The 144,179-nt window shown below is 43.1% G+C and overlaps 1 protein-coding gene across 2 annotated transcripts; it reads left to right on the top strand.

Moving 5' to 3' along the window:
- The first annotated feature begins 86,722 nt into the window (after window positions 1–86,722).
- SPON2 (spondin 2) lies at window positions 86,723–135,029 on the top strand. Of its 2 annotated transcripts, none has more exons than XM_030191073.1 (7): window positions 86,723–86,801; window positions 87,002–87,064; window positions 87,798–88,006; window positions 88,346–88,569; window positions 111,233–111,424; window positions 112,774–112,936; window positions 132,019–135,029. In XM_030191073.1, the coding sequence occupies exons 3-7, from the start codon at window positions 87,802–87,804 to the stop codon at window positions 132,195–132,197; spliced, it is 963 nt and encodes a 320-aa protein (XP_030046933.1). In that variant the 5' UTR covers window positions 86,723–86,801; window positions 87,002–87,064; window positions 87,798–87,801; the 3' UTR covers window positions 132,198–135,029. The 2 variants fall into 2 exon arrangements, with proteins under 2 accessions (XP_030046933.1, XP_030046932.1); XM_030191072.1 differs by lacking the exon at window positions 86,723–86,801 and adding an exon at window positions 86,878–86,914.
- Window positions 135,030–144,179: the final 9,150 nt, after the last annotated feature.

Here is a 144,179-nt window from a genome sequence, read left to right as displayed (position 1 = left end):
AAGCAGCACAAACAGCTTGTCTCTGGCCTGGATTTCAGGTTCTGTCATTCAAAGTTCAGCACAATCCAGCCAGGCTTGGCCCTGAGTTCCAAAGTTACAGTTTCAGCAGGGTTCCAACATGAACTTGGCCTACCCGAGTAGAGCTTCTGCAGCTTATACTTCTCTGAGGGGCTGTTTTACTAAGTAGCAGTAAGCCCACCATGGGCTTACCACGCACCAATCCAGACAACTACCGGGCTACTGCAGGAGCCTGGTGGTAGTTCCCACCCCTAGTGAGTGCCATTTCCGGTGCTACAAAAATATGTCCTATTTTTGTAGCGCTGCAACTTAACCGGTGGTAATCAGGCAGCACCGTGCGCTGCACGATTACCGCTGGGTTAGCATGGGAGCCCTTACCACCATCTCAATAGGTGGCGGTAAGGGCTCCCCACCGAAATGGCCATGTGGTAAGTGGTTCACTTACCACATGGCTATTTCTTTTTTCCAAAAATGGACAGCCTTTTACCTGCTTAGTAAAAGGCTAGCAAGCAAAAGAGGAGTAGGGTAGGCTGACTCTTTCCCCACAACAAGGGAGACGTGTGCACAATTAAGGTCTTTATTGAAAAGCACCAAACAACTCGACACAGCTGCTGTGTTTCGGCACCTAAGTGCCTGCCTCAGGCGTCTTATGGTGAAATAGAATGATATTTCCAAGGTCAAATACAAAGAGAAAGCCCAGCACTGGCTTTGCTTCCCAGTAACCAGTGGTGCCACCCAATCTCTGCTAAGCTTCTTTGGATCCATTCCTTCTAAACAAGATTCCTTAGTGTTTATCCCACACATTTTTGAATTCCATTACCATTTTCATATCCACCACCTCCCGAAGGAGGGCATTCCAGGTATCTACCATCCTCTCAATGAAAAAGTACTTCCTAACATTATTTCTGAGTCAGATCCCCTTCAACCTCAATTCATGTCCTACCACCTTGCTGTATCTGGAAAAGGTTTGTTTGTTCAATATTACCCCTGTTCCTCCTTTCTTCCAGGATATACATGTTCACGTCATCAAGCCTCTCCTCATACGTCTTGCTATGCAAACCTCATACTATTTTTGTTGCTTTTCTTTGAACCGCTTCAAGTCTTTTTACATCCTTAGCAAGATGCAGCCTCCAAAACTGAATACAGTACTCCAAGTGGGGCCTCACCAACGACTTGTACAGGGGCATCAACACCTCCTTTCTTCTGCTATTATATCCCTCTCTACACAGCCTAGCCTCCTTCTGGCCACGGCCATCGCCTGGTCACATTGTTTCCTCACCTTGAGATCCACAGTCACCATCATCCCAAGGTTCCTCTCCTGAGCCGAGCTTACCAATCTTTCCCCTCCTATCTGGTACATCTCTTTTGAATTTTTGCACCCCACGTGCATCGCTCTGTACTTCTTGGCATTAAATTTTAACTACACTAAATCAGCACAGTATATTAATAGCAATAATAAATATGTGAAAATAAAGAAAATGTGCTCATTACAAACCATTCAAACTATTACAAACATAACTGGCCATTGGTTTGAACTGAGGAACCATCATTGTACATTTGATGTTTCTTTAAACAAATGTATGTACATACAACCAACGCTTCCCATAGCGAATCATTTGACTATAGAAGATCATAATGTAGACAATAAAGGACATACATACATGAATAATATAAATGTGCAAGCTATAAAAAAAAATGAAGCTCAGTAATCTCATAGAATAACTTATAATATCAGTCCATTAACTCCAGTTCACCTCTGAACAGAAAATCCCAAATGCTGAAAACTAAAACAAGGCGCACTAGGCACAAACTTGAAACTCCTCTCAGCGTTCCCTTAACTCTGGCTGAGTTTCACTACAAAGCTTCTTCAAAAGGTAACCTCCATGTTCTGGACTCTCTACATGACCTTTGCTCTGAGCCTGTTTATGGTGGTGTCACTACAAACCATTCTAATTGTTTCTACTCCCTCCAGGGTACCCACTCTATTGGCCATTTTCGTGTCATCCGCAAAAAGGCAAACATTTCCTTTTAACCCTTCAGCAATGTCTCTCACAAATATATTAAACAGAATCGTCCCCTGCACTGACCCCTGAGGCACTCCTCTGAGCAGATTCCATTTACCACTACCCTCTGCCGCCTATCAGACAACCAGTTTCTAATCTAGTTCACCACTTTAGGTTCCAAGTTCAGCCCTCTTAGCTTATTCATGAGCCTTCTGTGAGAAACCATATCCAAGTCTACTGAAATCCAAGTAGACTGCATCTAGCGCATATCCTTTATCCAGTTCTTTGGTCACACAGTTAAAGAAATCAATCAGATTTGTTTGGCAAGGTTTTCCTTTGGAAAGCCATGCCTCAAATCCTGTAACCCATTGGATTCTACTACTACTACTTATCATTTCTATAGCGCTACTAGACATACGCAGCGCTGTACACTTGAACATGAAGAGACAGTCCCTGCTTGACAGAGCTTACAATCTAATTAGGACAGACAAACAGGACAAATAAGAGATAAGGGAATATTAAGGTGAGGATGATAAAATAAGGATACTGAACAAGTGAATAAGGGTTAGTAGTTAAAAACAGCATCAAAAAGGATTCTAGACAGTTAACTATATTTTTCTTCAGCAGCGACTCCATTATTTTTCCTACCACCGACATGAGGCTTACCAGCCTGTAATTTCCCACTTCTTCCCTGTCTCCGCTTTTGTGAAGAGGGACCTCTGCAATCTCAGTGTTAGTTTAAGTTTATTTTTATCCACATGATAAATATCACACCCGCAGAACCATCTCTAAAGATCTATTAAATAAATCCTTAAGAGGTCCCGCCAGGACTTCTCTGAGCTCCCTCAGTATCCCAGGATGTATCCCATCTGATCCCATAGCTTTGTCCACATTCAGATTTTCAAGCTGTTTATAAATGCTTTCTTCTGTGAGCGGTGCAATATCCACTCCATTCCCAGATATTCCCTTAGCAGCCGACCATGGTCCTTCTCCAGGATTTTCTTCTGTGAACACCAAAGAGAAGTATTTGTTTAGCACATTTGATTTATCCTCATCACTCTCTACATAGCCATTCTCAGGATCTTTTAGTTTACAATTCCATTTCTGTCTGTTCACCTTTCCCCAATATATCTGAAAAAGATCTTGTCACCTCTCTTTACATCTTTAGTCATTTTTTCCTCCGCCTGCGCCTTCACTAGCCATACTTCCCTCTTCACTTCTTTGAGTTTAATCCAGTAATCTTTTCCATAATCCTCTTGTTGCGTTCTTCTGTATTTCTGGAATGAAGCTTCTTTTGCCCTTATTTTTTCAGTCACTTGTTTGGAGAACCATGTAGGCTTCCTGTTTCTCTTGTTTTTCTTACTTTCCTTTTGTAAAGATCAGTTGCCATATTTAAAGTAGCTTTCAGCTTGGACCACTGCGCTTCCACTTCACCTATGCCTGGCCATGCCCTCAACTCCTTCTTCACGTATTCCCCCACTTTACCAGAATCAGTATGTCTGAAACCCAGTAGTTTGAGTTTTGTGTGTCTGCACGTCGTTTTTCCTCTTATATCAAACCATATTGTGTGATGATCGTTATTGCATAGATGGGCACCCACACAAACATTGGAAACACTTCCTCCATTTGTGAGCACTAGATCCAGAGTTGACCCTTCCCTTGTGGGTTCCATCATCATTTGTCTGAGCAAGGCACTTTGATAGGCATCCATGATCTCTCTACTTCTCGCCAATTCTGCCAATGGGACATTCCAATCCACATCAGACAAATTGAAATCTACCAACAATAGCACCTCCCCTTTCATACCAAGCTTATGGATATCTTCTATCAGATCCTTGTCCAGCTTCTCCATTTGTGCCGGAGGTCTGTAGATAACACCTGTGTAGATACAGGTTCCATCTTCTCTTTCCAAGACAATCCATATAGCTTCTTCCATTTCCCCAGGTTCCCTGCATTTCAGCTTCTCTGATATTATTTTTCACATACAGTGCCACTCTTCCATCTCTTCGGCCCTCCCTACCCTTCCTAAAAAGATTATAGCCCAGTATGGTCACATCCCATTCATGGGAATCATTGAACCATATCTCAGTAATAGCAACAATATCCAAATTTTCCTCAAACATCATGGCTTGCAAATCTTGAACCTTTTTACTTAGACTTCGAGCATTTGTGCTCATTACTTTCCATGTGGTAACTGAGTTTGGATGGTTTTCTTTATTTACATGACCTTTCCCTCTGCTATCATGTTTTTTCTGGGGATCACATTCTGAATTCCCTTGTTTCCTTTTGTCACCCCCACCCTCTAGTTTAAATATCTAGAAACATACAGTTTGAATTTGCCCCCAGGGATACTTTTTCCTATCACAGAAAGCTGTAGCCCATCATTATAGTACATCCTGCTATTTTTCCATGTACTACCCCATCCTCCTATGTATCTAAAACCTTCTTTTTCACTTACCCAGCCACTCTGGGGCTTTGAATTTTCAAAGGGAAGTGATCCTTGAGTTTATCACCTCCCTGTTATGACTTAAATCACCCCATTCACATTGCAGTCCCTTTTCTAGAAGAGGTAAAATATCCCACCCCCTCCCCCCACAAAGGAAAAAACACTGCCTGTCCCTGGCAGAGTTAAAGCACCCTCACATAAGAGCCCTCTTCAGCAGAGTTGAAGCATCCCTCCTCCACATCACAGATTCCTCTGGACTATTGTTCCCTCTACGCTAGTGGGAGTCCTCCACCTAGAGTCCTGCTAGTTGGGGGCGGTTTCACTATTACATTTTCATTAGTAAAGGACAGGCAAGCTCTGTAGGACTTCTGCGATCTTGCCTGTCCCTAGTGATTGAAAATATAATTTTGAAGAACCACTTCCTATTGACAGCAAAGCAACTGGAGGACTGCTTCTCAGCTCAGAGGGAACAGTGCTCTGGCCCTTCTCCCCAGCACAATTCCCCCTTGCTAACCCTGCCCATTTCCAAACTCTGCCTCCCATGTGACCATAAAAAATGGTACCTTTGTTTTTACATCTCCTATCTGCCCCATTGTCACGTTTTCAAAGCTGGAACTGGGTTTGTGAGCCCTTGGGCCACTGCCGAGGAGCGGCAGTGGCAGGCAAAAACCACCCCACACCGGAGACTAGGCAGAACAGGACTGGAACCCCGGTCTGGAGTTGCAGCAGAGGCAAATAGGCAGGACTTAAGCAGAGCAGGTACCCTTAAACTTCACCTGCACTTGGCCACTTTTCACCAGGAGTTGAGCTCCTGGCTGCAGGTGGCCGGCAGTACTTACTGGGCAAGGCAGGACTGGATACCCACTAGGCAGCACAGGGACTGAGGGTCAGAGGGAAAAGGAATAAACATGGGCTGCAAGGCAGGAAACTGGGCCAGGACTCACAGAATAGACAACACAACAAAAGGCAGGGAATGGACAATCTAGGGGACAGAAACTGGGAGCTGCAAGCAGCCACAAAAGCAGGAAACAAACACTGACAAACAAGTGAAAGAAATAAAAGCTGCAAGCAGCCACTGAAGACAGACAACACAGAAACCTAAGCACTACACAAAGAACTACAAACAAGGAGCAAGACTAAGAAACAAGCAACTAAACATAGACTAACTAGAAACAGGCAAGAACTTTAGGCAAGCAACTAGAGCAAGGAAACAAACTCAGGCTGAAGTGCAACAAGCACCAACATACCAGGGCCTTAGACGATGCAAAGGCAAAGGCAGAGAGTTTCCAAATGGCTAATAAGCCCAGCAGCAACTGAGGCTCAGCTGCAGCAATCACCAGGCAACTACGGGAGCTGAGCAGGTTCAAACAAGACAGAGAAATCCGGCAGCCTGGAAGATCCAGACTGGACTGGGCTAAAGTCTGGAACGGGTGATAGTCCATAGCAGCCACCAGTTCTGGCCACCAGAGGGTGAGGTGAGCACAGACGTAACACCCATTACTGAGACCTGGGGATTGCTTCTCCTCTATTATGGACCTAGAGGCTCCTTGGCATAATAAAATTTCTAAGCCAGTAGAAAGAAGCAGGTAGATGCTATTTTTGATGGTCTGGAGGGCTTGTGAATGGCACATAGCCAATGATGGAGATTACTACTCTGAGTGGACTGTGATGTGGAGAATGTTTTACCTTGGCTGAGGTGGAAGGACAAACCCAAGGCTATCTGTTCAGTGCAGCTGGACATTACTGTTACTGATAATGCCTGTTTATTTCTGAGACCAAAAATACATATGGACCTATTAATCAAACTATAGTACTTTTAGCTTACTGGCATTCAGTAAATACCATGGTAATTAAAGTGCATGAAAACCACACATTAAAGTATAACACACCTTAGTAAACAGGTCCCATGCATCAATCAAATAATTAGTTGATTCTGATATCTGAAGCATGATTCATATCCACTGAAAGATCAGTCACCAGTAAGTACTCTATACCTATAATGCTTTGATTTTTAAACAAAGTCTACAGAACATCTTGGAAATGTTTTAAATGTTTATTAAGCTCATATGTTTTTTCTTTCTAAGTTTATAATTATAAGATGGTATCTGGATGGTGCAATTAAATGTGTGTTGTCGATATACTGCATTGTACAGTAGATTTGCTTTATTAAAAATGATTGTGCTGTCCCCTTTACTCAGGAGTCATAGCTCTAATGAACTGTTCATCATTTCATTCCTCAAGTACATCTAAGAAAGTGAATATTTTAGAAAGGTGTATCCTGAGAAGGTCCAAGTTTTAAATACATTTTAAAATCAATAACTTTAATAATACTAAAATAGTTTAGTGATTACTTTAAAGATTCTTTGACCTAGAAAATGATTAATCCAAAATTTGATTTGGGGGAGTTTCAGTCCACTGTCAGCAGTTGTTAAGCCACTGACAGTCGAATTAAGTCTAGCATTGAATATTTGGAATACTTGGAATGAATATTTTGAATCAGCTGCCGACCTGAAAGTTATGTGGGTGCCAGCCAATATAGTGGCACTGGATTTGTAATTTCTCTTCTTGACTTACAGAATCCTTCCTTATGTGTTTCCTTAAAGTTTGTTTTAGTTTTACTTTCTGAGAGCAGTTTGCATGAGTAGAAACCATACTTAATGATGATTGCTCTGCCTTTTGTAGTTTAGAAATCACTCTATTGGCATCTGGTGCATTCAGAATACAATATGTATATCTAAAATTTGTTCTTTTAATGTCACAAGTCCCTTGTTTATTTTTGTTTTTAATGTGGAGATTACAATAAATAATATGTAAATACAAGGATAACAGATTTTTTTTATTAGACTCTTTGATATGCTAATACTTCTCTTTAGTATGTATAACACTTAAGGGTACCCACAAAGAACCAAGTTGTACCTAATTTTGATTAAAGTTGTGACAGCACCATTACTGACTTTGTGTGGTTTCATTATCATCTTTGCTGTGTTTGATCATCAGCCAATATTCAGTGTCAGTGGCATATTTAGGGTAGGTGCGTTGTGGTGTACACAACCCCTGTCAGTCCCGGCCCCACCTCACCCACCTTAAAACCCTCTTGGTTTTTCACCCAGTCAAGGGCAGTAGCACTCATAGGCAACAAATGGCAAGATAATGCATTTTCTCTCTCGATAAAGCTTTGGGTGAAACAGAACCTCATTGGGAATTAAAAAGATAAATGTGCCATTGCTTGCCTATGAAACTTTGAGAAAGTACCTTGAAAGCACGGGTTCACTGATTATCAATTGGTGAGCGCTGGACAGTTACCGTGCAGGTAACACGTGAGCCCTTACTGCTAATTCAATGTGTGGCATTAAAGGCTCAGGCCATAAATAGATGTGTGCTAGATTTAATTTTGCCACATGTCCATTTCCTGGCCCAAAAAATTCCCCTTTTTTCCAGATGCAGTATAGAAATGGTCCAACGCACATCCAAAGCATTCACCCACATTACCGCAGGCCACTTTTGGTACATCTTTGTAAAAGGGCTCCTCGATTTGGTAGATCATAATATTCTGCTAAACCTGATGAGCTTATATGGTATATAACAGGAACAGTTTTGCACTGGTTTGGTGGTTTGCTTACTCAAAGATCCTAGCAAGTGAAAGAGTCAGGTGAACTATCTATGGAATGGATATCTAGATGTGGAGTCCCCCAGGACTCCCCTATGTCCCCAATTCTGTTTAATATTCTGATGGCCCCATTAGGTTTAAAATCGGAGGCATTGGTGTTGTGGCCATTTATTTATGCAGACAATATAATTATCCATATTCCATTCAAAAGTGAGATCCAGGATGTTGTGTCCAAAATTATGCAGGGGCTACAATGTTTAGAATCATAGGCCAAGTTACTTTGATTAAAGTTCAATACTGATAAAACAAACTTTTTGTTTATCACCCATCCACACCAGAAGGGTTTCACTACTGATTTCATAAGGTCTATCACTAACCACACCCTCTCCAAAAGAATTTACATGATGTGATACCCACAAGCGAGTCTTCTCCGGAGTAGCCCCCACACTCTGGAATGCACTGCCTGAAAGGCTCCGCTTAACACAAGACTATCTCTACTTCAGGAAGCAGGTAAAAGTGTGACTCTTCAACCAGGCCTTTAATGGAAAAAGTAACTAACTTGTTAGTCTCCTTCACACACACAAGGAGTGATTTGGGCTGCATATACTGCAGCAGGACACGTTTATCCACTCCTACCCTATCTGAGATAATATTTAACCATCTCTCTGACCTCATGTGCAACTTTTTAAAAATTTGTCACCTTACTTTCTAACTCTTCTTACTCTCTTACCTATCTATATGTTCCATTTTTGCTTTACCCTTCACTTTCAATTAAAATGTTCTATGTGTTTACATTGTAAGTAGTATACTATGCCATACTTTGTATTGTTATTTGAATATTTTTACTCCTGTAATTGTTGCTCATGTTTGATCTATTCTTACTGTACACTGCCTTGAGTGAATTCCTTCAAAAAGGTGGTAAATAGACCCTAATAAATAAATAAATAACTGAGGGAGTCAACTATACATTGGAATCACATTTGAAACTTTTGGGTGTAACATTGGATAGTTACTTAACTTTTCACTTACATATGGAACTATTAACAACAGAACTCTTATTCCAACTGTTGTGGAAATTAAGGTGCATTAGGATTTGTTTTGAATCTAGAACATTTCAGTTGATTGTACAGTCATTATTAATGACTCATTTAGATTATTGTAACATCTTATATGTTGGTACCATCCTGTTATTTGTCGTCGATTACAGACATTGCTAAATACAGCAGCGTGACTGATATGTAAAACCTCTAGATTTGATAGTGCTATGTCGTTGATTTGCAAACTTCATTGGCTTCAGGAAGAAGGTCATGCAATTTTTAAATTGTGCTGTTTTGTGTTTTTAGTTCTATACAACTAAGCTTTGCAATATATGGTAGCATTAATTTCTGTACTTAGTAAGAACTACGTTAGTAGTTCTAGACATTACTTGATGCTTCAGCCCCATTTATTTCAATGGGTAATCTATAACTCAGATTACTCTTTGACTTTTCCATATCAGGCAGCAAAGTGGTGGAATTTGCTCCCAAGGAATATATGTCATGAGTCTAATTATAAGATCCTTTGAAAGCGGTTAAAAACTTGGTTATTCCAGAAGTTGTATGTTCTAGGGTTGTGCCCTACTTTTTGATTGTAAGCTGCACTGAAATAATTTTGGGTATGTGTGACCTATAAGTGTCAATTGTAATATAATATAATGTAACTCAAGTCTTAACGCTACAAAGATGCCGAGCTTCTCTTTCATGTTCAACCAGCACTTCCAGACAATCAATAGCAGATAGTGCCACAGAACATCCTTACAGACTGCCTCGGCAGTTCATGGGCAGAGCAAGGGTGGAGCTGGTATTTATCCAGAAAGAGGTGATACTTCCACCCATTCTCTACATAACTATCTGGATAAATTTCAGTCAGGAAAAAAGCTGTCCTAACTTAAACTGGATACCTATCCGGACAGCGGTCCATTATCACTGCTATCCAGATAGTAGAATCGTTTGCTGCTTTATCTAGATATTTAGAACTGGCCACAATCTGGATAATAATGGTGCTTCTGTCCTTTTATTGTGTTCCTCCAGTGCAATATTAGACATAGAGCCAAACCAACTCAATATTTATAGAAGAGACTCAAAGTTTCCAACAATTTAATACAGAAGTAAAAGAATGACATTTCTGCAGGGAGATCATTGAAACCAGAATGCAGCAAAGCCTGTCCAGTTCATCAATTATTGGCAGAACATTCTGCTGAATGGTAGAGTGGCCTCGGAGGGAATGAATAGAAGTGAATTCTGCAGTTGATGGATAGTGAATCCGTAAAAAAGAAATGATGGATTTGCCAGGTGGGGAGAGAAGAGAGGAGGCTCATAGCCTTGCTTTGTTGTGCCAAAGCCAAGATAGAGAGTCTCTCTGAAGGAGAAGGGAGGAGGAGACCATCCAAAGTGCAAGGGCTCTGAAATTGGCCTTTAGGGTCAGCAGTACACCTGACTGAAGGTTGAGCAAGGCAGGTCTCAAAGGGGACCAGAGAGGAAAGGTCACATGCAACATTTACCTATAGGTGTAAGGGTTACAGGACCAAGCAGGAAGTATATCAAATGGCTGTCAGTACCAAACAAATTGAATGCAAACATGTATACAAGGCAGTGAGGGCAGAACAGTGCTAAATATTTTTCTTTTAATGTCAACTGCAGCTGCTAAATATTGAGCCATGTGTGTTTAAAGTTAGATAGTGGCTGTGCAACTGAATACGGACATTGTAAAATTCAGCATCATAATGGGAGGTCTCTCCAATGAAGAGATGGCTGAAGAGTTATCCAACACCTCAGGGGTGAGGGAAACACCTACCCCAAGCTTGCCAAGTTCAGTCCTCAGGGATTGCAAGCAGACCAGGTTTTCAGAATATCTCTCTTGAATATACATGAGAGAGGTCTGCATACAATGGGTATACTGGACATGCAAATCTTCTCATGCATATTTACTACCAATATCTCTTGACTAATACAATGTGTTTTTTGACACATTTACCACAAAATAAACATTCCAAACTCATTCATACATGCATTTAAAATCACAATCTTTATTACAAAAAATTCTATGCTAACAATAAAACACTTTTTATTAGATGATCTCACAATATCCTACTCCCTCCACACAGCACAATCCACAAATGTTCTTCTCCAGTGATAATTGTTGAAATCTGAACAGCTGTAATACATTCATTAGACGTTCCAAGTTTATAGTTCGTTTCACAATTCTGTTCTGACTTATAGCATTCCCCTAACCAGGAGCTCTGAACTTTCTAACAATGAATCCCATGTAAGTTCCGATAAATTCTGAAGAGGAGCCGCTGATCTTTGGGGGAAATATTGGATATTTGGCATCAATTCCATCAACTTGTACTTAAAAATCTTTTGGTCCCATATATCTTTTTGGTCCCAACACTGGCCTTGTTTCATTATAACTTCATCAGGAGACCTTATTCAATGAATAATGCACAATATTACAATCATCCCTACACACTCACATTAAAACCTATTGAACATTAGAATACAATTCACATACCTTATCTGACCTCTAAACTCTATCAGGCATACCGTATGGAGCCCTACAGCATCCGGTGTCTCTACCTCATTTCCTGCAATGCATGAGTGAGCATCTGGCTACCCCCTTCCTTTTATATAGTCATCAAAAAGGACCAATCAATTTCTTTATTTAATCCACAGGGCTCTACTGTGTTCCAGTTGTAAATCAGCTTCTGTTCTTTCAACTGGAACACAGTAGAGCCCTGTGGATTCTACCTTCCTCTTGTGTTTAAGCACCAAAAATTCTGAAGAAAATAGGCAAAAAGAGCCAAGACAGAGCACAGATTTTGCACACTTGCTAGTAATTTGCCCTCTTACATCCCTCAGAATGCTTTATTAAATATACACCTTTTCCCCTATTTACTCCCAGTCAGCTTTCCACACAGCCCTTTCTCTGACTTTGAATAGCAAACATTTTTTTCAGTGACTACTTATTTGCCCCTGATTACTTTCCAGCAGCAATGGTGAACTGACTGGTATAGTTCTCAAAACAGCCTTTTACCCTCTCCCTTTGCTCTTCTATCTTCTTCATGCCATTTCCTTTTTCTGCCCAGAGCTCCTTTGAAATGATGGTGGAGACAGGGCAGAGCATGTATGGGAAGGCTGAGATGCCAAAATACCATCAGCAAGTCAAAGATACAAATGAGCCATGCTACTGATTTATACTCCATATCCTGTGATTCACCCCATTTGAACCATTTCTGGATGCAAATACATATTCACGATTCCATTCAGCCTCACATAGGTCAGTGTAACAAAAGGAATTATACCCATTCAAATTTCTTTACTATTATACATGTAAATCTTTTTTTTTTTACTTTAGATTTTATTGAGAATTTTGAAACAGTCAAACCATTCAATATACAACAGCTTATGGTTCCATCTCATTGCAATGTCTCAACAAACAGATTTCCCAACTAATTTGTATTACAAAACATCATCACAACCTGTTATTTCCAAACTTTTCCCTTTAAACAATTCCCTCCAACCATGTTCCCCCCTGTGTTATGCCCAGCTTAGCTATTTGCTTACCTAACACAGGTTTTGGAATCAACATTGCCCCCAATAGCCCCCCCTTCCCCACCCCATCCCCCCGCTCCATATATACCCTTAGTCCTCTAATACTACCTTCCCCCTTCCTCCTCCCTACCCATCCCCCCCCCCCTGGAATATGTCCCCATCCCCTCTAAAGTCTCTCAATCATTTGTTGTAGTCTTGTCCACCCCCTTTTACGTTGAAGCTCTCCCTCCCTCCTATATACTGTTAAACACGCCATATGCCACAAAAGTCTCACTTTAACCTTCCAATCCCCTATATTTGGGGGATCCACTGATTTTCAGCAGCGCGCAATAAGACACTTAGCAGCTGCTAATCCCCACCGCATCAGTTTACTCTCCTCCCACACCTTTTGCTCATTATACATATACATGCAAATCTTATAATGGTGTCTCATTATGGATTCCTAATGCCTAATACCTACCTTATTTTAGATCCATTTCCGCTCTTCTAAAACCTTATGAATCTTTGTGGAATCAATGACAAGTTTTGCATTCTTTCTACTGCTCTCTGTCTTCTTTCCTATCTCCTATGCTTGTTACCCTTCCAGATGAAGGATGCGGATCAGGAGATACATTGTAGGAAGGTTACCTAGTGGCCCTGATCCTGAAAGAATCGTTTTTTTATTTATTTGGATTTTGCTCACACCTTCTTCAGGAGCACCTCAAGCTGAGTTACATTCAGGTGTGGTATCAGTCCTGTTTTTCTAACAACCTCATGCTGATCCATTCTGGCACCAGCAACATGGATTGCAAAAGGTAAAAGCGGACTCTAGAAATATCACAATGCATTGAAATGTAACTTCAAAACAGCAGGACTGGACTAAAGTCTCCTGCAAAGGGCTGGGTTACTAGGCAGCTCTGCTTTAGGCATGTTCTATTGAATTCACTCCTATGGATCTGTGTGATATGAAGGTTCCATTTTTGTAAAACTTGCTGGTAATTTTTGGGGTGGTTCTCAATACGTCCTCAGTGGAACACAGTCTACAGATATTTTTTACCCAATGGCTTTGCTCCTGGTTTCAAAGTGAAAGCACATTCAAAGTCATTTCAGCTAAAAAGTCCCCATGGACATATGCACCTGCCTCTTGTGTGGGTGTTTTTTGAATGGAAAATAGCATATTTAGGCTTGAAAATACAGTCTGTGCTTTTATTTTCTCCCGTGTCTAAAACATGGCCCTGTAATCACCTTTCAGCTGCATTGAGAGTGGGGACTGATAATTTACCTGCATAAATGGCTTTGAAAACTGCCCTCCTAGTTGTAACTTTTACCATTCATATGGCTTACCTGTTTATAAGACAATTTTAAGCAGACATCTAACATGCGACGCAGGTATGTGTACAAGTTACATAAACTTTCAAAAGGAAAATATGCACATATTTTCCCTTACATGGAAGGGGGTCTACCTCTAAGAGCCAGGATGGGGCCAATTGGTTTCCAGGAGATGGATGGAGAAGAAGTGGAGGAGGACCATTCCTGTCCCAACCCACTACAGCAGTGTTTCCCAAGTCAGTCCTGGAGTACCCCCTTGCCAGTCAGGTTTTTAGGATATCCACAATGAATATGCATGAAAGAAATTTACATATTATGGAGGCAGTGTATGCAAATCAATGTCATGCATATTCTTTGTGGATATCCTGATAACCAGACTGGCAAGGGGGTAGTCCAGGACCAACTTGGGAAACACTGCACTACACCACCACAGATCACCTCCAGATAAATCCTAAAGTGTGTGTTTGGGGGGGGGGGGGGGGGAGATGTGTATTGACATGACAGCAGAGCGTGGGTTTGGGGTGGTGTTTGTGCTACTATTGCGATCCAGGGCCATCAGGGGGTTTAGGGAGGATAATTGAGGATGTTGGGGGCTGAAGGAAGATTGCTGGGTATGTCAGGAAGCTGAGGGATGATGATTGGGATGGCAGGGGATGAAGGAGAATGATTGGGGTTGTCAGAGGGGGCTTGGATGTCAAGGGATAACACAAATCCCCACAATTAGGCCTGTGGCTGCACTACTGGACTGTCGGTAGCACAGCTGCACTTACCTGACTCCTCTTGAGGTGGTGGTCCATAAGTTGTGACAGATAGCTGTCAGAGCTGGCCACTTCTCTTGGGTGAATCTCTTCATAAAGGTGGTTAATAAATCCCAATAAATAAATACTCTGCTTCTCCCCTATCAGGCCTATTCCCCACCTCTTCCTGCATTAAACAGCTAGCGCTGGAATTTTACTGCCAAAATAGAGGCAGCTAAAATGCAATTGGGAAAAAGGTGGCAGTACTGTGTGCCAGCATGTACCAACTCAACAAAAGCCCTGCCTAAACATAACACCCCAGATATTACTGTCACTGAAAAGAACCATGTTTAATTTCTTGATAAAGCATTCTGAGAGACACTAAGGTGGAAGATTAGGAATTTGAAAAGGTCACAAAATACAGAGATTTGGAAATCGAAATGGTGAAAATTTTGAAAAAGAAATCAACAGTTGTACTATTTGTCAGTGGTGCACTAGGTGTAATACCACAAGGATTCAGAAGAAATTTGGAGTGTCTAAAATTGGAACAAATTACACACACCCAGCTAAAGACAGCAACACTATTGGATACCTCATACATTATTAGACACTATCTTCATGATTCCCAAGCAACAAGAATAATATATTGAGCCCCATTCATCCACACAAAACTAACCCCCCTGTTTACTAAAGCTTAGCTCGAGTTATCTGCAGCAGGGCCCATTTTATTCCTATGAGCCCTGCTGCAGATAGCTTGAGCTAAGCTTTAGTAAACAACCCCTTAAGAGTAATAAAAACATTTCTATCTATCATACCCCAAACCCATTTTACTATTGGCACTCACAATAATTTTAAAAACCCTGCTCAGCCAGTCCCAAATCTGTTCCCTCCCATACAGTACTCACATTAATTAAAAAAAAAAATCCCTGTCTAGCATGTCTCAAATCTTCTCCCTGCCAATGACACAAAAAATAAAAAAAATCACCAGCCCCAAATTGTTTCCTTCCCAATAGCACCAACTGACTCAAGTTGATAAAAAAGGACCAGCCCAGAGATTCTCTCTTCTCTGTAAAAAAAAAAAAAATGCACTGGCCAGTAATGGGACCAGATTCTGGGAAATTATGCTCTAGTATGCAGAACAAAAAAGGTCCAGGAAAGCCTAGACTATGATCAAGTGGCTTCCCCATTTACGTGTTCTGTCACATCAAATACAGAAATGACACCAGTATGGCATGTGACCCTAACCTTGAGAGGGAGAACAGTGTCATTTAAAATGAAGCAGATGTTTCCGTCATCACTGAGTCTACATGCTTGCTGCTCCTTAAGAAGCACAGCTGAAGCCAGAGACCTGAGCCATTTATAGCCCTAGAGAAATGAACCGGAGGTCAGATCCTCTTGAAATTTCATGGACAGTGTTGCTAAGTTTTCTTGTGGTACTGGGAGCTGAAGAAAATCTGCCTAGTCGAGGTGCAGCAACTAGACTGGGCCTCACATAAGTGAAGCCAATGAAAATTACATTAGTAGGTTATGCCTGATCATATAGTATTTCAGCACCCTCCAGAATTTAAGTCTCTTTATATTCAGAAATGAAAGAGATGCTGGAAAGAATGAACAAGTTCAGGATCACTAGTTTCCTAAGAGACTGCTATGCAGTTTTTGCAAAATGTATTAGCAAAAATGATTTGCTGGGGAAAGGTGAGAGAGAGCAAACCTTTTTTAATGTCCTTGTAATGATGCCATGTTGACTTGAGAATCTCTTTTAAACTCTGTTTTCAGGTTCTTCAAGGGATTGATCCCAAATACATCCATCCTTAAGTTGTTTGTAGGGCCGGACTTAGCAATTGTGGGGCCCTGTGTAGACCAGTTTGGTGGCCCCCCCAGCACCTTACCTAGTCACGCCCATGGCTAGCTGCACCCCCTTGACAAGACTTCCTTTTTTAGAATTTATGTGTATGGGGGGGGGGGGGGGGCGAGCACCACAGGAATCTGCCCTCTCTCCTTCCTGAGCCTCAGGGTACCATGCCATGCCATGCCCTTCCCACCCCACCCCACTGAGCCTCAGGGTGCCCTTCCCAAACCTACCTTAATGCGCCCTGGTGATCTAGTGACTTCTTCAGGACAGGAAAAAAACCCACTCTTTCCTGCCCACTGCCACTGTTGCTTTCTTTCAAAATGGCCACCGAGAATTCAAGCAGCGGCCTTGTGAGACTTCTGTGGAAGTCTCGTGAGGCCGCTACTTGAAGTCTCGGCAGCCATTTTGAAGAATGCAGCAGCAGCAGTGACAGTGGGCAAGAAAGAAAGGGGTTCTTTCCTTACCTGAAGAGGCCACTAGACCACCAGTGTGCTTTGCATTAAGGTAGGTTGGGGAGGGCTGCGGGCCCTTGGGAACGCAAGGCCCTGTGCGGCTGCCCCTGTCGCCCCTGCCTAAGACTGGCCCTAGTTGTTAGGTGCACACCTACATAAGCATTACGGTAGCAAATGGATTTAAAGTTGGCCATTCCCTCTATCAGGGATTTTAGATACACTTCGACTCAAAATTTTACAAGATCAGGAAGAGCACCACAGCTTCGTAATAGTATGTCCTTGGATCTTAAACTTGAAAAATGTTATCTGTTATTTAAAATAAACTTAAAACATGGTTGTTCAAACAATTCACTGTTGTTAGTGATAGTAGCATTTTGTGAAATTCATTAACTGTATTTTTGGACTTACATTTTAAGGAGTCTTTTTACTAAGTGCAGTAAGCACTAACATGTGCTTTCCACAGCTTAAAATGCCATACCATGGGGTGCACTCAGGCATCCCGCTGTAATTTTGGCATTGGCGCATGCTTCCCATGTGCTACAAAATAGATTTTATTTTTTAGTGCTGGAGCGGGTTGGGAGCAGAGAGTAGACGTGTTCTGTGCTAATCGGTTAGCACAGCTACATCACCGCATGCTGACCAATTAATGCAATTAGTGCATGAGCCCATACTGCCTACAAAATAGGTGGCGGTAGGGGCTTATTTGCTAATGGGAAAATTAATGCATGGCCATTAATTCAAAAAATAGAAAAATCATCCATTTTACCCATGTAAGGACATGCTAAGGCCACTTTTTACCTCAGTAGCATTTATAACATGCGTTAAATGCTAGAGATGCCCACAGGAATATATGCTCTTGAATATAATCTCACCCTAATCATACACTGTGGGGACCAAAACTCACACAGAATAGTCTATGTCCCAAACATTTTATATCATGTGCAGGATACCAGTTAATACCTGGGAAAAATCAGATTAGCTGCTTCTCACAACCATATGAATAGTCTTATTCTTTCGCACAGGCGAAATGGTGTGGAGCAAATCCTCATATATTTCCCCTTATTGCTTTTAGAAATACTCTTATAAAATATTGTTCTCAAAGGCTGTGCAAATATATGTAAAGCATCGTTTTTACTTTTTTTATAAGCATTCACTTATCTGTAAGGCAGCAATCTAACAGTAACAGGGAACCCCCGCCGACATGGCCAAGTTTCGCATAGTGCTTTATCAAGGAAGAGGCTCTCTGAAACAGAAACCATATATATAATATTATTAGCACATAGCCCAAATCGCTATACCATTAATACAATACAAAATCCTTAAATTCACATCCATACCTTAACATCCTGCTTATAACCCTGTCTACCAGAAAATGGCCGCGGCGTTTTAGCGCGAACCCAGCTCATAAATGAACTACAGCTGATCGCAAAGCGAGCTGTGTGATTGGATCCTCATTCACAACTAAACAACCAATAGGATACCAACCCATGCAGTTACATCATTGACCACCAATCAATTTCCGAGTTGAGCCCGTCAGGAACTAAAGTTCTTAACCTGAATATCCATTTCTGCTCTTTGAAGTTTAAAAGTTGAGCAATATTACCACCCTCCCATCCCATACTAATCTGATCAATAATCCTCCATCTGACATCAGAGAGAGAATGTCCTTTCTCCAGCCAGTGTTGTACCAGGGGCGCTGACAGGACTGAATTTTTTATACGAGATTTATGTTCATTCAGCCGTGTTTTAATAGGTCTACTAGACCTACCTACATACAGTTTGTTACAGGGACATATTATCATATATACCACATTCTGCGAAAGGCAGTTGGTATTAGAGTGAGCATAAAGAGGTCTGGACCTTTCTGAACTTCTCCAAACCACCCCCTCAATGGTGGTTTCACACCATTGGCAAGATCCACATTTTGTATGACCAGTAAGAACAACATTATTATTTTTACCCTCAATATTTCTATATGATAATAATTCCCCCAAAGTTTTACCTCGAGTGTATGCTCCAATAGGATGTTGTGTAAAACATTCAAAAATTTGAAGCACATGCCAATGTTGGTGAATACTTGCCATTACTTTCAAACTTAAAGATGAATAAGGAAGAACAGCGATAAGTCTATCCTCTTGCTCCTGAGATTGATATTGTAATAATAACTCCCTATTTGCAAACTTCGCTCTCAGGTATGCCTTTCTAACCACTGATCTAGGGTATCCTCTTTCCATAAATTTAATTGTCATCTTTTTAGCCTGCTCCTCAAACATACCTATATCAGAGCAAATTCTCCTAATCCTTAAAAACTGGCTAATGGGCAAACTTTTCTTAAGATGGTAAGGGTGAAAACTAGAAAAGTGTAACAAAGTATTTCTAGAGGTGGGTTTCTGATATAAGGTCGTATATATACCATTAAGAGTTCTAAATACCCATACATCTAAAAATTCAAGACCATGACAATGATAATGAAAAGTGAATTTCAAGTTCTCTTGCAAGGAATTTAATCTACACATAAATTGTAAAAGAGAATCCTCCGACCCCTCCCATATCAAAAATATGTCATCCAAATATCTCTTCCAATAGGAGACATTCCTAAATTCCTCCAGGTTATATACCAAACGGTCTTCAAAACTGGCTAAATATAACGGGGCAACCGAGGGGGCTAAAGTAGCCCCCATCGCTATACCTATTTTTTGTTGATAGAATTGTTCTTGAAACAAAAAATAGTTGTTTTCAATAACTAAATGAGCCAATTTCATAAGAAAATCAGTAGATATCCGAGAGGAACCAGAACGCTGATCCAGAGTATCTTTAATGATCCTTAAAGCCTCATCCTGCGGAATGACCGTATATAAAGATGAAACATCCACAGTCACAAACATGGAGCTTTCCCTAAGTGTAACATTTTGGAGACTGCATAAAAAATCCGTCGTATCTTTTAAATAAGATTTGACCTGTTGAGCAGCTGGCTTTAAAAAGATATCCAGCAAAATTGATAGAGGTTCCAGTATAGTATTACATAGTGTCACTATACTATACTATACTATAGGTCGTCCTATAGTGACCCTTACCATCTTAAGAAAAGTTTGCCCATTAGCCAGTTTTTAAGGATTAGGAGAATTTGCTCTGATATAGGTATGTTTGAGGAGCAGGCTAAAAAGATGACAATTAAATTTATGGAAAGAGGATACCCTAGATCAGTGGTTAGAAAGGCATACCTGAGAGCGAAGTTTGCAAATAGGGAGTTATTATTACAATATCAATCTCAGGAGCAAGAGGATAGACTTATCGCTGTTCTTCCTTATTCATCTTTAAGTTTGAAAGTAATGGCAAGTATTCACCAACATTGGCATGTGCTTCAAATTTTTGAATGTTTTACACAACATCCTATTGGAGCATACACTCGAGGTAAAACTTTGGGGGAATTATTATCATATAGAAATATTGAGGGTAAAAATAATAATGTTGTTCTTACTGGTCATACAAAATGTGGATCTTGCCAATGGTGTGAAACCACCATTGAGGGGGTGGTTTGGAGAAGTTCAGAAAGGTCCAGACCTCTTTATGCTCACTCTAATACCAACTGCCTTTCGCAGAATGTGGTATATATGATAATATGTCCCTGTAACAAACTGTATGTAGGTAGGTCTAGTAGACCTATTAAAACACAGCTGAATGAACATAAATCTCGTATAAAAAATTCAGTCCTGTCAGCGCCCCTGGTACAACACTGGCTGGAGAAAGGACATTCTCTCTCTGATGTCAGATGGAGGATTATTGATCAGATTAGTATGGGATGGGAGGGTGGTAATATTGCTCAACTTTTAAACTTCAAAGAGCAGAAATGGATATTCAGGTTAAGAACTTTAGTTCCTGACGGGCTCAACTCGGAAATTGATTGGTGGTCAATGATGTAACTGCATGGGTTGGTATCCTATTGGTTGTTTAGTTGTGAATGAGGATCCAATCACACAGCTCGCTTTGCGATCAGCTGTAGTTCATTTATGAGCTGGGTCCGCGCTAAAACGCCGCGGCCATTTTCTGGTAGACAGGGTTATAAGCAGGATGTTAAGGTATGGATGTGAATTTAAGGATTTTGTATTGTATTAATGGTATAGCGATTTGGGCTATGTGCTAATAATATTATATATATGGTTTCTGTTTCAGAGAGCCTCTTCCTTGATAAAGCACTATGCGAAACTTGGCCATGTCGGCGGGGGTTCCCTGTTACTGTTAGATTGCTGCCTTACAGATAAGTGAATGCTTATAAAAAAAGTAAAAACGATGCTTTACATATATTTGCACAGCCTTTGAGAACAATATTTTATAAGAGTATTTCTAAAAGCAATAAGGGGAAATATATGAGGATTTGCTCCACACCATTTCGCCTGTGTGAAAGAATAAGACTATTCATATGGTTGTGAGAAGCAGCTAATCTGATTTTGCACAGGAATATATGGGCATCTCTAGCATTTAGTGCACACTTATTTTTAGCATGCACTAAAAACGCTAGCTAAAAGGACCCCATAGTAAAATATACATAGTAGATCACGGCAGATAAAGACGTGTATGGTCCATCTAGTCTGCCCAACAAGATAACTCATTGCATAAAGTAAATAGATATACTTGATCATGATTTGTACTTGTCATTTTCAGGGCACAGACCGTAGAAGTCTGCCCAGCACTGGCTTTGCTTCCCAATTACTGATGTTGCCATCTAATCACTGCTAAACTTGTTTGGGTCCATGCCTTCTATGCAGGATTCCTTTGTGTTTATCCCATGCATTTTTGAATTCAGTTACTAATTTCATCTCCACTACCTCCCATGGGAGGGTGGCATTCCGGGTATCTATCACCCTCGCCATGAAAAGTACTTCCTGACATTATTCCTGAGTCGGCCCCCCTGCAACCTCATTTCATATTCTCTAATTCTACCACCTTCCCGTCTCTGGAAAAGGTTAATTTCTAGATTTATACCATTCAAATATTTGAATGTCTGTATCATATCACCCCTGTCTCTCCTTTCCTCCATGGTATATATATTCAGTTCTTTAAGTCTCTCCTCATATGTCTTGTGGCGCAAGCCCCCTATCATTTTCATCGCTTTTCTCTGAATCCCTTCAAGTCTTTTTACATCTTTAGCAAGATACGGCCTCCAAAACTGAACACAATACTTCAAGTGGGGCCTCACCAATGACTTGTACAGGGACATCAACACCTTCTTTCTTCTGCTGGTTATACCCCATTCTATGCAGCCTAGTAGCCTTCTGACTGCAGCCACCGTCTTGTCACATTGTTTCAACACCCTGAAATCCTCAGACACTATCACCCCAAAGTCCCTCTCTGGAGCTGTGCTTATCAGTCTCTCTCCTCCTATCTGGTATATCTCCTTTGGATTTCTGCACCCCAAGGCAAACTTTTCCTTCTAGCCCTTCAGCAATAATTCTTACAATATATTAAACAGAATCAGCCTCAATACTGACTTCCTGTGGCACTCCACTACTCACCTTCCTTTCCTCTGAGCGGATTCCATTTATCACCCCTGTCTGCTGCCTGTCAGTCAACCACTTTCCAATCCAGTTCACCACTTTGGGTCCTAAGTTTAGCCCTCTCAGCTTATTCATGAGTCTTCTGTGAAGAACAATATCAAAGGCATTGCTGAAATCCAAGTAGATTACATCTAGCACATGTCCATTCATTTCTTTGGTCATCCAGGCAAAGAAATCAATCAGATTCATTTGGCAGGATTTTCCTTTGGTAAAGTCATGTTGCCTCAGATCCTGCAACCTGTTGGATTCCAGAAAGTTAACTATCTTTTCCTTCAGCAGCGACTCCATTGGTTCTAAGATTTAAGTTTTTAAAAGTGTTATATTAGAAATGTGTTTAATTTTGTGTGGTTTTATTGTTTGTATGTTTTTAAAAAACTTTTATTAGATGCCTAATAGCGGGTATGGGGCAAAATGTAAATGTCAAATTAAATTACATTAATTTAAGATGACATATGCAATCGCCACTCTCCTCATAACCTCTTTGATCAGAGTTTATTTTATCTGATAATATTATGCAACCAACTCTTTAGTCCTTTTTACCCATCTCATAAGGAGGTGAAAGGCATATATATTTTTAAATAAATCTGATTACTTGTGAGCTGGATCCATTTCTCTTAACTTCTGAAAGAAGCTAAAGAATCTCTGTTAGGATTGGTGTGCTGGATCATGAATGCATCATTATTTGAAGATTTGTTACTAAGGAGTTAGCACTTACCGCAGCTTAGTCAAAGGGCCCTAATATGTTTTAAGTTAACCAGCTAAAATTGTGCTTGCTAAGTTAAGCCATCAGGTCATTGATTCATTTTTTAGGAGTGATTTTGGATACTACTCTGTCTTTTAAATCACATATTGAATCGGTAATTCGAGCTGTGCATTTTAACTTGCGGTTGGTTGCCAAGATACGGAATTTTCTTTCCGAGCAGAATTTTCGTATTGTTCTGCAGAGCTATGTGCTCCTGCTTTTGATTACTGTAATGCTCTTTTGTTACGCTAAGGGCATTGCAGGTGGCGCAGAACTCTGCTGTTCAGTTGCTCATGAGGACGAGTAAATTTGATCATATTACCCCTTAGCTACAAGAATTGCATTGGTTACGTATTGTGTGGTGCACGGAGTTTAAAATATTAGTGTTGGTATTCAAGGTTCTTCATAACCAGGCTCCATTAGCTTTGGTTCAGAAATTGCAGTCGTATAATCCTGCATGGCCCCTTCGGTCTCAGACCCAGGGGCTGTTGGATGCTCCCTTGTTCCATCATGTTCGATTGCAGCCAGTTCATTTGTGGGTCTTCTCTGTTGTTGGCCCAAGATTGTAGAACGCCCTTCCTTCTACCTTGTGTCAAATTTCTTCACGTTTATTATTTAGAAAGCAGTTGAAGGCTTTCTTGTTTTCCAGAGCATTTGCTGGTTCTTAGGTGTGAGGGTGGGGTTTTTGGATTTCTATGGATGTTTATAATACTGCTGTTTGTAAGTTATTGATTATTTGATGTGTTTATTTTATTGTAATCTGCTCAGATGGTTGGATGGACGGGCTATAAGTTTTGCTAAATAAATACATTTTGACAACTGACCTATAGTTAAATGTTGGTCTATTTTAACGTTGTCATTAAGATTCCCTACTTTCCAGAAATTTTATAATACCATGTCATGTGTCATATTTGGTCCATTTCCCAAATCCTATATGTATTCAGATTACAGTGAATTTTGTATTTATGACATGAACTGAAAACAAGAAATGATAGAAGCATGTCTAAATTTTGGCCATTACGCATAATTTGTACATTATAAAGTACAGTAATTTTGATCATAGTGAATCAACTGCTTTTGTTATGTAAAATAACGTATAATTTGGTATGATAGAACTTAAAGCATTCATTAGCAATTAGCATACCACAGAAGAACATATTCCAAACTATGATATAGCTCATATCTTAATAAGTGAGAAATATTTGGTCCAGAAATAACAGCCATTGAAAAGATTCCTCCTGCAAATGAAATATAAACCTGTACATATAGCATTCACATCTAATGAAAATCATTTATTCCTCATCAGTGGTTAAGTTTTTTTCCTGCAGGGTACCATGTGATAATCTCCATAATCAATACATTTAGGGGGTCTTTTACTAAGCTGCCATAGTGTTTTTAGCTCACAATAGAAACCAGCTGGTGGTAAACGCTGAGATACTCATTATATTCCTATGGGTGTCTCAGCATTTACCACCAGCTGATTTCTACCATGAGCTTAGTAAAAGGACCCCTACATTTCCAGAGTAGGGTCATTTCTCTGTAATCTGGATTTATTCTAACTCCATGGGGCTCTTTTACCAAACAGCAGTAAAAAGCGGCTTTAGCGTGCCTTTATGTGGGTTATTTCCACATACTAAGGCCATTTTTACTGCTGGGATAAAAATGGCTGAAATTCTTCTTTCTGCTACTAATGGCCATGCACTAATTTTGCCATTAGCACATGGCCATTAAAACAGATTTATATATATATGTATGGTACATTTCATAGCAGGTGAATGGAGGATTAACATCACCTGATCAGCATATCAAAATATATAAAAAGAATTACCTGATGAATGAAGTGCTGAACCACCAGGCAGTGATATAATCACTTGCAGCAATGAGTGGAAATTCTGAGGGTATTCATATAAAAATTTTTGAAATATATACTAATATTGTGTGGGTAGCCTTTGCAGTGCATTTGAGTTTGAACAACTTTGAGTTTTGGCAACTTGTGTCCTGGTTTGGGTATTTAGCATTAAAACAGATTAGCACGTGAGCCCTTACTGCCACCCTTTAAGTAGGCAGTAAGGGCTCACGCACTAAGCATGCGCTAATCAGTTAGTGCGTGGCCATGTAGCTGTACTAATTGATTAGCACAGAACATACCCACTCTTTGCCCCAGACATCCAGACATGCCTCCTGCGCCAAAAAAAATATTTTTTTTTTTAGCACCGGGTAGCATGCACTAATGATAAAATTGCCACAGGACACCTAAGCACGCCACACGTAAGCCATTTTTTGATTTGTTAAGCACACATTAGTTCTTACTACAGCTTTGTGAAAGGGCCCCTATGTTTCTTAGAGTTAAAACTGAAAAGGAATATATCTTCCTGAAGAATGTGGTTAAACATCTATACACACAAATGACAAATTGCTTTACTTGGATTTGCCTTGCAAAAGTAATTATCCTAACATCTCAACTTTTGGAGTTTCTTTCTGCTTTCATAAATAAGTGGAATAATTCAGTTAATATTCAACAATTACCAGAAACATTCACAAAAGCCAGGGCCATTTGGAAAAAGGGACACATGTAAGCAGAATACATTAGTCTAGTTAAGAATGATTACATTTAGAATATTTGGACATCTGTAGCTGATTATATAACAAATAATGATTTGTTTTATAGTATTTCTTGTTTCTATTTCGGGTGGCTTAGAATTTCAAGTGCCTTTGAGCTTCCAGCTCAGTCAGAATTGACCTCTCTTGACACCATGGCAAAATTTCAGGGCCCTGGGCCACAGACCGCACCTCTGATGTGCATGACTCAGTCTTGACAACAAGTGTCAGTGCTGAGCAACAGCTGAGGCTTCCTCCACTTAGGGAGTCATGGAAGCTACCTCTGTTGGATCTCCACTCCAGCTCCAGCATGAGCTCCAGCCAGCTCAAGGAGCAGGACCAGAATTTGGGCCTAAAACCAAAATCTTCTGTATGGGTCAGTTCATGTTTCTATATTTATTTTGTATTACCATTTTAGTGCCCTACAACTATAAAATGCACAATAGGGGGAATTCTATATATGACACCAAAAAAAGTGGTGCCGAAAAAAATGCACTTAGTGTTATTCTATAAACCTTGCCTAGATTTAGGTGCAGTTTATAGAATACGCGTATGCCCATCCCCATAGAAGCCAACTTTTCAAAATGATTGGGGGGGGGGGGGGTGCTGAAATTTTTTTTTTTTTACAGGTGGTGCATTCCCCCTCCCTCTCATCCCCCTCCCTCTCCCCTGTCCCCCTCCCTCATCCCCCTCCTCCTCCCTCCGAGTTCCAGGGTCCCCCCTCCGAGTTCCATGGTCGTCCCCCCTGCCCCCTCTGAGTTCCAAGGTCGTCCCCCCTTCCTCCGAGTTCTAGGGTCCCCTCCCTCCGAGTTCGCGGGTCCCTCTGAGTTCCAAGGCCCCCCCTCCTTCCTCCCGACTTCCAAGGCCCCCTTCCTCCCTCCCTTTGAGTTCCAGGCCCCCTCCCTCTGAATTTTAAAAGTCATCATCTTACCACGTTGAGTTTACGGCGGCAGCAGCAGTGAAAAGCGTGCAGGCTCGGCGCTCAGTTCAGTCTTCCCTTCTCTCTCTCTCCGCTCTGGTCCCACCCCTCAAGGGTGAACTGAGCACCGAGCCTGCACGCTTTTCACTGCTGCTGCTGCCGTAACCCCAACGTGGTAAGATGATGACTTTTAAAATTCGGAGGGAGGGGACCTGGAACTCGAAGGGAGGGACAAAGGGAACTTCCGGTGGGTGAAATATTGGGGGTGCTCGAGCACCCACGGAGTCGGCGCCTATGCCCATCCCATAACTAAAACTTAGGTGCAGCCATGTATACCAACTAAAACCTGGTATAAATGCTCATGCCTATCTTAGGTACAGATCTGGCATAGTCTATAACACTGCATGTCATTTTTAGAAATGCCCATGTCCCCTTTTGAGATCCCTTTTTAGAATTTACGTGCACCACTTTACAGAATAAAGTTAGAAAGTTGCATGTGTAAATTCTAATCAGTACCAATAATTGCTTGTAATTGTCCAATTATCATGCCGATTAGCTTGTTAATCAATTAAGTTGTGCACACAATTTGGCTGTACTGCCAAATTCATGTGTGCAACTTTATGTTAATTATTAATCAGATAAAGATTAGGAATGAATTTGTATATAGGCTAGATAGGAAATTGCCATTAAATGGATAGTCCAAGAGTATCCATATTTCATTAAGACAAGCTTTTTATATACATGTATGATGAAAACAATAGCAAATATATGTAACCTGGGTCTCACCTGGTTCTAGCTATGGGCCCAGGCCACAAAAGAAGTTCAGTATCTTTCTCACTTCAAACCTCACAGTTTTCGCTTTCATGAGGGCCACTCTTACCCCACACCTCCTTTCAGTCCACTTACAGTCGAGTTGGAGTGGGTCAATGGTCCAGAATAGCGATCCGAGGGTTTGGGAGACAGATTACCATTCAGGGTTCCACTCAACTCTTCAGCTCAGGAACCACTCCGGAGCTTAACAACAGTTCAACTTTTATTGAACTTCTGCAACAAACAGCTGGTAAATTATTATACTGGCAACACAATTGATTGAAGTACTCTTGAATAACATAAAGTCAGCTTTTGTTCTTCCGTGGGGAACTTCTATACCACTTACTTCACAGGTATGTTTACAGGGATATGTCAGGACTATTTGGATAGAGACAAGTGCACCTGTCCATACCTATCCTGGAAGGCTGTTTTCTTCTCTCTCTATCTGATCCTTCTCTAGCGGTGATCTCTCTCTCTCTCTCTCAATCCACCCTGGACCCGGGACTGAGCTCTTCTGGGCTCCAATCCCACTGCTCCCAGGCTGGGACCCTTTTCTGCCCACCTGTAGCACTTCTAATTCACTGGTTGCCACTTTGTGGAGTAGCCCCCTCCTTGTCAGTCAAAAGTTACACTCCTTCCAACAGGACTTCCCTCTCCCCTCCTGATCTATTTACAGGGGATTTTCGGACAGTCAAAAGACAACCCCCCCCCCCCCCAAAAAAAAAACCATGTGCTGTCACATGCAACTACTTTTATTAACCCCTAACTCCTCCCAGAGCTGTCACTTACCCCAACATGAGCACTATCTTTCTGCATTTTATGCCATAAACACTCCCATGGGCTGGGCTTCCTCCCACCCAGGGACTTCCCAGTTACTCCCCCCAGTGACTCTCTACTAGGGCTCACACTTACAGTAATCCCAGTTTAACCAGGGATTACATATATGAAGGACAATTCTATAACTGGGCATGTGTAGTTATGTGTACAAGGCACGCATAATTGCACAAAATAAGTGCACTACAGGCTTTTCTCTAAAGCATGTAAGTGCTTTAGTGCACAACTGCAGGGGAGTGTACATGTGGGCGGAGATTGGAGGGGCACGGGTGTGTCTCCAATTTATATATGTAATTTATAGAATAGTATATTATGCGCATAGCATGGAACATTTAGGTGCACCCATTTACACCTGCCATTAACTTGGCATAAATGATCATGCCTAACTTTAGGCCTGCCAATGCTGACTTATGCTAGTATTTTAGAATGGCATCTCGGCACAAAGATGTCATTATAGAATTGGTGCTCAGTGTACACATCAGCGTGCCTAACTGGAGGAGCCCAGATGTAGAAATGTCCCCAAAGGGAACACAAGATGGGGATGTGCATTGTAACTAAGGTGATAAAAAAACAGATTAGTTAACAGCAAGAGCTGCATTCTTTTGTTATCAGTAGGATCGATTCTTGTATGTACCTGCTCATAGGGTGGCCACAATATCAGATTAAATGACTACAGTTAATCCAACATGTGGCTGTGAGGCTCCTCGATGGTGCTAGAACACAGGTGAGCAATCTCATTCCTCAAGGGCTGAAACCCAAAGTCAGGTTTTTAGGATTTCCCCAATGAATATGCATTAGACCTATCTGCAAACAATGGAGGCAGTGCATGCAAATAAAGCTCATGCATATTCTTTGGGGAAATCCTAAAAACCCGACTTGGCTGTGGCCCTTGAGAACCGAGGTTGCCCACCCCTACACTAGAATGTATGATCATGTTAGTACTTAATTGCAAGAACAGCATTGGTTGCCGGTTATATACTGAATTAAAGGGTCCTTTTACTAAGGTGCGCTAATGGATTTAGCTCACACTAACAAATTAGTGTGCGTTAAGTGTGCACCCAACTCGGAAAACCATTTATAGAATAGAAAATAGGTATATGACATCAGATAAGGACCAAGTGACCCATCCAGTCTGCCCATCCTCAGTAACCACTAACTCTTCCTTTCCTAAGGGAACCACATGCCTGTTCCACGCTTTCTTAAATTCTGATACAGTTTTTGTCTCCATGAACCCCACCGGGAGGCCACTCCATGCATCCACCACCCTTTCCATGAAAGAGTATTTTCTTAGATTCCTCCTATGCCTATTTCCTCTTAACTTCATCATATGCCCCCTCATTCCTGACTTTTCCATCATTTGAAAGAGGCTCATCTCCTGTACATTAACGCCACTGAGGTATTTAAATGCCTTTATCATATCCCCTCTCTCTCACCTCTCTTCCAGCATATACAGTACATGTTGAGGTTCCTAAGCCTGTCCCTATATGTTTTATGACCGAGACAGCTTACCAATTTGTAGCCGCCCTCTGGACAGACTCCATCCTGTTCAACATCCTCTTTTTGGCTCATCGTCATGCCTCCTATACTGGAATCCCTATAAATTTACATGCATTTCTCCTTCTTTATCAGCTTTCATGGAACCTGTGTTCATCTCACACTAATTCTTTGATAAATCCTTCTCATAAAAGACTGCGGCTGGATGTTTCATGTAACACTGCCTTTGTATGCATTGCTCTCTGGAACTCTCTCCCTGCGGACCTCCATCAAGAAGTTTCCTACTTGAAATTTAAAATGGCCCTTAAAACTTGGATGTTTAAACAAGCTTGTAGCCCAAATTGAATTATACCTGAAAACTGATCTGATACCTTTCGGCTGTTGTCAATCCAGGATTGTCTCTACACTTATGAGTTCTGATTTTAATTTATTAGTTTACCAGTTATGCTTTGTTGTGCAATTTAACTCCCACCCTCCCATGTCTGCTGTGTGCAGAAGTGTGTTTAATTCGTAATTATTTGTCCGTATTTTAATTCTATCTTGTACACCACTTTGATATTTATGTCTAAAAGGCACTATAACAAATGAGTCTAACTAAATAAACAAATAGTAAATGGCATTGCTCTGGCAACTGTCAACACAGTTACATATGGTAAAAGGCAAACTAATGAGATATAAGAAGCTGTTTAGGCATTTGCATCCTGTGTGATAAATGATGTGGTATTTGCCACTGGTTATTTAAGTCAGGAATAAAAATCATTACCTGAGGGGTAGTGTTACATGCTGATTGCTGGAAGAGAAAAAGGTCGCACCAAATGAGAACCTTTTTGGATTTGAATGTTGGAAAAAATTATGTAAAGGAGATCTCTGCCTGTCTGTAGGAACACTAACTCCAAAATTTTGACATGCATGGTGAAAATGTGAATACCTAGAATGAGTTTGTAAAGTAGAAACATTATTTTATAAGAACTGAACCTCCAAAATAATCTCCATTGATTTCTGCATGAGAGAGGCTGCAGAAGGTTGGTGGATGATCCATTCAAAAAGCCAGCTGAGGTCCACTAAAGTGATGTTTCACAAGCTAGTTCCCCTTATCCTTTCAGCTGTTTGCTCCAGAACAACACAGGCAGATAGACAAGGAACAATGGAGCAGATTCAGTAAATGGCGCCCAAATTTGGGTGCTGAAAAATGCGAGCTGAGCGCTATTCTATAAATGGTGTTCCGAGTTGGGCGCTGTTTATAGAATAGTGCGTAGCACTGGGATCAGGATTTACACTAACTGAAACCTGGTATAAATACTTGAGCGTATGTTAGGCGTGGATCCTCAGAATTCTATAATACTGCACATCTTTAGTGAACACCCCTGACTATTACTACTACTACTACTTGACATTTCTAGAGCGCTACTAGGGTTACGCAGCACTGTACAGTTTAACAAAAAAGGACAGTCCCTGCTCAAAGGAGCTTACAAACTAAAGGACGAAATGACAAGTTGGGGCAGTCTAGATTTCTTGAATAGAAGTAAAGTGGTTAGGTGTCAAAGGCAACATTGAAGAGGTGGGCTTTGAGCAAGGATTTGAAGATGGGCAGGGAGGGGGCCTGGCATATGGGCTCAGGGAGTTTATTCCAAGCACGGGGTGAGGCGAGACAGAAAGGGCGGAGCCTGGAGTTGGCGGTGGTGGAGAAGGGTACTGAAAGGAGGGATTTGTCTTGAGAGTGGAGGTTACTGGTAGGAACGTAAGGGGAGATGAGGGTAGAGAGGTAGGGAGGGGCTGCAGATCGAGTGCATTTGTAGGTTAGGAGAAGCTTGAACTGTATGCCCTTCCCTTGGTCACACTCCCTTTTTAATTGCTTGCTAAACGATTTGCACGTGAATTTTTATAGAATAGAACTTTGTAATATGCACGTGCAAATCCTGATTGGAGCCAATTAACTGTAATAATTGGTTGTTAGCATCCAATTGTTGCTAGTTTTCAGTTCGTTACTCAAATTGCATGCATCCAAATTTGTGCGTGCAATTTTGGGTACTATATATAGAATCTGGAAAAGGATGGCACTAAGAGACATTGATCTTCACACCATCCTCCAATAATAAAATTGTAGTAAATAATAAGCTTGATAAAAAAAAATTACTTTTAAAAATCAGCTAAAATCATGCATATTAATAAATGCATAAAATCAAATAACATAACAACTACAAGTAAAAGGCACATAAATCACATACAGCAAAAAAAAACAATTGCACAGTGGGCCCCAAGAACTGGTGAGATGAACAAATTTACTGGGAGACCTGACACAGGCTGTTTCACTGTAGTGCCTGTGTCAGGGGTCTATGATGAAAACATATAAAATATATACATTCAAATCTGCATAAATCAAAATATGTAAAGCTAAGAGCCTGCTGAATGTTGGATACCTGGCCAACTCACTCTCTTCAGAGCCAAGCCCTATTGGTGGTCCTTCTGGAGAGGCAACAGCTCTTCCCACAAACCCAGCCTGTGCCAGTACAGACTGCCCTGCAGTGAGTGTGGTCCAATGCATACTATGAGACAGGCAGAAAAGGAGCAGACCAGAATAGAAAATAGTCAAAGAACTTTTATTGTCACAACACTTGAGGGTTAAAACATGTGCCTGATGGGGGGGGGGGGGGGGGGAGGGGGGGGGGGGGGAGAAGCCTGTCAAGATAGCGACATGTACATGGTAGCAGTCTGTTCCTGTTGATGATTGGTGTCTTGTTGCATTTTTTCTTTCCTGTTATGCCGCAGCATACCAAGTGAAAAGGGATTGTCAAAGCCATTTCCTCAATGGTGAAGACATCCTCTTCGATTTTGCAATCTATTGAATGGTTTGCTGCCAGAACCCTTGCATTTGAGGCTGGTGGGGGTCCTGCTGTTTTGATGGGTGGAGGAGAGCCCGCTGACTTAGGGCTTGATGTCACTCTGTCTCCGCCAGCTCCCAGCACAGCACTCCACCTGTATGGATCAATGATGCAGCAGGGGCTTACTCAGGAAGCGGAAGCTTTGGAAGGAGCAAAGTTTCGAAGTGCGTTGGTGCTCCTGCTGAGCTTTGTGTTTCACAGTTGAAGCCCTAGCTGGTGACGATGGAGAGCATTTGGAATTCTCTCCATTGACCAGATTCTACAATGGCCAAGTGAACTCAGGAACTACTACTCTTGTGAGTACTGTGGATAACCTTTCCAAGCAAATAGAAAACTACAAGCTTAGACTCAAATTATGCTTTTTGAATTTCCCTAAGTCTCTGGAAGTAGCTCCGTCAGATGCCTTTAGGAGGTATTTGTTTGAGATGTTAACATTTTCATCTGAAGCTATTCCTCCAGTGATCGTTTATACTATATTTCTTCTAAAGTATCTTCAGAGAAATCTCCAGGGACTGGTGTTTGAGATTCAAATAATAGAGATCTTTTTATGTGTCTGAATTATTAGAGACCTCTTTTTCAGATGCTACTGAGAGAGCTACTTTAGTAGTTTCATTCGTTTTCAAGCAGGATTTGAATGCCATGATGTGGCTCTACTCTCATAATTCACAGACTCTTTTTTTGTGGGTGTAGAGTATGGATCTATCCAGATGTTACAAAGCAGACCCAAGAAAGAAGGAAGTTATTTCTAACTATGAGATCTGAAACGTTAGCTTTAGATGTTACTTACTTGCTAGCATATCCCTGTAAATGTATAGTTAAATATGTAGGAACTAGATATATGCTTTCTCCCCCCCCCCCCCCCCCCCCCCCCCCAGAACAGCTGAGGAATTTTCTTGATATGAAAAAGCTGGCTGCTGGAACTGTTTAGTCATATTTGTTTGTTGGGATTGAATTGTAGAGAGGGGTGGGCAATTTCATGTTAAGCCTTATATTTAAGAAGTTTTCTTCGTTTTCTTATTTTAGGATCTTGTTATCCTTTCTACACGTCCCCTTGCCATATAGTGGTCTACTAGGATTGATATATATTCTTATGCATATTTTTCTTTGCTTCTTCGTTATATAATTCATCTGATTTGCCTATTCAAGTGTTTCACTTGTAAAATTATTGTTTGAATTCATAAATGTGCCTGACTTTAGAAAGAGGAATGGCCAGTAAGAAAAAGGAGGCGATGATGCCCATGTATAAGGCTCTGGTGAGATCTCATTTAGAATATTGTATAGAGTTCTGGAGACCACATCTTCAAAAATATATAAACAGGATGGAGTCAGTCCAGAGAGTGGCTACTAAAATTGTCAGTGGTCTTTGTCACAAAGCAGATGGAGACAGACTGACAGATCTCAATATGTATACTTTGAAAGAAAGGTGGGAAAGAGGAGATATGATAGAAAAGTTTAAATATCTATGTGGTATAAATGCAGAGGAAACAAGTCTCTTTCAATTGAAAGGAAGCTCTGGAATGAGGTGGCATAGGATGAAGGTGAATAGACTCAGAAGTAACCTGAGGAAATACTTCTTCATGGAAAGGATGGTGAATTTGTGGAACAGTCTCCCAGTGGAAGTGGTGGAGATGAAAACAGTATCTGAATTTAAGAAAGCATGGGACAAGTACATAGGATCTCTAAGGGAGTGAATGGTAGAGTAGATGGCATAGATGGGCAAACTGAATAGGCCATATGGAAGGGCATTTTCAAAATGGATGTCCAAGTTTTGATTTGGACATCCTTGCAAAACGTCCCAAGCCAGGGGTGGGGAAACCCGTATTTTCGAAACAAAATGGACGTCCATCTTTTGTTTCGAAAATACCTTCAGGGATGTCCAAATCCTTAAATTTTGCCATGCCTAGATTTGGACATCCCTAGACATGGACATTTCTGATTTTCGGCGATTTTCGAAACCAAAGATGTCCATGTCAGAAACAACCAAATGTAAACCATTTGGTTGTGGGAGGAGCCAGCATTTGTAGTGCACTGGTCCCCCTGACATGCCAGGACACCAACCGGGCACCCTAGGGGGCAATGCAGTGGATTTCATAAATTGCTCCCTTACCATGTGTGCTGAGCCCCCCAAAACCCACTACCCCCAACTGCACACCACTACCATAGCCCTTACAGGTGAAGGGGGCACCTAGATGTGGGTACAGTGGGTTTGTGGTGGGTTTTGGAGGGCTCGCTGTTTCCTCCACAAATGTAACAGGTAGGGGGGATGGGGCTGGGTCCGCCTGTCTGAAGTGCACTGTACCTGCTAAAACTGCTCCAGGGACCTGCATACTGCTGTCATAGACCTGAGTATGACATCTGAGACTGGCTTCAAATATTTTGAAACATGTTTTTTGAGGGTGGGAAGGGGTTAGTGACCACTAGGGGAGTAAAGGGAGGTCATCCTCGATTCCCTCCGGTGTCATCTGGTCATTTTGGGCACCTTTTTGTGCCTTATTCGTAAGAAAAACACATTCGGGTGAAAACGTCCAAGTGTTCATCAGGGACGTTCTTGCTTTTTTCGATTATGGGTAAAGGACATCCAAGTGTTAGGCATGCCCAAGTCCCGCCTTTGCTACGCCTCTGACACGCCTCCTTGAAATTTGGCTGTCCCTGTGATGGACTGCAGTTGGGTACGTCCAAAATCGGATTTTGATTATACCGATTTGGATGTTTCTGAGAGAAGGACGTCCATCTTTCGAAAATGAGCCCAATGGTCTTCATCTGCCTTCATTTTTCTCTGTTTTCTTTGTTTCACCCTACCCAGGAGCAATGATTCTATGAGAACAGAATACATATTAGTAGAAATAATAAACAAGGTTTTAAAATTTGAAAATCCTACCTAGAGAAACATGCAAATAGGACATCTTGAAGCCAGCTCATTTTCGAAAGTGATCGCCGGCCGTTTTCCGACATAAATTGGGAGATGGCCGGCGATCTCAGAAAAGTGGCCAAATCGGTATAATCGAAAGCCGCTTTTTTGGCAACATTGCCGCTTTCTCATCGCGTCGCCGGCCAAAGTTCAAAGGGGCGTGTCGGCAGTGAAGCGAAGGTGGGACATGGGCGGGCATGGGCGTGGCTACCAGATGACCGGCTTTCGGCGATAATGGAAAAAAAAACGGCGATAAGCAGTATATCGCCGGGTTTACTTGGTCCTTTTATTTTCATGACCAAGCCTCAAAAAGGTGCCCAAATGACCAGATGACCACTGGAGGGAATGGGGGATGACCTCCCCATACTCCCCCAGTGGTCACCAACCCCCTCCCATACTAAAAAAATAAAACTAAAAACTTTTTTTGCCAGCCTGTATGCCAGCCTCAAATGCCGTACCCACCTCCATGACAGCAGAATGTGTTGTATCCTCCGACAGCCTTTCCCTGGTTGCAATGTGGCTCTCGGGTGAGTGTGACACCTTTTCTGTTAGGTGCCCTGCAGAGTCACATCAGCAATGCATTGTGGTGGGTGTAGGGTACTGGGCTGTACTCCCATGGTGCTTTAACCCCCTGCTAACTGGGTCAGAGTGTGCCCTGTTTTGTTTCCGGTAGTCCACGAGGTAGTGGCCATTTTTGTAAGCCAGTTTTAGATCCCTTTCCTGTGTCACCCACGTTAGAGAACGTTATTACCTTGAATGTTGCTGAAAGAGGGCATTGTACACCATTCTGCCAGCTCTGACCTACTGCTAATCTCAGTACCAGGGAGACTCTTTGCCAGTGGGGCACAACCTCTGATCTGCAGTTAACTGTGAGTAAACGTGCTTATTCAAATAAAGGACTTTTTCAAAGAGATTAGTCTTCAGGTGTCAACTGGTGTGCCAAGGTTATACAGCAGCAACAAGTCCTAGAGGCCTGCATGTATACAGGTCCCTGGAGCACTTTTAGTGAGTACCGCAGTGCACTTAAGGCAGACGGACCCAGGCCCATCCCCCCTACCTGTAACACTTGTGCTGGTAATGGAAGCCCTCCAAAACCCACTGTACCCACATGTAGTTGCCCCCTTCACCCCTAAGGCTTTGGTAGTGTTGTACATTTGTGGGTAGTGGGTTTTGGGGGGGTGGGGGGCTCAGCACCCAAAGTAAGGGAGCTATGCATGTGGGAGGTTTTTTTGAAGTCCACCGCACTGACCCCTAGGGTGCCCAGCTGGTGTCCTGGCATGTGAGGGGGACCAGTGCGCTACAAATGCTGGCTCCTCCCACGACCAAATGCCTTGGATTTCGCCGGGTTGGAGATGGCCGGCATTTTCTTCCATTATCGCTGAAAAACAAACCCAGCCATCTCAAACCCGGCGAAATCCAAGGCATTTGGCCGGGCTAAACCGTATTATCGAAAAAAAAGATGGCTGGCCATCTTTTTCGATAATACGATTCCGGACAGCTGTAGCGCCACCGCCAACATAGATTGCTGGCGATCTATTTGGCCGGCGACGTTCGATTATGCCCCTCCTTGTTAACAAAGCAACTAAAAATCCAAACTTAAAATAAATAAATGAATTGTTCTCACATATAGTCTAAATCCCTGGTTACTTATTGCACATGTATTAATTTGCTTCTTGAACTTATTGTAATTTGTGTTATATTCTGTACATTATTATGTTTTATTCACTTTATTGTTTGTTTGTAAGCCACATTGAACTTGAGTCTGGGGCTAATGTAGGGTGTAAATGTAGGGTGTAAATGTCATTCATAAATAAATAAATATACAATAAAATTACTTAACACATATTAAAATGAACAGAAATGATAATAATACAGAAGACAGCTGTCTTGTGCTACACAAGGGTACTATGGGAGATTGATCAGGGGCACAATAGAAAGTAAATGAATACATACATACCCAGACTGGTGTAAAATCAAGGCTCCAGCAATCTGATTAGAGCTACAATAATAAATGAACAAAACCCATTTAGTAAAATGAATCCTAATATCCAGATTAAAACTAAACACACCACCTCTCCTAGGTCTCAAAATGTGCCACGAACTGAAAACTACCATGGAGTACAGAAGTACTATCTGCACTTCAAAAGCCACACTCTTTTTTATCTCATCCACTGCTGCCTTTCCATTTAAAAAAGAGCTTGCTGTGTACATTGAAAAATGAAAATAAGAGGGTTAAGTCTAGAGGTTGCATGGAAGGTACTATGCACAATTGTTTAGTAAAGGCAGAAATCAGATTTTGGGTGCAGTATTTTCAAATGAGTTAATCTTGTGCATACCATGACAGTAATCAAACTAACTCCTAAGCCAGGATATGTGGAGTATGTTATCAGTCTCTCAAGTTTACTGCTAACGTTCATTGTATTGGATTGTGCCATGGAGTTTCATTCTGGAGTTTATGGGCTGTAACTTTATAGGCAACCTATCCAAGTGTGTTTGAAAATTCCTTTAAATCAAGTTTGTAGCACCCAGCACAATGGAATATATTTTTGTATCTTTCTGCTATATTTTCTGGTAAATGACTGCATTGCTTGGTACTTAAAGATATTCACTTACTCCACTCAGTTCACAGAATAATCACTTTGGATTGACACCTCTATTAACAGTCCTGTGTTGTGTTTTTCTCATTTGCCACAATGTCTGGTTTTCTTGAATTAAGCTTTTTATCAGTTTATTTATTTATTTTTTTTTTGCATTTGTACCCCACATTTTCCCACCTATTTGCAGGCTCAATGTGGCTTACAGAGTGTTGTTATAACATAGTCATGAGAGGATCTTAGATACATTCGGTGGTAAGCCGAAGATTTTAGAAGATAGAGTAAGGGGTGTTAGATAGGGTGGTGTAGGAGGTGTATTTATATGATTGGGTGGGTTGTGTGGTGATTTGTGTCTTTAAGGGTTCTATTTGTATGCTCTATTGAAGAGATGTGTCTTCAAAGATTTGCGAAAGTTGCTTAGATTGTCCATAGATTTTAGGGCTGGGGCTAGTGCATTCCATAGTTGTGTACTTCTGTAAGAGAAGGTAGTGACATAAGCCTGCTTATGTTTAAGTCCTTTACAACTGGGGAAGTTCAGATTGAGGAATTTGCGGGCTGATCTCTTGGCGTTTCTGGGTGGTAGGTCCACTAGGTTTAACATATAAAGTGGGGCATCTGCGTGAATGATCTTGTATACGGTCGTGCATATCTTGAATTCGATGCGTTCCTTGAGTGGTAGCCAGTGAAGTTTTTCTCTTAAGGGTTTTGTACTTTCGTATTTGGTCTTTTCAAATATGAGTCTGGCTGCGGTATTTTGGGCTGTTTGGAGTTTCTTAATAGTCTGTTCTTTGCAGCCAGCGTACAGAGTGTTAGAGTAGTCCAGTTGACTTATTACCATAGATTGTACCAAGGTACGGAAAATGTTTCTCGGGAAGAAAGGCTTAACTCTTAACTCGAATTTCCACATCGAGAAGAACATCTTTTTTGTCATGTTCTTCACATGGGTATCGAGAGTGAGGTTTCGGTCGATGGTTGTTGAAAACCATCTTATTTTCCATAATTCTTTTAGGGTTATGATCCAAATGATTTTCTGCTATAGTGATGATGTTTTCCTCATTGTGCCTATCAGTATATAAACCTTCTCCCATCAGAACTTTGTATCCAGCTGCAAGATGTGTAACCGCTTCCAGTTCTTTCTTTCCAAATGTATGTCAGTTTCCCAGGTTTATTTGCTATGCTTACTTGAACCATCTCAACCATAATCCACTGTTCTGGGATGCAACTATCAGTCTTACATATAAACATAAGAACATAAGAATAGCCATACTGGGTCAGACCAATGGTCCATCTAGCCCAGTATCCTGTTTCAAAACAGTGGTCAAGCGAAGTCACAAGTACCTGGCAGAAACCCAATTAGTAGCAACATTTCATGCTACCAATCCTGGGGCAAGCAGTTGCTCCCCCATGTCTGTCTCAATAGCAAACTATGGACTTTTCCTCCAGGAACTTGTCCAAACCTTTTTTAAACCCAGATATGCTAACCGCTGTTACCACATCCTCCGGCAAAGAATTCCAGAGCTTAACTATTCATTGAGTGAAAAAATATTTCCTCCTATTTGTTTTAAAAGTATTTCCATGTAACTTCCTTGAGTGTCCCCTAATCTTTGTACTTTTGGAACGAGTAAAAATCAATTTAATTCTACTCATTCTACACCACTTAGGATTTGTAGACCTCAATCATATCTCCCCTCATCCATCTCTTTTCCAAACTGAAGAGCCCTAACCTCTTTAGCCTTTACTCATAAGAGAGGAGTTCCATCCCCTTTATCATTTTGGTCACTCTTCTTTGAACCTTTTCTAATTCCACTATATCTTTTTTGAGATATGACAACCAGAACTTAACGCAATACTCAAGGTGCGGTCGTACCATATAGCAATACAGAGACATTATAGTATTTTCGGTCTTATCCACCATCCCTTTCCTAATAATTCCTAGCATCCTACTTGCTTTTTTGGCTGCTGCCACTCACACTGAGCAGAAGATTTCAGCATATTATCTACAATGACACCTAGATCTTTTTCTTGAGTGCTGACTCCCAAGGTGGAACCTAGCATCAGGTAACTATGATTCGGATTAATCTTTCCAATGTGCATCATCTTGCATTTGTCCACATTAAATTTCATCTGCCATTTAGATGCCCAGTGTTCCTGCAATATTTCACAGTCCGCACATGTTTTTTAACAACCTTGAATAGTTTTGTGTCATCTGAAAATGTAATCACTTCATTTGTCGTTCCGCTTTCCATATCATTTATAAATATGTTAAATAGCATCAGTGCCAGTACTGATCCCTGCAGCACTCCATTGTTCACCCTCTTCCATTGAGAGAAATGACCATTTAACCCTACCCTCTGTTTTCTGTCCAATAACCAATTCCTAATCCACACCAGAAACTTACCTCCTATCCCATGACTCTTTAAATTTCTCAGGAGTCTATCAAAAGCTTTCTGAAAATCTAGATATACTACATCAACTGGCTCACCTTTATCCACATGTTTATTCATGCCTTCAAAGAAATGAAGCAAGACTTTCCTTTGCTGAGCCCATGCCGACTCTGTCCCATTGAACCATGTTTGTCTATGTGTTCCGTAATTTTATTCTTTATAATAGCTTCCATTATTTTGCTCAGCACCAACGTCAGGCTTACTGGTCTGTAATTTCCCGGATCACCCCTAGAATCCTTTTTAAAAATCGGCGTCACATTGGTCACTCTCCAATCTTCAGGTAGTACCCTACAATCTTCAGGTAACCTGTCGATTTTAAAGACAGGTTACATATTGCTAACAGCAGATCAGCAATTTCATGCTTGAGTTCTTTGAGTACCCTTGGATGTATGCCATCCAGTCCAGGTGATTTACTACTCTCTAATTTGTCAATTTGGCTCAGTACATCTTCCAATTTCACCAAGATTTCTTTCAGTTCCTCCACACATCATCACCCTTGAAAACCATTTCCAGTATAGGCAGATCTCTTACATTTTCTTTCACAAGAATTCATTCAGTTTCTCCGTTATGGCCTTGTCCTCCCTGAGTGCCCTTTACAATCTAACGGTTAGTAATGTATAATTTATCTTTAAAATCAAGCATGATACTGGAAGATTGGAGGGTAGCCAATGTAACACCGATTTTTAAAAAGGGTTCCAGAGGTGATCTGGGAAATTATAGACCGATGAGCCTGACATCATTACCAGTTTCTTAATTTGATTGAAATTGTGCTCAATAAAAATAGTTTTCATAAATGTGTATGGTGTTGCATATATTGTTCCAGTGAATTGAATACCCCTGTTAATGTAAAGCCCGAGAAATTCCTTACTGATTGGGTATTGTTATTTCTGAAAATGTTGTTCATTTACCTATCTTGATACTTGATGTTATGTCTGATTACCATCATCTAATATATTGGAAGGAGAGAATAAAATGTGATTTAATTTTTCATTTTGGTCTGGTTTTTGGAAAAATTTCTATAGTTCATTTATACTTCAACCTACCTTTTTATTTTTCTATTGTAGACCCTCCTCCCCTAACTTAAAAAGAGTTTTTGATAGGGTGGGATTACTCATTATTTATGCTTCTCTGTTAATCCAATGTAGTTTAATCATTTCTGCCACATAGATCCTGTAGAGGAGTGGGATTGTGAGGATGAGTGATAAGGGTCTTTCTCCTCAATTTATGTGTACCCAGGCAACATGAGAAAACTTAGCCTAGTTGAGATCCTTGGGACTGGGAAGCAAGAATTATGTCTTGCAAGAGGCCAGCTTGCTCTTCTAAGACTTGTACACGAGTAACTGTGTCATTAACTAGCTCCTCCTGTGACCTAGAGAGGGACTTTAAAACAAAAAAGAGTTCTCTAAAAAAGAAAACCATGTAACCTGTAATTCTATGCCTGATCCACATAATAGCTCTTCAGATTTATTTCATCGTTACAGCAATGATCTTTTCCATGCTCACATAGGTCATCAGTAACAACTGCAATCTCAAAGTAATAGAAGTTTCTTTAAGCACCTCCATACTAACTCCTGTGCTGGCTGTCTTACTCAAACTAGCTGCCTCATATGTTCAATTGGAGTTGCCTTTGACCTCCTAACACTCACAAGTGCATCAGATCTTATTGTAGAGAAGATTCCCTTGACTAGTAGGTCACCTGCAACTAGGGTTGACAGAAACATCTCTTGAGATACCAGAGGCCTTGCTGCAGTGTAGGTTCCTCCAATTAACTGAGGATTCTTACATCTGTAAAAGGAGAATACTCCATAGCTCTTCAGCTGCAGAGGTTTTCAAATACATGACAGAATTAAAAGATTCACTGGATTATTCAACCACAAATGGTCCAAATTTTTCTTAGATGGCAGAGATGGCACAGAGGGAATAGTCCTCAATCTAATCTTTGATTACCTTTTGGATATCAAACTCTAGTTCAGGGCTTCTCAACCCCACAACCAGTCAGATTTTCAGGATATATGAATATACTGAGGGCCCTTTTGCAAAGGCATGTAAGGGTCTATGTTCATCCAATGTGCACCAAATCGGCATTACCGCCCGGCTACTGCATGCCCCGGGTGATAAATCTGAATTTGGCGTGCGCCGAAAACACGCAGTAGAAAATATTTTCTATTTTCTACCATATAGGGTTTACCCGGCGGTAAACAGAAGTGAGTGCACGCTGCATGCCTACCTCCTAGGTAGCGCGTGAGACCTTACTGCTAAGTCAATGGGTGGCGATAAGGTCTCAGGCCGAAAATGGATGATTTTTATTTTGCTGCATGTCTATTTTCTGGCCCCTTAAAAAAAAGCCCTTTTCCAGGACATGGCAAAAACTGGCCCAGCGCACGCACCCAAAAGACGCGCTCACACTGCCACAGTCCACTTTTTACCACGGCTTAGTAAAAGGGCCCCTGAGTCTCCAATATAAGCTAATTGATCTCATGCATATTCAATATGGATATACTGAAAATAAGGCTGAATATGGGGTCCCCAGCACAGGAGTGGGAAGCCCTACCATAAGTCCCCTCAGTGGATAAAAAAAGATAACAATCTAAGGAGAATGATAGAGCTGTCAAACTGCAGCTGTTCAGGTCAGTTTTCTTGGGACTTGGTCTTGACATTTTAACAGTTCATTTAAGAAAGAAAGAGGCAGTCTTTCCATACTTTGTTTTTTTATTTTTTTATGGTATTTACCATGTTTCTTAAGTTGGCACCTGGTATTTTAGTTTTGGCATGCTTTTCATTACTGACTGCTGTTTTGCTTGGCAGAAAGCTAGTGATGCTAAACTTTACAAAACTGAAATCAGCAAGTTCTTCCTCTGTGACTCAGTTTTGGTTAATGCTCTCTCCACAGCCTGTGCCAAAGGAACCCACAGTAGTTGCTGTGTCTGTTATTTCACTTTACTATTATGTTTTATTTTTCATAAACTTCATTCAACTAAAGTAGTTTATAAAAATATCAAATATAGATAAAATATCAAATATAGATAAAAATTCAATGAACAGTGAGCTAAAAGGGGTTCTTAAAGATTTTTTTGATATAGCATTGATGATAATTACCTTGTACAAGTTAAACATAGATTCATGAACATGTATATTCAATGGAAATAATTTTCTCAGACTGCTATGCATACATTGATTCTGTCATTAGTTACCAGTAACATTAATTGCCGTAACTCTTTACTCATGGGCCTTCAACAAACAGATCTTTGCAGACTCGAATTATACAGAAAACAGCTGTGAAATTACTAAGAGAAGCAATGTCCAATAAAAAAGGTATCATCTTATTTTCTTTTCCATGTTTTATTTCTATTTATTATCTTTAAGAGAAGCAAGAAAGTGGGATCATATAACTCCGTTATTAAAAACTGAGCACTGGTTACCTATTCAGCATAGAATTTTCTTATTCTGACTCTTTTAGTGATATCCTCATTTAGACATATTTGTCTGGACACAATTTGACTTTCTATCTTTAGTGTAACTGATCCCACTACATGGAACCATTTACCTAGCTCCTTATAATTAGAACCTTCATAGCAAGCATTTAAGAAAACCCTGAAGACCCATCTATTTGGAGATGCTTTGGGAACTTTCAAGATTTTCATACAATGGAGGCAGTGCATGCAAATAGGTCTCGTGCATATTCATTGGGGAAATCCTGAAAACCCGACTGGACTGTGGCCCTTGAGGACCGAGGTTGGACACCCCTTTGGTAACTATTAAGCTGTTTGGCTCTTGATTATCATTGGTTAGGCTGAGAACTTTGAGACGCTGACCATTTCCAGACTGAAACATTTCAATTTTTACTATTGTCTTTTATTTTATGAATTTGTATTTCTTTTTACTTTTTTACAATTTTACAGTTACTTTAACAGCGGTATATCAAATTTAAATAACCTAAATTAAGCTAATAAATGATTAATTCAAGTGCCATAAGTAAAAAAGGTAGAATAGGTAAGGAAGAACCTTATCCTAAAATATTTAAAACTAAGTAGAAAGAGACTAATGAGAGATACTGTATCAGGATGTGGCTCTTCCGGAAGTGTGCGGTAGATTAGAGTGAAATATTGGCTACAGTTCAGACTTTAAATTCAAAAACGAATGGAACCTGGCATATTACAAGCACAGCCAGAGTCTCCTGGATCTTCAAGGAGACTCCAGGCTGTCTTTGAATCATCCCGGCAGGTCTTCCAGATGTTCATACTGTGGAGTGTAGCTGGCCTTGCTGAATCAGGTGTTTTCAGTGTTTTAGGATGGCTTCAGGCCTAATACAAAAAAATACAGAAGTATGAAATGAATATTTGATTTTGCAATCGGATACATTGCCAATAATGTCATATGTGTTCTACTGTGCAGAGGAAAAGATGGATTAAAAGAAGGCAAAAGATGCATTGATGTCCATTTTATAGAAAGATATAATATGAGATATTGGACAGCAAAGTTTAATAAGAGATGCCAGGACCAAGAGGAAATAGTCAAAGCTTTATTTTTGCAACCTACAACCTAATTGAATACAATAGTTGATATTCATCGGTGGGATATCCAGTTAAAGATAATCTGATCATTTATCAGATTTTCTTTAACTAGATAGTACTAAATATTGATGCTATGTTTGGAGGATAAACTGTTTAATGAAACGTGATCGTGAAGTACTTTTTTATAATATATTTTAATGCTTCTTCACAATCTGGGGGAAGCTAGCATATAAAATCTCTCAGAAGAATGACCAGGTAGAAAAATTGGGAGTCCATTTTCTGTAATGTTTCTGCACGCCCAAAAATAATTTCACCATTTTTTTGTGAAGAGGAAGATATTTAGTAATGCCTTTACCTTGCCCGCTAGTGGTTTCATTTCTCCCTTCCCTAATTGGTAGCCTAGGTGTTTTGTTTCTGCTTTACTAAGGTGCCCTTTTACTAAGGCGCATAGGCGCCTACGAGCACCCAACGTGCGTCAAATTGGAAGTACCGCCCAGCTACCGTGTGCCTCGGGTAGTAATTCCATTTTTGATGCGCGTCCAAAACACGTGGTAGAAAATATTTTCTATTTTCTACCGCGTGGCGCAGGCAGTTTACATGCACTGACAATTACTGTCTGGTTAGCGCGTGAGACCTTACTGCTAACTCAATGGGTGGTGGCAGTGCCGTAGCAAGGGCGGCTGCCACCCAGGGCGGCTCGCCGCTGCGCACCCCCCTCGGCATATTGACACCCCCTGTCGGCGCACATTCTTACATAGTGGCGTAGGAGGGGGGGCCGGTCCGCCCCAAGTGCACGCCGCTGGGAGCTGCATCGGCTCTGCTGGTTCCTTGCTCTCTCTGCCCCAGAACAGGAAGTAACCTGTTCTGGGGCAGAGGGAGCAGGGAACTAGCGGACCCGACACTCCCCCAGCGGCATGCACCCGGGGCGGACCGCCCCTCCCGCCCCCTTCCTAGGCCACTGGGTGGTGGTAATGTCTCAGGCCGAAAATGGACACGCGCTGCTTTTATTTTTGTCACATGTCCATTTTCGACCACAAAAAAGGCCTTTTTTTCCGGGCATGCTGAAAAATGGACCTGCGCGTGTCCAAAACACATGCCTACACCAGCGCAGGCCATTTTTTGGCATGCCTTAGTAAAAAGGCCCCTAAGTGCACATTTTGCTTGCCTTTTTATTACATATGCCTCCCTCAGTTGTTTTCCTCAGAAGACGGGTTGGTCAATTTTCATTGTAAATCACTACTACTACTACTACTACTACTTAACATTTCTAGACCGCTACTAGGGTTACGCAGCGCTGTACAATTTAACAAAGAGAGACAGTCCCTGCTCAAAGAGCTTACAATCTAATAGACAAGTGAACGGTCGGTCCGATAGGGGCAGTCAAATTGGGGCAGTCTGGATTCACTGAACGGTAAGGGTTAGGTGCCAAATGCAGCATTGAAGAGGTGGGCTTTAAGCAAAGATTTGAAGACGGGCAGGGAAGGGGCTTGGCGTAAGGGCTCAGGAAGGTTGTTCCAAGCATAGGGTGAGGCGAGGCAGAATGAGCGGAGCCTGGAGTTGGCGGTGGTGGAGAAGGGTACTGAGAGGAGGGATGTATCCTGTGAACGGAGGTTATGGGCGGGAACGTAAGGGGAGATGAGGGTAGAAAGATAGTGAGGGGCAGCAGACTGAGTGCATTTGTAGGTAAGAAGGAGAAGCTTGAATTGAATGCGGTATCTGATCGGAAACCAGTGAAGTGACCTGAGGAGAGGGGTGATATGAGTATATCGGTTCTGGCGGAATATGAGACGTGCAGCAGAGTTCTGAGCAGATTGAAGGGGGGATAGATAGCTAAGTGGGAGGCCGGTGAGGAGTAAGTTGCAGTAGTCCAGGCGAGAGGTAATGAGAGCGTGGACGAGAGTTCGGGTGGTGTGTTCAGAGAGGAAAGGGCGAATTTTGCTGATGTTAAAGAGGAAGAAGCGACAGGTCTTGGCTATCTGCTGGATATGCGCAGAGAAGGAGAGAGAGGAGTCAAAGATGACTCCGAGGTTGCGGGCAGATGAGACGGGGAGGATGAGGGTGTTATCAACTGAGATAGAAAGTGGAGGAAGAGGAGAAGTGGGTTTTGGTGGAAAGACGATAAGCTCGGTCTTGGACATGTTCAGTTTCAGGTGGCGGTTGGACATCCAGGCAGCAATGTCACTACTTTATCTAGGTAGGCTATTGCAAAGTCCATGTGACATTTTGATAGGCAATCCATTAATCTATGAAATGTAGATGGTTTCCTATGTTATCTAAATGGGAGGGAGTGATATAGGCCGTTTTCTCCCTGAACTCTACAGTGAACATAATCTGCCACTGTCCCTTGCAATTCATCTACCATGGACATTGGGTAGCCCTGAATTTACAAACTGTATACAATTTCCTGAAATGAAACACATGGAGAGCCACATCACACAGAGATATCAAGGGAGCATGGTTTCAGTGTGGCTTGAGTAAGACAAAAATGCACATGTGTTTCCCATTTTACAAAGGAAACACACCAGCTCAAAAGAATGTATAAGTTATTAAAAAGAGCTTGTTTTGGCCAGGGCTTTTCACAACAATTTATTCTTCTTAATCCCATGTAGTTTATTTTCTCCTCCAAAATGAAACCAAATTAAAATCGTAGCCCCACTACTTAATTAGCACTTACACATATATGACTGTAAAATGGGGCAGCTACATGTGGTAGTGGCATCACTTATATGTGAAAGCTGTGAAATTGCTGTTTCCACATGTGAGTTCTAACAACACCACATGGAAGCAGTGGGGTCCGTGCCATTCATTTTTTTCAATGTGTATATTTGAAAAACAGATGCTCCCACTGCATATGCTGTCAGATACATTTCTCTACTAGAGGCATTTTAGATAATGGCAGAAAGTTCTAGAGTTACATCTTTGATTCATAAATATTGGACTGTTTTACAGGTTCACCCCTCATTGCAGGAGAGACCGCTAATTGCTTATCGTAGGGGTAAAACTATTCGTGAAATGCTGTCTTACAAACGAGTAGAATATTTACACAATCAGGATGATCTTATTGGCCATGGTCAATGTGGTAAGTGTCAGTGATGTACATTGACTATTCAAGGAATTGTTTGGCAGGTACCTAGTAATACGCAAAGTTTCACTGCACGACATAACACCTATTGTAATAGTAGTAATATGATTTATATGATATGTTGCCCCTATCAATTAATATATGTGGGCAAATCAATGAGACCGGTAAAATACAGATTAAATGAACATAAATCAAGAATTCACACGGCCACCTTAACAGCTCCCATTGTAAATCATTGGCTGACCAAGCAACATGACTGGTTAGATATAAAGTGGCGTGTTATTGATCAGATCCATTTGGGGAGAGAGGGAGGTGATGTTGACAGTCTGCTCAGCTACAAAGAGCAATGGTGGATTTATAAGCTAGGAACCATGACCCCTAGGGGCCTAAATCTAGAAATTGATTGGGCAGCTGCAATGTAAATAGAAGTGATGACATCAGGGGGTGGGGTTGTGAGTTATTGACGCTCTGAGCCTTGAAGCGTTATAAAAACGTAACACTGTGCATGGGTGGAAAAGCACAAAGATGGCAGACACCGATGCAATGTGGAGAAACTATTTTGCACTTTAGGTAAGTGAAGTGTTATGAAATGTTTTCTGACCAGTAATAGTATATTAGCAGCCTTATTTTCGAAAGTGATGGGCGCCCAGATTTCGACCCAAATCGGGAGATAGGCGCCCATCTCGCAAAGGCGCCCAAATCGGTATAATCGAAAGCCGATTTTGGGCGTCTTCAACTGCAATCTGTCGCAGAAACAGGCAAAGTTGACGGGGGCGTGTTGGAGGCATGGTGAAGGCGGGACTGGGGTGTGTTTATCGGCCGAGGAGAGATGGGTGCCTTCGGCCGATAATGGAAAAAAGAAAAGCATTTTTAGCGCGAATTTGGGTCAATTTTATTTGACCCTTTTTTTTCACCAACAAGTCCCAACAAAGTGCCCTAAATGACCACATGACCACCGAAGGGAATCAGGGATGATCACCTCTGACTCCCCCTGTGGTCACTAACCCCCTCCCAGCATTAAAAAAAACAACTTTAACAACTTTTTTTTCCAGACTGTATGCCAGCCTCAAATGCCATACCCAGCTCCATCACAGCAGTATGCAGGTCCCTGGAGCAGTTGTTAGTGGGTGCAGTGGACTTCACCCAGGTGGACCCAGGCCCATCCCCCCCCTACCTGTTACACTTGGGGAGGTAAATGGGAGACCTCCAAACCGCCCCCAAAACCCACTGTACCCACATGTAGGTGCCCCCCTTCAGCCATAAGTGCTATGGTAATGGTGTAGAGTTGTGGGCAGTGGGTTTTGGGGGGGATTTGAGGGGCTCAGCACCAAAGGGATGGGAGCTATGGACTTGGGAGGTATTTAAAAAAAATTTTTCTAATTGTTACAAGTGCCCCCTAGGGTGCCCGGTTGGTGTCCTGGCATGTGAGGGGGACCAGTGCACTACGAATCCTGGCCCCTCCACGACCCAATGCCTTGGATTTGTTCGTTTTTGAGCTGGGCGCCTTCGTTTTCCATTATCGCTGAAAAACGAAACTGCCCAGCTCAAATCCACACAAATCCGATGCATTTGCCCCGAACAAACCGTATTATCGAAAAAAAAGATGGGTGCCCATTGTTTTTGAAAATACAGTCTGCTCCGCCCCTTCACGTACCCGTTCGCGGACATAGACGCCCATGGAGATGGCCGTTCGCGTTCGATTATGCCCCTCAAAGTAGGCTGACTGTATGTTTTATTCCTTAGTTGAATTTCAGACCACACCCTGAGGCAGCGAATTGCGAACCATGCCGCATGTAGGTGGAGGCGTCCATGTACTGCATTCTATGTAATCTTGTGTGAAAGATATGCAAGTGATACAAATTGAAGCTGTAAAGCATTTTAAAGTATTATGATACAAGCCGAAAAATATTTTCTAAGAATAAAGTTTCAAGATGGTTGGAATACAAAAAGAAGTTTGGATCTAAGTGATGTTACAAATAGATTTAAAGATTGAACAGGTGGGTTGAAGATTATTTATTTACCTATGAAAAGATAGCACTATAAATACCACAGCAGGCCATAGAGCATCTACAGCAGGTAAATTAGAACAAGCTAGTCTGTTACATATTCTGACACATGCAAAACACACTAGCAAAACCCTTCACCTCTCTCACGCATGCAGATCGCCCGGATAGACCTTCCCTATTACAGAATAGAGGACCAAAAATAAGAAATGAAACAGAAATCTGCTCTCTAGGGTGACCCATTGATCTCCTGGGATGTCTGAGAGACCAGTCTACTAAAAACGATGTCTCCTCCAATATCCCAATGGCATGAATCTCTATGTTTTGCATTTATTATTTTTTTATTTTTTTTTTCCAAAAATGGACCAAAAAAACCAAAATGTCTAAAACACAAAACCTTGTTCAAAACAGTATTTTTGAAAAAAAAAGATAGACTTTTTTTTTTCAAAAATGACCTTCTTTCCTATTCAGATTTTGGACGTTTCCCCCTGGATTCTATATACTGCACCTAGAGATCAGTGCCAAAATCAGCACAGATTCTATAACAATGCACGTAATTTAACAAGCGATATGAGCACTAATTGGCACTGATTAGAATTTAAGTGCACAAGTCGCTAAGCGTATTCTATAACGATGTGTACTGAACTTCAAACATGCACAGGCAAAAGGGGGCGTGGTTATGGACGGGAAATGGGCGTTCTAAAATTTATGTACCTAGTTATAGAATATAGCCCAGTGTGCCTAAATCTGTGCTGGGATTTATGGCACATTTTTGTTGATGTAAATGGATGCACATAGATTTAGGTGCTGAAATATTAACTAAGCGTATTCTGCACCGATTATAGAACACGCTTAGTCAGCACTGATTTCAGCGCCAATTTTTCAGGTGCCATATATAGAATCTCTCCCATTGTGCAAAACTTCCAAAATCGGACTTAGACATCATATCGAAAATGCCCCTCTTTATTAAACATGCCCCTAAGTTCATTCTCCCAAGCAAACCACTTTTTCTGGAACAGCCACAATTTTAGTGGCTAAATATAGCTCCTAGTGAAATGCCCACTGTTCTATGCACAGGATCCCGGAAGTAGGTTCAGTGCAAGGATGTGATGATGACACATGAACAAGGGTTCTAGGTTCATTAGGAAATGGGGAACATTTTGGAGAATGAGGAGGCTATTCTGATGGGATGGATTTCACCTTAACCAGAATGAAACTTGCCTGTCAATTCCAGAATCTGTTGAGGAGAAAGAACTACTATTGAGGAGAAAGAGCAGTGTTTAAACTAATTAATGGGGCAAAGTAAAGCTTATATTCATGCAAGAGTGCATAGTTCAGAGAGGTATCGTATCCTCCAAGTGTACTGTTAAAACAAGGAAGTTAGAAGATACTACTACTACTTATCATTTCTATAGCGCTACTAGACGTATGCAGTGCTATACACTTGAACATGAAGAGACAGTCCCTGCTCGACAGAGCTTACAATCTAATTAGGACAGACAAACAGGACAAACAAGAGATAAGGGGATATTAAAGTGAGGATGATAAAATAAGGGTTCTGAACAAGTGAACAAGGATTAGGAGTTAAAAGCAGCATCAAAAAGGTGGGCTTTTAGCTTAGATTTGAAGACGGCCAGAGATGGAGCTTGACATACCGGCTCAGGAAGTCTATTCCAGGCATAAGGTTCAGCAAGATTAAAGGAACGGATAGATCCAGATAGAAAGGATGCAGAAAAATCTGCAATAGCATAGATGGACTTAAATGTATTTCCTTTTTAATTACCATTTTGCATAACCAGTAAATAATGAAGTTCTGCATATTCAAGATCCTGGACATCTTACAGACACTGTAAAGCAGAGCTATTATAGATAAATTGAAATGCTTTCTTAGATTAATAGCCTTTTTCTCTGTTTAGCTTTGCTAGTTCCTTGTTTAATAAAGTCTTAGCCTTTTCATAATCAAAGAACAATAGCTCTAATTAACTCAGAGGTTAATAGGGTATAGAATATATTTCAGCTTTCTCCTTTTAAGAATCATTTTTCAAAGCAATCTTGTCCTGAGGGGTGTAATTTTATAAAGCATGTTCCACATGCAAAGCATGGTTATTATGAAATTGTGCCAGTGTATATATGCCAGGGGAGTAGTCATCAGCAAATTTTGTATAGGCATAGAGAAAAAGTATTCTCCACATCTCCTCCTCCCCCTCCCCGCCCCACCCCCTGTCCACTCCTCCCTTCTATTCAACTTTTAAAAATACCTGAGCTGGTGGGGATCCTGCCAGCTGAAGACCTCCATCCAATTGTGCCAAAAATGCTGCTCTCCACCTCAGCGGTCTGCATCGCTCCCTGAGCTGCCAACTCCAGCAGATGCGCTTGCTCAGTTTTCAGCACATATGCAAAAACTAAGCATGTGTCAGTGTCAGTGGTTCGGGAGTTCACGCAGACTGCCGAGGTGGAGAGCAGAGTTTTCAGTCCCATTGGGGAGAGGTCTTCAGCTGGCTGGGCTTGGAGCTATCGCTAAGGGTGTGCCGCTGATAGGTGGGCCTGAGCCGTAAGTGGATGTGCCCTGACCTAGCCGTGGCTACGCCACTGATATATACACATATAAGTCCAAGTGTCAACAAGAGCATAAGTACTTTTACGTGATCTATACATAGGTGCTTCCAGGGCAGTATTTGGGCAGAACTGTGGTGGAGCAGAAAAGTACATAGATACTTTTATACTATCAGTCCCATTTTAGACAGAACATAGAAATCAGAATTAAGACATCTATGTCAGAAAGTGTGTAGCTCATAGAAAAGGATCTGCTGACATAAAGCCTTTTCTAAAATACATGCAGGAATGCACTTGTATATAGCAGCTATGTGCGAAGGGAGAAAATATTTAACATATTTATTTATTTATTGTACTTGATATACCACCCTTGATAATTAGATGTCAAGGTGATGATATACAACTGAATCTTGGAAAACAGAAGGAGAACTCTATCAAATTAATAGGAAAGCACAGAATAAATGTGTAAAAATATACTGGTCAATATTCAGCAGGTAGCAGTGGGCATTTTTTTTCAAACATTGACCACCGAGAGGTCACGTGATGCTTTGAGCGGAGCAGTCGCACTGCTGTTGGGCTCCGGTGGCCCCCCTCTCCATAATGTCTATAATTTAGGTTTTTTTATATTCCCATCAAGCTTAGTGTTGCAGTAGCGATAACAGGATTGCATGGACAAAGATCTGTCATCTTTCGGTGGTGCTATGCCTGTGAAAATTCATAAGGAGACTGGTAAAAACCATGGTGGGGATGAGAACATGGCCATGCCTATCAGCCCTGTGGCACCACTACGGATCAACTGGAGCAATTAACTATCACAGTGTCTCGGGCACTAGAACCTCAGCTGGCTAAACTCTCTGGTCAGTACCTTAACATAGAGACATTGCTTACTGAAACGAATAGGCGTCCTGGAGAGCTGGAACAGTACATGTCCAATATGGAGGATGACTCCGCATCTATGGAGGCCCAGATAAAGCGCTTACAGGAACACTTGCAAGATCAAGTCCACAAAATTGATGATTTAGAAAACCAATCATGATGCAATAATGTGCGTTTCATGGGGCTCTCAGAAACTATTCCTGAGGTTACACTGCCCTGTGCATTGGAAAGCTGGCTGAATTCAAAATATCCCCAACTATCTGAACTGGGACAATTCCAACTTGAATGAGCACGTCGAATAGGATGCAGGAGAGAGGGCTCCACATAGCCTCTGGCTGTGGTTGTCCCAATCTTAGATTTTTTTCACAAGGTGGAACTCCTACGTCACTACAAGCTCAACAAAGCACGTTTGGATTATGAAGGAGGTTCCGTCCTGCGTTTTCTGGATTACTCTCCCAGTTTATTGGAGCGTCGCCGTCAATCCTTTCCTTTGTGCAATTGTCTTACCGATCGTAAAATGAGATTTCATTTTTTATATCCTGCAGTGCTAAAGATCTTTCTCCGAGGACAAGCAAGTTGCTTGTTCTCACTTGTGGGTCGACGTCCACATCGGCCCAGGAATCGGCACTTTGCGAGCAAAATATTAAAAAGTTTTGCCAGAGTCTTCTGGTGCGCGTGCAGCGCACACCACGCATGCGCATACTGATTTCCCGCCCGTTGTGTGAGCACTTCTCTTCAGTTTTTCTTTCTCTGCGTTGAGGTGCGGCAGCGTTCGTTTCTGCTCCTCTTCAGGCCCAGGAAGAGTCTTCACTGTTCACGAGTTCGTTCGCGTCTCTTTATTTAATTTTTTTCTTTACAGATTTAAAAAAAAAAAAATTAAGGTTCCCGTAGTTTCCTTTTAGTTTTTTCACCTGTTTCAAGTTTTATTTCTTTTTCGTTGCGGCCGGCCTTTAGGCCGTGTGCATTCGGGTTCTCCCCATTTCTCTTTTGTGCCTTTTTCTGTTTTTTAGGCACAATCGCGTCTCTTGATTTCACCGAAGCCGTTTTTCCTTCCATGTCATCGAAGACTCCCAGCGGCTTCAAGCGTTGTACTCGTTGCAACTGGACTATCTCAGGTACCGTACCCATGCCTGGTGTATTCAGTGCATTGGGCCTGACATAGCCCAGCAGCTTGTAGTCTGTGTCTTCGTATGAAGAAATGGACCCAAACGTCTCAAGAGGCCCAACAAGAAAAACTTTTTGGGGCTCAGTCCGGTCCTTCGACGTCAACATCGGTACCGAGGTCGGCGGCGTCAACATCGAAGGGAGCATCAACGTCGGGGAGAGAGGTAATGGCTGCTATGAGACCAACTCATGCTGGGAGCAGTGAGGCGTCGAGTGGGTCTCCACCTGCCTTGAGGCCTCCTGTTATGCAGGCCCACTGGGACCGGCCTTTGTCGGACCCCGCCCCAAGGAGGTGTGAGGATTCCACATCTTCCTCATCGGTACCGAGGAGTCTCAATGACGGGCGTCGAGCGAAGGCTAAGAAGCACCGTCATCGTTCTCCGACGCACAGTACCGGGAGCTCTGGGACGTTGAGACAGTCGGCACCTGAGAAGCGTCAGTGCCAAGAGGATCACTCCCCCTTGATACAGGAGGTGCCAATGCGTCAGTCTCCTAGCAGCCCGATGCCTGCTCCCGAGCCTCCATGGATTCTGACACTGCCTGTCCCACCGACCCCGCAGCCTTCTCCGATTGCGGCTCTCGACGAGCCCATCCGGGCCTTGTTTCCAGAACTTCTGGAGGGACTGCTACGTCAGTCAGCTTCGGTGTCGGGGGTGCTTGCGCCTTCTGTACCATCTGCTGCAGCAGTGTCTGGCCCTTTACCTGTGGTGAGGTCCCCGACCAGGCGGCATCGACGTCAGCTTACACCCAGGTCGACTCCCCTTCGACATTGGTGGAGGGCATCAACCTCTCGACCTTACCATAGAGGACATCGTTCCTCAGCGTCGAGGCAGGTCCAGTGTCGAAGCACCTTAACTCAGGTTTTATCAGACACTGAGCAGGAGCGTTCGTGGGAGTCAGATGAGGATCCCAGGTACTTCTCTTCTGATGAGTCCTTTGGGATTCCCTCTGATCCTTCCCCTCCGCTAGAAAGGAGACTGTCTCCACCGGAGAGTCTGTCCTTTTCCTCTTTTGTCCGGGAAATGGCTACGGCTATTCCCTTCCCTGTGGAGGTTGAGGATGAGCCCAGGACTGAGATGCTTGAGGTACTGGATTATTCTTCTCCACCTAAAGATGCTGTAATAGTTCCTCCTCATAAGGTACTGAAGGAAGTCCTTATGAGAAACTGGTCAGCCTCTCTGTCTGGCCCTGTGGTCCCAAAGAAAGCTGAATCCCAGTATCAGATCCAGGGTGAACCTGGGTTGATGAGATCTCAGTTACCTCAGAATTCCATGGTGGTGGACTCCGCCCTCAAGATTGCCAGGAGTACTAGAGACTATGCTTCGGCGCCCCCAGGCAGAGAAGCTAGGACTCTTGATTCTTTTGGGAGAAAGATGTATCAGGCCGCTATGCTCGCTACCAAGATCCAGTCATACCAGCTCTTCACGAGCGTACACTTGTGGAACTCGATACGTCAACTGTCCAGCTTGGTTGATGCACTCCCTACGGAGCTGGCCGAGCCTTTTCGCCAGGTGGTCAGGCAGCAGAAGGCGTGTCACAAGTTCCTGGCAAGGGGTACTTTTGACACTTTTGACGTGGCATCCAGAATCGCTGCTCAAGGTATAGTGATGCGTAGACTCTTATGGCTGCGTCTCTCTGACCTGGATAATTCTGTCCAGCAGCAGATGTTCCTTGCTGGGGGGGGACAATCTTTTTGGAGAAAAAGTAGAGGATCTAGTTGATCAAATCAAGAAACATAATGATGCTATGGATTCTCTCTCCCACTGGGCGCCTTCTGCTACTGCCTCCTCATCTAGGAGGTTTTTTGGAGGGAGGAGGAGTGCTCCCTATACCTACTCTAGGCGTAGGTACACTCCTGCTTCTCGGCAGCCTGCCCAGGCTCAACCCCAGCGCATTCATTCTCGTCAACAGCGTGCGACTAAGGCCCATTCTGCTCCCTAACAAAAGCAAGGGACGGGCTTTTGACTGGCTCCAGTTCAGCATAGCCTCAGTAAAAGTGTCCATTCCAGATGACTTACCGGTAGGGGGAGGTTAATGTTTTTTCACCAGAGGTGGCCTCTCATAACCTCCGACCAGTGGGTTCTTCAAATAGTCCGGTTAGGATACACTCTCAATCTGGAATCCGAACCTCCAAATTGCCCACCGGGAGCTCAATCTTACAATTCCCAGCACAAGCAGGTACTTGCAGAGGAACTCTTCACCCTTCTACAGGCCAGTGCGGTCAAACCCGTTCCACCAGGGGAAGAAGGGCTGGGATTCTATTCCAGGTAATTCCTTGTGCAAAAGAAAATGGGGGGGGGGGGTGTCCCATCCTACATCTAAGGGGCCTGAACAAATTTCTAGTTGAAGAAAAGTTCAGGATGATTCAAGAGAACGATTGGCTATGCTCTCTGGACTTAAAGGATGCTTACACACACTTCTCGATACCTCCAGCTCACAGGAAGTATCTTCGATTTCGGCTGGGAGCTCAGCACTTTCAGTACTGTGTGCTGCCTTTTGGTCTGGCATCTGCGCCCAGTGTATTCACAAAGTGCCTTGCGGTAGTCGCAGCGTCACTACGCAGACTGGGAGTGCATGTGTTCCCTTATCTCGACGATTGGCTGGTGAACAGCACCTCGAAGGCAGGCGCTCAGCAGTCCATGCGAATGAATATTCAGGTGCTAGAACTACTGGGGTTCGTAATCAATTACCCCAAGTCCCATCTCACTCCAGTCCAAAAGTTGGAATTCATTGGAGCCCTGTTGAACACAAAGACAGTTCGAGCTTATCTTCCCGAGGCAAGGGCAGATAACCTCCTGTCCCTGGTGTCCATAGCTCGAGCGTCTCAACAGGTCATGGCTCGGCAGATGTTGAGACTTCTGGGCCACATGGCCTCCACAGTTCATGTGACTCTCATGGCACGCCTACACATGAGATCGGCTCAATGGACCCTAGCTTCCCAGTGGTACCAAGCTGCGGGGAGTTTAGAGGATGTGATCCAACTGTCCACCGACTTTCAGAATTCTCTTCAGTGGTGGACGATTCGATCCAATTTGACCTTGGGATGTCCATTCCAAATTTCTCAGCCACAAAAAGTGCTGATGATGGATGCATCCCTCCTGGGGTGGGGAGCTCAGGTAGATGGGCTTCACACTCAAGGAGTCTGGTCCTTTCTGGAAAAGGTCTTCAGATCAATCTCCTGGAATTGCGAGCGATCTGGATTGCACTAAAGGCTTTCAGAGATCAGCTGTCCAACCAAATTATATTGATTCAGACAGACAATCAGGTTGCCATGTACTACACCAACAAACAGGGGGGGCACTGGATCTCACCCTCTGAGTCAGGAAGCCGTTCAGATGTGGCTTTGGGCTCACCATCAGGGCATGTTTCTCCAAGCCACTTATCTGTCAGGCGTAAACAACAGTCTGGCCGACAGGTTGAGCAGGATAATGCAACCTCATGAGTGGTCACTGAACATGGGCATAGTCCGCAAGATCTTCCGAGCGTGTGGCACCCTCTCAGTGGATCTTTTTGCCACTCAGACCAATCACAAGGTTCCTCAGTTCTGTTCCAGGCTTCAGGCCCACGACAGACTAGCATCAGATACCTTTCTCCTGCATTGGGGGACAGGCCTTCTGTATGCATATCCTCCCATACCTCTGGTGGGGAGGACTTTGCTGAAGCTCAAGCAAGACTGCGGAACCATGATCCTGATTGTACCCTTCTAGCCGCGTCAGATTTGATTCCCTCTTCTTCTGGAGTTGTCCTTCAAAGAACCGTGGAGATTGGAGTGTTTTCCAACCCTCATCACCCAGAATGAGGGGTCACTTCTGCATCCCATCCCCCAGTCTCTGGCTCTCACAGCCTGGATGTTGATAGCTTAGAATTCGCCTCCTTGGGTCTTTCGGAGGACGTCTCCCGAGTCTTGCTTGCTTCCAGGAAAGATTCCACGAAGAGGTCTTACTCTTTCAAATGGAGGAGGTTTGCCGTCTGGTGTGACAGCAAGGCCCTAGATCCTTTTTCTTGTCCTACACAGACCCTGCTTGAATACCTTCTGCACTTATCAGAGTCTGGTCTCAAGACCAACTCTGTAAGAGTTCACCTTAGTGCGATTAGTGCTTAGCATCGCCGTGTAGAAGGTAAGCCTATCTCTGGACAGCCTTTAGTTGTTTGCTTCATGAGAGGTTTGCTTTTGTCAAAGCCCCCGGTCAAACCTCCATCGTCGTTCTCACCCAGCTGATGAAAGCTCCTTTTGAGCCACTGAATTCCTGCCATCTGAAGTACTTGACCTGGAAGGTCGTTTTCTTGGTGGCTGTTACTTCAGCTCGTAGGGTTAGTGAGCTTCAAGCCTTGGTAGTGCATGCACCTTATATCAAGTTTCATCATAACAGAGTAGTCCTCCGCCAGCACCCTAAGTTCCTGCCTAAGGTGGTGTTGGAATTCCATCTGAACCAGTCAATTGTCTTGCCAACATTTTTACCCCGTCCTCATACCCGCCCTGGCGAAAGCAGTTTGCATAACTTGGACTGCAAGAGAGCATTGGCCTTTTACGTGAAATGGACAAAGCCCTTCAGGCAGTCCGCCCAGTTGTTTGTTTCTTTCGACCCTAACAGGAGGGGAGTTGCCATTGGAAAATGCACAGTCTCAAATTGGCTAGCAGATTGCATTTCCTTCACTTATGCCCAAGCTGGGCTGACTCTAGAGGGCCATGTCATGGCTCATAATGTTAGAGCCATGGCTGCGTCAGTGGCTCACTTAAAGTCAGCCTCCATTGAGGAGATTTGCAAGGCTGCAACGTAGTCATCTGTTCACACATTCACATCTCACTACTGCCTTCAGCAGGCCACCCGACGCAACAGTCAGTTTGGGCAGTCGGTGCTGCAGAATCTGTTCGGGGTTTAAGATCCAACTCCACCCCCCTAGACCCATCTTTGTTCTGTTCCAGGCTGCACTCTGTTAGTTGTTTATGGTTTAAGGTCACTCTATGTTATGTCCTCGCCGTTGCAAGGCCCAATTGACCAATGTTCATTGTTTTGAGTGAGCCTGGGTGCTAGGGATACCCCACATGTGAGAACAAGCAGCCTGCTTGTCCTCGTAGAAAGCGAAGATACTTATCTGTAGCAGGTATTCTCCGAGGACAGCAGGCTGATTGTTCTCACAAACCTGCCCACCTCCCCTTTGGAGTTGTTATTTATTTCTCTATATGCTTTTGGATTTAACTGAAGAGAAGTGTTTGTGCAACGGGCAGGAAATCAGTCTGTGCATGCGCGGTGTGCGCTGCACGCGCGCCAGAAGACTCTGGCAAAATTTTTAAATATTTTGCATGCAAAATGCCAATTACTGGGCTGACGCGGACGTCGCCCCACATGTGAGAACAATCAGCCTGATGTCCTCGGAGAATACCTGCTACAGGTAAGTATCTTCGCTATCATGAAGGACAATGGCAGGTATTTGAATCATTATCAGAAGCACAGGATTTCAATCAACTTCCAAGTGTGTCCACCTGACTTTACATGTTTGTGGTTTCTACTTTGCAGTATAATAGGAATTTTTGTTTGCATATTCCATTGGTACAACTATGAAAGTATGTTCTAATGTTCACCATTTGTTCTTACTATATGTTTGATTTGATGGTGCAACAGGGATAATGTTTGGTTGGGCTGGGGAGGGGAGGGGAGCCTCCTTGCTCTCTGCTGACCTTGAGCACTTCTGACATGGTGGTTAGGGGTGTGTTGGTTTTGCCACAGGTCATTGGGGGTGGGATGGGAAAGGGGTTTGAGTTTTTGGAAATGTGGGATGTAATAATTGGTATCACTGCTGGGGGAATATTTTGGAAAGTAATTTGAATTACTTGAATTGCTATACATGTGGATGTGGTGCATGAATGACTCTGTTGTCTTTTGGATGGTTGAGTTTGACACTGGCTGCCTTGGGGTGAGGCTGGGTACCTTAAGGCTTGTTTGTATGGAATTTATTAATCTGCTATATCTTTATCTCAGTCCTGGCTAAGACCCTGGGGGATCCTATTTGAATAACTTCATGGAATGTTTGCAGGATAATCTCCCCAATCAAATGAACAAAAATACTGTCAGCTTTGAAGAGGAATAGGACTGACATAGCGTGTTTGCAAGAAATGAGGCTCTCCATAGAGGAACATCTTAAATTGCAGCACCATTGGGTGGGGGATGTTCATTGCTCTCCAGCTTCAGGGTGTAGGGGTGGAATAGCGGTGCTGATACACAAATATTTAGCTTGTCAGACTAAATTGTTATTTAAAGACTGAGAAAGCTGATATGTGGAGCTACAAAATAAATCTGGTTGATAGTGGTCTATGCCCCGGTTATTTTAGACCGTGCATTCTATGCCCGCCTGCTCGCTATCTGTCAGCAATATTCATACTTGCCAATGGTGTTGGCTAGGGATATGAATCATATTGGATCACTCTGGTGCATCCAGAGGTTGGTCTCTTGGGGGAGCCTCACTAGTGGAATCCTTTTGCAAGGCCCTTGATTTGGTAGACCTACGGCGATTATTGCATCTGGAAGAAAAAGATTTTACATATACTTTCCATGCCCATCGGACACTCTCATGACTTGATTATATCTTTTTGTTTCAGAATAAGTTCTCATTGGTGCATTACACGTATATTGGGGCTGGAGAAGATCTCTGATCATGCTTTGATTTGCCTTGATCTGGAGGCTGCACCTTATTTTCACCAAGAACTGGATTGGCGATTTCCCAACTATTTATTTTCTTTGACAGCGTTCTCCTCTTATTTACAGGGGAAGTGGCCTGATTTTTTAGCAGTATTTGGAGGAGCCAGTTCTTTTTTGGTGTACTGCTAAGGCACTACGTCTTGGAGACATTATTGCATATGTTAGCACCCGCGACCAGCGTATTACACAAACAATTGTGGATCTGGAATGCAAATTGTGGGTATTCAAGTGTCGATACGTGTGGAACCCAGTATCCACACTATATGAGACACTCACTCACTCGTTCAGCTCTTAATAGTTTATTACATGAATGGGCTACCCAATCTCTTTTATACTGTAAGTACAAATTTTTTTTAATTTGGGGATAAGACCGGAAGATTGTTGGCACATATCACTAAGCACGGGTGGCAGTCCAGCTTCATTCCCGCTTAGACCCTGGGGTGGGGGATATTTCTACTGTTGGATGAAATTGCAGAGATTTTTCGTCAGCATTTTGCCTCTCTATGCTGCGGAAGAGGTTAGCCCAAGGAGGGAGGCCCATATACAGCACTATTTACAGTCTTCTCATATGCCGCTGATGTTGCAGACTCCCTTAACCAACCTTTAACAGCGAAGGAACGCCAAAGGGCTATTCAAGCTTTGACATTTTTTTCTGCACCAGGTTCTGACGGGTATACTGACAAATTTTATAAGATACTACAAACCCAGATTGTTGGCCATCTTTCAGATTTTTACAATACTGTAGTTGAAGATCACAGATTCCCCCTTCATGCTAATATGGCTCTTATTAGTCTTTTACCCAAGCCAGGCCGAGAGCCTACTTTGCCAGGGTTGTAACACCCAATATCTCTTATAAATGTAGATGTTAAGGGAAATCACATGATGCAGTGAGGAGCGTTGGACGTGTGAGTCTGGAGCTGCTCAGGGGTTCGCTCCTCAATCCCTTTTCATCTGCGGATTAAGCATTTAAATAACACATTTATTCACTTGTTCAGAACCTTTATTTTATCATCCTCACTTTAATATTCCCTTATCTCTTATTTGTCCTGTTTGTCTGCCCTAATTAGATTGTAAGCTCTGTTGAGCAGGGCTGTCTCTTCATATTCAAGTGTACAGCGCTGCGTACGTCTAGTAGCGCTATAGAAATGATAAGTAGTAGTAGTAGCTTTGTTTCTGAACTTTGTGATGTTAGAACTTTTATCCATCTTATCCTCATCATCCAAAATGTCTTTAGACTACTTTTGATAGGTAAAATATAACTAGGAATCCATTTATATTGTTCCAAATAGATTTCTCTTATAGAATAAACAACCATCTTTTCTGCCTTCCAGTGGTGCAGCAAAGTACACAACTTCTCAAAGTTCAGCCCAAAAGATGCCACACCAGCAGATCTCCACTCTTTGATACCCTTGACTGAGGAAAGTCCTCTCTTCCACCATTGCTGCCATGCCTGCTTTTCTGGCCTTAGCAATAGAAAAGGACACAATTATTAGCAACTTTCTGATCTTCATTCACTGGCATTTCAACATATAGAGAAACACCTTTCTCGGTTATCTTCATAAATCCTAGTATGTGGAGAAATTCCAGGAACTGGCATTCCCTCCTCTACTAGTTTTTTGATATATTGCAATATCTGTTGGGTTGTATCAAATATCACCAATAAAGATTCTAGCTTAACTCTCTGCTATCAAACACCAGAATGCCATACAACATTTGCTGTCCGGTCCTAGTCCACGTGAGGTATTGCTGCATTTGTGTTCTTTGATCCATTTTCCTTTTACATGGATAAGAGTACTATAAAAATGCCAATAGGTAGGAAACATTACATGACACCAAAAGTAGAAAGATAAGTATCAGGTCGCTGTAGTCATTTTGGATCTAGAGCTTAACCCTCAAATTCTATATATGGTGCTCAAAATTGCACGCAGAGATTTGGACATGCACCCAAATTCTATCTACAATTTAAGTGAATAACAAACCAATTATCACTGATAATTGCACACTAATAATCAATTATCAGTGCTAATTGTCAACAATTAGAATTTACACGCACATCTTGCTAGGCGTATGCTATAAAGATGTGCATGGAAATTCTAGTGCATGCATCTGAAAAGAGGGTGTGGCCATGGGAGGGCCATGGGCATTCCAAGAATTTGTACACACTGTTACAGAATATGCCAGATCCATGCCTAAATTAGGCACAGGGATTTACTAGGTTTCAGCTGGTGTAAATTCTCACACCTAAAAGTTAGGTGCAGATCGCAGTGTTAGGCGGTATTCTATAAATGGCACCCAACTCAGAGCACTGTTTATAAAATAGCACTTAGTGCTCATTTGTTTTGGCGCTATATATAGAATTTTGTCCTAATTGTGGTAAACCAGGCATTTCTAAGTTTTTGGGAACATAAGACCAAGAGTATATATTTTGAACACATCAGTTACCATCATATTACAAATTAAAAGCATTATTACATTGCATATTCATTATATTGTTATTAAACTTGTTATAGTCATTGATTTCATGATAGCATTTTCAAATTGGAAAAACTTAAAAAAGAACAATTTATCAGTGATGTGCGACCAATTTCTTATCAAGAGGCTCTTGTCTTCTTGGTTCCATGAAGTGAGGAACTCTATATTTCCCTAGACTAATTTAAGAAGCAGCTCCCAGGATCCCTCTCCAGTGCATCTCTGGCAATTACTAATACACTCTAAGAATTCTCATAAGTAATTATTCAAAGAAAGACTGTATCTTATTTAGCTCATTGACACCAATTTCTCAGTCTTGAAAATCCACATACTTGCTCTACTCAGCAACACAATTACCACTTAAGATGTTCTCTTTTAAGAAATGTGTTCCTTTTACTTTATAAGAAATAGGATCTCTCCTTTGTAAACAGTGCTGCCCTATAATGGTATGTATTTACATTGTGCCTAGATTCTCTGGGTAAAACCAGTTTAAAGTGGAGGAGTAGCCTACTAGTTAGGGCAATGGCTTAAGAACCAGGGGAACCACGTTCAGTTCCCACTGCAGCTCCTTGTGACCTTGGACACATCACTTAACCCTCCATTTCCCTAGAAATAAAATAAATACCTCTATATAACTGCTTTGATTGTAACCACAGAAAGGCAGTATATCAAACCCCATCCCCTTTCCCCTGACAATGCATTTTGTATAATATTCACTATAAATGGCGCTTTAAATCCCAGTGCTAAGTGTTATTCTATAAACAGCGCCTAACTTTCAGCACCATTTATAAAATAGAGTAAGTGCTATTTTTTTCAGTGCCAATCTTTCGGGACAATTTAGAGAATTTATCCCTATAATCTGAAACAATATTCATATCTAGATTTCTCTTTAACAAATTTCCAGATCCCAAATTTTGGATTTGATTTTCTCCTACCCCTATCAATACATCAGAATAAGTTACACGAATATTAGTATGAAATACACTGCATATGAAACTCAATTAAAAGCTCCCTTTCTCAGTTTAAACCTACCCACCTCAAATCTTCTCAATTATGGTCTTGCCGGCTTAAAGTCTTTTTTCTTTTGTTTGTGTGTCCTGTCTGTCTAGATTAGAATGTAACCTTCATGGAGTAGGGATTATTATATGAGCTTCTACAGTATTGTGTATATTTTGTTTATTTACAATGGGTAGAATTTATTTTATTTATATATGACATTTACATCCCATATTATCCTGAAAATAGGTTCGAGTTCACTGTGGCTTACAAGTTAGAACAATTACATAAAGAATTAGTTACAACAGTAATAACATAGTATGATGAAATGGCTGGGATTGACAGATCAATAGAATAACTGTAAATAGTATACTTATTAATAAACTAGCAAAAAAGGCCCGTTTCTGACACAAATGAAATGGGCGCTAGCAAGGTTTTCCTCAGAGTGTGTATGTCAGGGGCGTAGCTACAGGTGGGCCTGGGTGGGTCCAGGCCCACCCAATTTCAGCCCAGGCCCGCCCACCCAAGCGCACGCACACTGAAGCAGCAGCAGCAGCCTAGCGTGCAGCAGAGACGGGGCACCCGCTCGCGCTGTGGCTCGGGCTCAGCTGATCTTTCCAGATCTGAGGTTCCTTCCTGCTTCCAGCCCGATTGGCCCGCCCACTACACCACCCAAGCAAGCGCACAATACATACTCTGCGAAATAGCAGCCTGGCCCTGCCGTAAGCTACTACTGCTACCACGTCACGTCGCAGCCAGCATCCGCCCGGCAGGCTCAGCTGATTTCTCCACTCCAGGCGCGTCAACTCGTAGCTGTTCCAAGTATCCATCCTATGCGCCGGACGTGGCTGTGTGCGGCGGCGGGCGTGCTCATCAGCCTCGCTCCTCGGCTCCGCTGTCGGTTTGCTCGGGCATTAGCTGCACATGGATGGCTGCACGCAAGGCACACAGGGGGGTTGACGATTAGTTGCGAGCCTCAGCCTGGGCCTGCGGCTGCCCTGAAAAACGTGGGAATTTGGAAAGAAGAAGGTTCTAGTTGGAATCGAGATCATCCAGTCAGTTCCAGAATCGAGTTAGCAGCAGCAGCTGTCAGCCCAGCCCAGCAGCAGGTAATACATTGTAAATGCTTTTTTTTTTGTAATTTTTTAAAAATTAAGCTAGCTGGGGCCTGGGCACTATTAAAATGTATTGTTGTGGAATTTCTGGGTGGGGTAAGCACTTCACTGCCTAGGGCAAAAAATGTATATATTTAATTATTAAAATATACCTTTTTTTTTGCCCTGCAGTGAAGAGCCCACCCCCATGACCTGCCAGCATTTTGATTACTCTTTTGTAATCAAAATGATGGCTGTGGTCAGGCGGGCTTCTGGATGGGAGGGGGTAGACATTTCACTGCCAGTGCCGCCCTAGGGCAGTGCTAGCGTGTAGTACTTGCAGCCCTTTTTGTTTTGCTTTTTTTTTTTTTCACGAGGTGGTGTATTGGTGTTTTAGAGCCTAGTGTAATTACAGTTCTGCCTTTTCAAGCATAAAGTTGTGGCTCATCCTGTCCTTGGAATTAGTGCTGTTATGGTTTAGTAAGGAGATGAGTGTGTTTTTGCACAAGTTTGTGTATAGCATTTTGCAGTGGAGAGATTGTGGGATAATGTAATTATATTTAAAAATATCAATTTTTCCATTAAGTATGTATGTGGTTATACTGATGCAGGGCAGCTGTTGGGCAGACTACTTAGAAATCCATCATCAAGTGAATTCTAAGGCATTATTTTGTAGGATCCCAAGAGACACTACTCATACTTATATAGACAGTGCGTGCCCACCCATATTAGCTCTGGGCCCACCCAAAATCTCAGGTCTGGCTACGCCACTGGTGTATGTTTGAGAGAGTATGTGTGACAGTGACTGTGTGAGAGAGAGAGAGTGAATGTGCAAGTGCGTGTGTGTGACAGAGAGTGAGACTGGGTGCGAGTGTGTCTGTGAGAGAGAGTGAGTGTGTGAGCATGAGAGTGTGTGCCAGGGCTCCCCCTCCCTCCCAGTTCCAGGGTCCCCCTCCCTCCCTCCCAGTTCCAGGGTTGTTGTCCCCCTCCCTCCCTTCCAGTTCCAGGGTCGTCTCCTCCCTCCTTCCCTGCCTCCGAGTTTCAGGGTCGTCCCCTCCCTGCCTCCCTCCAAGTTTCAGGGTCCCCTCCCTCCCCTGCATTATGGTCTCTCCCCTGCATTCATCCATATGCAGGCAACATCCTCTGTGCCCTGCCCCCTCTATCCATCCATGTGCAGCATCTCTCCCCTGCCCCCTCCACCTCCCTCCAAGTTCCAGGCTCCCTCCCCCCTCCCAGTTCGTGTCCCCCTCCCTCCCTCCCTCCCATTTCCAGGGTCCCCCCTCCCTCTATCCCGCCGTCCCTCCCTCTCAGTTCCAGGGTCCCATGGAACTGGGAGGGAGGGGGGACGGAGAACGTCAGCAGGTGGTTACGATCCCAGTGAGACACATTGGAATGTTGGAGCAGCAAATTATTATATTAGATTTGTAATACAGAAGTCAGGATTAACTACTAGATATCAGGAACGAGATATTTAAACTATTGTAATGAATTATGAAATGAGTTTTAACAGTTTTCTGAATTATATGTAATTAGGATGAGATCTAATTGTGCAGAATTCTCCTGGGGCACAGAACTTGCAGAATTTACTTTTGCCTCATGCAGAATTTACCTCGATGTGGGCAGGTGGAACTCTGGTACAAATGAGATTCTTTCAGCTTGCGATCAGCGTGGTACAGGAAGTCTTGCGCTGTTTTTACAAGTCTTGAGAACAGTGTAGGATTTTGAAGACCACGTTGATCGCACATTGCAACAGCCTCAGCAGGAATTGTGTTTGAACAGCTACAGTGCCAGTAGAGATGGAGCTCAGGAACAGAAGCTGGGGAAGAAAAATGGGAAAGAAAGCACTGGATAACAGAAAACATGTATGGAAGAGGAAATAAGATGGAGGCAACAAGGAGTAAGTGATGTATTGTGTGTGGGAGAGGAAGAGCTTGGGACAACAGAGTGTAAGGGGATGAGTAGAAGATGAGAGGAGGGATAGCAAATGAATGTGCATTGGAGGAGAATTACTGGAGACAACAGAGGGTAAGAGGACCTGTGGAAGGAGAGCTAAGCTAGGGGATATATGGGGGTGGGGACAACATAGGGTAAGGGGATGTTTGTGGAAGGGTAGATGAAATGGAGATGTGGTGGAGAAATGAGGACAACTGAAGATAGGGAGATACGTGGAGGCAGTGACCTGGGGGAGTTTAGGTAAGAAGGCATTTAGGAGGAGATTCTATATATGGTACCTACAAAATCGGTACTGATTTAAGAGTATTCTACAATCAGCACCTAGATTTAGGCGCCGATTATAGAAAATGATTAGTTGATATTTCAGAACTGATATCTGCATGCATCTATTTACACCAATGAAAACCTGGTGTAAATCTCACTGAGCCATATTCTATAATTCAGCACCTAATTTTTGGAACGCCCATGAAATGCCCATTTCTCCACCCATAACCACATCCCTTTTTGCCTCCGTGCATTAGAAGTTCAGCGCACAGCATTATAGAATGCACTTAGCGAGTTATGTCTCTAAACTCTAATCCGTGCCAATTAGTGCTCATTATTGCATGTTAACTGCTGTTATCAGCGCCTATTAGCTTGCTAAGCCAATTACATTACGCACAGTGTTATAGAATCCGTGCCGATTTCAGCGCCTAAATCTAAGCACACTATATAGAATCCTGGGCTTGGTGTGGTGTGCGGTGAAGAACTGAGGTAACATGATGTAAATGTGGGAGAGGGGAGATGAGCTAGAGTGAATGTTTAAGAAGGATGAGTTGGGGAAGGAGAGAGTGCTGAATGGGTGGGGTGATCTGAAGGGTGGCAGATGGTGTTGGAAAGGGACAGTGTATGTGTTTGTAAGAGAGAGGTGATCTACAGCCTTATGGTTAGGACTTCTGGATTTCATGCGTTTTTATTTGGCAATCTGCGGAGCCCAGTGGCGTTCCTAGGGGGGCAGACACCTGGGGCGGCGCCCCGCCCCCCCGGGTGCAGCACCCCCCCCCCCCCCCCCCGATGCAGCGCGGACCCCCCCCCCCCGGGTGCACTGGTGCCTGCTCAGAGTTCCCTGACTTCGCGCGTTCGCTGCAGCTCCCTCTGACCCGGAACAGGAAGTAACCTGTTCCAGGGCAGAGGGAGCTGCAGCGAACGCGCGAAGTCAGCAAACTCAGAGCAGGCGCGTGCCGCGGCACCCCCCAGCAGCGTGCACCCGGGGCGGACCGCCCCCACCGCCCCCCCTTGGTACGCCACTGGCGGAGCCCATGAGGAATTGCAGGGCTGATATTTGTAGCGACAACAATGAACGTGACTATGTTGCTGTAAGAAGTCAGCACTGCATGCCGCTCAGAGCTCTCCTTGGAACAAGGGGGCCCTTTTACTGAGCCACGTAAGCATCTACATGTGCCCAATGTGTGCCAAAATGGAGTTACCACCCGACTACCGCGTGGCTCTTGCAGTAATTTCATTTTTGGCGTGCATCCGAAAAAAAAAATATTTTTGGGAGCGCGTGTAACGGACATGCGCCAAGTGGCATTTGGCGCACATAAGTCATTACCACTCGGTTACCGCGTGAGTCTTTACCGCTAGGTCAATGGCTGGCGGTAAGGTCTCAGACCCAAAATGGACGCGTGGCAATTTTGATTTTGCTGCATGTCTATTTTCGGCAAAAATTTTTAAAAGGCATTTTTCACAGGCGTGCTAAAAAATGGGTCGGCGCACTCCCAAAACCTGCGCCTACACTCCCGCAAGCCATTTTTCAGCGTGCCTTTGTAAAAGGACCCCTTAGTGTATTACAGAAATAAAAATCACTGAAAGCTGGAAGCCCTAACTGCAGTGCACTACTACTGTACTCTTGGGGAAAATCTGCACCAAAAAACTTTAAAATTTTGCATCTATAAGTAAGAACTTTTCAGTTTAGAAGTTTATTTACTATTCAGATACAGTGGCTTTATTGTATTATTTCGATAAATGTAGAATGCAGAAGTTTGTTTATTGGGGTTTATTATTGGTATTTATTAACCACCTTTATGAAGATAATTTTTAATTTTTTTGTGCAGAATTCCCTCAGGAGTAATATTGGTACAAAGGGAAACAAGCACCCAGCCTTCACCTGGCCACAGTTTTCCTCCCAACTCACTAGTATTTTGTGTCAAATGCACTATTTAACTGTGGATTATTAATAAGCCCCAAATTTGTCATAAAGAAACTGACAAAGTAGTATCTTTTCAAGGCTTGCTGCTAGTTGGCCTAGACCCATTCCACAGGAAATGTATGACTGAAATATTTAGAAAAGCAGTTGCTCAATGGAAAATCATTATTTTAGTGTGAGTATGGAAATACATATTTTTACCTTCTCTTTTACCAATTGAATTTATTTTCTTCACAGCTGGGCTCCTTCCAAACTTGATTTCTAGTGTAATCTTCATGTCCAACAATACTTCCAAATACAATTCTCTAAACACAAGCACTCAATATCTCTCTATGACTTTTATTATATTTTTGCAGAAAATCATATAACACAGCCCAAAAGGTATGGAAATCAATTACAAACAGCACTGGAGACATGAGCTAACATTTCCAAACAGTGGGGTGGGGATGGAGACTGCGGCTAGAGAAAACACTACAGAGGATTATTTTCATATTTTATTTCTCAGCCTCCTGATGGTGTGTGTTCCAATACTCTGATAAATCTATTTCTTAAACTTCTCTACTTTCTGAAGACATGGTTGCATGACATATAAACAGCAGTCTGCTGCAAGATGGGCTGCACTGTTGATGCACATCATTTAATAGAAATTGCTACAAGTCATTTGGAATTGAAAAAACACACATTAGAGAATATTTGCTTTGGTGACTGTGTTTATAACAGAGCGATGTGTTCCTGGGCTGCTGTGCAGAGGAGACAGGGTCTGCTGAGATTATTATTTTTTTACCTTCTGTCTCTTTTCTTTAGGGGAGCAGAAGAAAAGACAGGAAGGGTGATTCTATAACTGAGCCCCATATTTATACACCCCTTGCATGAGTGTATTTATAAAATAAAAGAACTTTCATGGATGAGTGTACACTTACACACACAAGTACTAGCAAGGTGTCTAAGCTCTGTTAAGGGCACACGTAAGTTGGACAGCATGTAAATGCAAGTGGGCATACTCATAAGTGGAGCATTCGGTTATACACATACCCCCCAGATTCTATACAGCACGCCTAGAGATCCACGTTGAAATCCAGATGTATTCTATAACAACGTGAGTAACTTAATTGGCTTAAGTAGCTGATCAGCATTGGTAACAGCACTTAACAAGCAATAATGAACAGTAATTGGTGATACTTAGAATTTATGCACACAACTCACTAAGGGGTCTTTTTACTAAGGCGCGCTGAAAAATGGCCTGCACTAGTGTAGGCACATGTTTTGGACGCGTGCAGGTCCATTTTTCAGCGCGCTTGTGAAAAAGGCCTTTTCTTTAGCTGAAAATGGACATACGGCAAAATAAAAATTGGAGCGTGTCCATTTTGGGTCTGAGATCTTACCGCCACCCATTGACTTAGCGGTAAGGTCTCACGCATTAACAAGACAGTAATCATCAGTGCACATACACTGCTGATTACCGCCCGGTTAGCGCCACACACCAGAACATAAAAAATATTTTCTGGCACATGTATCGGACACACATAAAAATTAGAATTACCACCCGGGTCACATGGGTGGTAGTTCTAATTTGATGTGCATTGTATGCATGTAGACGCCTACGCGCCTTAGTAAAAGGGCCCCTAAGCGCATTCTGTAATAAACTGCACCTAAATTCTAATGCACGCAGTTCAAAACGGGCAAGGCTATAGGCAGGGAAATGGATGTTTCGTGGGCATTCCAAAATTTACATACGTAGTTATAGAATACGGCCCAGGCACATAAATCTAAGCAGCGATTTATGTCATGTTTTTGTTACTGTAAATGGATGCATGTAGTTTTGGGCGCTGGGATATCAACTAAGCTTATTCTATATTCCACGCACAAATCTAGGTGCCACTTATAGAATACACTTAGGCGCAAATGATTTCCGCATGGATTTCATGGATAAGCATAAAGGAATCCTGTGCCGAAGGAATGGATCCTCAGGAGCTTAGTCAAGATCGGGAGGCGGGGCTGGTGGTTGGGAGGCGGGGATAGTGCTGGACAGACTTGTACGGTCTGTGCCAGAGCCAGTGGTTGGGAGGCAGGGCTGGTGGTTGGGAGGTGAGGATAGTGCTGGGCAGACTTATACGGTCTGTGCCCTGAAGAGCACAGGTACAAATCAAAGTAGAGTATACACAAAAAAGCAGCAAATATGAGTTATCTTGTTGGGCAGACTGGATGGACCGTGCAGGTCTTTTTCTGCCGTCATCTACTATGGTACTATGTTATTTTTTAGGTGACTTATATTGACTTTGGCCCATAACTTACACTGCATTTATGCAACTTGTGAGGAAGGGGATAAGGGGATAGAGAGGGGGGGAGGTACCGGTGGAGGAGAAGATAAGGCCCAGAGGAGGGGACAGCCCAGATTCTTAGCTCAGGGAGTTCCACATGACAGGAGAAGGCATAGATCACTTTCACCAAAGGGCTGGAGGCAGAGAAAAAAAACTACGATTCCCAGCAGCCCTTGAGAAGGTCTTAAAACAGAATCAAAGACTTCCTATCCCATCAGCCCCCAGTGGAGACCAAGGGAAAGACAGGTACAGGGGAAGCCCAAGACATGGTCGGGAGGCCCGGAATGGATGGGGAGCCTCTAAGCAGAGCTAATCAGGGGGAGGAGGATCAGCTGGAGAATGGGTGGGGCGAGGAGCCCATGGAATGGAAGGGGGAAGAAAAGGAGGAGGAAGGGAGGCAAGAGGAACTAATGGAGATTGCAGCTCTGGCAAGATCCAAAGGTAAAAGGTTTAGACAGCAGGTAACCCCTTGGTGCGGGGTCTTGGTAAACAAGGGAAGGCAGTGGCTATCGTGGAGGAGCCAGGAAGCGACTAGGTCAAGTGGGGGGGGGGGGGGAGACAGAAGATAGAGCTGGCCAGAAAGGGAGGCGACCCCTGCAGGCTCAGGGCCTCGGAACTGCTGGTGGGATTTCTAAACTACTTGTTTGAAATACCTATTTGGAAGTGCTGGCTTTCTTTGAACTGCTTGTTTTTATTTGGAGCGGGGGTTTTTTCTGTTTTGGAATTACTCATTTTGAACTGCATCATTGTGACTGCTGAAATTCATGCCCTGTTGGGGTGGAACTGCATTGTTGAAACTGTGGAGGGAGGGGGATTTCTGAGCTGGGGGGTGTATTATGAACTGCATTTTTGAAGCTGTGGAGATTCCTCAACTGCTTTGCTTCTGGAACTGCATTATTAAAAGCTACTGAGCTTTTTCCTGAACTGTTTATTTTTTGGAGTACATTCTTGAAACCGCTGAGATTATTTCCCTGACGGATATTTCGGGAGCTGTGCTGGAATAGTACTGCGGACGTACCTCAGGTCAGAGGGTACACCTGGAGGATTACAGAGGGGTTATGGAGTACTATATATAAAACTTGGGCCAGAGGCCAGAGTTTTCCGGAAAGGAGCGGAGGGATCCTTCACAGACTGCAGTTGTGCTAGCTCTGGGTGTGGTGTAACCATGGGTGTGTAACGTAAAGGCACACTGATACCATGTTGCTGTAATATTCTAGAATGTAATCTAGACATCCAGATGCCATTATACAGGGTGAAGAAAAAATAAAAGTAAACCCCTAGAATGATTTTTGCTGTTTTCTCAGCAAAGGCTTGGAATTTCAATGTGAAATTCTGCAGTTTCATTTGTTGTTATTATCTGTGTTTACGTGCAGTGTGGAATGAGCTTATTTTTAAACATGGCAAAGTTACAGACTTTCTTAGTTATACTTACATATTACTATTAAGCAACATTTAATTATCTTAAGTTATGTTGATGTTACTGACATTTTAGATTTACTAACTAGCGATTTTCGCACGTTCAAAAATGTTTGCGCTGTAAAACTACTATTATTTGAAAAACAAACCCAGGGTACTAGCTTGCTGTTAATTACATCACAGTGATGTAAACTTTTGTCTGGGGAGCAATGTTGGTGGCCTATCACAAGATCCATCCAAAGTCACAAGCAATCACTGAACTCAAGGAAGCAGATGATCTGGGACATTCTGCCACAGACACCGATCTAAGACTGTTAAGAACTTCCCAGAGTGACTGAAGGTCTGTATTAAAGCTGGGAGTGAACACTCTGAGAAATATCATTTCAATGACATCATTTTACTGTGTTTTAGCTTGAACATTTTTAAAGCACAAAATTCGCTAGGACGTTATGCTAAAATGTCAGTAACATCAACATAGCTTAAGATAATTAAATATTGTTGAATAGTAATGCATAAGTATGATGACTAAACATGTAAAATTTCTCATTGAAATTCATAGCAGTTGCTGAGAAAATGGCAAAAAATTCAGGGGGGGGGGTTTACTTTTTTTACCTCACCCTGTACAACAGATTCTCACTTTGCGTCCTTGCGGCACCTAAATGGAGGAGCCCAGCTATAGAATTGCCCCCAAGGACCACTGCCACACGATATCCAAAATGGCACCTATTTTAAGCATATTTTAGAAAGGTTGGTAACATAGATCATAAAAGAGTCACTCAGAAACAGTTCCAATAGTGCTCACAAGCAATACTTATATCTGTGAAGTTGGGCAGTGTTTCTCAATCTTTTAAGTAGCACATATGAGTGAAGTACTTCCATTTTGAGAATGCAGCAAGGTCTGTCCAGAGGAGAGTATGGGGCCCTTTTACGAAACCACGTTAAATACTTAATATGTGGTTTAGCACGTGGTAGCTGGCTTTGTGGTATTTTTGCAATCAGCGCTTGATAAACACATGCTAAGTGTATTTTGTGTGAGGGGGGTATGTCATGGGTGGAGAATGGGTTTAGAAGGTGTTTTGTGGTTAGCACTCTGCAAATACTACATGATAACTGACTAGCATGCAGTTAACACAGGACCATTTAGGAGGTGCTAAGTACTTCCACACTAACTCCAAATAGATTACAGTATGCTAATTGAACTTTTAACACAGGACCTGTATAGGCAAATGTTGGGAATGCCCTCAGTGGTTGCTGTATTATATTGGCAGCTACTGTGCAGTAAAGCCATGGTAACTGCTAATTTTATCATGGTTTAGTAAAAGGTTTCCTATGTATGTACTTTTTACCCATGATCGTAGTTATAAAATTATATGGGGGAGAAGGACACATTTTAATAAGTACTCTCACCCCCTGCCCAGCATCTTCCTGATCCTTCTCTCTTGTTCTAGCATTTCCCCTCTCCCAGAAATAGTTCCTAGGTATGTAGTATCTGGATGGGGATGTCAGTGGTACCCCCCTCCCCACTTAACCTGTTGATGTTGTGCATACCCCATCATCCCCCCTCCCCAAACTTAGGGTCACTTGATTCAAGTATGCCCTGGATAGAGACATTAGATTGGGTTGGGGGGGGAGGCATGCTGTGCTCCCAGTTTGCCCATGCTTGGGCTTCCAGTGGTGCCCCCTATCACTGGGTATTCCAGATGACCACCATCCTAGTCCCATCTTAAAGCCATCCCTTTCCTCTCCTCCAGTGTCTGCCCAACATAATTCTTACACCCGCTCCTCCCATTATCCCCACTTCTCTACCCCTTCCCTGCATCTCTTAAACACCTCTCTCCAACCTTCTGCTCAGCATCCATCCATCCCTCCCTGCAACACAGCGTTTCCTGACTCCCTTTTTCCTCAATATCTGTCAAGCATCACCCTGTCTCGCCCCCTTCCCCACCCTTTATCTCCCTGACTTATTCTTTCCATTCTGCCCAACAACCTCATGTCTCCTGCCTGCATCACCCTCTCTCACACCCATCCTTACTCAGCATCTCCCTGATCCTTTTCTCTAGCATTCCCATTTCTAATCACCTTGCCAATCATCTCCTTGTCTCCTTTTTTTCTCCCTCCATTTCCAGTCTCTCTCCAGCACCCCCTCTCTCCTCCCGGGTCACTCTTAAAATATCCCCTATCTCTCTTCTGGTTCCCATTTCCTTCACAGCAGTTGCCTCCTCTCCCCTCCTCTAATCCCCCTTCTCTACCTAGCAGTAGCAAAAGAGTCCCCCTTCTTAGCAAACAAAAATTTCCTCCTTCCATTCTTAATGGTTCTTACTCTTTCCATCTAGCCAGTTGAGCTGCAAATATATTACAAGACTGACAAAAAAAAAGAATGTGGACCCAGCAACTTTCTCTTTTGATTGGTTGGTATTGAAATAAAGTTCCAGCCAAGTTTTCTTCCATGAGAGATGGTAGTTGTGTGGTTTAATTTGTGAGTAAGTACGAAAGTGGATGCGAGTGCCAATGTTAATCTTATTTTGGAAAGCCCAGTTGGAAATGCAGGCTTAAAGAATTATATGAATGTCAGGTTGACTATTTTGGTACTGAGTATTTACCCAGAAATAGCTTTACAGAGTAGACCAACAGGTAAATTCTTAAATAGAAGACATTATTCCAATACAGTAGATTTTAATAATAGATCCAGATAGCAGAGATTATACAATCAGCTAAGAAACGGACCACAGAATCTGATACAGATTAATAAATCCTAAAAAAGGACACTGAGCTCAAGATACAGGGGCAGTGGAACACCTTTTTGGCTGGAGGACCAAATGACTCCAGGCTCTCTGGTTGCTGATACTGTGTTGGACAAAATATTGGTCAGTTCATTGTGCTGGTAGCCCACCCTGTTCTTTCTATGGAACAACAAAATTCAAAAGCCCTTATATGGAAAGATGACTCCTAACAGTAGTACTTCAGGCAGGCAGACCCAGGCCCATCCCCCCCCCCCACCTGTTACACTTGTGGTGGTAAATATGAGCCCTCCAAAACCCACCCGAAACCCACTGTACCCACATGTAGGTGCCCCCTTCACCCCTTAGGGCTATGGTAGTGGTGTACAGTTGTGGGGAGTGGGTTGGGGGGGTTGGGGGGCTCAGCACCCAAGGTAAGGGAGCTATGCACCTGGGAGCAATTTGTGAAGTCCACTGCAGTGCTCCCTGGGGTGCTCGGTTGGTGTCCTGGCATGTCAGGGGGACCAGTGCACTATAAATGCTGGCTCCTCCCATGACCAAATGGCTTGGATTTGGTCGTTTTTGAGATGGGCGTCCTTGGTTTCCATTATGGCTGAAAACTGGGGACGACCACCTCTAAGGTTGCCCATCTCAACATTTATGACGACTATCTCTAAGGTCGACCTAAATGTTGAGATTTGGGCGTCCCTGACCGTATTATCGAAACAAAAGATGGACGCCCATCTTGTTTCATTAATACGGGTTTCCCCGCCCCTTCGCGGGGCCGTCCTGCGAGGACGCCCTCATGAAAACTTGGGCACCCCGTGTGATTATGCCCCTCTATGTACAGTGATACCTCGGTTTTCGCTGATAATCCGTCCGAAAACATCAATGAAAACCGAAACAGACGAAAACTGAGGCAATTATTTCCATATGAATCAATGTAAATCCAATTAATTTGTTCTAGACACTCCAAAATACATACCAAAAACACATTTTATAGAGAATAAATATAGTCCCATGATGGAGCTAAAGGGAAAGGGTTAACTTATTAGCAAGGGAAACACTTAACAGGGAAAATGAGATTTGAGCATATGTGATTTTATCTTGTGTGCGTTGCGTTAGACGCATGGGGTGATGCTCACACAACGGGAAACAACGCCACAATGAGCAGGAGAACGCGTGGGTCACCCTTTGTTTTCGCAAAATTAGCAACGAAAACCGAGGCAACCAATGAAATCTGAGACAAAAATTTCACAGAAAAAAATCAACAAAAACCGAAACCGACGATAACCGAAGCCAACGAAAACCGAGGTTTCACTGTATGTTATTATGTTACTATGTTCTCCCATATACATCTCAATAACAGACTATGAACTTTTCCTCCAGGGACTTGTTCAAACCTTTTTTTAAACCCAAATATGCTAGCCTCTGTTACCACATCTTCCAGCAGCGAGTTCCAGAGCTTAACTAATGAAAAAATATTTCCTCCTATTTGTTTTAAAAGTATTTCCACGTAATTTCACTGAGTGTCCACTGGTCTTTGTACTTTTTGAAATAATGAAATATTAATTCACTTCTACCCGTTCTACACCTCTCAAGATGTTATAGATCTCAATCATATCCCCTCTCAGCTGACTCTTTCCAAGTTGAAGAGCCCTAACCTCTTTAGCCTTTCCTCAAACAGGAGGAGTTCCATACCCTTTACCATTTTGGTCACTCTTTTTTGAACCTTTTCTAATTCCGCCATATCTTTTTTTGCAATATGGTGACCAGAATTGAACGCAATGTGAGGTCGCACCATGGAGTGATACAGAGGCATTATAATTCTTGGTCTTATTTTGCATCCCTTTCCTAATAATTCCTAGCATTTTGTTTGCTTTTTTGGCCGCTGCTGCATACTGGGTAGAAGATTTCAGTATATTGTCTACAATGACACCTAAATCTTTTTCTTGAGTGTTGACTCCTATGGAAAACCCTAGCATTAGGTAACTATGATTAAGATTATTCTTCCCAATGTGTATCACTTTACCTTTGTCCACATTAAATTTCATCCGCCATTTGGATGCCCAGCCTTGCAGTTTCCTAAGGTCGTGCTCCCAATTTCACTGAAAGAAACTCCCCTTTTTTTAGGCTCAGAACTCATGTTCAGAGCTAAGGAAAATTACAAGAATGTACATGAGGATCATAGGCGCCCGGTATAAGAGGCTTGGGGAGGCTAAGCCTCCCCAGCCACAGCAGGAATGAGTTAGGAATCGGGCGAGCGGCGCCGTGAGTCTCCCTGTTCCCTCCCCTCGTTTACTAATTGCCCCGCGCCATCTTTAATTTACCTGCGTCCCAGCGTCGGCCCGCCGCATCATTTCAAAGCCCGCCCTGCTGCCTGTCTCTATTCTTCCCTCCCTTCACGACGTGTTCGTTCGGCAGAGTCCCGCCCTCGAGGAAATGATGTCAGAAGGCGGGACTCTGCCGAATGAATCACATCGTGAACGGAGGGAAGAATAGAGACAGGCAGCAGGGCGGGCTTTGAAATGACGCGGCGGGCCGACGCTGGGACGCAGGTAGATTAAAGATGGCGCGGGGCAGATAGTAAACGAGGGGAGGGAAAGGGGAGAAGAGAATCGCGCTGGCGCTGGGTATGGATGGGGAGGGGCAGGGGACAGAATGGAATTCAATTGCTGGATATGCATGGACGGTAGGGGAGAGGAGGGTTGCTGGAATGGGTGGATAGAGGGGATGGCAGGGGAAAGAGGAGGGTTGATGGAATGGGTGGATAGAGGAGATGGCAGGGGAGAGAGGAGGGTTGCTGAACATGTGTGGAGGGGAGGTCAGGGGAGAGGAGATTTGCTGGACATGGGTGGGTGGCTAGAGGGGAGAGGAGGGTTGCTGGACATGGCTGGATGGAGGGGAGGGCAGGGAAGAGAGAGGAGGGTTGCTGGACATGGGTGGCTAGAGGGGAGCAGAGGGTTGCTGGACATGGATGGCGAGACGGGAAGACAGGAAGGAGATGCACATGAATGAAGGGGAGAAATTCTGGACATGCATGGAGGGGAGGGAAGACAGAGGAAGGAGATGAGGGAAAAGGGGGAAAACCTGCACATCGATGGAGAAAATAGGCAGAAGCTGGATCCACTGGACAGTCAAGTCTGCAGAGGACCCAGCTTTTACTTATGGATGTAAGGCAAGGAGTGTGGTAGCCGTGTCAGGGGAGAAATGAAGAAGAAAGGCAGAAAGTAAAGAAATAAATGGAAAGGAAGCCCTGGAACCGGAGTTAAGAGGACAGATAGCAGCAGAATCGGATACTTGGCCAGCATGATCAGAAAAACAAAGTCACCAGACAACAAAGGTAGAAAAGATTATTTTATTTTCATTATAGTGTTTGGAATATGTCCACGTTGAGAATCAGGTGCTCAACATTAAAAGTTTATATTTATTTACTTATTTATGGCATTTTATCCCACATTAAACATGAATTAGGGTGTTTTGTGGCTCTACATGATAATTGTGATATTATGATCCCTTGTTTCATATTGTTAACGGTCTGCATTTTCCGTATGGGTGGTATATTGGTGTATTAGGTTCTGCCCAGTGTAATATTTATGGTACAGTAAGGTTCTGAGTGTGTTTTTGCACAAAGTTGTGCATAGTGTTTTGCAGTTGAGCGATTGTGGTTAGTATATGCTTTGAGCAACCACTTTATTCTTTGACATATGATACATAGTTAATATCTAAATTTAATAAAAGGTATTAATTGTGACTTTTATTTTTATTTATTTATTTTTTCTGTGTGTTATCAGACAATTATGGATTTAAGCTCCACCCCTGGCCCCACCCCTAACCCCGCCCCCTTTAGCCTCCCCAAACAGTTGGGCCACCGACCGCCTATGATGAGGATGCAGTCACACGCTTCTGACCCAAGTAAACAAACCATTGGCCAGGTGGCTCATCTCCTGAACTCCGAGCATATCCTGTTTCCCTCCTGCACAAACTGAATTGGTCAGAGTTGGGCCTTATCTTCCACATTCCAACTTGTTTTTGTATTTACAAGGAAAGTTACTTTCGGTCAAAGACAAGATTTCATTATCAATCAAAGCAGGGTTGAAAAGCAATCCTTTAAATCTTCCATTACACGGTGCTGGGCCAGCATCTTAGAAAATATGAGGATGGCATTTTTGTAGCAGGTCACGGAAGATGTCATTTACAAAATCTTAGAAGACTGCTGGAGCATTAGAGAGGCCGAATGGCATCACTAGATATTCATAGTGGCTGTCCCTGGTGTTGAATGCGGTCTTCCATTCGTCACCCTCGTGGATATGAATCAATTTGTAGGAACCTCGAAGGTCCAGCTTGGTAAAGATACATGACCCTTGTAGGTCAAACAACTTAGTTATAAGGGGAAGCGGATACTTGTTCTTCACTGTCTTGGTGTTCAAGCCATGGTAGTCAATACAGGGGTGAAGGGAGCCATCCTTTTTACCCAGAAAGAAAAATCCACCCCGGCAGGAGAAATGGAGGGGCAATGAAACCTCTCTGAAGGTTGTTTGCGATGTAGGCTGACATAGCCTGAGCCTCGGGGATGGATAGCGGGTAAACCCTCCCCCGGAGGGGCATCTTCTCGGGTAGGAGGTCGATGGGACAATCGTATCCCAATGAAGAGGAAGGGTCTCAGCATGTTTTTAAGAGAAAGGGTAAGCATAGGCCCTGTAACCCTGAGGTAACCCTGCCAGAGTCTCCATATCACTGGTGGCAATAGGCATGGCTGGAAGCACTGCATCGAGGCAACGATGATGGCAGGACACACTCCAGGCAGACAGCTCCCCTTCCTGGATTATGTTTTTGAAGTCAGGGGAGTCCTAGAGTAATGGGGTTAACCGCTGTCTGCAGGATATACAAAGAAATGGCTTATCTGGGAACGACTCATATTGTCAGGCATAGAGGCACCGTTATAGCCTTGTTATGCCTCTTTATGTTCCTATATATCAAGGAGACTGATATAGGCTTGGGGGGTTCTTGGGTTCAGATGTTGTAGTGTCAGACTAGAGCCTCATCGATGAAGCTCCCTCCTGCTATGGAATCGTTGAAGGCCTCGGTAGCGGGTGACACCTAGTCCAGTTCTAGGGAAGCGGGAACCAGAAGTTGAGTGTGGGGAATCCATACATGGCGGCCTAGCTCTGTTTCCATGGCTAAGGCTAGGGCCTGACCATTTCCTAGCTTTTGGGGACATCTGAGAGCATAGTGGCCTTTCTCCCTACAATACACAGACCCCGGGATCAGCATTGTTGCTTCTCCCGGTCAGAGAGGGTGTATTGGTCCACTTCATGGGGTCCCTGACATCGGCAGGGCATGCTGAAAACTGGATACCAGGCGGGCAATTTTGCAAAAAGACTGCCTCTCCTGAGCCCATTCCTGAAACCGGATGTCCACCCGAGTACACAGGTGAATAAGATCATCCAACGATGTCAGAAGATCTCGCCCAGCCAGCTTGTCTTTAATCTGGGGTGCCAGTCCCTGCCATAACATGGCAACAAAATTTTCATTATTCCACTACAGCTCTGACACCAGAGTCCAGAACTGAATGGCATAATTGCCCAGCATTTGTGACCCTTGTCACAGGTTCAAAAGTTCAGAAGCTGTGGAAGAGGCCGTCCCAGGTTCCTCAAAGGTCCTTTGAAATTGGCCCAGAAACTCATTCAGGTTGTTCAGTACAGGATCATTCTGCTCCCAGAGTGGAGATGCCCAAGCAAGGACAGGACCTGAGAGAAGTGAGATGATCTAGGCCACTTGGGCTCTGTCAAAAATGAAGTCTCGTGCCTGTAGCTGGAAGATGATCTAGCATTGGTTGAGAAACCCCCCTGCAGGTCTTAGGATTCCTTTCATACAGGGATGGAGGCACAAGTTGGATCCCGGATGCTGCCGGGGTACCTGGCAGGCCAGAACTGGCTACCAAAAGTGCTGCTACCTGGGGACCATAGGCCTCTGGAGGTGGTCCATATGCAAGGTCAGATCATGGAAGCACCTGAAAGTTGCTGGAGTAACTGCAAGGCTGGCGACTCGTCTGAGCTCATGGCCTTCACAATCTGTCACAGATCCGAGAGGAAGAGCCCTTAGGCCGCAGCCGGGCAGGTGGTAGGGAAAGGAGTCCCAGCTGGCAGCATGCAGGTTGACCCTTGAAGCAAGGAGGTACTGGGTGGCCCTAAAAAGAGTCTTTGGGGGCAGACCTGGTGAACTAGGACCTGGGTGGCCCTGAAAAGAGCCCTTGGGGGCAGATCTGGTGAACCAAGACCTGGTAGGAGCTGGAGGCAGGGCAGGTGGTAGGGAAAGGAGTCCCAGCTGGCAGCATGCAGGTTGACCCTTGAAGCAAGGAGGTACTGGGTGGCCCTAAAAAGAGTCTTTGGGGGCAGACCTGGTGAACTAGGACCTGGGTGGCCCTGAAAAGAGCCCTTGGGGGCAGATCTGGTGAACCAAGACCTGGTAGGAGCTGGAGGCAGGACACTGAGCAGGACTGAATGCAAGGACGTTGGTCAAGACTGGAGACAGGAGGCAGAACAGGACTGGAGGCAGGATGCTGGAGAGGACTGGAGACAAGACGCAGAACAGGACTGAAGACGACACTGGACGGAGCTGGAGCCAAGGATGTTGGTCCAAACTGGCGATGGTACGCTAAGCAGGAACCATGTGTTGCAAAGGCAGTGAGTGCAGAGCCCCAATGCCTTCAAATAAGCCAGGAGGACCTGACATCAGCAGGGAATGCCCCAGTCTGTCTCCTGCTGCAGAATTCAAAGGTGCCACTGGTGCGTGTACGTGTGCCTACAGCTGCTAGCGGGAGGAACTGCCACTACAAAGTTCCAAAGGCTGCACCGTCATCAGTCTCCCGTGTTGGGCCTTAGACCCTTCCCCTCTCCCCCACCTGGCCAGAGGGTAAGTTGGAGTGTGGGTGCGAGGCACAGCTCGAGGCCATGACAACCTTGCAGTAAATGATGCAGGCCCTTCAAGATGTCCATGCTGTTCCATTTTCCTCAGGTGACTTCGAAGGAGAGCCATAGGGATCAGATGTGTCTGTTTGGTCACTCCCCTTCAGGTACACCACCACTTCTACAATGTTCCCTGTGACGTGAGCAAATTTTTCCATTACATCACCTTGTGAGCACTTCTTACAGATACATATACAGACATGTACACACACGTACATAAACACTGGCAGTGAGATTGGAAAGAATTCCATGAACCATTCTTTGCATGCTTTCCTTGCATGTTCGCTTGTAGTTTATAGTGACTCTGAATTTTACTTAGATCCTGGATTTTTAGCAGGTACTTTAACACTTGGCTCTCAGTCAGCTCTAGCTCCCCTGTCCAGCATCTTCTTACTGGCCATGTGAACAGTTCAACAGTACTGTAATAGAAATTCTGAGATTACTGGCAACCATAAAATAATTTACCTATCATTGTTTTTGGTAGGTTGCCAAATGGCCACCAGGCTTCAACTCTGCTAGCCTTTAGTTTGCTGTTGAGTTACCAAACATTAGGTACAGCTAATACAGGTAGTATCTGTAATAGCTGTACCTAATGGGTAGAGTAGCAACCTGAGAACCAGAGAAGCCAGGATTCAAATCCCACTGATGCTCCTTGAGATTTTGGACAAGTCACTTAACTCTCTATTGCCTCAGATAAACATAAAATTAAACTGTAAGCCCTCCAGGGACAGGAAGATACCTACCTTACCTGAATGTAAGTTGCCTTGCGCTATTACTGAGAAAGGTGTGGTGTAAATCCATAAGGCTCTCCTCTTTTGCCCACATGGTTTAAAATCTTCTTACAATCATTGGGAATAGCTTTAGAGCAAGCTAAATTGCAGTTTTTTTCTACATGATGATGACATCTCGGTTCTTTGTCCAGTTTCTGATGATTGGATTATGACATGCAGAAATTATAAAATGTTTCAATTTAATTGAAACCTGAATAACTTCTCACAGACTTAAATTAAATAAGGAAAAGACCAAGTTTTTGCAGATGAAGTCAATGGATCATCCTTTTCAACAACAAAAATTCACTACTGGAGCAGATTCTTTCACTTTTGAGAATTCCTAGAATATTGGGGGTAGAGGTGGATCGCACCTTAGCATGAAACCTTATATAAATTTGGTTGTTAAGGAATCTTTTTTTAAAACTTTACCTTATAAGGAAATATTTTGATACTTCTACATTCAGACTTGTAGTTCAGTCTCTGATTTTGTCCAGAATCGACTATTGCAATATAGTTTATTCAGGTTGCACAAATGCCTCCTTGAGAAGATTGCAGGTTGCACAGAATACAACAATACAATTAATTTTTTCCTTTTGCAAATTTAAATCTTTATCCCCTTATATGTTGAATTTACACTGGATTCTTGTTAAGGCACAAATCTGTTTCAAATTGGGGATTATGGTTTTTAAAATATTGTATAGCAAGGCTCCACCTTATATGGCAGATGTGATTAATTTATTAGGTTGTAAATCAGATCGGTTGCGTGGACAACTTCTATTATCTTATCCCTCAGTGCAGAAGGTCAAGTTTATTACATTCTTGTCCTCTTCTCTTTATTATTAGGTTACTATCCTCGGAAATGTCTTGTGTGGTGGTAATCCAGCGGTAATCAGGCATCGTCACGCACTGCCTGGTTACTGCCAGGTTAGCACGGGGGCCCTTATCACCACCTGGAGTGGCAGTAAGGGCTCCCCACCACATGACCATACGGTAAGAGTTCTCTCACCGCTTTGCCATTTTTTAGGGAGGCTTTAACCGGCTGCGGAAAAAAAGGGCCCTGGCTACCACAGGGCCCCTTTTCCCGCAGCTTAGTAAAAGGATTCCTCTGTAGGATATTTTATTTATTTATTTATTGCATTTGTATCCCACATTTTCCCACCTATTTGCGGGTTCAGTGTGGCTTACAATACATTGTATTGATGGAAGTACAATTTGTTACAACTCGATTATGGTTACATTGTGAGGAGTAAAGTGAAAACAAAGTCTACGTATCACAAGGGGAATAGAACAATGGAACAGAACAATGGAATAGTGGAAGAACAACGGATACTGATAGGATTACAGAACAGTAAGGTGGGCCCAAAATGATTCACTATTCATTTATTTACATCTAATTTGCTTTTATTAGGCCTCCCAAAACAACCCTTGTTCTAGCTTTGAATAGTAAATATTTGTATTTGCTGGCCTGCTTACTGTTTACCACAGATTATGAGTTAACTCCCACGTTTATGGAAAGTGCCTAGGACTGGGCTGGCCCAGTGGATTAGTGGCAGTGTTGTATAGTGCAGTATACAGGGTTGTTGGCGCAATCTGTGAGTCAATTCTTCCACTTTTCAGTTTGACTGTAGATTCTAGGAAGGCAGCATTCCCAGCCCCTGCAGCAGAGATAGTCATGGCCATCACTCAAGGGTGACATCTAGTGACTAGATTCAGGGGCATGACTACAAGATTCTAGAAAGAAGTCTTTGTACATAGCCCCCAGTGCAAGACTGTCTTTGTAGTGGCCAGACTAGATTTCCTGGGAGAAGGGGTATGGCAAGCTTATAAAATAAGGAGGAAATTCCCAGTTAGTTGCAAATAAAGACATGGTGCCTGGATTCAAGAGCTAATTCTGATTGAGCTGGAGGCCCAAAAGGAGCAAGAGGAAACTGCTAGGTCAATAAAAACTGCTTTAGATTTTAGTATTTCAATCTGTAGAAGAAACACACTGTACTATTCATACTATATATAGAGAAAAGGGCATTCTGTGTGAGAAAGGGAGAGAATAAATATCAGGAGAAAGCATTAATCAACCACTAAAAGTCACTCAAAATATTCTGCTCACATATGGCATTCTCACCAGAGTTGGAATCAGTTCATCCATAATTGAAAAACATTGATGGCACAGAAAACTAAAGAGTCACCAGGAGACTCAAGCTGTTTCACAAGCTGAACCCTTCTAATAAGCTAGGACAGCAAAAAGAAGGTGTTTTGCTATTCTGGATCCAGCTTTTTATAAAAAGGAATTTGAACAAACTGGCATGCAAAAGACTGGCAACTGCTCCAAAAAGCAAGAGCTTAGTTTGAATGTGTTAAACTGTAAGGTCTAGAGCTTACAATTATTGTTGGACCAAAGGGACGCTCTTGAAGCATAAATAGCATGACTTCTACTATCCTCTCTTGCAGATCGGCTCAGCTGCCAGCTAAAGCAGGTGTTCTCACCCCTTCGAACTCCACTTACTAAATTTTGTGAGTATTCAAAATTGTTTAGGTACAGATGCATCCTATAGAAATTGTTTTGAATGCAGATTTAGCACAATGAAATGGTTGATGATACCTATTTTTCTATATAATGTTAAAGTAACAGACTAAAAGTTTTCAGTCTGTCGGATGACTGTATTTTCATTTAATGCATCTTTTGTTAGTTGCAAAATGTGCAATATGCTGCAATGTAATTTAAAACAAACTCTTCCAGCAAAAGATTGTGATTATACCATGAAACATAAGTTTCTGTGAACATTTCTTTAAATAAACTTTCTTCTTGGCAAGGTTAACTGCAGTGCAATCTGTGAAAGCATAGACATACCATTAATGTTTTGTACAGAAAGATTTTCAAGGCTAATTAATTCAATATGTGATTGTAGGAAACTGTAACAAACTAGAACAGATCTCAAATATTTTATCAGGTCTGATTTATTCCCCCCTCCCCCCCTCAGCAGCACCAGAAAATTATTTTATGCTACTATGTTATGCTACTAAGTGTTTTAGATTTGTAGCATTTTGTATGCATGATTGAACTTTGTCAGTGGTGCGGATCCTTTTGAGGGAACTGTATTGTTCTTATACACTGTTCTGCTGAGATGCATTTTCTTTCCATGTTAGAGAGTTATGTCTAAAATGTGAGTGCACTACACTTACTCTGTTTAGATCTACAGTGGTTAATAGAACTAGCACTGATATTTTGCTCTCTTTCCATGCTCAGGAGAATGGCAAGATCCTGCAGCCTTCGCTGGTCTGTCATTATAACCGTTCTGGGCTATGTCAGCTGTCTGCCCCTGGATGATGATTCTGTTTGCAGGGCAGAAGAACTTGCTAAGTACAGTTTGGTCTTCACTGGGAAATGGAGTGAGACTGCATTCCCCAAGCAGTACCCCTTGTACAGACCCCCAGCACAATGGTCTTCATTGCTAGGTAAGTGGGTTAGGCACCATGCAAAAAAGAAGCCAGAGTCCTGAGGAACTGATTTTGATCTGAATTTTTTATTCACACCAGTATTATTGCTTAATAATTATCTTGAAAACAGCAGTAAAGAAAGGCTGACTCAACAGGAGGTATTCATCCCTGCTAGCTTCTGCCATCAAACTCATGTCCTTGCTTTCTAATAAACAAATTTAAAATAAAAATAAATCATGAAATGTATATTTTAAACACAGGTTTTACCACATTAGAAAACATGCCAGACTGCATAAATAATGATACAAAGATACAAAGCAAGTTTTTTTTTTTTTACTTAACATATTCCCTGAACAGGCGCCACTCATAGTTCTGACTACTACATGTGGAGAAAAGATGAGTATGCTAGCAATGGAGTGCGGGAGTTTTCCGAAAAAGGCGAGGCATGGTTATTAATGAAGGAAATTGACGCAGCTGGAGAGAAAATTCAAAGTGTGCATGGAATCTTTTCTGCTTCAGCCATCCCCAGCGGTGTAGGACAGTCCTCAACTGAGTTGGAAGTTCATTCAAGACACTCATTAGTAAGTAAATTCACCCCTTCCATTTCAGCAATTTTCTAATGTTGTACTACTTGGGGGTAAGTTGATGAGGGGAGAGTCTGGGCATACATGGTAGCACCATGCCTACAAGTGTCAGATACTAGGTCACATTAAACTTGTCTTGGTTGAGAGGTCAGATCAGTTTCCAGATCACTGCCAGACTAATTACTTCAAGATAAATTAATCTCTGTGTGCATTCATTTTGTTTCAATGTCATAGCTGTATATAGTGGCAGCCCTACCATTAGGCCAACTGAAGCAGGGGTCTCAAGTGACACTTTCAAGGATCAGAATCTTGCTCCTTTCTGCACCCCCCTCACCCCCCCCCCCCCCTCCCACTGGCTGTGGTCTGGTTTCTCCACCTTTCCTTTTTCAACCCCCTTCCCCAAGTCTACCTTCTTTTTTTCTGTTTTCTAAAAGTCATCTATGGTAGTAGCAGCAATTCCCATATGCTGCCCTGCCACCAGCACCGGCTTCTTCTCTGTACTGCAGCCCACCTCAGAGGAAACAAGAAGTTAGAGAGGTGGACCGCAGTAGAGAAGAAGCTACCTTCTGGACTGACTCCATTCTGTTTATATCTTTTTGAAGGAGCAGTCTCCAGAATTGTACATAATATTCTAAATGAGGTCTCACAGAGTCTTATACAGGGGCATCATTCACCTCCTTTTTCCTACTGGCCATTCCTCTCCCTATGCACCCAAGCATCCTTCTAGCTTTTGAGGTCGCCTTTTCTACCTGTTTGGCCACCTTAAGATCATCACATACGATCACACTCAAGTCCTGCTCCTCTTTCATGCACAAAAGTTCTTCACTACCTAAACTGTACCTCATAAAAACATAGGGGAAAAAAGATATACAGGATGAACCAAAACAGCCCAAAGACAAAAGTTCAGATAAATATCCAGGATTTTACAATTCATTTGCAGACATGGATCTGAGTGACCCTGTACTAGTCTCAGAATAAGAAATAATTTTTTTCATCTCCCTTTTCTCCTTTAGTCAGAACCATCCTCTACTGCAGTAGTTTATTTATTTTCACAGTTTCTAGACCACTCTATACAAACTACTAGGTGTTTTACAGCACAAAAATTAATAACGAAACAAATGAAGGTAAAATCAATAAAATCTAATTAAAAATAAACAAAAAAACCCAAATAAGAGATGCCACAAATTATTTGGAAGAAAGTTAGGAGAGAGGGGATATGATTGAGATGTTTAAATATCTCCATGGCATTAATGTACAGAGGGTGAACCATTTTCAAATGAAGGAAAACTGTGGAATGAGAGGGCATAGGATGAAGTTAAGAGGTTATAGGCTCAGAAATAATCTAAGGAGATACTTTTTCATCAAAAGGGTGGTGGATGCATAAAATAGCCTTATGGTGGAGGAGGTGGAGACAAGGACTGCGTCTGAATTTAAGAAAGCATGGGACAGGTACGTGGGATCTCTTAGGGAGAGGAGGAGATAATGGATGCTGAGAATGGGTAGAATGGATAGGCCATTTGGCCCTTATCTGCTGTCATGCAAAAGCATCCTGGAATAATAATTCCTAAAGCAACCAGAATTTCAGATAATCTTTCATGGTACTTAATGCTGAGAGAAGTAAATTCCATAATCAAGCCCCTTCTACATAGAACATCGTTGTTCTGTATTTCTCAAGTTGAACGTGATTTGTTCACTGATCATAGTGAATGAGTGGGACAATAGATCCTCAATGTAGTGACTAGGATTATAGGTAATTACTTCTTCAAAGCTTTAAAGATGAGGGTCAGTAAATTGTGTACGCCATTTAACTGGTAACCAATGAAGTCTATTTAAGATCAGTGAACTCTGTTCATATCTAGAGATCTCATAGATTAGTATTTGACACCATTTTGGGCCAGTTGCAATGCTATCATGATATTATTTGCCAAATGCAAAAATAAGGAATTGCAGTAATTAAAGTGGAGAGTAGCCACAGCAGAAATAATCATACTGAAATTATCTCCTGACAATAGCTCTTTGACTCATCTTAACAACTTCAGTTTAAAAAAATATAAAATATGTTTTAAAAGACAATGAGGAGTCTAAAATAACTCCTAGGTACATAATCTCCCTAACAACTGGGATGACAACTTTTCCTAACTTAAAAATTAGAAGGTGCAGAGGCATTTGGTTGCCCAGACAGAAACAATATTTGAGTCTTTGAGATGTTTAACCTAAGTCTGTTTGCTGTCATCCAAGTACTGACCCTGATTTTTGTGAGACATAGCCCCACTTGCTCCTGCCCCTAGTGGCTGTTGCAGCAACAAGGCTGCCTTGCGGTAAGTACTGCGAGGCTGGGGACGTGAGGAGAATCAGAAGAGGTTGTGAAAAGCTGTTAATGCCCCCGCTGATATTCAGTCAGGGCCCGCATAACTATCTTATGTGGGCCTCAGCTGAATATTGACCGGAACCCACATAAGTTCCAGTGGCCAGGATATCCACAATTAGCCCCGGATGTTCGGTGTGAGTGCTTGGACATTGCCCAGTACTGAATATCTGTGACTAATTTAGCCAGCGACAGTTAGCATTTAAAAAAACGCTGACCACTGCTGACTGAATATCACCCAGTCTGTTTGTATACTACCTCTGCCAAAGCAACTGCTTCTACTATTGTTATTGTCCCAGTTATTTGCCAAATAAGAAACAAGTAAACACGTTGGTTCAGAACACCAGTACCAAAGTGGTTTGACTCATTGACTGTGTGGAGAATGCAACGTGTGTGAATTACTTGCCGATGGCTTCCCCCTACTTACTAATCCTGGCCCTGGTCAGAAACCAAGAGAGCCGTCCAGCCCATACATGAGCATACACAAGGGACCCACCTTACACCTACAAACCAAAGGTGCCAAGGGTAGACTGCACAAAAGAACGAGGCTTACAGTCTGTGTCCAAGGTGTAAACCTAGATAGATTTACATGGAAAAATGTTTTGTGAATGCTAGAAGCAACATAAAATATTTAGTTTTCTTTGGTACCTCTGATAAATTTCTTTGGGTGAATAGAGTGTTGGATAAAGAGAGCACTAGATGTGGTATACTTAGATTTAGCAAAGCCTTTGGCAGTTCTGCAGAGAGCGTTTATAAATCAACTGAGTGCCCTCATTATGGGCTCTAAAGTGACTGACTTGATTATGAACTGGTTGCGTGGAAGGCGAGAAATGGTAGTGATAACTAGAACTCACTTTGAGGAAAGAGACATCATAATAGGTATGCTGCAAGGATCGTTAATGTTGCTGCTATTTGTGTTTCTGCCAAGTACTTATGACCTGGATTGGCTATGCTGGAAGCAGGATACTGGGCTAGATGGATCACTGGTCTGACACAGTACGGCTATTCTTATGTTCTTATGTGGTATAATAAGGCCCCTTATATTAGCTTCAAAACTTTATGTAGGCTTAAGGTTGACAGGTGGATGGGGTCACCTAATGTGGAGTGGCATTATTGGGTGATGAGGTTGGTTGGGAAGGGGTGGAGATATCAGAAAAGAAAGGCAGTTACCTGGGTTCATCTGGAGAGGTATGCCTTACCCTTGTTGGTGGTGTTGCTGAAGGGTAAGAGTAAGGATATGTATTTGATATACAGCCTTTCTGTGGTACACCCAAAGCAGTTTGCATATTATATACAGGTACAGATGCCAGCGGTGAGATGGTTTTCAAGGAGGTGTCCCACTCTGTTGCATACTTCAGATGTGTAGAGTCAGTCAGGTGTCAGCACGTGAAGAATGAAGGGAATGGCCTTTCCCCACTACTACTGCTACTACTACTTATCATTTTTGTAGCACTACTAGACGTATGTAGTGCTGTGCACTAAACACTTATGAGACAGTCCTTGCTTGACACAGCTTGAAATCTATTTGAGAAAACAAACAGGGCAAAATAATCCAAGGATTTCATACTGCACCTTTTTTTTTTTCAGAGATGGGCCAAAGGGAGCAACAGTGGCTGCTTTGGAGAGGCTGTGGGGTAAGAGGTGGGAATGCAGGGAACTCAGGCCACTGGAGGCTTAAATCAGTGGCAGTTGCCTTAAGGGTAAACCAGTCACCACATTGTATAGACTTAGTTCAGATCCTGACCTCTTTCTTGGCAAATGCAAACATTGATTAAGAAATGGAATAAAGAGTTGCAACTTTTGTTAGGTGAGATGGACTGGATAGACATTTGGCAGATGGCTCATTCGGTCTCTATGTGTGGCAGATGGGTGGAAATGATGGTGCAGTTGCTTCATTGCACTAATCGTTATCCTCATTTCTATGCTTGGCTGCAGGCAGGGGGAGGGGTTCTCCTTATTGTTGCTATGGGTGGGGGAGCAGGGGGGCCATTTGTGCATATAGTGGGCCTGCCCTAGAATACAGCAATTTTGGGAATTGTAGGATATTGATAAACACAGTTAGAATTTTAAAATAAAAAAAAGCAAGTAAACTTTATTACCTAGTCTCCATACCCTTTCCCCCATAGTTTTAAAACTTTTAAGTTTCTTCCACAGCATTAACAGATAGTCTCTAGAAGGCACAGAAGGGCCCAGTTCAGTCCTCACTCCCACCACCCCTAGCTCAACTCTTCATTTATAGTCAATTATTCTAATTAAGACGAGGGGAATTTTCCATTTTCATTAGAGTCTGAATTACATTTAATTAGTTTCTAAGAAGCAAACCCTAAATAAATTACAAATTACAACAGTCAAGAGATCATTATATTCATCTGATATCCCTAGTGCCTTAAGAAGTTTTAATTAAACAACTCTATAATATTAAGATACAGACAGTAGTCCAGCAGCGAGAGGGTTGCTATCCAGGCTTTTGCATTGAGTGTCACATGTATGATTATCTCCCATTTGGTGAGATGTCATATGTGTGTGCTTGATGCAAAGAGCTCCTAGCTCTCAGAGTAGCAGACTTGGAGGATCTGAGAAAGACAGAGAGGTACATAGAGGAGGCCTACAGGGAAGCAGTAGAGAAATCCCACCTCCAATCTGGCAGCCCCTGTGCTGCCTTGGAGGAGGGAGGCCTCCTAACAGGAGAACATCACCCTGGTGAGGCTGGAAGTAATCCTGTAGACAGGACCAGCAAACAAGGGAAAGCAATATCCTCTCACTGAGGATGTGTCTCCAGGAGCTACTGCCCAGGTGGGAAGCATTAGAACAGCTGTTGTAGTGGGTGATTTGATTATTAGTCATGTAGATAGCTGGGTGGCTGGTGGACGTGAGGATTGCCTGATGACTTGCCTGCCTGATACGAAGGTGGCGGACCTCAAGCATCACCTAGATAGGATTTTAGATACTGCTGGGGAGGAGTCGGCTGTCTTGGTACATGTGGGTACCAATGACATAGTAAAATGTGGAACAGAAGAGCCTAAATTTGGCTTCCAGAACTTAGGTAGAAAGCCCAAATCCAGAACCTCTAGGGTAGCATTTTCTAAAGTGCTACCCATTCCATGCGCAGGGCCTAAGAGACAGGCAGAGATCCGAAGTCTCAATGCGTGGATGAGACGGTGCAGGGATGAGGGTTTTAGATTTGTTAGGAACTGGGCAACATTCTGGGGAAGGGGGAGCCTATTCCAAAAGGATGGGCTACACCTTAATCAGAGTGGGACCAGGCTGCTGGCATTGGCATTTAAAAAGGAGATAGAGCAGCTTTTAAACTAGAGACTGGGGGAAGGCCGACAGTCTCTCAAAAGCACATGGTTCGGAATAAGGTATCTTTTAATGATATCACCAAAGCAGGGAAGATAGGGTATCCCGATAGTGAGGTTGCAAAAGAGACTGTAGTAGATCAGGTGTCCTTAAATAAAAATAAAAATCAGACAAAAGATTGCAAATTAATACTGTCAAGTACTGAGCATGATGTAAATAGGAACAACAAACATAGTTTGAAATGTCTATATGCGAATGCCAGAAGCCTAAGAAATAAGATGGGAGAGTTAGAATATATTGACTAAATGAAAAATTAGATATAATAGGCATCTCTGAGACCTGGTGAAAGGATGATAACCAGTGGGACACTGTCATACCGGTGTACAAATTATATCGTAGTGATAGGGTGGATCAAATTGGTGGAGGGGTAGCATTGCATGTTAAGGAGGAACTGGAATCAAATAGATTGAAAATTCTGCAGGAAACAAAACACATCTTGGAATCCCTGTGGATTGAAATTCCACGTGTAAAGGGGAAAAGGAGAGTGCTAGTAGTGTACTACCGTCAGCCTGGCCAAGATGAACAGACAGATGTAGAAATGTTATCGGAAATTAGGGAGGCTAACAAACTGGGCAACACAATAATAGGTGATTTCAATTACCCCGATATTGACTGGGTAAATGTAACATCAGGGCATGCTACAGAGGTAAAATTCCTAGACAAAATCAAGGATTGCTTTATGGAGCAGCTGGTACAGGAGCCGACAAGAGAAGGAAAAATTCTACACTTTTTCCTTAGTGGAGCACATGATCTGGTGTGGCAGGTAATGGTGCCGGGGCCGCTTGATAACAATGATCATAATATTATCAGATTTGATATTAGCTTTGGAGTAAGTATAATCAGGAAATCCAATACGTTAGCGTTTAACTTTCAAAAAGGAGACTATGATAAAATGAGAATGGTGAAAAAGAAACTTACAGGAGTGGCTGCAAGGGTCAAAACTTTACATCAGGCATGCATGCTGTTCAAAAATACCATCCTGGACGCCCAGGCCAAATATATTCTGTGTATTAAAAAAGGAGAAAGAAAGACCAAATGACAGCCGGCACGGTTAAAAAGTGAGGTGAAAGAAACTATTAGAGCTAAACGAAAATCCTTCAGAAAATGGAAGAAGGAACCGACTGAAAATAATAAGAAACAGCATAAGGAATGTGAAGTCAAATGCAAAGCTCTGATAAGGAAGGCGAACAGGGACTTTGAAAAAAAGATTGCGTTGGAGGCAAAAAAACATAGTAAAATTTTATTTACGTATATTAAAAGCAAGAAGCCGGCAAAAGAATCAGTTCGATCACTAGATGATCTTTGCTTCAGTCTTCACCGAGGAAGATTTGGGAGAGATACTGGTGCCACGAAATGGTATTCGAAGCTGACGAGTCGGAGAAACTGAATGAAATCTCTGTAAGACCTAGAGGATGTAATGGGGCAATTTAACATATTGAAGAGTAGCAAATCTCCTGGTCCCAATGGTATTCATCCCAGAGTACTGATAGAATTGAAAAATGAACTGGCGGAATTATTGTTAGTAATATGTAATTTAAAATTGGGTATGGTACCGGAAGATTGGAGGGTAGCCCATGTAACACCAATATTTTAAAAAGGTTCCAGAGGGGATCTGGGAAATTATGGACTGGTGAGTCTGACGTCGGTGCAGGGCAAAATGGTAGAGACTATTATAAAGAACAAAATTACAGAGCATATTCAAAAGCATGGATTAATGAGACAAAGCCAACATGGATTTAGTGAAGGGAAATCTTGCCTCACCAATCTATTACATTTCTTTGAAGGGGTGAACAAACATGTGGATAAAGGCGAGCCTGTTGATATTTTGTATCTGAATTTTCAAAAGGCGTTTGACAAAGTACCTCATGAAAGACTCCAGAAGAAATTGGAGAGTCATGGGATAGGAGGTAGTGTCCTATTGTGGATTAAAATTTGGTTAAAAGATAGAAAACAGAAAGTAGGGTTAAATGGTCAGTATTCTCAATGGAGAAGGGTAGTTAGTGGGGTTCCTCATGGGTCTGTGCTGGGACTGCTACTTTTTAACATATTTATAAATGATCTAGAGATGGGAGTAATTAGTGAAGTAATTAAATTTGCTGATGACACCAAGTTATTCAAAGTTGTTAAATTGCGAGAAGATTGTGAAAAATTACAAGAGGACCTTACGAGACTGGGTGTCTAAATGGCAGATGATGTTTAATGTGAGCAACTGCAAAGTGATGCATCTGGGAAAGAGGAACCCGAACTATAGCTACGTAATGCAAGGTTCCACGTTAGGAGTCACCAACCAAGAAAGGGATCTCGGCATCGTTGTTGATGGTACGTTGAAGTCCTCTGCTCAGTGTGCTGCGATGGCTAAGAAAGCAAATAGAATGTTAGGTATTATTAGGAAAGGAATGGAAAACAAAAGCGAAGACGTTATAATGCCTTTGTATCAGTCCATGGTGCGACCGAACCTCGAATATTGTGTTCAATTCTGGTCACCACATCTCATGAAAAGATATAGTGGAATTAGATAAGGTACAGAGAAGGGCGACAAAAATGATAAAGGGGATGGGATGATTTCCCTACGGGAAAAGGCTGAAGCGTCTAGGGCTCTTCAGTTTGGAGAAGAGACGGCTGAGGGGAGATATGATAGAGGTCTATAAAATAATGAGTGGAGTGGAAAGGGTAGACGTGAATCGTTTGTTTACTCTTTCCAAAAATACTAGGACTAGGGGGCATGCAATGAATTTACAAAGTAGTAAATTTAATACGAATCGGTTAGCTTAGCGGGGTTTAAAAAGGGTCTGGACAGCTTCCTAAAGGAAAAGTCCATAGACCATTATTAAATTGACATGGAAGGGCTAATTCGATATGACGTCTAAATCTGAATTTGGATGTTTTACAAAAAACGTCCAAATTCTGAACAGGAAAGCAAGTCATTTTCGAAAAAGAAAAACGCCTATCTTTTTTTTTGCAAAAATACTATGGATTTTTGTTTTTTGGACATTTTGTGATATGGATGGTTTTTGTTTTTGGTACATTTTCGAAAAAAAAAAAAAAAAAAAACATCCAAGTGCAAAACACACAAAATCAAGCAATTGGGATGTAGGAGGAGCCAGCATTTGCAGTAGACTGGCCCCTTTGACATCCAGGACAGCAATAGGGCACCCTAGGGGGCACTGCAGTGGACTTCATAAACTGCTCCCAGGTACACATCTGACCATTGCTCCCTTACCTTGTGTGCTGAGCCCCCCAAAACCCACTACCCCCAACTGTACACCACTACCATAGCCCTTACAGGTGAAGGTGGCACCTATATGTGGGTACAGTGAGTTTTGGAGGGCTCACAGATTCCTCCACAAGTGTAAGAGGTAGGGGGAGGTAGGAGCCTGGGTCCACTTGTCTGCAGTGCACTGCACCCAAAACTAGACTACTCCAGGGACCTGCATGCTGTTCTAATGGACCTGAGTATAACATCTGAGGCTGGCAAGTAATGTTTTTCATCACATTTTTGGGGGGTGGGGGGTGGGGGTGGGGGGTGGGAAGGGGTTAGTGACCACTGGGGGAATAAGGGGAGATCATTCCTGATTCCCTCCAGTGGCCATCTGGTTATTTAGGGCACCTTTTTTTGTGCCTTATTTGTAATAAAACAGGTCTAGCTCAAAAAGTTTTAGTTCTGGACAGTTTTGTTTTGTTCCATTATGGCTGAAAAACGTCTAAGTCTTAGGAACGCCCAAGTCCTGCCTTGAACACGCCCATGGCACGCCCCCTTGAGATTTAGACGCACTTCTGACGGACTTCAGAGAAAAACGTCTAAAAAGAGGTTTCAAAAATACTGATTTGGACGTTTTTGTGAGGAAAAAGTCCAAATGCAAACTTATGTCACATTTTGGACATTTTTCTCTTTTGAAAATGAGCCTGTTGGGGAAAATCCACTGCTTATTTCTGGGATATGCAGCATAAAATGTACTGAGCTTTTTTTTTGACCTGGATTGGCCACTGTTGGAAACAGGATGCTGGGTTTGATGGACCTTTGGTCTGTCCCAGTGTGGCAGTGCTTCATTCTTATGTTCTGTTAAAACATGTAATCATCTGGTTCATCAGTTTCACACACAAACATGAATACATTTATAATACTGGCTTCTTCTTATAGGGGGAACAGAGCAGTCTCTGTTAGGCCCTCCAGTGAAGTGAGACTCAGACAGACAGTATACCAGTTGTCTTTCTCTCCAAATAACATGCAACACACTGCATATTTGTGTTTCCTAATAAAAATAGTTTATTTACTGAAGCAATTTATAGCAATCGAAATATTTACAGCAAACTGTTCAGGTCAAATTCTCTGCTTCTATAGAGCTAGGGCAGGATGAGGTTACAGATGATTATCACAGTTATTACAACTTATCCACATGAATTTTACTTACTAAAGCACTGGCAGACAAAACCACAGGTTGGCACAACTTTCTCCAATTTCTACTTTAGTATGTTGAAATAATGTTGCTTATTTCAGCAGTGTCCTGCCCCTTACTTAGCAATTCACTTTTCCATAGAAGTTGCTTTCTTTCTGGCTTTTAAAAAAATGAAACTTAGGACTAATAACCTTTCTGCTTTAGGACTAGATCCTTCACTCTCAGTCTTCATAAGAACGATCCCTGGTGTATACCCAGACATAGTATAAGGGGGACCTCTTGGCTCTTACATAACAATTTATTGGTTTGGAACTGGGGTGGAGACTGGCAAATTCCCGGAGGCTGTAGGCAATTTTACCATGAATGCTGCATTCTCCACACAGTCAAAAGGTGGACCACTCCAAGACTGGTATTCTGAACCAATGGATTTACTTAAAGTCTCTTCAGTAAATAATTTGGGATAATAACAGTTGAAGAGGCAGTCACTATGGCAGAAGCAGAATATAAACAGTCTCTTATTCTCCTTCTCAACCTTTCTTATTAGAATGTGTAAATATTCTCTCCTTATCTTTCCCTAATATCAGTTTAACAAATGGCTCAAGTATGTTTCAAAGAAGATTATCACTTACAGTCTTAGTTGTTAGAGATGCTGAGAGACTCAGGGATTCTGAGGCTTCCAAGCAGGCTTTAGGCAGCTTGGTCCTGGTCAGATGTGGTGATCCCCGGGGAATCTGCATCTGTAAGTGGTTCTTGTTTCTTCAGCCTCTGGATGTGTTTCAGGCACCTGTGTAGATGGTAGGTGGTCCTGATCACCTTGCTAGAAATGTACAGTTATGTCCAACTTCTCCTTTACTTCTCGATACCCTGTCCTCACTTGGATTCCAGGGCTCTGTCCTTTCCTGGTTCTCTTCCTACCTCTCCCTCCGCACCTTTAGTGTTCACTCTGGTGGATCCTCTTCTACTTCTATCCCTCTGCCTGTCGGCGTACCTCAGGGTTCTGTTCTTGGTCCCCTCCTCTTTTCTATCTACACTTCTTCCCTTGGTTCATTAATCTCATCCCATGGCTTTTCCTACCATCTCTATGCTGATGACTCCCAAATCTACCTTTCTACCCCTGATATCTCACCTTGCATCCAAACCAAAGTTTCAGCGTGCTTGTCTGACATTGCTGTCTGGATGTCTCAACGCCACCTGAAATTAAATATGACCAAAACCGAGCTTCTCATTTTCCCCCCCAAACCCACCTCCCTGCTCCCCCCGTTTTCTATTTCTGTTGATGGCTCTCTCATTCTCCCTGTCTCCTCAGCTCGAAACCTTGGGGTCATCTTTGACTCTTCTCTCTCCTTCTCTGCTCATATTCAGCAGATTGCCAAGACCTGTCGTTTCTTTCTTTACAACATCCGTAAAATCCGCCCCTTTCTTTCCGAGCACTCTACCAAAACCCTCATCCACACCCTTGTCACCTCTCGTTTAGACTACTGCAATCTGCTTCTTGCTGGCCTCCCACTTAGTCACCTCTCCCCTCTCCAGTCGGTTCAAAACTCTGCTGCCCATCTCGTCTTCCGCCAGGGTCGCTTTACTCATACTACCCCTCTCCTCAAGACCCTTCACTGGCTCCCTATCCGTTTTCGCATCCTGTTCAAACTTCTTCTACTAACCTATAAATGTACTCACTCTGCTGCTCCCCAGTATCTCTCCACACTCGTCCTTCCCTACACCCCTTCCCGTGCACTCCGCTCCATGGATAAATCCTTCTTATCTGTTCCCTTCTCCACTACTGCCAACTCCAGACTTCGCGCCTTCTGTCTCGCTGCACCCTACGCCTGGAATAAACTTCCTGAGCCCCTACGTCTTGCCCCATCCTTGGCCACCTTTAAATCTAGACTGAATGCCCACCTCTTTAACATTGCTTTTGACTCGTAACCACTTTTAACCACTCGCCTCCACCTACCCTCCTTTCTTCCTTCCCGTTCACATTAATTGATTTGATTACTTTATTTATTTTTTGTCTATTAGATTGTAAGCTCTTTGAGCAGGGACTTTCTTCTATGTTTGTGCAGCACTGCGTATGCCTTGTAGCGCTATAGAAATGCTAAATAGTAGTAGTAGTAGTAGTTCTCGGTCTCAGGAGTGGGTGCAGCAGGCTCCCCATTCCCAATGCTCTAGTCACAGTGCAGAACTTAAGCAGGTGCTGACAATGAAAATGCTCCTAGGTTTCTCCTCATAGATTGTGCTGACTGGAGCAGCAAGTATCTATCTCTGTCCCCTATGAGTGCTTAGTCTTAGATGGCTAGTGCCGTAGGGCTGGATGGGCTCTCCCCTCACATGCAGATCATCTGCTGGGGAGGCAAGGAGCCAAAGCCAATGATATCAATTGAGCACAGGGTTTTATACTCCTCACAAGTTCCCTCCAAAACTAGTCTTCTCTCCTGATTATACTACTGGACACAGTGGAAACTCCTTCTCTCTAGCAACCAGTGATGTCATAGTAAAGTAAAAGTATATTATACTAGTAGTGCTTCCAGGTGTCACTGTGAGCACCCTTAAAGCAGGCCCCTAGGGTCTGTACAATTGCAATCCCAAGATCAACTTCTTTTTCTCTCTGAGAAAATTTGAATTGATTCCTTTCTCTCTCAGGATCAGTTCCAGACCTGAAGAGCCCCTTCCCTTCATAGAGGAGTTGCCTAACCTATAGTAGGATCAAGGGATCCCTATCAGGCTTATTTTCGAAAGAGAAGGGTGCCCATCTTCTGACACAAATCAGGAGATGGGTGTCCTTCTCTCAGGGTCGCCCAAATCGGCATAAGCGAAAGCCAACTTTGGGTGCCCTCAACTGCTTTCCGTTGCGGGGACAACCAAAGTTCACGGGGGCATGTCGGCAGCGTAGCGAAAGCGGAACTGGGGCATGCTTAACACATGGGCGTCCTCGGCCGATAATGGAAAAAAGAAGGGCGTCCCTGACGAGCACTTGCCCGACTTTACTTGGTCCATTTTTTCTTGCGACCAAGCCTCAAAAAGGTGCCCGAACTGACCAGATGACCACTGGAGGGAATCGGGGATGACCTCCCCTTACTCCCCCAGTGGTCACCAACACCCTCCCACCCCAAAAAAAAAAAAACTTAAAATTTTTTTTGCCAACCTCTATGCCAGCCTCAAATGTCATACCCAGCTCCATGACAGCAGTATGCAGGTCCCTGGAGCAGTTTTAGTGAGTGCAGTACACTTCAGGCAGACTGACCCAGGCCCATCCCCCCTCCTACCTGTTACACGTGGTGGTAAATGTGAGCCCTTCAAAACCCACCAGAAACACACTGTACCCACATGTAGGTGCCCCCCTTCAACCCTTAGGGCTATGGTAGTGGTGTACAGTTGTGGGGTTTGGGGGGGGCCAAGGGGGGCTCAGCACAGAGATGGTCATCCCTGGTTCTCGGCAATAATGGAAACCAAGGACGCCCATCTCAAAAACGACCAAATCCAAGCCATTTGGTCGTGGGAGGAGACAGCATTCCTAGTGCACTGATCCCCCCTCACATGCCAGGACACCAACCGGGCACCTTAGGGGGCACTGCAGTGGACTTCAGAAATTGCTCCCAGATGCATAGCTCCCTTACCTTGGGTGATGAGCCCCCCAACCCCCCAAAACCCACTACCCACAACTGTACAACAGTACCATAGCCCTTAAAGGGTAACAGGGGGCATCTAGATGTGGGTACAGTGGGTTTTGGGTGGGTTTTGGAGGGCTCCCATTTACCACCACAAGTGTAACAGATGGGGGGGGGGATGGGCCTGGGTCCGCCTGCCTGAAGTGCACTGCAGTACCCACTAAAAACTGCTCCAGGGACCTGCATACTGCTGTGATGGGTATGACATTTGAGGCTGGCATAAAGGCTGAAAAAAAATGTTTAAAACATTTTTTTGGGGGGGGGGGTGGGAGGGGGTTGGTGACCACTGGGGGAGTAAGGGGAGATGATCCCCGATTCCCTCCGGTGGTCATCTGGTCAGTTGGGGCACCTTTTCAAGGCTTGGTCGTGAACAAAAAGGGACCAAGTAAAGTCGGCCAAATGCTCGTCGGGGCCGCCCTTCTTTTTTCCATTATCGGCCGAGGACGGCCATCTCTTAACCACGCCCCCGTCCCGCCTTTGGTACACTGCCAACACGCCCCCTTGAACTTTGGCCGTCCCTGCGACGGAAAGCAGTTGAGGATGGCCAAAATGGGCTTTCGATTATACCGATTTGGCCGCCCTTAGGAGAAGGGCGCCCATCTCCCGATTAGTGTTGGAAGATGGGCGCCCTTCTCCTTCGAAAATAAGCAGGATAGATGCCTAAGTGTTTGTTCTTTTTTTTTTATAAAATACTAGGGCAAGAGCAACAGCAATCATGCCTAGTTTGAAGCTGTAAACATTTATGCCTACTCAGGAGCAAGCGTAAATGTTCACATGTAACATCTGTGTGTACACATGAAAATTGCAACTCTAACCATGTTCTGCCCCACAGACGTCCAGATCCATGTCATATAAAAGTATATATGTTCTGGTCATTATGCATGTTTTAATGCTTGTAACCATAAGGTGCTTAGAAAATACGCCTCTTTGGCACTCAGAACGCTTTATATAAACTCTGCTTGGTAAAGCAGCTTAAACTGTACTTAAATGAAGGAGATCTATTACCCAAGCTTTCGTAATTAGCATTCTTAACTACTGTAACAGTTTCTATGTGCAGATAAATGGAAGAAGAACTGACTCCCAGTGGAAGAATGAATTCAGTTTAAATTGATAGTACTAATTTCTAAGCTGCTTCATCAGCAAAGGCCAAAATACTTAACTATCCCTGTCCTGGTATGTACCATTGAGAATTTTGTGCTCATCTCATGGCTACAGGCTGATGGTCTCTTCAGTAAAAGGTAGTGAGGAAGGAATGCTGCTGGAGGGAGGGGGGAGGGCCTTTTCAGTACTTGCCCTAAGATTGTATAACAGTTTTATCCTGGAAATATGATCAGAATAGGATTTATTGAAATATGAGAAGAAATGGAAAATGCATTCATTCCCCTCTTGTTAATGGTGGGATTGTCTGTTATGAGTGGAAGTGATGACTCTTCTGCTTAATGTTACGGGCTTTCATACTTCTAGTACTGTGTATTTTATTATGTATAATGTGCATTTGTATTGTTGAGTGGTTTTTTTGTTCATATTATTATTTTATATTTTTTGTATTTAATTGTATTCTTAGTTGTGGAACACTTTGAACAGCTACTTTCAATATGCATTCTTATAAAACTAGTAAATAAGGCCCGTTTCTGACAGAAATGAAATGGGCGCTAGCAAGGTTTTCCTCGGAGTGTGTATGTTTGAGACAGTGTGTGTGAGAGTGACTGTGTGAGAGAGAGAGTGAATGTGCGAGTATGTGTGTGAGAGAGAGAGAAAGAGAGAGTGTGTGGGTGCGCGTGTGTCTGTGAGAGAGAGTGTGTGTGTTTGAATGTGAGTGTATGCAAGTGTGTATGATAGACACAGTGACTGTGAGTGTTTGACACAGATACAGTGTATGTGAGAGAGTATGAGAGAGTATGTGTGTGATTCAGACTGTCTATACCGAGTGTATGAGACCGAAAGTGTGTGAGAGTGACTGTGTGACACATAGAGTGAATGTGATACAGTGTGAGACGATAGTGTGTGAGTGAGAGAAAGACGCTGACTGTAAGAGTGCGTGTGAGAGAGTGCCTGTGTGACAGAGATACCTCCCCCCTCCCTCTGTGGTCTCAGTGTGTGTGACACAGAGAGAGTGATACAGGGTGTGAGTGTGTCTGTGAGAGAGAGAGTGTGTATGATTGTCTTCTGTCCCCTGCCCCCCTTGAGTCACCCAGCAATTGTCGTCTCTCCCCTGCCCCCCCCCCCCCCGAGGCATCCAGCAATTCTCCTCTGTCCCTTGCCTCCCCCTCCAGTCACCCAGCGATTATCCTCTGTCCCCTAACTCCCTCCAGCCACCCAGCTATTCTCCTCTGTTCCCTGCCCCCCCTCCAGCCACCCAGCGATTCTCCTGTCTCCCCTGCCATCCTCCAGCCACCCAGCGATTCTCCTCTGTCCCCTGCCCCCCCCTCGAGGCATCCAGCAATTCTCCTCTGTCCCCTGCCCTCCCTGCAGCCACCCTTTGATTGTCCTGTCCCCTGCCCCCCATCCAGCCACCCAGTGATTCTCGTGTTCCCTGCTCCCCCTCCAGCCACCCAGCTATTCTGTTGTGTCCCCTGCTCCCCCTCCAGCGATTGTCCTGTCTCCCCTGCCCCCCTTCAGCCACCCATCGATTCTCCTGTGCCCCCTGCAACCCCCCTCCAGGCACCCAGCGATTGTCCTCTGACCCCCCTTCAGGCACCCAGCGATTCTGGTTTTCCACTGCCCCCCCCCCCCCGTTGAGCCATCCAGCGATTCTCCTCTGTCCCCTGCCTCCCTCTCCAGCCACCCAGCTAGTATCCTCTGTTCCTTGCCCCCCTTTCAGCCACCCAGCGATTCTCTCCTGCCCCCCCTCCAGCCACCCTGCGAATCTGCTGTGTCCCTTGCCCCCCCCCCCCCCAGCCACCCAGCAATACTCCTCTCTCCCTTGGCTCCCCTGCAGCCACCGGGCGATTCTCCTCCACTTCGTTCCCTCAGTCCTGCAGCCTTCTGGTCCGCCCTCGATGTCATCGCTTGTTCCCTCAGTCCTGCAGCCTTCTGGCATGCCCTGACGTCATCGCGTTTTGATGCCGTCCTCGACGTCATCTAGTTTTGACGCGAGGGCGGGTCATTGACAGATGGGGCATAGAGCGATGACACCGCTTCGAATGCTTCACAGAGAGAAGTCAGAGTCAGCTTCAGAACGTTGGCGGTGCATTTTATTATAGTAGATAACTAACTTTAGGGCCCATTTACTAATCAATGCTAAGAAGTGGCCTGCGCTATCCCCAGCTCGGGTCTTTTCTGTGCGCTAAGGCCACTTTTAGCATTGCCCAATTTTTCTATTCTGGCAATGGCCACATGTTAATTTTCCCATTAGCACATGAGCACTTACTGACACCTATTTTCTAGGTGGTAAGTGCTCACACACTAATTCGTTAGTGCACGGCAATGTAGCGGCGCGAATTGATTAGTGCAAAACATACCTACTCTCTTCCCCAGACCTGCCCCCAATGCTACAAAATCAAAAATATTTTTTAGCGCATGAGTAGTGCGCACATATGCAAAAACTACCACGGGATACCTAAGCATGGCCCATGGTAGTGCTTATTGCAGCTTAGTAAAAGAACCTCTTCATGCATAAAGGCCATTTTATCAGCATAAAAGAGGTTTCAGAAAATCACCTCAGGGATTACAAATGTAAAAATATACACAGTGACAAGAAGGCATATAGGGGCCCTTTACTAAGGCTCGTATGCACCTACGTGCATCCAACACACGTCAAATTGGCACTACCGCCTGGCTACCACGTGCCCTGGGCGGTAATTCCATTTTTGGCATGTGCCCAAAACATGTGGTAGAAAATATTTTCTATATTCTACCTTGTGGCACTTATCCGGAGGTAATCGGCAGTTTACGCACGTTGAACACTTACTGCCTGGTTAGCACATGAGACCTTACCACTAAGTCAATGGGTGGTGGTAAGGTCTCAGGCCAAAAATGAATGCATGCTGGTTTTAATTTTGCCACACGTCCGTTTTCCGGCACAAAAAAATGCCTTTTTTCCAGGTGCGTTGAGGAAATGGACCAGCATGTCTCCAAAACACGCACCTATACCAGCGCAGGCCACTTTTAGGCATGCCATACTTTTATCAGAAGCATGGCTGGGAGGGGCTCCAGGGGAGCGACCACTCTGCCAATCGGACCTCCGATGGCGCTCGCACCTATTTTTCAGGTGGTCCGTCATGTCTATGCAGTGCATGTGTAACTATGTAGTCTGCTCTCCACTCCCCCTGGTATCACAACCTGGCTACACTTCTGACTTATGCAACCTGCATTTAGATATGTTCATGGATAGACTTTGGGCAGAGCATGGAATGATCTCATGATTTGCATGCACACTCTATAAAATACCCATGTACATGCACACTATACATGCTAATATTTATGCCTATTTGTAGCTTCAATTTAGGTTCAATTTCTGCTGATTTACCCCTAGTATTTTATAAGAACACATAGCTGTCTCTGGGTTCCTTTTACTAACCTGCAGTAAAAAGTGGCTGTAGCATTCCTTCATGCTAAGGTCATTTTTACCGCAGTCGGAAAATGGCCATTTTTCCTATTCTTTGAGGAGTCCTTTTACTAAGGTGAGCTGAAAAATGGCCTGCGGTAGTGCAGGCGCGTGTTTTGGCCATGCAGAGGATCATTTTTCAGCACACCTGTAAAAAAATTGCCTTTTTGGGGTGGCCAAAAATGGACGTGTGGCAAAATGAAAATTGGCACGTGTCTATTTTGGGTCTGAAACCTTACCGCCAGCCATTGACTTAGCGGTAAGGTTTCACACATTAACTGGGTAGTAATGGTCAATGTGCATCCAAAAGTCGATTACCGCCCACGCGCCAGAAAATACAAATATTTTCTGATGCACATATCGGACGCACGTCAAAAATGAAATTACCGCCTGGGCCACAAGGTATCCGGGCAGTAACTCAGAGTTGGTGCACGTTGGGTGCACGTAGGCGCTTATGCAGCTTAGTAAAAGGACCCCTGAATTAATGGCCAAGTGCTAATTTTGCCGAAAATATTTCTGCCTAGGCATATTCTGTAAACTGTGCCTAGATTTTATTTATTTTTATTTATTTATTAGGATTTATATACCGCCTTTTTGAAGGAATTCACTCAAGGCGGTGTACAGTAAAAATAGATCAAACATGAGCAATTGGCAAATACAGCAGTAAAAATATTCAAATAACAATACAAAGTATGGCATGGAGGGGCATAATCAAAAGGGGCGCCCAAGTTTTCCTGAGAACGTCCTCGCAGGACGTCCTGACGAAGGGGCGGGGAAACCCGTATTATCGAAACAAGATGAGAATCCATCTTTCGTTTCAATAATATGGTCAGGGACGCCCAAATCGCAAAATTTAGGTCGACCTTAGAGATGGTCATCCCTGATTTTCTCTGATAATGGAAACCAAGGACGCCCATCTCAGAAACTAGCAAATCCAAGCCATTTGGTCGTGGGAGGAGCCAGCATTCGTAGTGCACTGGTTGCCCTCACATGCCAGGACACAAACCGGGCACCCTAGTGGACTTCATAAATTGCTCCCAGGTGCATAGCTCCCTTACCTTGGGTGCTGAGTCCCCCCAACCCCCCCCCCCCCACTAAAACCCACTACCCACAACTGTACAACACTACTACTACTACTACTTAGCATTTCTATAGCGCTGCCAGGGTTACGCAGCGCTGTACAAGTTTAAACACGGGGAGGGACAGTCCCTGCTCAAGAGAGCTTACAATCTAACGGTACCATAGCCCTAAGGGGTGAAGAGGGGCACCTACATAGTAACATGGTAGATGATGGCAGAGAAAGACCTGTATGGTCTACTTTATGTGTATACCTGACCTTGATTTGTATCTGCCATTTTCAGGGCACAGCCTGTAGAAGTCTGCCCAGCACTAGCCCCGCCTCCCACCACCAGCTCTGCCACCCAATCTCCGCTAAGCTTCTTCCTTCTGAAAAGGATTCCTTTATGTTTATCCCGCACATTTTTGAATTCTGTTATCATTTTCATCTTCACCACCTCCCGCGGGAGGGCATTCCAAGTATCCACAACTCTCTCCGTGAAAAAATACTTCCTGACATTTTTCTTGAGTCTGCCCCCTTTCAATCTCATTTCACGTCCTCTAGTTCTACCTCCTTCCCATCTCCGGAAAAGGTTTGTTTGCGGATTAATACCTTTCAAATATTTGAATGACTGTATCATATCACCCCTGTTTCTCCTTTCCTCCAGGGTATATGTGTTCAGGTCAGCAAGTCTCTCCTCATACATCTTGAAATACAAATCCCATACCATTTTTGTAGCTTTTCTTTGCACCGCTTCAATTCTTTTTACATCCTTAGCAAGATACGGCCTCCAAAACTGAACACAATACTCCAGGTGGGGCCTCACCAACAACTTATACAGGGGCATCAACACCTCCTTTCTTCTGCTGGTCACACCCCTCTCTATACAGCCTAGCAACCTTCTAGCCACGGCCACTGCATTGTCACACAGTTTCGTCGCCTGCAGATCCTCAGATACTATCACCCCAAGATCCCTTTCCCCGTCTGTACATATCAGACTCTCACCGCCTAACACATACATCTCCCATGGATTTCTGCTCCCTAAGTGCATCACTTTGCATTTCTTCGCATTGAATTTTAATTGCCAAACCTTAGACCATTCTTCTAGCTTCTGCAGATCCTTTTTCATGTTTTCCACTCCCTCCTGGGTGTCCACTCTGTTACAAATCTTAGTATCATCTGCAAAAAGCTTACCTTCTAACCCTTTGGCAAATATATTGAACAGAATCTGCCCCAGCACCGATCCCTGAGGCACTCCACTACTCGCCTTTCCCTCTTCCGAGCGAATTCCATTAACCACCACCCTCTGGTGTCTGTCCGTCAACCAGTTCCTAATCCAGTTCACCACGTCTGGTCCTATCTTCAGCCTGTCAAGTTTATTCAAGAGCCTCCTATGGGGAACCGTGTCAAAAGCTTTGCTGAAATCTAAGTAGATTATGTCTATAGCACGTCCATGATTCAATTCTCCAGTCACCCAGTCAAAGAATTCAATGACATTCGGTTGGCATGATTTACCTTTGGTAAAACCATGTTGTCTCGGATCTTGCAACTTATTGGCTTCCAGAAAATTCACTATCCTTTCCCTCAGCATCGCTTCCATTACTTTTCCAATAACCGAAGTGAGGCTTACCGGCCTGTAGTTTCCAGCTTCTTCCCTATCACCACTTTTGTGAAGAGGGACCACATCCGCTGTTCTCCAATCCCACGGAACCTCTCCCCTCTCCAAGGATTTATTAAACAAATCTTTAAGAGGACCCGCCAGAACCTCTCTGAGCTCCCTCAATATCCTGGGGTGGATCCTGTCTGGTCCCATGGCTTTGTCCACCTGTACATTTTCAAGTTGTTCATACACACTCTCTTCCGTGAACGGTGCTATATCCACTCCATTCTCATATGTACTTTTGCCAGTCAATCGTGGCCCTTCTCCAGGATTTGCTTTTTCCTCATCATTATCTACATAGCGATTCGCAGCATCTTTCAGTCTCATAATTCCCTTTTTAGTCTTCCTTCTTTCACTAATATACCTGAAGAAATTTTTGTCACCCCTCATTACATTTCTAGCCATTTGTTCTTCTGCTTTCGCCAGACGTATCTTTTGGCTTCTTTCAGTTACATCCAGTATTTCTCTCCTTGTTCCTCTTCTTGAGTTTTTCTGTATTTCAGAAACGCCAACTCTTTAGCTGTCATATCAAACCAAACTGCTGCCTACGTGGGCACCCACTCAGACATTTGACACACTATTCCCATTTGTGAACACCAGATCCAGCGTCGCTCCCTCCCTCGTGGGTTCTGTCACCATTTTTCTGAGCAGAGCACTTTGAAAAGAATCCACAATCTCTCTACGTCTTTCACATGTGGGTACAGTGGGTTTGTGGTGGGTTTTGAAGGGCTCACATTTACCACCACAAGTGTAACAGGTAGAGGGGGGGTGGGCCTGGGTCCGTCTGCCTGACGTGCACTGCACCCACTAAAACTGCTCCAGGGACCTGCATACTGCTGTGATGGGTATGACATTTGAGGCTGGCATAAAGGCTGAAAAAAAATGTTTAAAACATTTTTTTTTGGGGGGGGGGTGGTGGGAGGGGGTTGGTGACCACTGGGGGAGTAAGGGGAGATGATCCCCGATTCCCTCCGGTGGTCATCTGGTCAGTTGGGGCACCTTTTCAAGGCTTGGTCGTGAACAATATTATCTCAGCTAGGGTAGGAGTGGATAATGCCTGCACCTAACTCTAGGCACGTCCATTTATGCCAAGTAACACTTGGTGTAAATACCAGCCCCTAAGTTAGGTGCAGGGGAGGTGTATTCTATAACCATGCACATAGATTTTCAGAATACCCATGGTCCGCCCATTCCACACCCATGGCCATGCCCCCTTTTTGGCAGCATGCATTAGAATTTATGTGCACCACTTTACAGAATACGCCTAGCAAGTTGTGTGCGTAACTTATAATTAATGCCAATTAATATCAATAGTTGCTTGCAAAGTGGCAATTATCAGTGCTGATTGGCTTGTTAAGTATTTAAACTGCATGCACAAATCCAGAATATGACTGGATTTGTGCACACAACTTTGGTCACGCTATATAGAATCCGGAACATATATAGAATTCCCCCATTAGTGGGAGCGCACTTTGTATTTGCTATTTCTAGTACAGTGACTATCTTTCTGCTAAAAGCTTTTGGGTACCTTAAGCTCAGTAATAAAAACAATAGTATAATATGTAGTGCTGGGTATGTATGTCACCTAATGAACTGTGTTTACTGTTATTTTCTAGATTTCCTTTATGGTGCAAATTGTACCCAGTCCTGATTGGTTTGTGGGTATCAGCAGTTTAAATTTATGTGAAGGAGATCACTGGAAAGAACAAGTGACATTAGATCTCTATCCATATGATGCTGGAACAGATAGTGGATTCACATTCTCATCACCAAATTTTGCGACTATTCCACAGGGCACAATTACAGAGGTACCTTAAATTGTTCAGTAAAACAAAAATTGCCAAAAATAATTCTTGTTTTGGGGAATTGTTAGGACTACTGCTTGGATTTTGGCATCAATATTCACCGCAACTACTGTAACTAAATTTTTATTAAATTGCACAGCAATTGATTTTGAAGTAGTAGTGCTCTGTGTTTGTATTGACATAGATAACCTTCTTTTATAAATCAGTATTTACGTCAGCTTAACTTACCCCCTTGTTTACAAAGCCACGCAGCAATGCCAACACAGCCCATTCAAAGTGAATGGTCTGTGTCGGCATTAGCACATGGCAGCTGAACAGGAGGATTATGAAGATTAATATGTTTGGGCTTTATTCTTTTTGGTACTTTCTCCCTAAAACATCACTTATATTTTGTCACCTTTTATGCACATTATCTTATGAACAATTTGACCTAGAGTGACCACATTTTCAGAACTCAATCAGCTTAAAAGCTAGAAATCATAATAGAGTTTCACCTAGAAATCTTAGCTGTCTAGCCAAAAATTGGGAGAAATTAATTTTTCCTGTTACTTTTTCTCTCTTAAACCACTAACCTACTGCACCTAAATTAATAATTGGTATATAGAGCCATATAAAACTCACAAGCTAAAATAACAGTGGGGGTCTTTTATAAAGTGTCAGTAAGCCCAACGTGGGCTTACTGAGCACTAAATTGGGACTACCGCCGGTCTAATGCGGCCGCCAGCGGTACTTCCACCCCAAGTACGTGCCATTTCTGGGGGAAAAAGAAAACCCCCAGAAATGTCTTGCGTGGCAGTAACCCAGCGATAATTGGGCATTGCCGTACACTGCCCAGTTACCATGAGAGCCCTTATTACCACCTCAGTGGGTGGCAGTAAGGGCTTCCTGCCACATGGCCATGTGGTAAGAGTTCTCTTATCAAGGAAGGTGCTCCACAGAGTGGATGAACACAAAATCCCACGGGGTACAGATACAGATAAACTTCCCACTTTGTTTTTCTGTAAGAGTTCTCTTACGGAATGGAACACTAAGTACGATATATAGAATCGGGGGGGGAGGGGATAACTTTCAGAATACTGTACTTGCTTGCTTGCTGTACTGTACTTGCACTTGCTGCATTTAGGTTGGTGTATCTGTGAGCAACCTAACTGTTAGGCATGTCAATGCTGGCTTATGCTTGTTTTCTATAATGGAATCTGGGTACCAAGGTATGTGACATTGGGGCACCTAAATTAAGGCACCCACTTATAGAATTGCCACCACAGAGTCATAGAAATAAACTAATGAAATATTTACTAATTATTTTTCATTTTGAGCACATTGCAATAAGCAACTCTACTTTGTATTTGCAGATAACAGCATCCTCTCCAAGTCATCCTGCAAATTCATTTTTCTATCCCAGGTTAAAACAATTGCCTCCTATTGCCACAGTGACCATTGTTAAACTTAAAGGCAAACGTGTGTATGTTCCTATTTCTGAATCTAATTTGACCTCGACTGGAAACTCAGTCTCAGGTAAATATTACCAAGTTCATTTTTGTGAGAAGCTTTCTGATAACATTGCTACAAATAGAGAAACCAACTAGCATTCTTCTTATCAAAGTTTTGCAAGTCTGAGCTGATTTCTTTAACTGCATGGTTCTTTTGTTATTTTAGGGATCAATATTCAAGGAAGTTGTCTATTTACTGGCAGTCGGTAAATGTAGAATGACCTTGTCTATAGATTTTCAATTACTATACAGATAATGGAAAATCAATCTGCCACTATATGTATAACAGAGGGGTAGAGGGAGAATGGAACAAGAGTGACACCAAGAAGATAACCATCTAGTGATGATATTCAGCCACTATGGACTAGATTCTATAAATGACGCCTAAAAAATCGGCACCGAAAAAAATAGCGCTTAGCACTATTCTACAAACCATGCTTAAATCTAGGCATAACCATTTACACCAATGAAAACCTGGTGTAAATCCCCATGTGTAAATTAAGTACATAAGCATCGCCATGCTGGGACAGACCAAGGGTCCATCGAGCCCAGCACCCTGTCTCTGACAGCGGCCAAAAGAACAAACAATTTGTCCCGCCCATCCCAGAAATAGTGGATTTTTCCCACGTCCATTCAATAACATTCTATGGCCTTTTCCTCCAGGAAGCCGTCCAAACCTTTTTAAAATTCTGCTAAGTCAACCGCCTTAACCACTTTTTCCGGCAACAAATTCCAGAGTCTAACTACACATTGAGTGAAGAAAGCTTTCCTCCGATTCGTTCTAAATTTACTACACTGCTGCTTCACCGCATGCCCCATGGTCCTAGTATTTCTGGAAAGCGTAAACAGACACTCCACATCAACCCTTTCCATTCCACTCATTATCTTATAGACCTCTATCATATCTCCCCTCAGCCGCCTTTTCTCCAAGCTGAAGAGCCCCAGCCTCTTCAGCCTTTCCTCATAGGGAAGTCATCCCATTCCCTGTATTATCTTTGTTGCCCTTCTCTTCACCTTTTCTAATTCCACTATATCTTTTTTGAGGTGCGGCAACCAGAATTGCACACAATACTTGAGGTGTGGTCGCACCATGGAATGATACAATGACAGAATAATATCCTCATTTTTTGTTTTCCATCCCTTTCCTAATAATACCCAACATTCTATTTGCTTTCCTAGCTGCAGCAGCACATTGAGCAGAAGGTTGCAACATATCATCAACGATGACACCTAGATCCCTTTCTTGGTCTGTGACTCCTAACGCTGAACCCTGCATGACGTAGCTATAGTTTGGGTTCCTCTTTACCACATGCATCACTTTGCACTTGTTCACATTAAATGTCATCTGCCATTTAGACGCCCTGTCTCACAGTCTCGTAAGGTCCTCTTGTAATTTTTCACAATCTTCCTGTGATTTGACGAGTTTGAATAACTTTGTGTCATCAGCAAATTTGATTACCTCACTAGTTACCCCCATCTCTAGGTCATTTATGAATATGTTAAAAAGCAGAGGTCCCTGCACAGATCCCTGAGGGACCCCACTAAATACCCTTCTCCATTGCGAATATTGACCTTTTAACTCTACTCTCTGTTTCCTTTCAACCAGTTTTTAATCCACAGTAAGACACTACCTCCGATCCCATGTCCCCCTAATTTCCTCTGTAGTCTTTCATGAGGGACTTTATCAAACGCCTTCTGAAAATCTAGATACACAATATCAACCGGCTCACCTTTGTCCACATGTTTGTTTACCCCTTCAAAGAAAAGCAGCAGATTGGTGAGGCAAGACTTCCCTTCACTAAATCCATGTTGACTTTGTCCCATTAGTCCATTCTTTTGAATGTGCTCTGTAATTTTGTTCTTGATAATAGTCTCTACCATTTTGCTCGGCACTGACGTCAGACTCACCTGTCTATAATTTCCTGGATTTCCTCTGGAACCCTTTTTAAATATCGACGTTACACTGGCCACCCTCCAATCTTCCAGTACCACGCTCGATTTTAAGGATAAATTACAAATCACTAACAGTAGCTCTGCCAGCTCATTTTTTAGTTCTATCAGTACCCTGGGATGAATACCATCCGGTCCTGGAGATTTGCTACTCTTCAGTTTGCAGAACTGCTCCATTACATCTTCCAGGTTTACAGATATTTCATTAAGTTTCTCTGACCGTCAGCTTCGAATACCCTGTCCGGCACCAATATCCCTCCCAAATCTTCCTCGGTGAAGACCGAGGCAAAGAACTCAGTTTTTCTGCTATTTCTTTGTTTTCCTTGATTGCCCCTTTTACACCCCGGTCATCCAGCGGGCCAACCGATTCTTTTGCTGGCTTCCTGCTTTTAATGTATCTAAAAAAAATTTACTATCAGTTTTCGCCTCTATCTTTCTTTCAAAATCCCTCTTTGCCTTTCTTATCAGCGCTTTGCATCTGACGTGACATTCCTTATGCCGCTTCTTATTTTCTTCATTCGGTTCCTTCTTCCATTTTCTGAAGGATTCCTTTTTAGCTCCAATATCCTCCTTTACCTCATTTTTTAACCATGCCGGCTGTCGTTTAGTTTTCCGTCCTCCTTTTCTGATACGTGGAATATGTTTGGCCTGGGCCTCCAGGATGGTGTTTTTGAACAGCATCCATGCCTGTTGTAGGTTTCCAACCCTCTCAGTCACTCCTCTAAGTTTTTTTTTTTACCGTTCTTCGCTAATTCTATATCCAACGTACATAAATTTTAGGAACACCTGTGACCCTCCCATGCCCCTCCAGTGGCCATGCCCCCTTTTTGGATCCACACATTAGAATTTACACGTACCTCTTTATAAAGTACACCATAAAATATGTGTGCGTAAATTTGAATTATTGCAATTTGTGCCAATAATTGCTTCTTATTGCCCAATCGGCACTGATTGGCACATTAATCAATTAATTTACACATGCAAATTGGACACGTCCAAATTTGTGAGCATAACTGAAAGCACCATATATTGCATCTAGGGGTATATAGATAAGTTATTTGTTTAGTTTTGCTGGCTTAAACTAAACCAGTGAAGGGGCTAACCACATTTTGAATCCAATTCCAAAATCTACAGGCACCCCTGTATACATAAATGTATAGAATTCTAGCACTTACATGTGTAAGTGTACACTTAGCCATGAAAGTGCCAGCAGGGAACCTAAGTGTTATTCTGTAAGGGCAAACATAACTTACATAGTGAATTAATACAAAGAGGGGAGTACACATGGGCGGAGAATGGGCAGGACATGGGTGGGGGTCCCAATTACACACATAGCTTATAGAATACAGTAAGTTAGTTATGCACATCCCTGCCACAATTAGGTGCCTACTGCCCATAGTTATGCCATGTCTCTGGCTGGTGTAACTCTGAGTGCATAAATGTTAGATGTGTCGATATTAGGTTATGCTAGTCTTCTATGCTGAAACCTGAACACCTAGGTTTCATTATAAAATAAGCTCCTACTGTACAGACCTACTGATTATCCCCCAGATTCTATAAAAAGGACTATGCAAATTGACGCTTACCCCCATATTCTATATAGGTCGTCCAAATTTGGGTGTGCAAACTTGGGTATGGATATCAGTTCTGCACACAAACTAATCAGTTAATAAGCCATTAACAAGAAGTAGTTGGTGTTAATTGGCACTCATTGGAGTTTGCGCAGATCTGCCCTGCTCCTATTTTATATATGCATGCCTAAATTTTATTGCATGCAATTCAAAAGGGGTGTAGTTATGGAAGGAGAATGAGCAGGTCAGCGAAATTCCTGGAATTTAGGCGCAATGTTATAGAATGGTGTCATTTATGCACCCAACTGCCATTAGTTGCGCGCCAGCATTTACACCAGGTTTCAGCAGAAATTAGTGCTCATGCCCAAAGTTAGGTGAGATCCATTCTAAACTAGCATTCTGAAAAGGGCGGTCTTTCCAGTGCCTAACTTTGGGTGCCATTTACTGAATTCTCCCTTAGTGCCCAAAGTTGTTTGTTTATTCATTTGTTTATTGGGATTTATTAACCACCTTTATGAACAGATTCACCCAGTGCAGTTATGTGAACTGTTATAGAGTACGGGCGTATGCATATGCAAATTAACATCATAATTGGCTCTTAATTGGACCTAACAGCCAGCTATTGACTATAATTGGAGTTAACTGGTGCTAATTGGCAGAGGTAGCCCAAGATAGTCTGCTGCCATGGCTTCTCCACCACTGTCCCCCGACTCTTCCCTCCCCAACCCCCTTCCCTGAAATTACCTTTTCTATTCTTTTCTTGTTTTTCAAAAGAAGGCTCCAGCAGCAGCTCCCATAGGCTGCCCTGCCGTCGGTCTGGCTCCTTTTCTCTACTGTGGGTGGCCCACCTCTTTGACATAATTTCCTGTTTCCTCGGAGGCGGGCACCTGCAGTAGAGAGAAGGGACTGTGACCGGCGGCAGGGTAGTCTATGGGTGTCACTGCTGCTGCCTTCTTTTGAAAAAAAAAGAAAAGAAAAAGGTAGTTTCAGAGAAGGGAGTTGGGAAGGGAAGGGTGGGGCTGATGCCACCTCACAAGAGTGCCGTCTGAGGCCCCCAACTCAGGTGGCCTAATGGTAGGGCTGCCACTATTAATTGGCACCAATTTGCAGTTTTTGCCCTTAGTTGCTATTCTATAACCTAGGCACATAAATTCAAGGGCACACATCTTCAAAGGGGGTGATGTGGGAGGGGTATGCCCAGAACATGTGCATGCAGGTTATAGAATACCTGCATTTATGCACCCATATTTACAGCAGCCGTTGAGCTGGCATTAGTGGGGATGCCTAAATGAGCACACATATTTTCAGTTATAGGATAGCTACTTAGTGTGCACTTTCCTGATGCCCAAATGTAGGAGCCCTATACAGAATCTAGCAACACTGAATATCCTATATAATAATTCTCACCTCCAACAGGATGTGCCTGGGACCGTGCCTGCCGGAAGTGGTCTGCTAGGCAGGCACGCACTGACCTCAGTGACATCAGTGACAGACAATTTGGCAAAGCAAAACAATCTGAGTGCTGGCCATTAGGACACAGGGTTGATAGGAGAGTTTTAAAAGACTGAAGGAACCTAAAGTGTTAAATGGGGGGAGGGGGGGAGTTCTGAACAACTGAAAGACATGAACATTTGGGAAAGGAAAACAATCTGAATGCTGGCCATTAGGACACAGGGTAGATAGGAGAGTTTTAAAAGACTGAAGGAAACGAAAGTGTTAAACTGGAGAAGGCGGGGGGAGGGGGGGGCGGTTGTGAATGACTGAAAGACATGCAAATTTGGAACAGGAAAACAATCTGAATGCTGGCCATTAGGACACAGGGTACATAGGACGGATTGTAAGCTCTTTGAGCAGGCACTGTCTTTCTTCTATGTTTGTGCAGCGCTGCATATGCCTTGTAGCGCTATAGAAATGCTAAATAGTAGTAGTAGTAGTAGTTTTAAAAGACTGAAGGAACCAAAAGTGTTCAGGGGGGGGGGGCAAGTTCTGAATGAATGAAAGAAATGAAAATTTACGAGAGGAACACAATCTGAATGCTGGGGATTTGTACACAGGGTAGATAGGACACTTTTTTAAAAAAATGAAGGACGTGAAAGTATTACATCTTGGGGGAGGGGTGAGGAGGAAAGTGGTGGGGTATCCGGATACTGGGCGTTAGGGCCACGGGGGTACATAGACTTTTGAAAGCCTTAAGGAACCCAAAGTGTGGGAAGGAGGAGGAAAAGGAGGGAGGGAACGGGGTGAGGGGCATTAGGAACAGGGGAGGGGGCCCTGTCACACACTCTCATTCTCACAAACACACTGTCACACAGACAGTCTCACTCTGTCACACACCCGCACATTCACTCTGGCTCTCTCTCTCAAACATACGCACTCCCAGGAAAACCTTGCTAGCGCCCGTTTCATTCGTTCCAGAAACGGGCCTTTTTTACTAGTATGTAATAATTTAAATGCCAGCTCTGGCATTTAAATTGTTACAGTTGCCATGGGCACTGAAAATTTGTCCTTACTTTCTTCTACAAGACAATGCTTGTGCACAGGCTTTGATGGTGTTTAGTATTTAAGATGGGTTAAAATAACTATGACTTTGGAATGTGATTGTGAGAATCAACCCAGTGGTTAAGATTTGGCATGACGTGAGCATGTAGATTTGTTGACATATTTACAAGGTGACCTGCTGTCTATAATCCTTCATAGTCCATTATTGGAGCTCTCATGACCAGGGGATATTAATAGTCACGTTATATAACATGACAGCACATGAGTGTTGGAAACCAAACATAAAGATGCCAAAAGTCTGTCCTGAAAACACACTTTGTTGATAGCTACAATACAATAAAATTATGAACAGAACCGTCAGGATAGCTTATACTACTTTAGCCACTCATTACGGGGGTTGTTATTAAGATACACTTAATGGGTATTAATTGTCAAAATTGGTTGTTATTTTACCGTAATGCATGTCAGTTTCAGTTACTGTGGGATGTATAATAATGATGCAAACACCTAATTAATATGCAAATATAATAATGCGGCTTGCACTGAACACTGCAAGCTGCATTATTCCTGAAAAAATAATGCCAAGTCAAAATTTAATATGTAGCCCTATGTTCCTAGACATCATCAAACTCCTTATATGGTGTTTGGCCCTGCCCAGTGCATCCCACAAAGGGGGATCCGTGCAGCTCAGTTGCATGCGATCCCCTTTGTGCATTACTGGCTGTTAGCAATTCACTAAATTGTAATGAGGCAGCCATACTTTAGGGCCTCAGTCTATTTTAGGTATTTGCATAAAGTGGTCTAAATTGCATGAACCAAGTTGGGACAGATCTTAGGGAGCCATGAGGGGCATAATCGAATGGGGCCAGCCATCTCTAAAGCCGGCCCCGGAAAGTGGCATACCTGACCGTATTATCGAAACAAGATGGCCGGCCATCTTTCGTTTTGATAATACGGTCGGGGCCGGCCAAATCTCAACATTTGGGCCGGTGTTAGAGATCGCTGCCATTGGTTTCCCGCCGATAATGGAAACCAATGGCGGCCATCTCAAACCCAGCCAAATCCAAGCCATTTGGTCGTGGGAGGAGCCAGCATTTATAGTGCACTGGTCCCCCTCATATGCCAGGACACCAAGCGGGCACCCTAGGGGGCACTGCAGTGGACTTTACAAATTGATCCCAGGTGCATAGCTCCCTTACCTTGGGTACTGAGCCCCCCAAAACCCACTACCCACAACTGTACACCACTACTATAGCCCTTAAAGGGTAAAGGGGGGCACCTACATGTGGGTACAGTGGGTTTGTGGTGGGTTTTAGAGGGCTCACATTTATCACCACAAGTGTAACAGGTAGGTGGGTATGGGCCTGGGTCCACCTGCCTGAAGTGCACTGCACCCACTAAAAACTGCTCCAGGGACCTGCATTCTGCTGTCATGGAGCTGGGTATGACATTTGAGGCTGGCATAGAGGCTGGCAAAAAATGTTTAAAAAAAAAATTTGGGGTGGGAGTAAGGGGAGGTCATCCCGTATTCTCTCCGGTGGTCATCTGGTCAGTTGGGGCTCTTTTTTGAGACTTGGTCCCAAAAATAATTGGACCAAGTGAAGCCGGCCAAGTGCTCGTCAGCCTTGGCCTTCTTTTTTCCATTATCGGTCGAAGCCGGCCATCTCATAACCACGCCCCCGTCCCACCTTCCGTACCCTGCCGAAATGCCCCCTTCAACTTTGGCCGGCCCTGCGATGGAATGCAGTTGAAGCCGGCCAAAATCGGCTCTCGATTATACCGATTTGGCCGGGTTCAGGAGATGGCCGGCCATCTCCCGATTTGTGTCAGAATATGGCCGGCCTTCTCCTTCGAAAATAAGCAGGCGTAACTCCAAAATATTTAGTTGCTGTATCTGCCCAAGTTAACAGAAATGCACCCCGCCAATCAGTGTGCACCTTCACCTGCAATGGCAACACTTCTGATTTATGTAAGTTCAACTTAAAGCCCGAGTAATGATGAAACTCATCTATTACACTGAGAAGGCAAGGCAGCGAATGTTGTGGTTGAGATAAGTCACAGAATCCAACGTGTTTAACCAATTTACAAACAGCTTCAAATCACATTTTGATCCAGTCTATAAAATAAGAATGTCATCCAGAAATCTTTTCTATAAAAGAATATATTGAAAATAGGGATATTGATACACATTAGGTGTTTCAAATTTTGCCACATAACAGGGTAGCTACTGATGGGTCGGTGCCTATTTCTGCTGGGTTTCTTTTCTTTTTCCCCTGAAAATGGTGTATGCTGGGGGCAGGACTACTGCCAGCGGTCGCATTGGGCCGGAAGTAGTCCCAGAAGAGCGAGCATTGGGCTTACCACCACTCTGTAAAAGGACCCCTTAGTTTTTATAATATCTTTCAATTCAACCACAGGATCTACCTCCATATCATATACCCCCTATGAGTTAGTTTGATGCCTGGCTTCTTTTTCATAAGTTTGCCTACCTTGTAGCACTGTGGCTCTTCCTTTATCAGTTCTCATAATGATCAATTGATTGAAATGTTGTAACTCATTCAACGCTATAGTTTGTTCCCATGTCAGATTATTGCTCCCAGAGGATACCATTTTGATATCGGTTTCACTACTGAAATATCTGGACCAGTTGGCTTATCCAAAAAATAAATTTTTAATTGAAGCTTTCTGAGAAATTTGTAAAATGCTATCTTCAATTGAAATAGGTTGTAAGAAGTTGTTGGTACATATTCCAGTCCAAGGTTCAAAACCTGTTCTTGACCAACACTCAAACACACATCTGAAATATTGAATATTGCCGTCTCAGATTCATTCTTGTTTTTGTTCTGAGTTCAGTTGAAGATTTGTCTTGAGACTACCGAGTTCCCTTTATACGACCTCTCACTGGTTGTTTTTGATTTACTCTGGATCCTTCCCCTGCTGTATCTTCTTGATGTGAATCACTTGTTTCATCACTACCCTCATCCAAATTCCCCCAATGAGCCTTCAAATGCTAATTTTTTCTTCTTCTAATTGGAAAATTCCTGATCTGTAGATCACCATGAATACACTTGGTCCATTTGAAAATCACGTTCATCTTGTTTAAATTTGTTTATTTTAACCTGTCTCAGAGGATCTCAGAACTTATTAATCAGTCTATTTAATGCTTTTATAAAACAAGCACAAAATAGACATGTTTTCTCAATTTTTCCTAAGTACTGTATAAAATTGCCCTAACAATGATTTATCTAAAACTCATCTAGAACAGCTTGCTTTTTGCAAGGGTTTTTGTGTGTGTGTGTGTGTGTGTGTGTAACATGCAGTATTGAAAACCCTTTTAATTGATAAAATTGCAATTTAACTGCAGAAATTGGAAATTTCTTCTTTGCCTATCTTGTCTGCAGGTACAACTATATGTGTTCCTTAATAACATGTATACCATTAGCCATGGAAGGAGGAGGGATTCCTGAGGGCTTGGAATGGGTGGATAAAGTCATAATGGGAATAATTCTATAAGGAGTCATGGTAGATACAGGCAGCAAGTATATATGTAAATGCCAATATTCTAGTCATTTATGCATGTATATGAAACCATATGTGCAAAAGTAACAATCCAGCTATATGCTATTCTGTAAGTATACACCAATCTTTGATGGCACATACTTTGCAGGTGGACATTCAAATGTACAGAGTCTGATCGGAGCACAGGTGGCGTACACACTTACACAGGGGAATTCTATAAATGGTGCTAAAAATTCTGCATGCAAATTTGGGCCCACACCCAATTTGTGTGCGCAATTTGAGTAACGAGCCTATTAGCACCAATAATTGGGCACCATCAATTATTGGCTTTAACTGGAAACAATTTGGATTTACCCATGTATCTTGCTAAGTGCTATTCTATAAAGATGTACTTGAAAATGCATGGAAGGTCCATGGATGGCTCAGGAGTATTCACGTAAGATGCGTGCACTATATTAGAATTTAGGAGATTGTTATGCCAGGGTTCAATTGCTGTCAATCCGTGCACCTAAAAGTTGGACGCAAGTCCTGGCACTACATGCTATTCTATAAACGGTGCCCAACTTGGAGCACCATTTATAGAATAGCATTGAATTTAGTCCTTTATTATTGAATATGTATCTTCCCAATTTAAGTGCAAGTATTTACACCAACTCTATGGTTGGTATAAGTGCTATACTTAAAAACATATACCTGGTATACACTAATGTTTTATAGAACCGCCTATACATGGGTACTTTTCCTTTATACAAAATCACATGCGATATCTCACTATATAAATTACCATCAGGAAAAGCAGGGCTAATCTGTTTGGGTAATTTTCGTTTGGCAATAATGGAATCCAAACTACGTTCATGGCTTGGCTTCATTGTGGCTGCAGAGCCTACAGGTTAAAATACCCAAGGGTTTGCAGGACTGCAGCCAGACTGATCATAGCTGCCTCAGTATATTTTGCATGTACTGCATATTGTGGACATATTCATTGCATTGAGAAGAGCTATTGCACTTATGTCACTTGCAACAAAATCCAATTAGATCATTTTCATTTTCTATGGTTCAGATGCTTCAAAGTGAGACACTTTGTAATAGAAATTCATGAGCTGATTAAATTTAATGGATTGGATGCCAGGAAAATTAACAATAATTAGCTTATAATTCAGTATAAATGAACCTATTATCATGTCATTTTTAAATAGGTAAATTCAGTTACCCTATCCAAGGCAGTTTTATTCACACAGACCTTCTCATTTTTGTCTGTGTACTAACTTGGCAGTGAAAAACAAGCAGATGCTATTTTAAGTCTCTGGTTTGCATGTTAGCTTTTTTTATTATTATTTATTGGGATTTATTAACATATTCACCCAAAAATAAGAGGACATTTTATTAAATTTGAAATTTCATTTCATATATTTTCCATGATGATAGAGCAATACTATGAAAAAGACAACACTGAACTACAGAGTACAGTGTCTGTAAAGACTTATGTTGGTTCCATATTCTCATAACCTGCCAAGGATTCAATTTTCTCCAGAATCTAAATGGCCACTAGAACTTCTCTGCATATGAATTCTCAAATGTTTTTAGGAAATCTGTGATTAATAACCCACAGATCCGGTATCCTTCAAGAGCTGTCTGCAACAAAATATATCAATGATTCTGGAACTCGAACTTTTATGACCCAAAATATGGCTGAACAACAGTATTGCATATTGCTAACCTGGAGACATAATCCCTGTTTTCATTCTGGCTCTACAGGGTAGTGAGAGTTGAATGAAGATAGACCTCTCCCTCAATCAGCTGTTTCCTAATATCATATCTCCTCCTCTGGTTCCTCTCTCCAAAGATTGTTTTCCTTGATTGGAGACACAGCCATAGAGATGCCAAGGGTGGCCCATTTAAAGAGTGAGATTTACCACCACAATGAGTGAGATTGAAAGCTAGTGAGTGAGTTTTTCTAGCAGTGCATCCAGGGTATAAAATTTGGAAAGATATGTATGTTGCTTTGCTTTCTAAATGGCAGTAGTTCTCAAACTTTATGTCAGGACACACCTGACAGAGAACGCTCACATATGTGACACACTGCATAGATGATCCTCATGGACCTTTGGGTGAATCTGTTCATAAAGACAGTTAATAAATCCCAAAAAATAAATAACTTTGGGCACTAAGGGGGAATTCAGTAAATGGCGCCCAAAGTTAGACACCAAGAAGACTGCCCTTTGTAGAATGCAAACTTTGGATGTGAGCACTTATGCCTGCTGAAACCTGGTGTAAATGCTGGCACACAACTAATGGCAATTGGGTGTGTAAATGACACCATTCTATAACATTGCACCTAAATTCCAGGAATGCCCCTGACCTGCTCATTCCCCTTCCATAGCCACATCCCCTTTGAATTGCATTCAATAAAATTTAGGCGCGCATGCTATAGAATAGGGCACAGAGCAGATCTGCACAGTTCTTATGATCCAAATAACAAGAACCTTACCTATGAATAAGCAGCTCTACAAATATTACACTGGGTCCTGAAACACAAATACACATATTAAAGGTAAAACAGAACAAGTCAGACTGCTACAGATCTCTATACAGAAATGGCATGCAAACAGAATACCACACCTCAGTCACATGCAAAATACAGCCACACCTTCACCAAATTCTGAACAAGGGATCGCAAATTAGAAATAGAAATATGAAGACAAAAATTGAACCGGAAACCCTAAGACGTTAAACTTGGCATATGCTGCAACACTGGAGAAATAAAAACAGAAATCCATTTCCTTTTCTACTGAACATAATATAAATGCACATTTCCTAAAGCTAACATATTCCAGTTAATAAATTCAAAACAAACACTTATTTCTACCTTTATTGTCCCAATATATTTTGGCACTCATGTATGTCTCAGAGGCTTGTAAGACCAATTGCCAACTATCTGGATGCACTAATTTGGCAAAGATCTAAAACCAAATGAAATGAATCCTTGGCACAAATCACCGACCGGACTGTCAAAACAAGTGTCATGAGATACTACACATATTCATATAGTGGACCTTTTCAGTATACTGGTCACAGAAGAGAGGAAGTGGCAGCAGGACTGGAGTACAAGCAAAGGGCTTAGCGGCAGCAGGCTGAGACTGGAATGGCAAGTCTTTAAGGGGAAGCACTTGCCATCCCATAATGATGCTGATACTTTCACTCAGGAACAATATCTCCAAATGGGTTAGTTTTGCACATATCCTGAGAGTAATGAAACTCACTTCTAAGCCAGAGGAGTATAATCTCAGTCTTTCAAATTTATTGCTAATGTTTGCCAAAGTATTTGCATTATACCAAAGCAAGCTTCTTTCTGGAATTCATAAAATGTAATATGTATAGGCACCATATCCAAGTGTGCTTGTTGTAAATTCTTTTTAATCAAGTCAGTGACACCCAAAACAATGGGAAATGTTTCTGTATCTTCCTGCACATTTTCTTGGACTCAAATTGCATTTCTTGGTACTTCAAAATCTTTTCTCATATATATATGATTCACAGAGTAATGGCTTGGGACTGGCACCTCTCTGATCAATGCTATTCTAATGTTTTTTCCTTTAACCACTTTCAATCAGATGGGGATGTCCTATATAATCATTGAGATCATGATCCTAAGAGAATTACGGAGGATGAAGAAGTTATGATTTTCTAGTAGAGTGGTGTAATGTTCACAAGGTTTCCAGTGGATGAGACGTGGCACCTCGCTGTGCCTTTCTGTTTAGACATTTTCTGTCATAACTTCGCAGCCAGATATCTATTTATTTATTTCTTAGGATTTATTTACTGCCTTTTTGAAGGAATTCATTCAAGGCTGTGTACATACGAATAGATCAAACATGATCAACAGGCAATTACATCAGTAAAAATATTCAAATAACAATACAAAGTATGGCATAGTATATTACTTACAATGTCAACACAATACATAATAGAACATTTTAATTGATAGTGAAGGGTAAAGCAAAGATGCATATAGATAGGTAAGAGAGTAAGAAGATTTGGAAAGTAAGGTGACTGATTTAAAGAAAGTTGTACATGATGAGGTCAGAGAGATGGTTAAATATTATCTCAGCTGGGGTAGGAGTGGATAAACATGTCCTGCTGCAGTACGTGCAGCCCGATTCATTCCTTGTGTGTGTGAGTGAGACTAACACATTAGTTACTTCTTCCATTAAAGGCCTAGTTGAAGAGCCAAGCTTTCACTTGCTTCCTGAAGTAGAGATAGTCTTGTGTTAAGCGGAGCATTTCAGGCAATGTGCATTCCAGACTGTGGGGACTGCTCCGGAGAAGGCTGGCTTGTGGGTATCACATTGTGTAATGTCTTTTGGAGAGGGTGTGGTTAGTGATAGTCCTTGAGAGGACATTAGTGTCCTTGGCGGAGTATAGAGAATCATCCTATTCTTCAGGTACTCAGAGCCATTCCCTGTGAGGGCCTTGAAGATCAGACATAGAGTTTTAAATTTAGCCCTGTACTATACTGGTAGCCAATGAAGTTTTTGCAAAAATGGTGTGATGTGGTCACATTGCTTGCAACCTTCTATGAGTCTTGCTGCTGCATTCTGAATCAATTGGAGCTGGTGCAGGCCCTTTGTAGTCAGACCATTGTATAGTGCACTGCAGTAATCCGGTCTTGATGTTATCATGGCATGCACAACTGGGATAAGATTTCCCTTCTCGATGTAAGGAGAGAGGCAGCGTAGCTGTCGCAAATAGTAGAAGCAGCTCTTGAAGGTTGCTTGGATTTGGGGAGTCAGAGTAAGTGTTGAATCTAACTGTATTCCAAAGTTCCTGACTTGTGATTTGAGGGGGAGTTCGTACTTCCCAAAAGGGATTTTGATATCAGGTATGCATCCACTTGTGTTAGGGACCCAGAGAAGCTTGGTTTTACTTGGGCTCAGGCAAAGTTTGTTGTGTTTATCCCAGTGGTGTAGCTAGGCGGAGCCATTGGGGGCCTGGCCCCCCCCCCAAATTTCATCTGGGTCCCTGGTTTTGCTGGTGGGGCTCCCCAACCCGCACCAGTTGAAGCCTTGTCCAGCGCCGATCCCTGGCGCCGCCGTGTTCCCTGCCCTGCTCTCTCTTCCTCCTCATGTCCTGCATGCTCCTTTCTGTGAAATTGAGCATGCTTGGTTGGAGATCCCCACCAGCCAAGTTATTTGCTGCTGTAGGGTGTGGTAGGACAGTGGGGGGAGCAGCGAGGCGGTGAGGGTGAGGGGGGGCAGCGGCGGCAGGGTGGCAGACTAAAATGTGCCCCCAACCTTGGATTCTGGCCCCTTCCCACCGTGAGGTCTGGCTACTCCCCTAGTTTATCCCATTCTTGAATTGATGTTAGACAAATAATAAGTTTATTCAAGGCTGTAGGTAAGTCAGGTTCAATGGGTATAAGTAGCTGCACATCATCCTGCATAGATGTAGAACTGAGTGTCCATTGACCGAATTATCTCAGCTAGTGGCTTGAGGTAGATATTGAACATAATGGGTGACAGTATCGATCCTTGTGGTACCCCACAGGTCAGTGTCCATGGTGCTGGTGAGTTGCTGCTAAACATTATGGATTGTTGTCTGTCTGATAGGATCTGAACCAGGCAAGTACTGTTCCACTGATATCTGTTTCTGTCAGTCGGCTGCTGACAAATCTAGCAGTTCTAATTTCAAGGTGAATCCCTTGTCTCGGTTTCTGTGAAGATCATCTAGTAGGGATATGAGGGCCGTTTCTGTTCCATAACCGGATCTGAATCCAGATTGACATGGATCTAGCCAGTTTCTCTCTTCTAGCCAATCAATAAGTTGAACACAGACTGTTTGTTTTATGAGTTTCCCTAGAAACGGGATAGTGGATACTGGTCTGTAACTTTCATCATGGTCAAGGTTGTTTTTCTTTAGCAAACGGCGAACCACTGCCCTTTTTAATGCTGCTGGTAGTTGCCCATTAGAAAGAGAGGTGTTCACAATTTTTGTGGTGCCTTCTATAAGGCCCATACTTGCCTGCTGCACTATCTTTGATGGGCAGGGGTCGAGGGAGCAGGTAGTTGGTTGAAGGTCTCCTTGGATTTTGTCAAGGCTCTCTGCTGTCATTGGGTTAAAAGTGTCCCATCTGTCTCTGTGAGGAGGGGGTGAACATGAGCACCCTTGGTTAACTGGTTGGGGACGGTGTTTTTAGTGTGCGCTAACCATGTAGATGTTCATAATATTCCAATGGGCATTGACACGGGGAGAAGCAGGGAGAGGGGAAAGTTATCTCTAGAAGGAAAATGAGGAACTGGCCCAGCTGTAAGCCACCCCCACCTACAAGGGCAGCATAACCAGCCATTTCCCAGAGGCACAGACTAAGGTAGGGCAGAATGAGATCAATGAGGAAGCAGGATAAAGAGCGCTCCCAGACTTGGATCCAGAAGCTACTAGGAGGCTTTGAAGCATGGCTTATAAAATCATTCTGAGTTGAGGTTGGTTCTCCCTCTAAAATGTGTTTTGAAAGACAATGGAAGCTAATTAGAAGTCTTTGGGGCTCATTTTCAAAGCACTTAGACTTACAAAGTTACGTGGAGGGGAATTTTCGATATGTCTAAGTCCAACTTTGGATGTTTTGAACAAAATGTCCAAAATCCAAACAGAAAATAAGGTAATTTTCGAAAAAGAAAAATGTGTCTTTTTTTTTTTTTTTTTTTTAAATACCATTTTGAACTAGGTTTTCTGTTTTGGGCATTTTGTTTTTTGGTCCACTTGCAAAAGAAAAACAAATTAAGTATAAAACGTAGAAAATCAAGCCATTGGGATGTAGTAGGAGCCAGCATTTTTAGCAGACTGCCCCCCCCCCCCCAGCCATCCCAGGAGAGCAATGGAGCACCCTAGGAGGCACATCTGAGCACTTCATAAAAATGCTCCCAGGTATACATTTCACCTTTGCTCCCTTATCTTGTTCCTTGAGCCCTCCAAAACCCAACCAAAACCTACTGCCCCCACTATACATCACTACAATAGCCGTTATGGGTGAAGAGGGCACCTATATGTGGGTACAGTAGGGTTTTGATGACCTTGGAAGGAGTCACAGTTTCCACCACAAGTGTGACAGGTAGAGAGAGATACGGACCCGAGTCCCCCCACTCCCTGGTGCACTGCACCGACCACTACACTACTCCAGGGACCTGCATGCTGCTCTAATAGATCTGTCTATAACATCTGAGGCTGTCATAGAAGCTGGTAAGTCATATTTTTGTCACACTTTTGGGGAGTGGGAGGGGTCAGTGACCACTGGGGGGTATTGAGGGGTCATCTCTGATTCCCTCCAGTGGCCATCTGCTCATTTAGGGCACCTTTTGTGCCTTATACATTATAAAAACAGGTGTAACTCAAAACATTTTAGTTTTGTTCCATTATGGCTAAAAAAACATCTAAGTCTTATGAATGCCCAAATCCCGCCCTCATGCCCCCGACATGCCCTCTTCAGATTTGGATGTACCACAGACTAACAGTATAGAAAAACATCTGAAAAAAAGGTTTAAAAAGTAATGATTTGGACGTTTCTGTGAGAAAAACATCCAAATGGTACTTTATGCCACTTTTTAGATGTTTTTCTCTTTTGAAAATGAGCCCCTTAGTAACCTATGGAACTTTGTAAGTCTAAGTGCTTTGAAAAAATGCCTCCAAGTAACTTTGTAAGCTTAAGTGCCTTGAAAATACACCTCCATGTATGTAAAGTCCTTCCATGTGTTTTTCCTTTTTGGCCCGAAAGCTGTGGCAAAGGGGAAGGGTAATATTTTTACAGAGAGATTAGAAAGTTGAGGGAGACAAAGAAGAGCACAGTGATAAACTGTGGAACACATTTACAAATTTGTACTGCCCCTTGTAAAGCAGTAGTGCTGGCACTATTACTCTGACTGGATTAAAAAAGCATCAATGGGTCAATCTCCACTTCAAATAAGAGTTCATTTGCATAGGGTAGTGATTCCCAGTCTGGTCCTGGGGGAACCCAAGCCAGTTATGTTTTCAGGATATCCACAATGAATATGCACGAGATTGATTTGCATATGAAGGAGACAGTGTATGCAAATCAATCTCATGCATATTTACTGTGAATATCCTGAAAACATGACTGGTTGGGGATCCCACAGGACAGGTTTTACAGTCACTGGCATAGAGTCACTACTAGTGATCTTGGAGTGCTCCTGGATGCTGAACCTGAATTACCATATGAAAAGGGTCCAAAAAGGGGCAAAAAACATAAACTGTGATGACACAGTCTGGAGAAACTGGGGGAAAGGTAAAAGAGGTGTCAAACACAAGAAAATATCAGCATAGCAACAGAACCTGATGTGACCATGTTTTGGCAGATGCCTGCGTCAAGTGTTAAATATCCAATAGTGATGAGAAGACTATGTACCAGACAGTGATTAATCACTGAATTTCCTGCTACAAATCCAGATGTGCAAAGTTCAAGCAACACACTCTTCAAGTGCAGATTTCTAGACTGAAATTTAATGATTAATTGCTGTCTGGTTCATAGACTTCTATGAAGAGTGGAATACCATATTTACTGCTCTGGTTCTGCCCTGATGAAGCTTTGGCAAAACAGGGGCCCATGCTGGGAGTACTAAAGTTTGAACAATTTCCTTGGATGATTTTAGGAATGATTTCCTTTGCTGCTCTGGTGAATCCACACCGGAACAGCACCCTTCACCTGGAAAGTTAAGCTATTTTTCTCATGCTTGTTTGGAACTTTGAAGCATATATAAAATTATTTGAGATGGTCTTTGCACATTATTAGAAGAGTGGAGTTTTTCTCACTAATGATGGTGATTTTTTACTGATGTTTTTAATTACATCAGGCAATTTGAGTGTTTCATTAAGGTCTTTACTTAAGTAAGTTATCTTCCTCTGACAGTGAAAAATTGTTTGTTTAATAAGGTTCTATTGCACATAGAGTGAATCTTTTTTTGGAGCTACATTTTCTCTTCTATTTTTTGTTTTATAACTTTCAAATCTGGAAAAGCTCATAAACCATTATTAACCAGGTAGACTTGGGAAAAATCCACTGCTTATCCCTGAGGGTAAGCAACATGGAATCTCTCTACTTTTTGGGATCCTTCCAGTTACTTATTACCTGGATTGGCCACTGTTGGGAACAGCATATTTGGGAACTCTCAGAAACTACTCACAAGTGTATTAAGTTAGCCCAAGAAAATGTATTCATATGTATTAACATCTAGTGAAATGGCTACAATAGCAAAACATGTGTGTTTCACATCTGCAAAGAGAAAGAAAATGAGACTTGATTGAAACATAATGGCTTTTGTCATTCTTATATAAAATATGGTATAGATCTCAAGGTATTTTATCCAGAACACTTTGAATATGCATCAGGTAAATTGAAAATTACAGGTATGCCACAGATATTATGTGGCAATCCATCACTTTTGTGCTGGACTGCAACAACAAAGATTACAGTGTGCTGCAGTTCTTCACAGGTTGCTGCAGATTATGGAAGGTTCAAAGGGCTTTGAATCATTGTTTAAATGACTTACCCTGCTGTACATTTCAGAAACACCACTGGATTGTGAAGTTTCCCTGTGGTCTTCGTGGGGCCTGTGTAAAGGTAGTTGTGGAAGTTTGGGAAGTAAGAGCAGAACACGTTATATCCGTCTTAAACCATCTAACAGTGGAGCTCCTTGTCCAAGTCTTGAAGAAGAAGCAGAATGTGAACCAGACAACTGCGTGTAAATCTGCAATAAACTGTAGATGATAATGCAAATAACTAAATGCAGTGTATGTTTACTAAACCCACACTATGTGGTGGACAAGATTCATTGTATGGCTGGTAGGTTGCAACTATGTAATCCCTCTTCTCATACTGGATGGAGCTTTACTGCTTCTACATACATTTCAGACTTCTTGTCCTCACTAAGTGCATTCACTCTGCTAATCCCCATTCATGCTGCTCTTATCTCCCCATTATGCTTCATTCATCAGGTAAAATAGTTTAGGGGTAAAATGATCAAGCTACATTAGGACAAGAACCTGTGTTATTTGACCTTTAATGTGACTTAAATGGCATTAATGCAGTTTGTCCTGCCCTAACACTGTGATAGTTAAGTTACCAAAGGTTACATAGTAATGAGATGCAAAACATGCAAATGTATGAAAAAGTACCTCATTACTATGGAACTGCTATAACATCACTTTCAGTGCACACTGGGTGCTCATCACAAGTAGCATTATAGCCCTAAAATGATGGTAATCCCACCCAAAAGCTGGGGTTATTTTACTGGCCCAAATCATTGGGTTGCTAACCACAGCCCAGCACTCCCAGACATGGCCTCCTGTGTCCCCCTCCACAAAAGTCCTTGCCTGAACAAGTCCCCTCCAATCCAGTCTCCCTATTCCAGGCCCGTGCCCCTGAAGAGGAGCCTGTCCCCTAAACAAGACCCTCCATCCAGCCCTCCCCCAAATAAGACCTCCTCCACCCTGTGACTGTTGTGTTAATCTCCTGGTGGGCTAAAGGGTCCCCGGGCAGAGCAAACCCTAGTTGCTCCTGCCCTTCTGGTTCCATCTCTCAAAATGGCACTCATTATGGTAGTCTCACACAATTACCACTAGGGGTCATGCTTTTGTATAAGGAAACATGAACCCTACTCATAGTTGTGTGAGACTACCACTAGAGGTGCCATTTTTAGGGACAGGCTCGAAGGGCAGGAGTGACTGAAGATCGTTTCTGCCTGTAGTCCTAACCCACCAAGGGTTTACGGTATGATCATGAGGGTGGGGGGAGGATCCTTTGGGGTGGGAGACTTGTGCAGAGAGGGATCTTATTCAGGGGGCTGTACTTCTGGTCAGCCAGATTGGGGGGGGAGCTGAACAGAGGGGGTCTTGTTTGAAGGGAGACTCTTCTTCAGGCAGAGTCTGAATCAGGAGAGCATGGAAGTCATGGCTGGCAGTCCAATGATCTGGGCCACTAGAATAACGCTACTTGAGGGGTGGCTCACAAGCAGTGTTATTTATTGACCATGGTAGTCAGCAACCTGTGGGACTGTTATACTGCAGGTTAGGAACTCCTATAGTAAACCAAGGTGCAGTAAAAGCTCACCTTTTACCGCACCTTGATAATTCTTGCCCCGCCCCCCCCCCCCCCCCCCCATTCTGTAATCATTGTCACCATCAAATCTTGTCCTAGTGTTTTTCCATCTCACTGCACTAAATCCATGGAATAGCCTTCCAGAGTGTGTGTTTTATGCTCTCTTGTACCATATTCAAATCCTACCTAAAATCCCAGGGTCACTCAAAGGATTTTTGCTTTTAACCTTGAGTTATCAGATCAGTCATTTTAAGATGCCAATTGCCACAGGTTTTGTATACACAGGTATTCATCATTAGACCTTATCTGGACTATAGTGCTCAATATCCAAGTATCTCCAGCCACAATTTATCCAGGTAACAGCCAATATTCAGCCTGGTACCTCGGTAAGTGCCTGCATAAAAGGGCAGCCTTTATGCTGGCTTTACTTCATCCACTCACCCAATTAGCAGACTGAATATTGCTACTAACCAGCTAAGTCCCTGTGCTGCCCTGACTTTGCTTTGGAATCACTCCGCCACTTACCAGATAACGCCGCAGTGGTCACAGCTAAGCGATTTGACTATCACTCCCCTGATAATTCAGGTTCAATGGCTTCCTGTGACATTTCGTATACAACTTAAAATTCTTACTATCACTCAGAAGAGACTACTATCCACACTATCTAGTGTCTTCAATCATTCCTTATACCCCTTCCCAGGGCTTTCCTCCTCTAGGCATGCCCACTATGAGTCAATTCGAGACTCTGCATTATTTTTCTTGGCCCCTTCCCTTTGGAATAGCTTACCTGCTGACTTGAGAGCTGAGCTTTCCTTACCCAAATTTAAGGCCCTTTTCTTTTCAACAGTGTTCGGACTGGGTTCCAGTTAGGTATCAGCCTACATGTTTGAGACAATTGCTGCCCTCTATGCTCCCTCCTTTTCTCTCTTGTCTTGGTTTATGTTATTTTAGAAAGCATAATTGATTCTTTTCCATTTTTAAAGGAGTTCTTTTCTTAAATTTGTGTTGAATTGTTTTTATTGTAAACCATTTTGACCTTTTTTTTTTTTTTTAGCTAAGGTGGTAGTATATCAAGCCTCCAAATAAACATAAACATATTCAGTGGCACTATCTGATAAGTGTTGCTGAATACAGGCATTGGGATCTTTCTACCCAGTTAAATCCGTTTTGAATATTGACCCCTCTGCTCCTAAATTGCCCTCTTTGAAAATTTACTAAGGCTGAGTTCCTAAATTTATACTCAAGATTCCCTCTCAAAATTTCACTAAACTCCTAAATTTAGGAGTAAAAAAAGTAACAATAGGGGTGGATTAAGAGCAGGAAAATAAGAGTGTAGCACTAATATTCAGCACTAGGCTCATAAATGTAGGCTCATAAAAGTCTGATAATTGTAGACATGTGAATGGCATAAGCATAACTTTAAAGCTCCTAAATTAAGAAGAATTTTCAGCTGAAAATTTAGGCTCCTAAATTTAGATGAAAATGGGTCTGAAATTTAGGAGCCTAAGGGCTCCTTTTACAAAGTGGCACTACTGATTAGTGTGCATTGAATGCAAAGAAGCCCATGGAAATTAATAAGTAACAATGCTTTTGTAAAGGAGCCCTAACTTTGGAACATAAATTTAGCTGCTCAGCCTTTTTTTTTCCCTATTGCCCTACCCCTTTTTTTTTTTAAATCCTGCTTTTAAAACTTATACCCTAGTTCTCACTAATCACGGTAAACTTGATGTAACTATTTCTATAGTAAATAGATTGTCTCTTATCTGCCTTGTTTATGTGTCTTGACTAGTCTGTAAGCTTCATGGAGCAGGACCTCTCTTACATTTGTCCCTACTGCACTGCATAGGCCTTGTAGTGCTATATAGTAGCCAAAGGATTAATATTTACTGGGGAGGAAACTGTTTCAGGAATGACTGATTGGTATCAAGACTACTTTTTCATCTGTTTCTGAATGTTTGTATACTTGATAACAGAAATTCAGTTGAAGGGGGCTCATTTAGGCACAATATCTGTTCATATAGCACCCTCTTGTGGCAGAAAATAAGACATGTTTGATAAGTCATCAAGCAGTCAGATCTATTTTTAGCAGAAGATCAAAATAAAACACAAATTTCTAAAATCTTTAATCTGCAGTGTCACTTGTTTATCTATGTTTGTGAGGATAAATCAAATGCTCTGAACGGTGTATAATTATAATTAATTTTTCTTTTACATCAAGGTTGCACAAGCATTTTTTTTTTGTTACATTTGTACCCCGCGCTTTCCCACTCATGGCAGGCTCAATGCGGCTTACATGGGGCAATGGAGGGTTAAGTGACTTGCCCAGAGTCACAAGGAGCTGCCTGTGCCTGAAGTGGGAATCGAACTCAGTTCCTCAGTTCCCCAGGACCAAAGTCCACCACCCTAATCTTGTTTTGAGTGTACATCACCTCTTTATGAAATGATTTATGGACTCTTACTAAACTGCACTAGCAGTTTCTGGTGCGGCAAATGAGAGGAAGCCCATTCAGTTCCTATGGGCTCTCTCTCATTTACAGTGCAGAAATTGCTAGCGTGGCTTAGTAAAAGAAGCCCTTAATGTGCAAATAAAAGCAATCAGGTACCCCAGAATATGTTGGACAGTTAATATTCAGCTCTTACACCACAATAATGCAGCAAACTGTTACATAACAGAGGGCAAATACATCAAATTTGGTTCAACTGGACAGATTTTCCTACAGTCACATACAACAAGGGACAGCCTTATTAAGAAAACATTTGAAAAGGATAGCTCCCCAGTCTTTGTCTATAGGAAGCAAATAAATCCCCAAGTGCTCCTTAATTGACAGAAAGGGAGTTAATAGAGTAGTTTTGTTTTCTAATACATTTGTATCTCCAGGAATATATTTACAGTAAAAGCTTCCAAAAGGCCAGTCTTGTGGCTTGACTGTAATACTATGAAGTGTGGCAAAGAGATTTGGATCTGAGTCTCCTGTCTCTGATGCTAGGACATCATAGCACTCATTTTTTTTAAGCAGATGGATGTCTCAAACTGGTCCTAAAATCTGCTAAAAATATCCAAATTGCAATGTTTGAAAGGCAGATTTTGGACGTTTTACACTGTAGTTCATCTAATAGCAAGGGGCATGGCTTGTTTTGGGCAGGACTAGGGACAGCCCAAAATTAGGACATCTTTCAGCGATAATGGAATGGGAGAAAATGTCCATGTCAAAGAAAGGAGGACTTTTTATCTAGACCTGTTTCAATCATGTCCAGAGTACAAAAAGCAGCCCTGATTGAGCAGCTGACCACTGGAGGTATGAAGACAGGACCCCTTCTTAATCTACCAGTGATTACTGACACCCTCCCACCCCCCAAGAAGTGAAAATGACAGAGCAGACCAAGATCTATAACAGCTTCGTATTATGGCTATTCCTAACAGAGTGGCAAGCAAGTGTAAGAAGTAGCCTAGTGGTTAGTGCAGTGGACTTTGAACAACAGTACCCAGGTGTAACTCCCACTTTAACTCTTATTTCTATACAAATATATGAACCCCCCTGGAACACAGAAATAGCAAAGATACTTACCTGTAGCAGGTATTCTTCGAGGACAGCAGGCTGATTGTTCTCACATGTAGGTCGACATCAGCAGCGGCCCAGGAATTGGCAAAAAATTTTGCAAATAAAATAAAATTAAAGTATTTCGAGAGAGTTCCGTCATGTAGGTAGCGTGAACCACGCATGCGCGAATAACTTCCCGCCCGCAATGCGAGCATGCCTCGTCAGTTTAATCAAAAAGCATATAAACAAGAAAACAACAATAACAACAACTCCAAAGGGGAGGTGAGCGGGTTTGTGAGAACAATCAACCTGCTGTCCTCGGAGAATACCTGCTACAGATAAGTATCTTCGCTTTCTCCGAGGACAAGCAGGCTGCTTGTTCTCACATGTGGAGTATCCCTAGCAACCAAGCTCACTCAAAACAATGAACATTGGTCAATTGGACATCGCAACGGTGAGGACATAACATAGATTGACCTGAAATCAAAATCAACTAACTGAGTGCAGCCTGAAACAGAATCAAAATGGGTCTAGAGGGGTGGAGTTGGATTCTAAACCCCGAACAGATTCTGCAGCACTGCCTACCCAAACCGACTATTGAGTCAGGTATCCTGCTGAAGGCAGTAGTGAGATATAAATGTGTGGACTGATGACCACGTTGTAGCGTTGCAAATCTCTTCAATGGAGGCCGACTTTAAGTGGGCCACTGACACAGCCATGGCTCTAACATTATGAGCCGTCACATGACCCTGTAGAGTCAGCCCAGTTTGGGCATAAGTGAAGGAAATGCAATCTGCTAGCCACTTGGAGATTGTGCGTCTTCCGATGGCGACTCCCCTCCTGTTGGGATCGAAAGACACAAACAACTGGGCAGACTGTCAGAAGGGCTGTGTCCGCTCCACGTAAAAGGCCAATGCTCTCTTGCACTCCAAGGTATGCAAACTGCTTTTGTCAGGGTGGGTATGAGGACAGGGAAAAAATGTTGGCAAGACAATTGACTGATTCAAATGGAACTCTGACACCACCATAGGCAGGAACTTAGGGTGCTTGCGGAGGACTACTCTATTATGATGAAACTTGATATAAGGTGCATGCACCACCAAGGCCTGAAGCTCACTGACCCTACGAGCTGAAGTAACAGCCACCAAGAAAACGACCTTCCAGGTCAAGTACTTTAGATGGCAGGAATTCAGTGGCTCAAAAGGAGCTTTCATCAGCTGGATGAGAACGACATTGAGATCCCATGACACTGGTGCAGGTTTGACCAGGGGCTTTGACAAAAGCAAACCTCTCATGAAGCGAACAACTAAAGGCTGTCCAGAGATAGGCTTACCTTCTACACGGCGATGATAAGCACTAATCGCACTAAAGTGAACTCTTACAGAGTTAGTCTTGAGACCAGACTCTGACAAGTGTAGAAGGTATTCAAGCAGGGTCTAGGGCCTTGCTGTCACACCAGACGGCAAACCTCCTCCATTTGAAAGAGTAACACTTCTTGGTGGAATCTTTTCTGGAAGCAAGCAAGACTTGAAAGAAACCCTCTGAAAGACCCAAGGGGGCGAATTCTAAGCTCTCAACATCCAGGCCATGAGAGCCAGGGACTGGAGGTTGGGATGTAGAAGTGATCTCTCGTTCTGGGTGATGAGGGTTGGAAAACATTCCAATTTCCACGGTTCCTCGGAGGACAACTCCAGAAGAAGAGGGAACCAAATCTGACGTGGCCAGAAGGGAGCTATCAGAATCATGGTTCCGCAGTCTTATTTGAGTTTCTGTGAAGTCATCCCTATTAGAGGTATGGGAGGATACGCATACAGAAGGCCTGTTCCCCAATGCAGGAGAAAGGCAACTGCCACTAGTCTGTCATGGGCCTGAAGCCTGGAACAGAACTGAGGGACCTTGTGATTGATCTGAGTGGCAAAAAGATCCACCGAGGGGGTGCCACATGCTCAGAAGATCTTGCGGACTACACCCATATTCAGCGACCACTCGTGAGGTTGCATTACCCTGCTCAGTCTGTTGACCAGACTGTTTACGTCTGCCAGATAAGTGGCTTGGAGAAACATGCTGAAACGGCTTACCCAAAGCCACATCTGGACGGCTTCCTGACACAGAGGGCGAGATCCAGTGCCCCCCTGCTTGTTGATGTAATACATGGCAACCTGATTGTCTGTCTGAATCAATATAACTTGGTTGGACAGTCAGTCTCTGAAAGCCTTTAGAGCGTTCCAGCTCACTCGCAATTCCAGGAGATTGATCTGAAGACCTTTTTCCCGAAAGGACCAGGCTCCTTGAGTGTGAAGCCCATCTACATGAGCTCTCCACCCCAGGAGGGATGCATCTGTCGTCAGCACTTTTTGTGGTTGAGGAATTTGGAATGGACGTCCCAAGATCAAATTGGATCGAATCGTCTACCACTGCAAGGAATTCCGAAAGCTGATGGACAGTTGAATCACATCCTCTAAACTCCCCGCAGCTTGATACCACTGGGAAGCTAGGGTCCATTGAGCTGATCTCATTTGTAGGCTTGCCATAGGAGTCACGTGAACTGTTGAGGCCATGTGCCCCAGAAGTCTCAACATCTGCCGAACCGTGATCCTTTGAGATGCTTGAACCTAGGACACTAGGGACAGGAGGTTGTCTGCCCTTGCCTCGGGGAGATAAGCTTGAGCTGTCTGAGTGCTCAACAGGGCTCCAATGAATTCTAATTTTTGGACTGGGGTGAGATGGGACTTGGGATAATTTATGACGAACCCCAGTAGCTCTAGCACCCGAATAGTCATTCGCATGGACTCCAGAGCACCCTCCTCCGAGGTGCTCTTCACCAGCCAATCGTCGAGATAAGGAAACATATGCACTCCCAGTCTGCGTAGCGACGCTGCGACTACAGCTAGGCATTTGGTAAACATTCTGAGCGCAGACGCCAGGCCAAAAGGCAGTGCACGGTACTGAAAGTGCTGTGTTCCTAGCCGAAATTGAAGATACCTCCTGTGAGCTGGAAGTATCGAGATGTGTGTGTAAGCATCCTTTAAGTCCAGAGAGCATAGCAAATCGTTCTCTTGAATCATGGGAAGAAGGGTGCCCAGGGAAACTATCCTGAACTTTTCTCGGACTAGAAATTTGTTCAGGGCCCTTAGGTCTAGGATGAGACGCATCTCCCCTGTTTTCTTTTGCACAAGGAAGTACCTGGAATTTTTCTTTTCTTACATTTGTACCTTCTTCCTCTGGTGGAACGGGTTTGACCGCTTGGGCCTGTAGAAGGGAGGAGAGTTCCTCTGCAAGTACCTTTTTGTGCTGGGAACTGTAAGAATGAGTTCCCGATGAACAATTTGGAGGTTTGGATTCCAGATTGAGGATGTATCCTGACCAGACTATTTAAAGAACCCACCAATCGGAGGTTATGAGAGGCCACCTTTGGTGAAAAAATATCAACCTCCCCCTGACCGGCAAGTCGTCCGGCACGGACACTTTTACTGAGGCTATGCTGAACTGGAGCCAGTCAAAAGCCTGTCCCTTGCTTTTGCTGAGGAGATGGAGAGGCCTTAGGTGCACGCTGTTGATGAGAATGAGCACGCTGGGACTGAGCCTGGACAGGCTGCTGAGAAGCAGGAGTGTACCTACGCCTAACATAGGAATAGGGAGAACTCCTCTTCCCTCCAAAAAACCTCCTAGATAAGGAGGTAGTAGCAGAAGATGCCCGGCAGGAGAGAGACTCCATAGCATCATTGTGCTTTTTGAGTTGATCATCCAGATCCTCTACTTTCTTACCAAATAGGTTATCCCCCCGGCAAGGAACATCTGCCATCCGCTGCTGGACCGAATGATCCAGGTCAGAGACACGCAGCCATGAGAGTCTGCGCATCACTATACTTTGGGCAGCGATTCTGGATGCTACATCAAAAGTGTCGAACGTACCCCTGGCCAGGAATTTTTGACACGCCTTCTACTGCCTGACCACCTGGCGAAAAGGCTCGGCCTGCTCCGGAGGGAGTGCATCAACCAAGCTAGACAGTTGCCTCACCGAGTTCCGCAAGTGGATGCTTGTAAAGATCTGGTATGTCTGTATTTTGGCAGCGAGCATAGCAGACTGATACGATGCCTTCCTCCCAAAAGAGTCCAAGGTTCTAGATTCTCTGCCTGGGGGAGCTGAGGCATAGTCCCTAGTACTCTTAGCTCTTTTGAGAGCAGAGTCCACCACCATGGAATTGTGAAGTAGCTGAGACTTCATCAATCCAGGTTCCCCGTGGATCCAATACTGGGATTCAGTTCTCTTCAGGATCATGGGGTTAAACAGAGGGAACGACCAGTTTTGCATAAGGCCTTCCTTGAGTACATTATGCAAAGGAGCCATTGCAGCCTCTCTAGGTGGAGAAGCATAATCGAAGACCTCAAGCATCTCAGCCCTGGGCTCATCCTCGACCTCCATAGGGAAGATAATAGCCACAGCCATTTCCCGGACAAAGGAGGTAAAGGATAGCCTCTCCGGTGGGGACAGTCTCCTTTCTGGTGGAGGGGAAGGTTCAGAAGGAATCCCATAGGACTCATCAGAAGAAAAGTACCTGGTATCCTCCTCTTCCTCTCATGAATGCTCATCTTCAGTATCGGATAAGACATCCCTCAGAGCAGTCTGAAACTGAGCCTGCCTCAACGCCGAGGAAAGACGTTCTCGATGGCGATGCCGAGAAGTCAACGCCTACCTGGACTCCAGTGAAACTTCCTCCACCGACGTTGAAGGAGATTCGACCTGGGTGGGAGGTGGCAACGAGGTTGGGGACCTCACTTCAGGTGAAGGGCCAGATATCGCTGTAGCAGAAGATACAGAACGTGCAAGTACCCCCAACACCGAAGCAGACTGGTGCAGTAACCCTTCCAGAAGCTCTGGAAGCAGGGCCCTGATGCGCTCATCAAGAGCCACTGTCAGACAAGGCTGCGGGGTCGGTATAGGAGCCTGTGGCAGAATCTGTCGAGGCTCGGGAGCAGGTACTGGGCTGCTAGACCGACACAGAACCTCCTGTATAGAGGGAGAGCGATCCTCTCAGCGCTGATGCTTCTCAGGTGCTGAATCCCTCGATGCCCCGGAGCTCCCGGCACCATGTGTCGAAGGAGAACGAGGACGGTGCTTCTTTACCTTCGCTCTATGCCAGTCATCGAGACTCCTCAGTACCGATGAGGATGACATGGAATCCTCACGTCTCCTCGTGGCCGGGTCCGACAAAGGTTGGTCCCGGGGGGCCTGCATAACAGGAGGCCTCGAGACAGGTGGAGACCCACTCGATGCCTCCGCAGCCATTACCTTAGCTCCCGACGTCGATGCATCCCTCAATGTCGATGCCGTCGACCTTGGTATCGATGTCGAAGGACCGGACTGAGCCCCAAAAAGCTTCTCTTGTTGTGTTTCTCAAGACACTTGGGTCCGTTTCTTCTTACGAAGACACAGACTACAAGCGGCTGGGCTGTGGTCGGGCCCAAGGCACTGGATACACCAAGTGTGGGTATCGGTACCTGAGATAGTCCGGTTGCACTGAGTACAACGTTTGAAGCCACTGGGTGTCTTCGATGACATGGAAGAAAAAACGGCTTCGGCGAAATCAAAAGACGCGATTGTGCCTGTTAAAAGAAAAAAGGGCACAAAAAGAAGGGAGCAACCTGACCGCGCGGCCGGTCGAAAAATAAAGGAAACTTAAGAGCAAAAAAATAAAGAAAAACTAAAGGAGTTTTTTAAAACTATAAATTCCACTACAAAAAAAGAAAATAAAGAAGAAAAAGACAAAAAAGTAGACAGAAAACTCTTTCCAGGGCCTGCGAGGAGCAGGGAAAACTCAACTGCACCTCACCGTGTTGAAAAAAATAACTGAGCGGGAAAGCTCACGCAACGGGCAGGAAGACGGCCGCGCATGCGCGTTGCACGCGCAGTAGAAGACTCTAGAAATGTTTTTTTTATATTTTGCTTGCAAAATAGCCGTTCGATTCCCGGGCCGACGCAGACGTCGACCCACATGTGAGAACAAGCAGCCTGCTTGTCCTCGAATGTATATGTGCCAATTGGCATCCCTGCCCATGCTTTATCCACATATGCCCTCTAGCACTTACACTCCAAACCAGTTACTTGTGCCTTTATGGAATGATGCTTAGCACACCTGCCAGTTTTCTCAGCGGTGACATGCATAAATGGCACTTAACTATAGGGCTTGCATTTCACTAAGACTGCTACAGCAGTCTTTGGAGGCACAGTTCCTGATTTCTTTGACTCCTGAGGCAGGCGACTAGGTGCCGAAACACGGCAGCTGTGTCGAGTCATTTTATGTTCTTTAATAAAGACCTTTGATCGAATATGTCTCCCTTGGTTTATGAAAGTGCCAGATCATCCAACTTCTTTGTTTGCTGCACTACTTTGACGTTGAGATTGAGGGTTCCTCCACTTTTTGTGGCTGCTCCTCACTTCACTTAACTATAGGTGTCTCCATTATTGCAGCTTTGCCAGAGAATAGCTAATAGTTAATGAAGAACCTTATCAGTTAATTTGCATTATCTGACACTTTCAACAGGTAATGCAAATTCAAGGGTGGAGAATCAGTGGGAACTGCACCTTACGATTTAATTTAATTTTTCATTTATAACTTGCTTTTTCAGAGGTCTTCCTCTGCTCAAGCCAGTGAAGAATCAAAGATAAAAGCAATAAAACAGGTTATACAGTGTAATAAAATACAATCAATTATACAGCAAAAATAAAATGTGTTAGAGCTATGCTGTTATACTATTAGAATTTGTTGTTTTTGTCATTATATTCTGGAATTTTATATTGTAAACTGCTTTAGAACCTTGGCTGTGTTAAACAGTATATAAAGTCAATAAATCAAAAATAAAATAACATTTGACAGGACTGATCCCTGGTGATGTATTCCAACATACTGTACAGAGTGAGGCACCACTATTTTCTAAGATGTACCCTTATTTGCTAGGCTAAACCCTAGTGGTACACTCCAATATATCACTAGTGACAGGTGCCCATTTTCCAAGATACTTGTAGAAGATGATGACATTGTGGGACACTTACCTGGGACCAAGTAAGCATTATTGTCCATGGGGGTGCCACAG

This window comes from Microcaecilia unicolor, chromosome 2 (genome assembly GCF_901765095.1).
Source record: "Microcaecilia unicolor chromosome 2, aMicUni1.1, whole genome shotgun sequence".
Lineage (NCBI taxonomy): Eukaryota > Metazoa > Chordata > Amphibia > Gymnophiona > Siphonopidae > Microcaecilia > Microcaecilia unicolor.
This window is presented reverse-complemented; position numbering and strand designations above follow the sequence as displayed.

Coding starts and splice junctions, on each gene's coding strand:
- SPON2 (XM_030191073.1), top strand. CDS start 87,802: ATGGCAAGATCCTGCAGCCTTCGCTGGTCTGTCATTATAACCGTTCTG. Junction 88,570..111,232: donor TTCATTCAAGACACTCATTA/GTAAGTAAATTC, acceptor GTTATTTTCTAG/ATTTCCTTTATGGTGCAAAT. Junction 111,425..112,773: donor CACAGGGCACAATTACAGAG/GTACCTTAAATT, acceptor TTGTATTTGCAG/ATAACAGCATCCTCTCCAAG.